This window comes from Lepisma saccharinum, chromosome 5 (assembly GCF_977018435.1).
Source record: "Lepisma saccharinum chromosome 5, izLepSacc3.1, whole genome shotgun sequence".
Classification (NCBI taxonomy): Eukaryota; Metazoa; Arthropoda; class Insecta; order Zygentoma; family Lepismatidae; genus Lepisma; species Lepisma saccharinum.
Window position 1 is genome coordinate 25,369,052 of NC_139233.1, and position 144,179 is coordinate 25,513,230.

Below are 144,179 nucleotides of genomic sequence, written 5' to 3' on the forward strand. Positions count from 1 at the left end.
TTAACCTGTGCCCATCGCAGCATCAGATTCATCATCATCATCTCAACTGATGAAAACTGTTTGGAACTGGAAATATTAGGGCTGTATCACCTATACCAGAAAGTATCAATTTGAATTTAAACATTGATACTTTTCCAGAGTCCAGGAATTTCACCGGATCCTCAAAAATGCTGCTTGACACTTGGTCTAAATATCCTGAAAATTATGCAAAATGCATAATTGCCATATTGTGGCAACAGCATTGAGGGGAGAAGTGGATTTTGCAATTAAATCATTATCTCGCGTGAAATTATGAATACGTGGTATAGTTCCAATTAAAAACTTAAAAAATTATAAATCTTCTGAACTGCAGGGTGGCGAAAAGGTTTGGAGGCTTTCTTTAAATATTTCAACAGCATAAAACTACTCTATAAATATATAAATCTAAATCACTAACTTTTCAAAAAACTTAGTAACTAGTAATAACAACAAGTAAACATAAAATTACAATAAGTGCTCTAAAGTTGCTTCCTTTTGGCTCAATACATTTGTGAAGTCGTCTCTGAAAATCATTAACAATGGTTGCACACTGTTCGACAGAAATTTCGTCCCATGCATGCTGTAAAGCTATTTTGAGTGAATACACCAATTTGTATGGAATGTGAGGAATCTCCTCCAAAACTGACCACAGGGCATTCAAGTCCATATAATTTGAAGGTCCTTGCCCCCAAAACCATGAAACAGCTCTTTACACATTGAAATTGTTGATTGAGCTGAATGTACTGGAGCCCAGTCTTGCAGAAGTGCTCTGTTGCTCAAGGTTCCAAAACGTCACGGAGAACAATTTATTGATTAGCAGCATTAATTTTCATATTCTTATTGATGGACACCAAGAGGATTTTCCCCGTCACACAAATGCTGCATTTTTAAAGCTAGGCTGTTTGGGAAAAAGCACTTAAGTCAAACATGTAATTTTACAGCAAACTGTTTTGTTACATGTTACGTGCATGTTATGACACAAAGGCATCAATGAATGCTTAGTTTTAGGTAACTAATATTGATGTGCATTCACAACAACGTGGGTCATATTGAACCACAAAACTGCTTTGTATGCTATGTATCGTCACTTTTGAATCACCCTGTATATTCTTTTAATAGCAAACATTACAGACATGATATACATGTTGGATCATCACTGTTTAGAATCTATACACGGGCCCAATATAAAATTATACTGATAATTAGGGGACATTTATATGCACTAAAAAAGGCCAAAATATGCAAATATGCACTTAAAAAAAACTATTTTAAGGTTCTGTATGCCTTACATGGGAAGTAGATGTATCACAGGGTGGCTACTCACCGGGAATTCCTTGAATTCTGCATGAATTATTGGCTCCGGGAATTATGCTTGAATTTTTCTCTGTAGACGTGAAAAATTGCAACTTTTATTATTCCAATCCTTATTGAATTTATACATATTTGTAAATGCTTTGAGGCAAGATTTCCACAGTAATAGGTTCTATTTTTATTGAAGAAGGAAAAGAATCAATCCATTTACTTTTTAGTGTCCTTTGCAGAACAATCTATCTGACAGACAGAAGATTATTGCAAGATAAGGTCTCCTGAAGTTGAATAGGCAAATTTGAGTTTGAAATTAACAATTTTTCGTATATTAGTATATCCCATAACATCTGTGATGTATTTCGAGTCTGAATATGTGAAATTGCAAATGTAAACTCCGTACCTTATACATAATAATTGAATTGATTTAGGATTTTTGGATACATTGGAATCACACAAACCCTTTATATTGTTAATATATTTGTGTGTGTGTGTGTGCGTTTGTGGGTGGTGAAAGTCGTAATACCCTTGAACTTTGGAAAGTTCACCTTGAAAACCGGGAATTATACTTGAATTTTATCATGGTCCTCGAGTGGCCACCCTGTATCAGTAACTCACTGAACGCATTTATAGAAATGAAATTGTGGTAAATTGTGCTATTTAGGATCACCAAAATATACTAATGTTTTTAGTTTCACGTAACAAAATGATTATATTACACGCAATCCTTTGTCTAGAGGCTCTGTCTAAAAATTGCAATATTGCAATTATAATAATATACATATCTAGAGGCTCTGTCTAAAAATTGCAATATTGCAATTATAATAATATACATATCTTGTTGAAAACACTGTGCTCTTTTCATTGCATTAATCAATATCCTATTCTTTTACATTAGCATTTCAATACACTAGATGTTATTTATCGATGTTTTCAGAGGAAACACTTGCAATTGTCAGAAAGTAAGTCCTGTATTTTGAAAATATTCTTTCCATTTCACAAGATGCCACTTGACAGTATTTGCTCGTTTCATTTCTTGTGTTGATATCCTTATGTACAATGGAGTTTTCTGTGTTAAGAATTTTCAAATAAATAAAAAAAATCAGTTGTGGAATACCCAGGCAAATCCTGGAAGTGTTCTTCCTTGCAACACCAAGTTCACCTGTCGCAGGAACTCCATACCTGGGTTTCTGGGAGCCATTGCTAACTGCTTCTTCAATTCAGCTTTCTCAACTTATCCTGGTACTATATTCTTTTGAACAATATCGAAAAGAGATTGGATGGACAAAGAAAGATAAAAAATAATCTTTGTCCATTCAAAGCTATCAACGAAATTTTACCATATTTTTAATCATTTATGATTCAGATTAACAGCATTTTCATTCAAATGAACAACACAATCATAAATTGCACATGGTACAACATGGTACCATAATGGGTAGGATGGTCTAGTGTGGGGATTCAACCTGCAAACATTCCCAATGTGAATCCATCAGCTTCAACGTCAATTCAAAGGAAGCAATGCTGGATTGCTACTTTTAACGTGCAGTTCTGGTGGCAAAAGAGTTTGCACAGAGATAAATGTATTATAGACAGATATTGAACTCTGGCAGTAAACCATCTGCACTATGAATCTGTGTTTGGCACCTACCGTAACACGAGTTGAACAAACGCTATTTGTCGAGTGAGATTTAATGGAAAATAATGCACGACAGACCAAAGAATAAGAAAGGCATAACTTTTTAAACATATATTGTGCTGTAGGTTATATATGAGATACAATTGTGACAATTTTCCTAATCAAAAATAGGGACCGTGTTATACGCCCACAAAAAACCGATTTAAATATATCAATAAGCACACAAATTCCAAGGAGGCTATCTCAGTTTCTATAGGACTGCCATCTTTCTCCTTCCAATTACATTAATAGCAAAATTAGCACTTTATCCAACTTTATTATACATCAAGTCAAAGGCCGACCGAAACAAACAGTTTTAATTGTTCATTCGTCCGCTGCCTGACTGAGCAACATCCTAATTGCTGATTGGCTACAGAGAACTAATTCCGTGACCATCCCAATTCCCTAACTTAATGTTCTTAGGCTTTGCAGAAGAATGTTTTCGCAATGTGTAAGAAACATTACGGAACTTGAATGCCCAAAAGCGAGGAACACACAGCAAGACACTAAATATTGCACATGCCCCAAATGAAGCACATATTAAATTGTTTTTCACAATTTTAAAAGTTTGTGTCAAATAAAGATTTTCCATGACTTAGTGGAAAATCCTGGTAAAGGCAATGAAATTAATTATTTTATTTTCTTTCGTTACTTGCCAGAATTAGAAACTGAGAACACATTTTACTTTTTCCTTCCAACTGGTTTCTTTTTGTTTCTACGTATAAAATTATATCTAACTTTGTCAGTTATTTACAACAGTGTTGAATAAACTTCGCCAATTTATTTAACATACAAAGTTGCAGATGTTACATGTAGATGTAGTATGCTCAATCATTGTAGAATAGTCTAAAAAGTTATTTAAATATAGCTGAAATACCTGAAAAACTCACAGAATGCAATTCCCCCCAAATGAGCGTTAACGCTGGAGAAGTTCCTTGTACCTTTACTATTCACCATTGAAATATGCTCAATCACATTTATGCTTAGTATTTTCGTATATAATTACCAGGGAGCGGATTTTTAGGTAGAAACTTTCTTTTTTTTTTGCTACGTAAGTCGAGTAGGAGTGTGGACCATGTGACTGCAATTTCAACTGCAGTCTTATTTCACACAAAATGTATATTGCTAGGGAAAGAATATAAAATGTATATATTTTAGACATTCCAGACAAAATAAAGTTTCCAAATTCTTTGTGTACATTCATATTTTTGAACTAAATATGCCGTAAATGAGTAAATCCTATTTGGGACTCCACAACACACTAGTCACTACAGTTAAAAGTGCAATTCAAATCATTGACGTATAAAGGTCATTCTTACAATACAAATCATTGTTCAGAGATAATTGGTGTGCATTTTCAATGGACAATTTGGAAATAAGCTTTGTTGTTCATGGTAATCAACAAAATGCAATAAGCAACTAATGCTCTGCTGTTTGGTTTGATTTGGTGTTTTTAAGTCCACTTTATGCACAGTAAGGCTAAACTGTAGGTCCAGTCCCGATTAAAGTGGGATCCGAACCACTATGTGCCTCCACCGGGTATCGAACCCGGGACCCCTTGATTACAAGGCGATGACGCTACCACTGCTCTGCTCTCACTGGCAAGTATGTATCTGTTTGACAGAATTTTGAATGAAATTTATTTTATTTTTAGCCACATATTTATGATGATTTTATAACAATTTTTCAGTCTTTTAGCACCTAAAAACTTATTCCCTAATAATTACACATGATCCATGAGTAGAGAAAAATATATAAGTTCAACACATTATTTTTTGTTACAGGCATGTGTTAAGTTTGAATTTCATTCACTGTTTCAGCAATGTAGGCTGGAGAAGCTTTCATTTGGGCCAGCATTTCAGTTAGACCTGTTTGCCAATTGCGGACCCATTTTTCTCAGTCGAAAGTGCATTCCTCCTGCAAAAGATCTGGAACTGTTAATACTGTGGTGCGGGGGGACAGTGGCTAGATACCCAAGGGCTGCCAAAATAGTAGTTGGAGATTCTTTTCGCACCGGGAATCATTTTTGTATCAACGAGAAGTGGATCTTAGATTCAGTGATGTTTAACGAATTGAAGCCAATGCACTTGTACACTTTGCAAAAGGAGTAGGTATTGTTTACATAATTTTTTGTATATACTAAGACAAGTTTTGTAAGTAGTAATTTCTATGTATTTATTTTTTGATTATAATTTGGGGATAATGAATTGTAGACTTGTAGTTAAAGTTCACACTAGAATAAATTTTCAAGTTTGATTACATTATTCAAAATACTTGTTTGTAAAAATATATGATGTAGTCCCGACTGCACTCTGCTTATAGAGATGCATTTATATGTGTGTGTATATATATATATTTATGTACTTTTTGTATAAATACAAGGAAACTAATTAAGTTATAAAAAGTTTATATGATTTTTGCATGAATATAGTGAATGTTTGATATTGCTGGCATATTTTCGTATTTTTTTTTTTTAAAAAAAAGGATGTTAGAAAATTTAAAATTTGGGGTATAATGTATTTATTTGGCTCCTATTAAAGTTATTTTTTGCAAATATATAAGGGTAACTAATTTTGTATGTCCAGATATTGCATCTTTTCACATAGGATTCATCAAGAATGAACAAATTGTGGCATAAGAACCAAGGGGACCAATTTATCAAATTTACAGGATAGAGAAGAAATAATGTATCCTTAGGACTCTTATAACGAGTCAGTAAATTGGAGATGCATCACCACCTTACTGCTAAGGATTAGAAGTGGAGGTGTCGATCAGACTCAAAATATGGCTATTCAGAGGAGTTTATTTATGCAAAATTGAAAACTATTTTTGGTTCTATTGATGAAATGTCAATTTCATATCAGTATTGGTTGAAAGTGGTTATGGGTCATCATTAGAGAAGAAAATAGTAGATATGCTCGTACAGTCATGGACAGCTCTGGGTTGTAATGATCATGTTGAAAGTTAATGGGACTGTTACAACTCAGAAGTGTCAGTGACTGTACAGGAAGGATAACAAAGAAAATATTAAAATTTTAAATAAAATAGGTGAATGAAGTAATAAAGTTCTCTTAGAATTGGCTCTCACAAATCTTACATAGTGACTAAATAATTAAGATTTGTATTAATGCTACCTCTAGAAAAAAAAAATCAGTTTGCCTTGATGAATGCTGCACAATCATCTACACCCTTACCAGAGGTGTGGAAGAAATATTAATAATCTTCACACAATTCAACTTTCAATACAAGGTAGGCATTATATTTTGAAATCAAGATGTTGGCAAAACTCCTGAAAATTACAAAATGTTTATAATTAATAAAACTACTCAAATTGTAATGTTATTCTCTTGTGCAAGCTTTATTTGTCGGTAATATGGCCATATCGTCCAACAATATCCATATGCACTACATAACATCTTTATCATTGTTACAAAATGTACTGAGATTCAAACAGATCATGAATTCTTACAATAAGTGTGTGACTATAACTTATGTGAATATATTTTCATGAGAGTTCAGATCCTTCCATATAGCATTTATTCATAAAAATCAAATTATTCTTGAAACAAATTGTATCCACTGTTGTACAATATATCCAATAAATAGTAGATGAAAACTACGATGCCATGTGGCCACATAAATTGCATCAATCTATACTTGAAAATTCTTCAATGTTTAAAACATAACAGTTGCTGGATACTTGTTAAAAACTACACAAAAGAAACAAACAGCAAATACAAAACTCTTTCCAAGCTTTTGACTCCCATATCTGAGAACACTAAGTTCCAATACAATCAAGTCATTTCTTTTTTTAAAAAACCTGGAAATTTTTTGCTACAACTTAATACACACTTGTAAAAATAGAAAATTCAGTGGGGGGGAAAAAAATGTGCACTTTGCAACTACTTCCTTTCAAACTGTGAGAACAGAACTTCTTGCAAATTGCATGGATTATTACTAGAGCCCGGAAGTTTGGCAAAATGCCTCTTTTTATCTACTGCATATATTGATAAAATTTTTCCGGATATACGTTTTTTATGTTGTTTCGAATGTTTTAGAAGCCTTTTCATTTTGCCTATTTTGGACGCCACTGCCTATTTTTAATTATAATGCCTTTTTTTTTTGCCTTTTTCAATGAAATTTGAACATTTTTTTAAAAAAATGTGTAAATAAATTATTTTTCTCCCAAAAAACGTTGGCATTTATTTTTCTTCCGTTTATTATGTGAATAATTTTTGCCTTATTTAAGTAATATTGAACTCACGTATGTTTCAACATTGCTGAAGGAGAAAAGTGTGTTTAAAAAAAAAATATTTCATGCTGAGTTAAGATATTGCCTTTCCATTAACATGTCCTTGTGAATGATTGACTGCTGAAAACCTGTTGCGGAACACCTGCACAATTACGTCATCACGTCCAGCATCCGTGTCAGGAGGTTATTGACAAGAAACAGCACTAATGCCCAAGGGCCTTTGCATGGATTCCAAAATCAAGTTCTCTATCTTTAGTTTAGTTCTGCACTTTGGAAGGAAAGGATCGTGTAGTTGTCCTCATGCCGAAATTTAGTGTGCTATTAAGTGGTAAGTTACATGGTTACGTGCATGAATTTGGTGAAAGCACATCTTCTCTGCAAGATATGTGAAAAAACATTCAACCATGAGAAAAAATACTTTATATCTCAGCATGTGTCAACAGCAAAACATAAATCTGCAGTTGCCAAAAAGGTTGGACAGAAGAAGATATCCCTAATTTCAACAGTGGGGACTTCATCCAACAGGCAATCTCAGTTTTTTCTTGAACAGTGCAAAGCTTTCATGGAAGCAGGGATACCTTTCTGGAAAGTGGAAAACAAGTCACTGAAGAAATTCCTGGAGAAATACACTAAAGAAACGGTGCCGTCGGAATCTACGCTGTGGAAAACATATTTAAGCATCTGCTACGAAGAAGCTCTGCAAAGAATTCGTGCTGAAGTTGGTGGAAAGAAGGTTTGGATTTAAACAGATGAAAGTACTGATGCTATGGGATGCTGAATAGCCGTCATTATATGAACTATGGAACCAACATGCGGAGAATCCTCGTCATTTCTTCTCACGTCAGAACAACTAGAGAGAGCCAATGGTTCGTCAATAGCTCAGTTATTCTCAAATACCCTACTTCTGCTCTGGCCAGATGGTGTACATCATGATGACATGTTACTTTTTATCAGTGATGCAGCTCCCTATATAAAGAAGGCTGCCATAGCATTGAAAATTCTCTTCCCGAACATGCTTCATGTCACATGTGCAGCCCACGCAATGCACAGAATCGCCGAAAAAGTTAGTGTTGCACCCAGAAGTGGACAGGTTGATTTTGAACACACAGAAGATATTTCTGAAATTTCCCTCTCGAACCCGAACATTTCAGGAAGTTGCGGCTGAACTTAGTTTACCTCCGCAACCAGTCTTGACGAGATGGGGAACCTGGATATCAGCAGCTATATATTATGCTAACCACCTTGAAAAAATCAGTGAGGTGATCGATGCTCTTCCAGAAAATGAAGCGGCTTCAATTCGTGAAGTGAAAAAACTCCTGTGCTATTCAGAACTGAAGAATGAACTGTCGTTTATTTTTGCACATTATGGTGCATTGCCAGAGACAATTACAAAGCTAGAAAAAAGAGGTGAGACTCTTGTAGCATCCATGAAAATCTTCGAGGAATCTATGCAGCAGATGATGGAAGTGTCAGGAGAAAAGGAGTCAGCTGTTGTGGAAAAGTGCAAATGGGTAGTGAGTGCAAATGATGACTTGAAACAATTGAAAACAATTTGTGATATTCTAAAAGGTGAAAATGCTGTTATCGAAATGAGTCCAGCTACATTTGCTTGTTTTATGTATGCTTTATTAACATTTTGCAAAAATTATAGATAAAAGTAAGTGACTTTCAAATGTGTCTTTTTCAGTTTATTTTGCCTTTTTTCCCCATTTTAGTGCCTATTTTCCACATTATAGATGCCTTTTTGCCTGCCTATTTTAACGAAAATAAATGCCTGAACTTCCGGGCTCTAATTATTACACAACCAGTTTGCTACCCATGGTTGTAATATAAAAATCAACATTATTCTAAATATGGTTAATTTAAGAAAATAAAAATAATTTTTAGAATAAAGTACACAAGTAATTTGTATATATGAATCACTTTTGGTGAAAGTACATTAATCTCAAAATCATTCCATGGGTGTATATTAGGCTCTAAGATTAACAACATTTTCAGAGGAAAGGCCTGGGAACAAAATATACAGTATCTACTGGTGGGGTAAGATGTAAACTGTAAACAATTTTGGGCAGTTTAAAATGCATTGATTTTCATATGCAAAAATTACAAATATTTTGCAAAATATGTAACGTCCCCGGCTGTCAGCCTGGTTTGTAAGTTTATTAATTATTAAGGTTGTATTTTCATTAGTTGATTTAGTAATGGCACTTCTGATCTGTATGCTAATTAATACCCTAAGTTGGTAACTTTGGCTGTATTCAATATACCTTAAGCACAGAGTTCATATGTATGCCACTGGAGGCACCTCGGTATTAGTTATTACTGTGCGCAGCTGTTCAGCGCAACCATAGTAAATCTAAGTAGTTCCTAGAATCGCCACATGCTTACGCTGCGATCGGGGCTCCCAATGCTATAAAAGAAGCCTGCGTATGGCCCTAGTATCAGTTGGTTTGTGGACACTGACTGGAGCACATCGAGGGCTGGCTCCTCAGCTTAGGCTGAGAGGTCCACCTCCAGCCCCTACAGCCTGGTCTGAACCCGGTTAAGACTGAGGAGAGGTATCCGAACCTTGGTTCGACCCCAGCTTCGTGCTGAGGAACAAGGTACCCGAGCCTTAGTTGGCTCGTCCCCAAGTCTTTAACTGAGCGGTAGGTAATCGAACCAGATTCGATCCTGGCTTCGTGCTGTGAGGAGTCTCTTGTCATACCGACTGGTTCGACCCCCGGTGTTGCACCGCGTACCGTGGGAAGGCACCCGAACGTAAGTTCGTACCAGTATGTATATACTGAATGTAAAAGTGCCGGAACGTTTCTCGTTTGGTTTATATATATATATCCCCACCCCCTACTCCTTGCTCTGAGAGAGATATATTCTTTAACGAAGGCCATGACTATAATCCAGATAAGTAAATGTTAGTATGAATGTTATTTGCACCCGATTAAAAGTTAATAGCGCCAAGGTAAAGGAACTTTAGAATTAACAAGGGGCAAAGGTAAAGTAAAGTAAAAAAGGTAAAGTGTTCCCCTGTGCATAGCACCACGCCATGAAGGCGTATAGGGGGTGTGGGGGTAACGCCCCACACTTTCTTGATCCGGTCGTGAGTGGGGGTGATGTGATCAGCATCACGCCCCTGACCGCCTTTACCCCCCAGGGTTTCCCCCAGGTACCCATGTTATTCGACGCTGGGTAGGCGCCGGGGCCGCTTCCACCGTTAGAAAAGTTCCCGGATTTGAACCGGCCGGGGATCGAACCCGGGACCTTGAGCATGGTAGTCAGACGCGTTACCGACTGAGCCACCGCGGCCCAAATTTAAATTTAAATCAAGAAAATCTCAAAAATGTTTTTTTAAAATAAAAATCAACATTTTTATCTACCTGGATTCTAAATGAATAGTTCAGTCACATTAACAAGGGGCACATTTTAATATTAAATTGTTTAAGAATTGTATTAATTTTGGTATATGCAAGTTTTTCTCATTCTGCCATTGTAATCGAGTGTAGTTTTATGCAAAGGAATTTTTATTGTAATTTGGACTTTGTAAATTATGAAAATTGTAAGCAAGTCTTGGCAAAAGCCTGTTTCAAAGAGCCTTTATTTAAATAAATAGTTATGCAATATTTAATAATCGAGTTTCCCATGTTTTCACCCCGCAAGCCCTGAGTGTATAAGAGTTCTCATACTCCCGACAGAAGTGAGTAGCAATAATGGGTAATGCAACAGCGGCGGCCATTGGCGCACCGTTCGCCTGCACCTTGGTTGCCGTTGGTTCGTGTCTTTACGAACGTTGCAAATACTAATCATATTAAACTACAATTAGTCTCATTATCATTAAGCTCTACATACACATGGCGGATGACAATAGTTTGCAAACTATCAGTTGAAAAAATTGCCAAAAAGACTGAAAAAATATTTAATTTTTACGGGAAGTTACTGAAACTATTATATTAGGGATGGGCCGATATGGAATTCTGGCCGATACCGATATAAAATTAGATATGGTACTTGAAGAACATAAAATGTTCCTTAATCTCCTTAACAAATGTGTTTTGAGGTGACTGCAGTGCAAAAGAAGTTGAATATTTAGACAATTACTTTTTTTAGAAAGTAGGGCATCGAGATTGTCCATAAAAATTACAACAAAATGGCTGAATGTTGCACTAAATTATAAGATATTTATCGATATATCGGATCGGTAAAATAATCTGTAATTTTACCGATATGCCTATATCGGCCGATACCGATTGAGTACCGATTAATCGGTCCCATCCCTATATTATATAGTTTCATTTACACAGTATCAGAAACAGAAGAGTGTATATGTACATACTATTCTTTATTTGCTTTAATCAAACTTCACAAATTTTACAGAACATTCATACATACATTTGTGAACTAAGAAAGTACAATATTTATTATACTACTGGTTTTGGATTTAATGCATCCAAAAGATGAAAATATACAAGCAATTTTATGTGTGGTTTTTAAAAATTCTGTGATTTAAATCAAGAAAATCTCAAAAATGGTTTTTTAAAATAAAAATCAACATTTTTATCTACCTGGATTCTAAATGAATAGTTCAGTCACCTGATCTTGCTTTGATTTCTCCCACAAAACCTAAAATGCAGAAGGGATAACATTAAGACACTTGTAAAAAAAATTGTCAAATGTGTACACATGTTTTACATATATATAACTTATTATTTTTTAGTAAGGTAGGTGTGCCAAAGGTAGCCTGTGGTCCACATTGCAAAAATCATATTAGTATTTAACAGAGCTAACATATGGCACTGCATTAATATACCCAGTTCCCTCAGGTGCACCATGCAGAAAACAAAGTCTCTGGCTGCCTGCAGCTTTATTTATTTAAGTTCTTATGGAACCCCTGGTGTTGTAGCGACTGTGCAGACCAGTCCTCCACGGAGGTTGGTTATTTGTTGTCATGTCAACAATCAAAAGGTTGACACGAACAACTATCTCTAATAAGATGTAGAAACGTGAATAAATAAAGTTCTCTTGGGCACAAGCATCAATTTCTAAGCCAACTATAAGTTGTGGTACACCTTTGGGACCCTTGGGAACAGATGTAATGGTTTTGTAATTATTATTTTTTTTTAAAAAAAAAAGTTACAAGCAAGTTTACAAAATATCCATTTGGTACATATTGTTAATTAGTTATAGGAGTTATTTCTTTCAATTTCAGAAATTTATCTCTCATTAGAGATTTGTAAATTGCCCCAGAAGCTTAACTAGGGCCACATTTGGTTCACCTACCTTATACAGTGGACCCCCGATTTTACGTTCCCGCATTATACATTCAATCCTGATGGTCCCAACATAGCAAAATGTTATAAAATTTTCCTCCATTTTACATTTTTCTGTATTTTAAGTTATTTGAGATTGGTACCTTGAAAAAAGTAAAATACAAGTTCCACTGTATTTGCTATTTTGGATTTCCTCAACAGGAAAATACACAAGCAAATTCGAAGTTTCAGACTACATCTTAAGCATCAATCTCGAGTAACAGAACATGAATACATGCACCATATTTGTTTGACATTTCAATCCAGTTTGTGGCCTTCATTGTTTTGAGCTTATGGCATGAAACTCTATGATGTCCTCAGTTGCCTTACAACCTGACAAAAAAAACTTTCAAGAGGAACTGCAAGGGAGCAGTCATCATTTTTAGGACTCCAATAATGGCTATAAATTTAATAATATATATGCAGGACATGCGATTGCTGTACTTTTATCTTTTCTGAGCAACAATGGCAGACTATCAGCTAATGCAAGACAGGAAAAGGCATGCTGATATTGTTGCTATATACGAGAAGTATAGCAATGTTCAGATTGCACGGTCTTTGAAAGTCACCAGGTTATTTGTGCACAAAGTTGGGAGGGAGTTGGAAGTGTGGTGGAATGTTGTGCTCCATTATAACATATTTATAGATATATTGGATTGGTAAAATTATCGATAAATTTGCGGATAAACCAATATACTGATATGCATATATCGGCTAATACCGATAGAGTATCGAATCATTGGTCCTATCCCTACTTTCTATTAAAAGTTGAAAATTTGTATAATTACCTTTTTACAACATTGATTATGTTTTATGTTACACGTTTTCACTAAGTACTGTATAAATGATGTAATATTTGGAATTCAACATTGCTATGGTACCAAAAATCAACAGCTATGCAATTGTAGCAGCATATGTGATGGAAGTCAAAAGTGAATCGCATCTTGCATTGTTGTATTTCTAACAAGTAAACCAAAGAGAAGTCACTTCCCACTTCCGTGTTTTCCTTAAAGGTATTATGAGTTGAGGTTTTTAAGTCCACTTTATGCACAGTAAGGCTAATCTGGACTGGACCTACAGTTTAAAGTGGGGTCCGAACCACTATGTGCCTCCACCAGGTATTGAACCCAGGACCCCTTGATTACAGGTTGGCAACGTTTAAAGGTATTTATGAACTAACTGAAATTGAATATGATTAAGAAATGACTGTTTCAGTAAAATTGGTGGCCTGCATGGGTCACAACCTTCATGTTGGTTTTGTGTGTGTGTGCTAGGGATGGACCGATATGAAATTTTGGCCTATACCAATAAAGTACCGATATTCTACTGGCCTGATATAAAATTCCAACTTGCCCTTGAAGAACCTGAATGGATCATTGACCTCCTTAATAAATGTGTATTTCGAGGTGACTGCAGTGCAAATGAAGTTGCATATTTACTTATTAAAAAGTAGGGCATGGAGTTTATTTATAAAAATTATAACAAAATGGCAGAATTTTGTAATAAATTATAAGATATGTATAGATATATCAGATTGGTAAAATAATCGATAATTTTACCAATATATCTATATTGGTCGACACTGATCAAGTAGCGATTAATCTGTTCCATCCCTAACACGTGTGTTGTTTACCTTCCTGGTTTCATATAAGCAAGACAAAAGTATTTGCGACTATAATACGCACAAACTAGGACTGACCCAATACCACTTTCAACTGATACTCATCCTGATTCCAATACTGATGCTTGAAAATTGCAACAATTAATTTTCAGGGGAAGGGAGGGTGTACCACATGTAAACTTCTTAGAGCACTAGGTTTTCCAGCATGTGCTTTTTAAATGTGCAGTGCAGAACAAAAATATTCATAGAATGAAAACTATTTACTGAAGACAGTTACAGTTTTTTCTTTCTCAAAAGCATTGTGCTCATGGCAAGAGGAATTAAGGTATTCCATTCACAAAAGTGAATTAGATAAATAAGAAGCATGTTTAATTTAAACTGCACCTAAGACAAAATAATCATATCCCTTTTAAATAGCACATGTAGGTCGTTAGCAGAATATTAAGTTTATTACTGTATAAAGGGGTCCATTTATGCTTCTCAAATGAATTAATGAATTTTTCATAAACGGTATAACTCGCAGGGTAATTCAAACTTCAGAAAGTGCCACGTAAAACTCTACACTTCATGTTTAAGATTCTATTTCGCAGTTATTTTTGCATCGTTTTGTGACAAAACAAGGTTATTTCGCATTTACTGTTTTTGTCAACAATGAAATATGCACGCCACTATGTATCGGCATATGCATAATTTCCAGGATAACAAAATCCAACCGATACTAATACCACCAGTACATCAGTATCGGTTCAGCCCTAGTTATTACACTTTTAAGCCAAACACCCTATATATAATAAATAATTACAGACTACAAATTCAAAACACACACAACTACAAAATTCGTCAAATAAAATTAAAGTCTATATCTCAGAGCCTTCAATATAATATTCCATTACTAGGGCTTGGAAATTGATGAAAAATCATATATTTTTTTCTGGACCTTGAAGACAATACCAAAACTGTCTGTTCTCTTCAATTAGAACCAGAAAAATTGTTTTTATTTTTCATTCTTTTGAGGTCACTTCTCAGTACTTTTTGTTGCATTTTTTAACACTTTCAAGCTTTGTTTTTACTCCTCCCTTGTTGTTTCATGAATTTTAAATGCATTTTGTAGCATAACATATTTAAATTTCTTAACTTTGTCTCTTTAGGAAGTAAGCCATTAATTGAAAATATGGTCAATGCACAATCCATATTATTATTTTAAACTGAAATCTTTGGCAATGGATTAAATAAATTAATACATTTATTTTTCCTCCAGCAAACTTAAAATACTTTTGGTGAACCCTACTATGAAGTTCTCTTGCTGGCCACTATTACTGCTTAAATATGTGGTTCTAAAGTAAAATTAGCCACAACATAGAAATTTATAATCTGATGCACGTGAAACACAACTGCCCACTCAAAGAAACTGGATGACATGCAGAAAAACATTGCAGTGTATTTTATGCAACGAATTAAAAATAAAGAAAACCACATTAGCACTTCATTGCCCCCTTTCCCCATTTCCTTTCGTAGTTTAAACCACCACACAACTGGTTTTATCAAATTATTTAATTCTCTCTTGTAATTTTTTATGGGTTTTCATTTTAAGAGCAAAAATTTTTTTTTTTTTTTAAAAAACTGGGTCATATTTTTAAGGTGATTCTATAGGTAGAGCCACATATTTATGGTGAATAAAAGATGAAGATTTTGGTAAAAAAAAACAGCATATTTCGGGATCAAAAGTGATGAATAAAATGGCATTTTATTGTTAAAATTGTGAATAAATACCTAAATTTGATTCAAAACTATACTTATTACACAAATTAACATTTCACTTCCAATAACACATTTATTTAGTTATCAGAGTATTATTCCTGTGTATAGGAGTCCATTTTTGCTTCTCAAATATTTACAGCAGAATTAATCAATTTTCCATGAATTGCATAACTTGCAGGATAGTTCAGACCTTGGAAGGTGTTGTGTTAGTAAATGAATCCTTCATATCCTGTTTAAGAGATGATTTCGCATTTTACAATTCATTTCGGGACAAAAAAAAAAAAAAGTTTCTTTTAAAATATATTTTAGGTTATCAACTTCCGAGCCCTATCCATAACTATAGAGTTGCCCTAGTAAAAATGCACTCACTGCTTCAAATGCTCCCTGAGGTTGCCAGCCACCAACTCCATCCCCTGAAGCTGTTTCTGCAGATCAGCCACGGAGCTGGAGTTCCTATGGGCCTGGTCGTTGATAGTTTCCTGGAATTTGGACGCATGCTGAACCCTAATGTTCTCCACCTACTCCACCTACAAAAGAATGAGACCTGAAATCAGTCTTGGCACACAATGCTAAAAAAAATCACTGAATACACGCATGAGCCACACTAAAAAAAGGGGGTAGAAACTTTGCCGGCAGTCTTACGCATTTTTTTTCAGTGCAAGTTAATTTAGTTACTAGTTACAAGATTGATCAGCTTTATTTCTTCCAGAAATAAAATATTTTTCCTCTCTTCAGAATTTTACAGAGAATATGTAGATTTTTCCCCTGTGCATTCGAAATTTATGGATATGGACTATTTTAACATCCTTTCGTTTTGAGACGATTACGCCAGTGAGGGGTCTGCCTAACAATCCACAGATGTTCTGAACACATTTTTCATCCATTCGAAATCACAAAATAACACAAATTTGGCAAAATGCAAATTCTGGCTGTTGTTTTGCAAATTTCAAAAAGTTTTGTGCTTAAAAATTATGCCTTATTTACACACACACACATATATATATACACAGTGCACATTTTCAAAAAATTTACCCAAGAGAAAACTATGGTGCGTACATTAGTGCTGCAGGAAGCGGATATCCCTAGTGTCAAAAAAAGTCAGCATGGACAATGCTAGATAGCATACAGAATTGAGAGCTTCTTCACTTGAACTGGAAAACAAGTGCTATACACGTATAATCACAATTTGTGATAGTGGGTGCTCAAATATGGACTGTGGAGTCAAAGATGCAGTGAAATTGAAACTTAAGTGAACATGGTCATCATCTCTATATTAAAATCTAGTTTAGTCTATCTTATCAATACACACGAGTTCTATAAAAAAGAAATAGATTATTGTGGGTTGAAACTACCAAGGCAATATTTTACTAATTATGGTCCACGATTATTGTCACATTAGCTCGATGGTGGGAGACTCGAACTAGTACGAGGAAGCAAAAGTGGTGTCTACTGCATATAGATATAAATATCTTAGTCAACATTTTTTTCCTATACTAAAAATGGGTTGAACAGGGGTGGATGAGTTTGAAAAATTACATTTTGAAGGTAATTTCATATTTTTAAATATAATTTTGTAGATTTTCAAAAAAATAAAGTTTCTCACTCATGTTATATAGCCATTGCTTGAGCAAATAGCCTACTTACGAATATATACAGAAGGTTGTTCGCTTTATATCCGACCATTTTTGACGGGTACTCACCTTAAGAGATACCGTGCCGCCACCACCGATCATGTTCTATTGGACCCCCAGCATTGTGGACTATCACCCGGCATCACAGTTTCCATTGCAGCAAGCTCCGGTGTAGGACAGGCATGGGAATTCTGTCCCACGCCTCCCTGCAAGCTTTCCATAGAGCATCCAGGGTGCACGGGTGGCGATGTTGAAGACGTCATTTCAACAGTCCAAATGTGCAAAAATCCATTGGACTGGCATCTGGGCTTTTCACAGGAATGTCTTCAAACGGAATGACACGAATTCCTAATTCCTCTGCCATTTCCTGATAAAAACGTAGTGATGTTCTGGCGGCATGACTCGAAGCCTTGTCCATATGGATCATCACCCGGTTCGCATCCATTCCATACAATTGTGGGATCTCTCTCCGATAGATAGGAGTCTTGGAAGTATCTGGCATTCACCTTCACGTTTTTGTCCACCTTGCGTATCATCAACTTACCCTCATATCCGAATCCCGTCACAACCATAAAGCCACGAGGGAAACTTTCCCTGCACACTGACGAACAAAGTTGCTGCGCCCCTTGCCGTCAATGTCATGGTATGTGACACTTTGCATGCAGCCCCTCTCCTGGTGGTTTTCGTGAGTGAATGTTTCGCAAGGAGAGCCTGTTGTGTGTACGGGCCACAATAGCTTTCGCAGTAGTCACCCCGAGTGTTTCACAATGCGTACGTATGAAAACTTAGCATGGGAAAGGGCCATTACGTAACACTCCCAATACCGGTTGATTTTCGGCGCCATTTGATAACATTCACTACCAACACTCACGCACCTACAAGGTCAAACACAACACTGCTCCCGCCAGCTGACCAATAGTTCCAGCATGATATGCCAGGTGGCAGCACTGAATCGAAAATGGTCAGATATAAAGCGAACAACCTCTGTAGTCCAATTGATACAGTGCAACCTCGATTTTTACGTATTTCTGGGGACAAAGCTGGAAAAACTTAAAATGCTGGGAAAATATAAAATCGAGGAAGGTAAGAATTTACAATACTGGACCCTTCCGTAACTTCTATCCTAGTTCTTATACTTACGAAATACGTAGTCCCGATGATGTATCTGAGGTTAACATGTGGGGGTGACATGTTGAAATTGTTAATTCATGTGTAGAAGTTGTAGAATAAGCTTTTCCATTGCCGCGATCGTTCTTCATATACAAGCATGGAAACCATGTTTGTTCAACGTAGCATTCACTTGTTCAGTAATCTGCGTTGTGTGAGGAAGAAGGCGACTTTGAAGGTAGGAAATGAAGTTCTTCCTTTGGTAAGTTTTTTTTAATAACTTTTAGTTGGGTACATATTAATAATACAGGGCATTTGTTCATATTTCGCATAGGCAATAATTTAGGACACTTGATCACGATTGTGTAGTTAAAATTTGTCGCTCAAGTGCTACAGAAGTGACATTTTTTTATGGTGCCCCACAAACCATTCACGGGAAGGTTAAGGTTAGGCAAACAGTTAAAATTTAGTTCTAAAATGTAAACTATTGAAATAACCATTGTTTTCGTGGATAAATCCAGGGTTTCTGATCTGATTGCGAACCACTCAATTTTGCTTATTTTGCAATTTCTACACGTGACCTCGAAATTTTAACTTCAAGTTCGTGATTAGGAGGCGTCAATTAGAGAGTATGAGAAATATTACAAAAATCAAGAGGGGTCCGGTATTGTAAATTTGCTCCTAGAGGAAAATTCTATAACATTTTGCTATGTACAGTAGGTACCTTTAGGATGAATGTATATGAAGAAAATGGAAATTCTCGGAACGTACATGTATTTAGGCCTGCTGTAGACTGAGTAATTATATTGATGGTTGGTTCAGCACAAGCCATACACATATAAGAATAATCCATACCTGCTATATTTTCTCTAATGCCATCTGACTCAGGTGCAGGCCAAACACTATCACAGCAATCCAGCGAATAATATCTGTAAATGAAAGCAGGTATGTAGAGACCTACATAGAGCATATTGTTCCAATCAGAGTATGTAGTAATAGTTATAAAATTCTCAGTATGTTCACACTTTTCATGATATCATTCAAATAATGTGAGTAAATATATTAAATAGTACATCATCGAAAAACGAATCTAGCTTTACACACAATGTGGGAATAATCCATCCCCAATTAAAAAAAAAATCATTTTCTTCTTCAGATCTGTTACATTGTGGCCACTCTGGAAACATGATAGAATTCAACTACAATTCCCAACTTTCAAAGATAACTTTCCAAAAATTAAAGGGTACAAAAAGGATCTGTGCGATTCCAATCCTATCAAAAAAAAAAAAAAATTCTAATTCAATTAAATGGTGTGTGTGTGTGTGTGTGTATATATATATATATATATATATATATATATATATATATAAAGTGAAAGAGGAGAGAGGAAACACTCACCGGACAAAGAAAAAATTCAAATTTTCGTGATGGTGTATCACATCTTCAGGAGTAGAGAGAGACGTTGTATACCTAAGTGACTAGAGGGAAGAGTAAGCATGACCTGCAGTGTTGCCAGGTCCCGAAGGAAAAAAAAAGGGGTTGACAGTACTTCCCTCTAGTCACTTAGTTATACAACGTCTCTCTCTACTCCTGAAGATGTGATACACCATCACGAAAATTTGAATTTTTTCTTTGTCCGGTGAGTGTTTCCTCTCTCCTCTTTCACTTTTTATTTAGCCCTTGTGGCCCTCCATCCTTTTATCCTATATATATATATATATATATATATATATATATATATATATATATAAAATCAAAGAAGGTAAAAGGAAACACTCACCGGACAGTAGAAGAATTCAAAATTTTCGCTAATTTCATAGCATCATCGGTGTGAGGAGAAATAGACGGAACCGGAAGTTGGGGCACTGCAGAGTTGCCAGGTCCCCGTCGAAGAAGAAGTGGTGCGTAGAACGGAAAAAAACACTGTTTCGTCACCAGGCTCGTCGTAAACTGTGAGTGTGTAGGATGGGTGGAGTGGGCGGGATGGTTGGGATAGCTAGGGAGGGAAGGTGGGTGAGGGGCGGGTATTACTGGGTGGCCTTGTTCAGGCCAGGTGGAGTGGTTGCGCTCATGGCCGATATATAGGCCCTCTCCCATCTTTTGCGAACAGAGGTGTTGGCTGGTTGGGGTAGGAGGTGGATGATTGCTACCCGGAAGCAGTCGTTGAAACTGATGTTGTGGTGGTTGGTGTGTATGGCGACAGTGAAGTCCAGGTTGTGGGTGGAGGAGCGGTGGTTATTGATGCGGAGGTTGAGGGCCGTTGATGTTTCCCCCAGGTAAAAATCACCATGGAGGGTAAATTTGCCAGTGGCCGTGTGCACCTGGAGGGTGTGAGAAGTGATGAGGATGGGACAGGTCTTGCACTTGGGGCGGTTGCATTTATGGGCAGGGGGGTGTTGGATGTGTGGTGAAGGAGTGTTGTGGACCAGGATGTTTTGGAGGTTGGGGGGGCATTTGAAGACCACTCTGGGTTTGTCGGGAAATATGTTTTTGGTTTCGGGATCACTGTGGAGAATTGGGAGAAGAGAGTGCAGCTGCCTCACATACCACTACCACCAAGAAACCTGCTGCCACCAACCCACCTGCACTCATCACCCAATATCATCCCCACCTCAACAAAATCAGGCACACACTGCACTCTCTTCTCCCAATTCTCCACAGTGATCCCGAAACCAAAAACATATTTCCCGACAAACCCAGAGTGGTCTTCAAACGGCCCCCCAACCTCCAAAACATCCTGGTCCACAACACTCCTTCACCACACATCCAACACCACCCTGCCCATAAATGCAACCGCCCCAGGTGCAAGACCTGCCCCATCCTCATCACTTCTCACACCCTCCAGGTGCACACGGCCACTGGCAAATTTACCCTCCATCCCAAAGGGACCTGCCATGCCTCAAACCTTATCTACATCCTCACCTGCAACATCTGTGGTGATTTTTACCTGGGGGAAACATCAACGGCCCTCAACCTCCGCATCAATAACCACCGCTCCTCCACCCACAACCTGGACTTCACTGTCGCCATACACACCAACCACCACAACATCAGTTTCAACGACTGCTTCCGGGTAGCGATCATCCACCTCCTACCCCAACCAGCCAACACCTCTGTTCGCAAAAGATGGGAGAGGGCCTATATATCGGCCATGAGCGCAACCACTCCACCTGGCCTGAACAAGGCCACCCAGTAATACCCGCCCCTCACCCACCTTCCCTCCCTAAGCCCCGCGACAGGTTAACCTTGCAGCAACTTTTCGCATATATAGACCCAAACGTGCGCGCAGAAAATAGTTCCGCTGCAATACTGCGGATTTTCTCACTGTCTGTGATATGAACAGCTCAGCGGTTAAGGTGAGACTGGAACAGGGATGCTGAGTGCCGCTCTAGAGTGGATTGATACATAAAACCTGCTGCAAAGTTAACCTGTCGCGGGGCTTAGCTATCCCAGCCATCCCGCCCACCCCACCCATCCTACACACTCACAGTTTACGACGAGCCTGGTGACGAAACAGTGTTTTTTCCGTTCTACGCACCACTTCTTCTTCGACGGGGACCTGGCAACTTTGCAGTGCCCCAACTTCCGGTCCCGTCTATTTCTCCTCACACCGATGATGCTATGAAATTAGCGAAAATTTTGAATTTTTCTACTGTCCGGTGAGTGTTTCCTTTTACCTTCTTTGATTTTTACTTAGCCCTTTTGGCCCTCCTTGCTTTTATCCATTATATATATATATATATATATAAAGTGAAAGAGGAGAGAGGAAACACTCACCGGACAAAGAAAAAATTTGAATTTTCGTGATGGTATATCACATCTTCAGGAGTAGAGAGACGTTGTATAATTAAGTGACTAGAGAGAAGAGTAAGCATGACCTGCAGTGTTGCCAGGTCCCGAAGGGAAAAAAAAAGGGTTGTCAGTACCACAAAAAAAATGGTTCTTTCGCCTGGCTTGTCGAAAACTGTGAGTGGTGGGGGGGTGGGGGTTGGTTGGGACAAGGTGGTGGTGAGGGTGAGGATAGGGGATGAGGGGCGTTACTGGGTGGCCTTGTTCAGGCCTGGAGGTGTGGTTGCATTCATGGTCGATATGTAGGCCCTCTCCCATCTTCTACGTATTGAGGTGTTGGTGGATTGGGGCAAGGAGTGGACGATCGCTACCTGGAAGCAGTCATTAAAAGGAATATTGTGGTGATTGGTGTGAATGGCAACAGCAAAGTCCAGATTTTGGGTAGAGGAGCGGTGGTTGTTGATGCGGAGGTTCAGGGCTGTGGATGTTTCCCCCAGGTAGAAGCTCCCACAGATGGTGCACGTGAGGATATAAATTAGGTTAGAGCTGTTGCAGGTTCCTTTGGGGTAGAGGGTGAATTTGCCGGTGGCAGTGTGGATCTGGAGGGTGCGGGAAGTGACAAATATGGGGCAGGTTTTGCACCTTGGGCGGTTGCATTTGTGGGCAGGTGCGAGTTGATTGTGAGTAGGTGGATTGTGGTGGACCAGGATGTTTTGGAGTAGAGTGTGTCTGATTTTGTTGAGGTGGGGGTGATATTGGGTGACAAGTGCAGGGGGATTGGTGGCAGGTTTCTTGGTGGGTGTATGAAGCAGCTCGGGATATTTGTTTGGTAACCAGGGTGGAAGGATATCCACGGTTGGTCAAGGCTTGGTGTAAGCGGAGGTTATAGTTCTGTCGGGAAGTGGCTGAGGTGTTGAGGCATTGACCTCTGAGAGCTAGGGAGAATGGGATGGCTTTCTTGGTGTGGAACGGATGGGAGCTGGAGAAGTGTAGGTATTGCATATGGTTGGTAGGTTTGATGTGGATGGAGGTTTCCAAATGTCCTTCCTTCATGTGCACATCCACATCCAGGAAGGTGATTTGGTTGGTGGAGTGAGTCCAGGTGAAATTGATGGAGCTGAAGTGGTTAAGTTTGTCTAGGAAGGTGGTCAGGGAAGGTTCTCCATGCATCCAAAGCATGAAGATGTCATCGATGAAACGTAGCCAGAGGAGAGGTTTGAGAGATTGGGTCTCCCGGAACTCTTTTTCAGCTTTGCCCATGAACAGGTTGGCATAGGATGGGGCCATTCTGGTACCCATGGCTGTGCCCCGGATTTGGAGATAGTGCTTGTCCTCGAAGGTGAAGTTGTTGCACGTGAGGACAAGGTGAGCTAGATGGGTCAGGAAATTAGTGCTGGGGTTGTGGGGTTTTGGTCTGTTGTTGAGGAAGGATTCTATGGAGCTGAGGCCGTGGGAGTGAGGTATGTTGGTATAGAGAGAAGTAACATCGATGGTGGCAAGGATAGTGTTGGCAGGTAATGGTGGGAGAGTGTTAATTTTCTGAAGGAAGTGGCTGGTGTCCCGGAGGTAGGAGGGCAGAGCTTTAACAAGAGGCTGGAGGTGGGAGTCGACAAAGGCTGAGATTCTTTCAGAAGGTGAATTGTAACTGGATATGATGGGTCTGCCAGGGTTGCCAGGTTTATGGATCTTGGGCAGCAGGTAAAAAGTGAGGGTGCGGGGGTTGTCTGGGATGAGCATGGATATGGTGGAGGCTGTCAGGCCCTCCGGGGGGACCTCGGGTGTGGATAAAGTCCTGGATTCTGTTGAGGTGTGTGGCTGAAAGGTTGACAGTCGTGGTTTTGTAGGTGGAGGAGTCTGCCAGCTGGCGAGTGGCTTCCGCCAGGTAATCTTGAGAGTTCAAGACCACCGTGGTGGATCCCTTGTCAGCTGGGAGGATTTTGATGTGGTGGTTCTGGCGGAGATCTTGAAGGGCTTTATCTTGAGAGGGATTCAAGTTGGGTTTGTTGTGGAGGTTGTCAAGAAATGAGCTGTCAGTGATAGTGGAGATTATGGCAGTGATGTATCTTTCCAGGGGGTGATTGGTGGGCAGGGGTCTTGGGAGGATGGTGGGCAAAATTGGAGGAGGCTTGAGTGGGTTTCATTGGTTGTGGTCTGGGGGGAAGGGTTTTTTGCCCAGAAGTGTTGCCATCTGAGGTGTCTGGCAAAGGTGTGGATATCGAAGAGGAGACGGAATTGGTTGTGGGGAGTTGTGGGGCAGAAGGTGAGGCCTTTGGATAGAATATCAATTTCGGTAGGGGTGAGATTGTGGTTGGACAAATTTAGTACACTTTGGTTGTGTTGGGGTAGGTTAGGGTCGTTGGTGACCATGGGTCTGGTGGGAGTGGGTTTGTCCGTGGACTGGTTGTTTACCAAGGTGCGAGAATTGTGGGTGCAGCTTTGGTGTTTGGTGGGGAGCTATGAGTGCATAGCATAACCCGATCTCTGGTATCTCCTACGACCGAGGGTTCGACGTGCTGACCCTACGTCACCTCCTTACCGGTTGCAGATCTCCACACCTCTAGGCAGGATTGTGGAGGGAGACTGGCAGCTGAGAGATAGGCCAAGGCCCTTCAAGGACTGTCGCGTCACAGATTATTATTACTTTTATATATATTATTTAAGGTGTGGAGTTTACTTTTGCCATTTCACACATTCAGACTCTAATTACATCTACAAACACAAGTCTCACATGTTTCAAAATTCTATACTGAGAGATATTTTGACAATGCAAGACTAGTTCATGATACAGGACTTTAGATACAGTACAATATTAATATACACATGAAAAGTGCTTATCTATCCACATACTGCTTGATTATCGAATAATTAATTTCCATAATTTCACTTATAATTATGTTGAGGCAGGTGCGACACTCACGTAATATAAATTATCAGTACAATATAAAAAGATTTTATAAAATACTTAAAAGTATTTACGTTGGTGAGTACGTGATTTACATGAAACTATGTTTCGGGATATAACTAATCCCTTCATCAGGTAGACATACTATGCCAATTTAATTATGACATTGGCTGAGTCAGACAAGGCGTGGATCAAGAGAAAAGTTAAAAAATGACTTAAGGCTGCTGAATGCGTAATAGTGCCTTATTCCTACCATTATGTTAAAATCCTGATGGGTGTATCCATGAAAACACTAAAACAATTATACTCGGAACATGTTAAAAACCACTTTTTCAGGAGTGGCTCGATGCACTAGACTGAGGAGGCCTCTTATGGAATGTCGGAAGTTGTGCGGTGCGGTGCATTTCTCCTCTTACTTCCTTTCCCTCCCCTTTACTTCCTTGGGTTACGTCATATCTAACTCGAAATCTATTATTTTGCAAAACGCATTAATCACGGCCGAGGTGACCTGGAAGCCGATTTATTCCCTTGCTGTGTCCCACCTTTTGAACATTTTTATCCACTTTTCGTCAATGTTCCCATCCTCTATATTTAATTTATTATTCCTCCTTTGCAGATATAAGCTGCCTCGTATACATTTCTATGTAATGGTTTATGATCAACCATCCTAATATCCCGCTTCTGAATTTCATGCTCTTCTTCAATCGTGTGTTCTGACAGTCCGGTTCTTGGTGTTCCTTCTTTTATATCTTTGTCATGTTCCCCCAATCTAATTTTCATGCTCCAGCCAGTTTGACCTAAATATTCTTTATTACAGGAACATGTAATACTGTAAACCCATTTTTCATCTTCAGTTTTGTTTTTCCTTTCTTTTCCATCCTTTTTATATTGTGTGAAATAATTTTCAACAGTTCGTAGTTTCAACAAAGAAGTACACATCCAAAAAGAGAGATTAGCCATGGGCAACCCTATTTTGGGGATCGCATCGGGGGTATTCATGCACTTCATAGAAAAAAACTGCCCTAGATCAAATGGTAGGAGATATAAATATTTCAGGAAACTATTTGACGAACTGGGGAAACAAGATGCCCGAATTAAATTCACTATTACGCGTTCAGCAGCCTTAAGTCATTTTTTAACCTTTTTAATTATTTTTACCGTACCTCTTGATCCACGTCTTGTCTGATGCAGCCAATGTCATAATTAAATTGGCATAGTATGTCTACCTGATGAAGGGATTAGTTATATCCCGAAACGTAGTTGCATATAAATCATGTACTCACAAACGTAAGTACTTTTAAGTATTTTATAAAATCTTTTTATACTGTAGTGATAATTTTCACTTATAGTTCTCATGCAGATGGTGACAGCAGTCATTGAAATTTATCACATGCAATAAACAGGCATATGGATAGGTAAGCATGTTTTGTGTGTATTAATAAGTTGTAAAGGAAAATACTTTTGTCCCTACCCAAGTTTGCTTGGTTTATCTGACACTGTATCCTCTGGCATTAGGGGATGTTTTTTGAGGCCTGCTGTAGGCAGTATCTAAAAATTGCTGGTAGACTGACACTTCAGTCTCAAAATATAATAATAATTCGTACCTCCTACATTTTCTCTATCATCATCTGACTCAGGTACAGTCTGTATGCTGTACATATCCAGTGAATTATTTGCAATAGAAAGAATGCATGTAGATAGCACCACAGAGAACTATATTCCAATCAAGGTACATAGCAATACTTACTAGTAATTCTCAGAAAGATCAGATTTTTCACTTTTTCAATCAAATAATGTGAGTAAGGGAAATATTTATTCATCATCAAAAGAACTAGTAAGTATTAACAACAAAAAAAGAAAATTTACGATTAAAAATTCATTGAAAAACAGTCTATACATAGAAACTCCAAAGATAATTACATTCATTTCTGTGGCTATCTATTGCATGTTAACTAAAATTACAGTTGACATATGTAATCACTGCATCAACTTTCTAGCTTCAGAAGAAAGAAGGTTCAATATGGGAGTCGTCAATTGCCAATAAACCAAACATCCCATTTTTTTAATTTTTTTTTTTAGATATTTCAGAAAAGTCCGCTAGTGAAGACACCATGGTGTTCCTCGGTAATCCCTGCAGTCTCCTCTGAATCAAGGCTGACAATGTGTTTCCCATCACTGCCATTTTTATGACTTCCTTCCCCTGATTCGTTGTCAAAAATTTGACAAACATTGAACATTATGTCTTGAAGCTTTCCTGGCGACGTATGATGAAAACGATTCTCTTGGGCTATTGATCACATGACTTGTGAAAAGACTTCCAAGCTTTCAAGAGCTAATAAGAGTGATATTAGCTCTCGAAGACTTGGAATCCCTTCTACAAGTCATATGGTTGACAGGCAAGAGACTCTTGCATTGAACATTATGTCCCTACTTTCACAGATACGGTTCTCTTCATCACGATACACCACTTGGCACTGAATAAAAGCAACAATATATTGCACAATGAAACATATTTTCACAATTCAGGAGCAGGATTGCTTCGCAAATACACTACTGCATCTCCAAAGGTTCCTTAGTGTGTACGGTTAAAAATTCTACAACAAAATATGACAGGAACCATAACTTCTTGGTTGAGCCAAACACACAGAAACATAAAATCAATTTATTACAACAAAAATGAAAATTAAGACCGTAAAATTAACATGGAGCATGGTGTCAAAATTCATTTGCAAGAACAAGACTGTAACAGTAGAATGTCATCTATGTATCTCCCATAACATTTGATAACATCCCCTACTTGCTCTAGGGTTGCCTTTTCTATATAATGCATAAAAATGCTGGCTATGATTCCTGATACCAGGTTACCCATTGTTAACTCCTCCTTCTGCCTATATAGCTTATATCGTTAACATAGAAGTAGTTATATCAACCCCTTTTTCTAACAACCATCTCTGTAGGCAATCTGCGGCTTTTTCCCTGGGCAAACTAGGGTACAAATTAACCACGTCGAAACTGCTGATTTAATCCTTCTTTGCGTTCTAACTTTTCTATGACTTTTTTAACTTAAAAGGAGTTTTTAACTTCCAAGGATCTTACTGAACTGTGTAACTTTATTCATTTTCCTAATCCATTTTACTAATGCCTTGGCTAAACCGTATCCTGGATGTTCATACATTTTTAATGTTCCTTAATCCTACCTCTAACCTAATCCTTTTTAACACTTCGTTACGTGGCATAATGATTAGTGCCTAGAGAAAATAAGAACCTGAAGTTGTACCCCGAAACGTTATTTTCAAAACTTCATACTCACTCACGTAAGTAAGTCCAATTTTATACTAATTTGGTATTGATTATATAACGATACATTTCCAATGTAATGATATTCATTTGTGCAGCTATCTACTTCAGCCCTTAGTTAAATACAATTGACAGTAATACAGTAAACCCTCCTTAACACAAACTCGCTTAAGACTAACACTCAGTTAACATGAACAAAATGGTGGTCCTGGCAGGGATGTATTAAATATTTTCGGTTGACGCGAATTTTGGTTACAACGAATTACGAACTATTTTTTAGTCCGTTGCGTCTCATTAGATATCATTTAACACGAACTTTCAAAGTTTTTCATAATTTTTTCTGTCGTTCCTCTGCTAGAAGAAATTGCTCAACAATCTCTATCATCTTGTCAACAATTAACTTATACAGTATTGTGACCAACAAATTTAGATCAACAATGTGTTCGAATATGTTTTTCTATTCTTTAAAACATAGCCAGTACAAGTAACATCAAGTTGACGGGAGTCATGGGCCAAGAGGAAGCATACAGGCAGAGATCTGCAAACAAAACTGAAAATCCCCGGTTAGCACGGATTCTTTTAACATAAACTTGATTTTTCGGTCCCTTGGGATTAGTGTTAACGAGGGTTTACTGTAATCACACCATTACCTTTCTAGCTTTAGAAACAAGAAGGCTCAATATGGGAGCCAAACATTTCCAATTAACCAAACTTCACATTTTTAATTTTCAGATGTTTTAGCCTAGTCTGTTAGTGATAACACTGTAGTATATACCTAATCCCTGTACTTCTCTCGGATTAACTGCAGAAAAAAATGCTCCAATTCCAAGGCGCAATATAACCTTCCACCCCAGATTCAGTGTCAACAATTTATATAACATTCAACAATGCATGTCTACTTTTGTTGTGTACAGTTCTCCCCTTGATCATGATGTACACCCTGGCAAAGGATAATGGACAACAAATTGCAGAAGACAACATGCAGGAACGGAACGTGACAAGTACCTCGGTGTATTTCCCAAGCTTCTTTGCCTGTTTACCATTGAAAATTCAACAACAACTCTCAAGGAATTTTCTGTTCTTGGTTGAGCACTACACACAGAAACATGCACCAGTGCTATTCTTAATACAAAAGTGAAAAAGAACAAAGGTAACACACAGAATAGCACAAGGTTATACAAATGAGTTTCAAAATTATATTTTTAACGTGAATGATAATTGTAAAGGAAAAGACTTTTGCCCTCACCTGGCTCATTTAACCCCATATCTTCTCCTGAGGCATTTGGTCGACTGTTGTAGGTTGTATTTGAACTGCTGGTAAGAGTCACCCGAAGCCCAACACACAATTCTGGCTGGAACACTTCAGTCCCAAAATACACGAATAATCCATCTCTATTACATTTTCTGTACACATCTGACTCAGGTACAGGTCATATAGTCACGGTAATCCAGCGAATGATATCTGTAAAATAAAGGATGGGTATAGATAGCTACACAGAGTTCAGAAATTATTTATTCATCATCGAAAAACCAATAAGAATCAATAAGACAAAATATAAATTTAATAAAACACTAAAATGCTGACCAAGGCACAATTTATTGTAAAATAAGACACTATAAACGTAATGGAGTATTTTGGTTTTATGTAATAGCATTCTATTATTATAGTGAAATAAATAACAAAATATTTAGTGTATAGTATATAACATACATATAGTCACTATTGATATATAACAAGAGAAGAATAAGGAGTAAGTAAATTGTAGAGTAACACAAAATAATGCAGACCGTCACTGTGAATAAAGGTAACAAATATACAAACATTGAACACCACCACACATTTTGGCAACACAAGAGGTGACAAAAAAATTATATTTCACAGATAACGGACAGCACAATTCAGGTTTAAGAAAAGCCTTTCTTAGTTGTGGGTCATAAAGCTGTTGCTACGTCAACCAAGGTGGAATATCAACCTGTGCATTGAGTCACTAATCCATGCAAGCCCCTTGTCCCATATCTCTGCTATGTTTAAGGTGGAATATCAACCTGTGCATTGAGTCATTAATCCATGCAAGCCCCTTGTCCCATCTCTCTGCTATGTTTAGCTTCCCAAGCCTTTCACATTTGTAGCCACCTTCTTTATTCTGTAGAAGAAGAAAAAAGCGAGACGAATATGGGAAAGAGGGCAGGTCATACTATTGCTTGAAAATTCAACGTTAGTGATACAAGTTCCATCCAAGAAGCGGTATCTCCATGGAAAGCATTTGAAATGTCCATAAGTGGAGCAGCACCTATATAATTACATTATGAATTTCCAATACTCAGTGTAATTTTTGATTATTTCCCGAGCGACAAATATTGTTAATATGGCTCCCATATGTACAGAAACATGAAACCAATGTTGGCCTCCCTGATGGAACGGTGATTGTGTAGTCGCCTTGTAATCAAAGGGTTCCAGGTTTGATACCCGGTAGAGGCACATAGCGGTTCGGATCCCACTTTAAACTGTAGGTGCAGTCCCGATTAGCCTTACTGTGCATAAAATGGACTTAAACCACCAACCCAATCAATCAAATATGAAATCAATGTTATTGTTATTACAAAAGTTAAAATTAAAGAACATATTGTAATACATTTCACGAGAGATATTTTTCACATACAACATAAATCATGGAAGAAAAGAAGTTTGCTCTCACAAAAGCTGGCATGGCTCATCTGATACTTTATCTTTTCCCTTGGCATTGATTCAGACAAATGCTTATTGAGGCCTGTTGTAGGCTGTATCAAGAGTGGTTGCAAAATACTTCCACCAAACACACACCAAGCGCACTATATAAAACAATCCATTCCTAATATATTTTTTCTAACTCCACCTGACGCAGGTACAGGCTGTATTCTGTCTTAGTAACACAGAGCATGTTGTTCCAATCAAGGTATATAGTTAATACTTATTCGTAATTCTCAGAATATTTCGATTTTTCATTATTTTATTCAGTTTGGGTAAAGGAAGTATTTATCCATCATCGAAAAACCAATAAGTACTAACAATTCAAGAATAAGGTTTGCTTCTAGATATCACAACAGACCACCTAATATTGGAATGGTTAAATTTAATTTTTGTGAGAACAATCACTAAAATCCAGTGAAATACTATAAACTTCAAAATTCATGATATTCATTTCTGCAGTTATCTACTTCTGATTATTAGGTACTATTACAATTGACGTGAATTCACACTATCAACTTTCCAGGTTTAGAAACAAAAACATTCAATATGGGCACCATTTATTTCCAATTACCCAAAGTTCGTATTTCATTTTTCAGATATTTGTGCATAGTCCATTTGTAATGACTAGTTAAGATTATAATAAAGGCTAAATAAATGTAAAAATATCAAAAAAATGCTGAAACTTTGTTCTGTTTTAGAGTGAACACATTGTTAACTGTACAGCAATATGAAAACGTATTATCTTTCCCCCCCTCTCTCTCACACACACAGAAGGGGGAAAGGAAATGAGAAAAGGGAAAGGGCATGAGAAAAAAAAGGGAAGCAAAGTTGGCATTACAAAAGAAATAGCTTAACAATGACAAGTTTTAAATTTTTCCGAAATTTCATTGTTGTTGTGATCGAACAGATTCCCGTTTAAGATAACAGAACAGAGCTAGTCCAAGTTATTCCTGCTGCAACATGCCTACAGTGAAAGCCGCAAAAAGTAATTTACTTCGACAATGCATTGTTAAGGATTCCCATTTTTCAACAGATGGTAAGGTGTAAGATGAAGTGTGTCTCTTGCACTCATAAAATTCAACTTCGCTGACTTTCCTGCTAGCATTGAACACCTGGAAGGTGCATCACTTCCAATAAATGAAGCAATGAACATCACTGAAACACTTTCAAAGAATGAAGTACCAGGGGCATTCGGCGGTGTACTCTCTTCAAAGGTCTCTAAAGTCCTGGAATGAAATCCTGGATATGTGAAGATGAAGGACATATCTGCAGCTCTCCAAGGAGAAAACGTAAGTGGAGAATTACCACGGGGATCTAAAGAACTTGCATCTATGTAGTATGCACCAATAATTTCATGTTGTGTGGAACAAACCTTTTCTCAATACAAAAATGTGTTGAATGACAATAGGGAATCTTTCACAACAGATAATGTGGGATTGTACATGGTTGTTCATTGTGCAAGACTTCATCTTAAAAAAGTGACGATTTTGTTTTGTGTGCTAACCTTTAACTTGGTATTTTAAAAACTGGAACTTTGAGTTTTTATTAATTTTCTGTATTTTCTAAAAATTGTGTTTTTTGTATGCTTTAAGTTTAGTAAACATGTAATATGAGAAGGAAAATGTGTTTGCAGTATTGATGCTCATGTAAATGAAAAGATTTGTGATTGATTTCATTAAAAATAAAGGGTAGCAAAAAATCCTAAAAAGGGCTAAATCATCTCTTTATAAAGCCTAAAATTATGTTATAAAATCCTGCGAGTCCAGGCCCTAGTAATGACCCACTAACATCCTTTGTAATACTTTCCATCCTCTGATTAACAGGTGACAAAAAAGTTCACTGCCACCATATTTATAAATTTCCTCCCACGATTCCATGGCAAAAAAAAAATCAGCATTATATATAGTGCAGTTCTCTAATTTATCACGACACAACACCTAGTACTGAAAATAATATATTTTAGAAGGATTCACACTTTGGTAATGCAGTAGTAGAAAATTATGGCATCACTGCATGCCCCAAGGTCCCTTTACTTTGTACGGTTGAAAATTCAACTGCAACATTAAGAAAAAAAATTCTAATCTTGATTGAGAAGCACAAACAAAACACGAAATCAACATTATTATTATTAGAAAATGAAAATTAAAGAACATAATGTCAAGAGACATTTTCTTCCTCTGGATATTTTTAATACACAAAATAAACTATAACTGAAAATACTTTTGTTATCAACCCCCACCCGGTCTTGCTCTTCTGACAATAAATCTGGGAAACAGACTAATGCCTGACAGACTGTATCTATAAAATGCTGGTAAGGTCTCCCTAAGTCTGATTTGTGCTAAACAGTAGTTGCTCCATGCAAAACCAGTCTGCCTGGAAATGATATCAAGGTATGTACGTAGTAACACTTATTGGAAATTCTCAGAATGTTAAGATTTTTCATTACAATCAAATAATGTGGATAAAGGAATGTATTTATTCATCATCAAAAAACCAATAAGTATAAACAACGCACACACAAAAATTTGATTTTCGGATATTACAACAGGACACATTGACATGGTTAAATTTCCTCTTGTTTCTCAGATATTTTAACATAGTCTGTTAGCAAAGACACACTAGAATTCTTGGGTAAGCTTGAAAATTCAACTGCAACGTTAAGAGAAATTTTCTAATGTTGATTGAAAAAGCACCCACAAAACATGAAATCAATATTATTGTTATAACAAAAATTAAAATTATAGAACATAATGTCAAGACATATTTTTCTCCTTTGGATATTTTTACTACACAAGATAAATTGTAACTGAAAATACTTTTGACCCAACCCACACTACGTCTTACTCTTTTGACAATAAATCTGGGACACACACTAATGCCAGACAAAGAATGGATCTATAAAATGCTGGAAAGTTGACCCTAAGTCTGATTTGTACTAAACAGTAGTTGCTAAATGCAAAACACGTCTGCCTGGAAATGATATCAAGGTATGTACGTAGTAACACTTATTGGAAATTCTCAGAATGTTAAGATTTTTCATTACAATCAAATAATGTGGATAAAGGAATGTATTTATTCATCATCAAAAAACCAATAAGTATTAACAACGCACACGAAAATTTGATTTTCAGATATCACAACAGGACACATTGACATGGTTAAATTTCCTCTTGCTTCTCAGATATTTTAACATAGTCTGTTAGTAAAGACACACTAGAATTCATGGGTAAACTTGAAAATTCAACTGCAACGTTAAGAAAAATTTTCTAATGTTGATTGAAAAGCACACCCAAAACATGAAATCAATATTATTGTTATAACAAAAATGAAAATTATAGAACATAATGTCAAGACACACATTTTTCTCCTTTGGATATTTTTACTACACAAGATAAATTGTAACTGAAAATACTTTTGCCCCAACCCACACCACATCTTGATCTTTTGACAATAAATCTGGGACACACACTAATGCCTGACAAAGACTGGATCTATAAAATGCTGGAAAGTTGACCCTAAGTCTGATATGTACTACACATTAGTTGCCCCATACAACACACATCTGTCCTTAAATGATATCAAGGTATATACGTAGTAACACTTACTGGAAATTCTCAGAATGTTAAGATTTTTCATTACAATCAAATAATGTGGATAAAGGAATGTATTTATTCATCATCGAAAAACCAATAAGCATTAATAACTAACGAACTCCCTAGCCTTCTTAAACCCGAAGGTTCATGGCTGCAGCAACACAGGCCTTCCATCTTTCCCTATCTTGAGCAAGTTCTATATACTCTTTTCCATCCCTACCGATTTCCCTTAGGTCCATCTCAATGTTGTCCCTCCATCTTCGTCTTGGTCTTCCTACAGGTCTCTTACCATCATTAATGCACACAAATATTTGCTATCGGATATCACAACAGGACACATTGACATGCTTAAATTTCCTCTTGTTTCTCAGATATTTTAACATAGTCTGTTAGTAAAGACACACTAGAATTTTTGGGTAAGCTTGAAAATTCAACTGCAACGTTAAGAGAAATTTTCTACTGTTGATTGAAAAAGCACACACAAAACATGAAATCAATATTATTGTTATAACAAAAATGAAAATTATAGAACATAATGTCAAGACACATATTTTTCTCCTTTGGATATTTTTACTACACAAGATAAATTGTAACTGAAAATACTTTTGCCCCAACCCATACCACGTCTTGCTCTTTTGACAATAAATCTGGGACACACACTAATGCCTGACAAAGACTGGATCTAAAAAATGCTGGCAAGGTCACCCTAAGTCTGATTTGCGCTAAACAGTAGTTGCAACATGCAACACATGTCTGTCTGGGACAAATATCAAGGTATGTACGTAGTAATATTTATTGGAAAATCTCAGATTGTTAAGATTTTTCATTACAATCAAATAATGTGGATAAAGGAATGTATTTATTCATCATCAAAAAACCAATAAGCATTAATGCAAACATAAATATTTGCTATCGGATATCACAACAGGACACATTGACACGGTTAAATTTCCTCTTGTTTCTCAGATATTTTAACATAGTCTGTTAGTAAAGACACACTAGAATTCTTGGGTAAGCTTGAAAATTCAACTCCAATGTTAAGAGAAATTTTCTAATGTTGATTGAAAAAGCACACACAAAACATGAAATCAATATTATTGTTATAACAAAAATTAAAATTATAGAACACAATGTCAAGACACATATTTTTCTCCTTTGGATATTTTTACTACACAAGATAAATTGTAACTGAAAATACTTTTGCCCCAACCCATACCACGTCTTGCTTCTTTGACAATAAATCTGGGACATACACTAATGCCTGACAAAGACTGGATCTATAAAATGCTGGAAAGTCTGATATGTACTAAACAGTAGTTGCCCCATACAATACACGTCTGTCTGGAAATGATATCAAGGTATATACGTAGTAACACTTACTGGAAATTCTCAGAATGTTAAGATTTTTCATTACAATCAAATAATGTGGATAAAGGAATGTATTTATTCATCATCAAAAAAACCAATAAGTGTTAACAACGCACACACAAAAATTTGCTTTCGGATATCACAACAGGACACATTGACATGGTTAAATTTCCTCTTGTTTTTCAGATATTTTAACATAGTCTGTTAGTAAAGAGACACTAGAATTCTTGGGTAAGGTTGCAAATTCAACTGCAACATTAAGATAAATTTTCTAATGTTGATTGAGAAGCACACACAAAACATGAAATCAATATTATTGTTATTAGAAAAATGAAAATTAAAAGAACATAATGTCAAGACACAACATTTTCCTTCTCTGGATATTTTTAATACACAAGATACTTTGTAAATGAAAATACTTTTGCCCCTAACCCCATAAATTTTCTAATCTTGATTGAGAATGAAAACACAAAACATGAAATCAATATTATTGTTATTAGAAAAATGAAAATTAAAAGAACATAATGTCAAGACACACATTTTCCTCCTTTGGATATTTTTAATACACAAGATAAATTGTATTATAAATGAAAATACTTTTGCCCCCACCCCACCTGGTCTTGCTCTTTTGAAAATAAATCTGGGACACACACTAATACATTTATGCCTAACGAACACTCTATCTAAAAAAATGCTGGTAATATCATCCTACGTTTGATTTGCGCTAAACAGTAGTTGCAACATACAACACATGTCTGTCTGGAAATGATATCAAGGTATGTACGTAGAAATACTTATTGGAAATTCTCAGAATGTTAAGATTTTTCATTACAATCAAATAATGTGGATAAAGGAATGTATTTATTCATCATCAAAAAACCAATAAGTATTAACAATGCACACACAAAAATTTGCTTTCGGATATCGCAACGGGACACATTGACATGGTTAAATTTCCTCTTGATTCTCAGATATTTTAACATAGTCTGTTAGTAAAGACACACTAGAATTCTTGAAAAACTAAATATGCTGACCAAGGCAGTAATTTATTTTATTAAAAACATAAACTAAACATAACGTTTCAACCTTCTAGCAAGGTCTTCTTCAGACTCTGTATCAAGTACAAAAGTAACAAGATATAAAAACAGGGCATTATATATACACACAAATATTACTCCCTCCAGACTATTTAGAAAGTTGTTTGGAACTTTCTAGCAGGTGGCTTTCACTTGCCAACTGTACTTTCACCTAAAAGGCTAAACACAATTACAGTAGAGCGTCGATTATCCGAACGTCGGTCAACCGAACGACCGCTTAACCGAACTGTGTACTTGCTCGCACCTGTTACTCTCCCACCCTACCGTCCATCATCCCCCTCACTCCCAAACCAAGTTTCCCACAGTAGTCGCCGCACTGAGCCACCGCTGGCGGAACATTGCTTCTAATAAGGCGCTGCTGACCGACCAAGCCGCCAGTAGCTGTGTTTCAACAATCAGCACACTTCTGTTGGTTTGGCACTGGCTGTAGAAGTAGCGGCAGTATCAAAGCTGTTCACAGCAACAGCTGCGCCAGCTTAGAGTTGAGGCATGCCGCTCCGCGCAGTTTGAAGGATTGTGCGCCCCCAAGAAGAGCTTCTCACGGTGCAAACAGTAACCTTCTGTTCTCTGTTACGACCACTTGTGTGCTGCTGCGTGAAGAAGTGAACTTGACGATACAAAATGCTTAAACGTAAACGTGTTGTCCTTTCTATGAGGGACAAGTACGAGATTGCCTTTGTACGTTACTTTGTAATACTTAAAGAGATGCCTGTTTTTATGAATAAATTTACTGTACAGTACTTCTTTTTGGTAAATAAACATGTACAGTTCATTATCCGAACAAACCAGTTTTCCGAACACCCATGTCCCCCAATTACTTCGGATAATCGACGCTCTACTGTACTTCCATATAGAATGTGGTTGGACTTTTTATCTCACGCTCTTTTTCCTTCATTCTTCTTCCTTCTCCTCTCCTCTTTCTCTCTTGTCCTTTAAAATCTTTTCTAACACCTTCTTCCATTCTTTGTTTACTTCAGTCCCCCATTCCAGTTCATTGCGTCTTCTTCACCTTTCTTCTCTATTTCCTTGGCTTCCTACCATTTCCTCACTAGCATTCTCATCTCCCTTCCTATCTGCTTAGCCTCATCCCACTCTATGTCATGTCCTGTTTCTCTCGTGTGTTTAAATATTCCATTTCTCTCTCTCTCTCTTCAGTTGTACATCATCCCTATGTTGTTTCAACCTGTCTTTCAGCCATTTTTTCGTTTCTCCTATGTACACACTCTGACATTCTTTACATTTCACTTCGTAGATAATCCCTTCCTCTTCGGTGTTTTCCTTTTTCTTGTTTGCATTCTTCGCTATTCATAAGATGCTCCCTCCCTTCCTGTAAGTGTTAATTCCCGCTTTCCTAAGCACTTTGCATATCTTTTCTGTGGTCTTCACCATACTCCTTATTCCAAACCTTCTCTCTTTTTCTTTCTCTTCCTCTTCTAATTCTCCCCTGCTTGTTTTCTTCCTTCTGTTTATGTCCAGTCTATCCTGCTTCTCATAGCTATTCTTTTCCAGCTGTTTCCATAGGCAATTTATTTTGCATTCTTTTCAGATTCTTTCATGCATATTTTCTTGATTCTGTGCTCCATATTCTTTATAAAATTTATTTTTGTCAGATCACTTACATCACTTCTTTTGTGGCAGAATACCCATGCTGCACACTTCTTCTGATGCCAAGCAGTTTCAATTTCTTGTCCTCTCTTCCTTTTCATCAATATATCTAGATAGCTTAACTTGTCTTCTTCTATTTCAAGTTCTAATAATATCCCTCTTTCTTCATTTGGCAAAAATGTCGAGCTGCCTCTTCATTCCCTTCCATAAGCCAAAACAATCATCCACATATGTGCAAAACAGAATTATTTTGTCACCTCCTTTTTCTATCACTTTCTTTTTCCATTCATTCATAAACAATTCAGCCAATGCTGGGCTTAGACTAGAACCTATATTTAGTCCTTCACTCATTAACATTATTTTATCTCCCATTATACTGTAACCGTTATTCCAAATGGTTTGCAGCGCCTTCACTACCCTTTCACTATCCCATTCTCCTATAATTTCTTGTCCCATTCTCTTTTTAATAATGTCCAAAACGTTTCCATAATCATGGAAACAAGGCTTAATGGTGTTATAGAATTCTTGGGTAAGCTTGAAAATTCAACTGCAACGTTAAGAGAAATTTTCTACTGTTGATTGAAAAAGCACACACAAAACATGAAATCAATATTATTATTATAACAAAAATTAAAATTATAGAACATAATGTCAAGACACATATTTTTCTCCTTTGGATATTTTTACTACACAAGATAAATTGTAACTGAAAATACTTTTGCCCCAACCCATACCACGTCTTGCTCTTTTGACAATAAATCTGGGACACACACTAATGCCTGACAAAGACTGGATCTAAAAAATGCTGGCAAGGTCACCCTAAGTCTGATTTGCGCTAAACAGTAGTTGCAACATGCAACACATGTCTGTCTGGGACAAATATCAAGGTATGTACGTAGTAATATTTATTGGAAAATCTCAGATTGTTAAGATTTTTCATTACAATCAAATAATGTGGATAAAGGAATGTATTTATTCATCATCAAAAAACCAATAAGCATTAATGCAAACATAAATATTTGCTATCGGATATCACAACAGGACACATTGACACGGTTAAATTTCCTCTTGTTTCTCAGATATTTTAACATAGTCTGTTAGTAAAGACACACTAGAATTCTTGGGTAAGCTTGAAAATTCAACTCCAATGTTAAGAGAAATTTTCTAATGTTGATTGAAAAAGCACACACAAAACATGAAATCAATATTATTGTTATAACAAAAATTAAAATTATAGAACACAATGTCAAGACACATATTTTTCTCCTTTGGATATTTTTACTACACAAGATAAATTGTAACTGAAAATACTTTTGCCCCAACCCATACCACGTCTTGCTTCTTTGACAATAAATCTGGGACATACACTAATGCCTGACAAAGACTGGATCTATAAAATGCTGGAAAGTCTGATATGTACTAAACAGTAGTTGCCCCATACAATACACGTCTGTCTGGAAATGATATCAAGGTATATACGTAGTAACACTTACTGGAAATTCTCAGAATGTTAAGATTTTTCATTACAATCAAATAATGTGGATAAAGGAATGTATTTATTCATCATCAAAAAAACCAATAAGTGTTAACAACGCACACACAAAAATTTGCTTTCGGATATCACAACAGGACACATTGACATGGTTAAATTTCCTCTTGTTTTTCAGATATTTTAACATAGTCTGTTAGTAAAGAGACACTAGAATTCTTGGGTAAGGTTGCAAATTCAACTGCAACATTAAGATAAATTTTCTAATGTTGATTGAGAAGCACACACAAAACATGAAATCAATATTATTGTTATTAGAAAAATGAAAATTAAAAGAACATAATGTCAAGACACAACATTTTCCTTCTCTGGATATTTTTAATACACAAGATACTTTGTAAATGAAAATACTTTTGCCCCTAACCCCATAAATTTTCTAATCTTGATTGAGAATGAAAACACAAAACATGAAATCAATATTATTGTTATTAGAAAAATGAAAATTAAAAGAACATAATGTCAAGACACACATTTTCCTCCTTTGGATATTTTTAATACACAAGATAAATTGTATTATAAATGAAAATACTTTTGCCCCCACCCCACCTGGTCTTGCTCTTTTGAAAATAAATCTGGGACACACACTAATACATTTATGCCTAACGAACACTCTATCTAAAAAAATGCTGGTAATATCATCCTACGTTTGATTTGCGCTAAACAGTAGTTGCAACATACAACACATGTCTGTCTGGAAATGATATCAAGGTATGTACGTAGAAATACTTATTGGAAATTCTCAGAATGTTAAGATTTTTCATTACAATCAAATAATGTGGATAAAGGAATGTATTTATTCATCATCAAAAAACCAATAAGTATTAACAATGCACACACAAAAATTTGCTTTCGGATATCGCAACGGGACACATTGACATGGTTAAATTTCCTCTTGATTCTCAGATATTTTAACATAGTCTGTTAGTAAAGACACACTAGAATTCTTGAAAAACTAAATATGCTGACCAAGGCAGTAATTTATTTTATTAAAAACATAAACTAAACATAACGTTTCAACCTTCTAGCAAGGTCTTCTTCACTCTGTATCAAGTACAAAAGTAACAAGATATAAAAACAGGGCATTATATATATACACAAATATTACTCCCTCCAGACTATTTAGAAAGTTGTTTGGAACTTTCTAGCAGGTGGCTTTCACTTGCCAACTGTACTTTCACCTAAAAGGCTAAACACAATTACAGTAGAGCGTCGATTATCCGAACGTCGGTCAACCGAACGACCGCTTAACCGAACTGTGTACTTGCTCGCACCTGTTACTCTCCCACCCTACCGTCCATCATCCCCCTCACTCCCAAACCAAGTTTCCCACAGTAGTCGCCGCACTGAGCCACCGCTGGCGGAACATTGCTTCTAATAAGGCGCTGCTGACCGACCAAGCCGCCAGTAGCTGTGTTTCAACAATCAGCACACTTCTGTTGGTTTGGCACTGGCTGTAGAAGTAGCGGCAGTATCAAAGCTGTTCACAGCAACAGCTGCGCCAGCTTAGAGTTGAGGCATGCCGCTCCGCGCAGTTTGAAGGATTGCGCGCCCCCAAGAAGAGCTTCTCACGGTGCAAACAGTAACCTTCTGTTCTCTGTTACGACCACTTGTGTGCTGCTGCGTGAAGAAGTGAACTTGACGATACAAAATGCTTAAACGTAAACGTGTTGTCCTTTCTATGAGGGACAAGTACGAGATTGCCTTTGTACGTTACTTTGTAATACTTAAAGAGATGCCTGTTTTTATGAATAAATTTACTGTACAGTACTTCTTTTTGGTAAATAAACATGTACAGTTCATTATCCGAACAAACCAGTTTTCCGAACACCCATGTCCCCCAATTACTTCGGATAATCGACGCTCTACTGTACTTCCATATAGAATGTGGTTGGACTTTTTATCTCACGCTCTTTTTCCTTCATTCTTCTTCCTTCTCCTCTCCTCTTTCTCTCTTGTCCTTTAAAATCTTTTCTAACACCTTCTTCCATTCTTTGTTTACTTCAGTCCCCCATTCCAGTTCATTGCGTCTTCTTCACCTTTCTTCTCTATTTCCTTGGCTTCCTACCATTTCCTCACTAGCATTCTCATCTCCCTTCCTATCTGCTTAGCCTCATCCCACTCTATGTCATGTCCTGTTTCTCTCGTGTGTTTAAATATTCCATTTCTCTCTCTCTCTCTTCAGTTGTACATCATCCCTATGTTGTTTCAACCTGTCTTTCAGCCATTTTTTCGTTTCTCCTATGTACACACTCTGACATTCTTTACATTTCACTTCGTAGATAATCCCTTCCTCTTCGGTGTTTTCCTTTTTCTTGTTTGCATTCTTCGCTATTCATAAGATGCTCCCTCCCTTCCTGTAAGTGTTAATTCCCGCTTTCCTAAGCACTTTGCATATCTTTTCTGTGGTCTTCACCATACTCCTTATTCCAAACCTTCTCTCTTTTTCTTTCTCTTCCTCTTCTAATTCTCCCCTGCTTGTTTTCTTCCTTCTGTTTATGTCCAGTCTATCCTGCTTCTCATAGCTATTCTTTTCCAGCTGTTTCCATAGGCAATTTATTTTGCATTCTTTTCAGATTCTTTCATGCATATTTTCTTGATTCTGTGCTCCATATTCTTTATAAAATTTATTTTTGTCGGATCACTTACATCACTTCTTTTGTGGCAGAATACCCATGCTGCACACTTCTTCTGATGCCAAGCAGTTTCAATTTCTTGTCCTCTCTTCCTTTTCATCAATATATCTAGATAGCTTAACTTGTCTTCTTCTATTTCAAGTTCTAATAATATCCCTCTTTCTTCATTTGGCAAAAATGTCGAGCTGCCTCTTCATTCCCTTCCATAAGCCAAAACAATCATCCACATATGTGCAAAACAGAATTATTTTGTCACCTCCTTTTTCTATCACTTTCTTTTTCCATTCATTCATAAACAATTCAGCCAATGCTGGGCTTAGACTAGAACCTATATTTAGTCCTTCACTCATTAACATTATTTTATCTCCCATTATACTGTAACCGTTATTCCAAATGGTTTGCAGCGCCTTCACTACCCTTTCACTATCCCATTCTCCTATAATTTCTTGTCCCATTCTCTTTTTAATAATGTCCAAAACGTTTCCATAATCATGGAAACAAGGCTTAATGGTGTTATAGAATTCTTGGGTAAGCTTGAAAATTCAACTGCAACGTTAAGAGAAATTTTCTACTGTTGATTGAAAAAGCACACACAAAACATGAAATCAATATTATTATTATAACAAAAATTAAAATTATAGAACATAATGTCAAGACACATATTTTTCTCCTTTGGATATTTTTACTACACAAGATAAATTGTAACTGAAAATACTTTTGCCCCAACCCATACCACGTCTTGCTCTTTTGACAATAAATCTGGGACACACACTAATGCCTGACAAAGACTGGATCTAAAAAATGCTGGCAAGGTCACCCTAAGTCTGATTTGCGCTAAACAGTAGTTGCAACATGCAACACATGTCTGTCTGGGACAAATATCAAGGTATGTACGTAGTAATATTTATTGGAAAATCTCAGATTGTTAAGATTTTTCATTACAATCAAATAATGTGGATAAAGGAATGTATTTATTCATCATCAAAAAACCAATAAGCATTAATGCAAACATAAATATTTGCTATCGGATATCACAACAGGACACATTGACACGGTTAAATTTCCTCTTGTTTCTCAGATATTTTAACATAGTCTGTTAGTAAAGACACACTAGAATTCTTGGGTAAGCTTGAAAATTCAACTCCAATGTTAAGAGAAATTTTCTAATGTTGATTGAAAAAGCACACACAAAACATGAAATCAATATTATTGTTATAACAAAAATTAAAATTATAGAACACAATGTCAAGACACATATTTTTCTCCTTTGGATATTTTTACTACACAAGATAAATTGTAACTGAAAATACTTTTGCCCCAACCCATACCACGTCTTGCTTCTTTGACAATAAATCTGGGACATACACTAATGCCTGACAAAGACTGGATCTATAAAATGCTGGAAAGTCTGATATGTACTAAACAGTAGTTGCCCCATACAATACACGTCTGTCTGGAAATGATATCAAGGTATATACGTAGTAACACTTACTGGAAATTCTCAGAATGTTAAGATTTTTCATTACAATCAAATAATGTGGATAAAGGAATGTATTTATTCATCATCAAAAAAACCAATAAGTGTTAACAACGCACACACAAAAATTTGCTTTCGGATATCACAACAGGACACATTGACATGGTTAAATTTCCTCTTGTTTTTCAGATATTTTAACATAGTCTGTTAGTAAAGAGACACTAGAATTCTTGGGTAAGGTTGCAAATTCAACTGCAACATTAAGATAAATTTTCTAATGTTGATTGAGAAGCACACACAAAACATGAAATCAATATTATTGTTATTAGAAAAATGAAAATTAAAAGAACATAATGTCAAGACACAACATTTTCCTTCTCTGGATATTTTTAATACACAAGATACTTTGTAAATGAAAATACTTTTGCCCCTAACCCCATAAATTTTCTAATCTTGATTGAGAATGAAAACACAAAACATGAAATCAATATTATTGTTATTAGAAAAATGAAAATTAAAAGAACATAATGTCAAGACACACATTTTCCTCCTTTGGATATTTTTAATACACAAGATAAATTGTATTATAAATGAAAATACTTTTGCCCCCACCCCACCTGGTCTTGCTCTTTTGAAAATAAATCTGGGACACACACTAATACATTTATGCCTAACGAACACTCTATCTAAAAAAATGCTGGTAATATCATCCTACGTTTGATTTGCGCTAAACAGTAGTTGCAACATACAACACATGTCTGTCTGGAAATGATATCAAGGTATGTACGTAGAAATACTTATTGGAAATTCTCAGAATGTTAAGATTTTTCATTACAATCAAATAATGTGGATAAAGGAATGTATTTATTCATCATCAAAAAACCAATAAGTATTAACAATGCACACACAAAAATTTGCTTTCGGATATCGCAACGGGACACATTGACATGGTTAAATTTCCTCTTGATTCTCAGATATTTTAACATAGTCTGTTAGTAAAGACACACTAGAATTCTTGAAAAACTAAATATGCTGACCAAGGCAGTAATTTATTTTATTAAAAACATAAACTAAACATAACGTTTCAACCTTCTAGCAAGGTCTTCTTCACTCTGTATCAAGTACAAAAGTAACAAGATATAAAAACAGGGCATTATATATATACACAAATATTACTCCCTCCAGACTATTTAGAAAGTTGTTTGGAACTTTCTAGCAGGTGGCTTTCACTTGCCAACTGTACTTTCACCTAAAAGGCTAAACACAATTACAGTAGAGCGTCGATTATCCGAACGTCGGTCAACCGAACGACCGCTTAACCGAACTGTGTACTTGCTCGCACCTGTTACTCTCCCACCCTACCGTCCATCATCCCCCTCACTCCCAAACCAAGTTTCCCACAGTAGTCGCCGCACTGAGCCACCGCTGGCGGAACATTGCTTCTAATAAGGCGCTGCTGACCGACCAAGCCGCCAGTAGCTGTGTTTCAACAATCAGCACACTTCTGTTGGTTTGGCACTGGCTGTAGAAGTAGCGGCAGTATCAAAGCTGTTCACAGCAACAGCTGCGCCAGCTTAGAGTTGAGGCATGCCGCTCCGCGCAGTTTGAAGGATTGCGCGCCCCCAAGAAGAGCTTCTCACGGTGCAAACAGTAACCTTCTGTTCTCTGTTACGACCACTTGTGCGCTGCTGCGTGAAGAAGTGAACTTGACGATACAAAATGCTTAAACGTAAACGTGTTGTCCTTTCTATGAGGGACAAGTACGAGATTGCCTTTGTACGTTACTTTGTAATACTTAAAGAGATGCCTGTTTTTATGAATAAATTTACTGTACAGTACTTCTTTTTGGTAAATAAACATGTACAGTTCATTATCCGAACAAACCAGTTTTCCGAACACCCATGTCCCCCAATTACTTCGGATAATCGACGCTCTACTGTACTTCCATATAGAATGTGGTTGGACTTTTTATCTCACGCTCTTTTTCCTTCATTCTTCTTCCTTCTCCTCTCCTCTTTCTCTCTTGTCCTTTAAAATCTTTTCTAACACCTTCTTCCATTCTTTGTTTACTTCAGTCCCCCATTCCAGTTCATTGCGTCTTCTTCACCTTTCTTCTCTATTTCCTTGGCTTCCTACCATTTCCTCACTAGCATTCTCATCTCCCTTCCTATCTGCTTAGCCTCATCCCACTCTATGTCATGTCCTGTTTCTCTCGTGTGTTTAAATATTCCATTTCTCTCTCTCTCTCTTCAGTTGTACATCATCCCTATGTTGTTTCAACCTGTCTTTCAGCCATTTTTTCGTTTCTCCTATGTACACACTCTGACATTCTTTACATTTCACTTCGTAGATAATCCCTTCCTCTTCGGTGTTTTCCTTTTTCTTGTTTGCATTCTTCGCTATTCATAAGATGCTCCCTCCCTTCCTGTAAGTGTTAATTCCCGCTTTCCTAAGCACTTTGCATATCTTTTCTGTGGTCTTCACCATACTCCTTATTCCAAACCTTCTCTCTTTTTCTTTCTCTTCCTCTTCTAATTCTCCCCTGCTTGTTTTCTTCCTTCTGTTTATGTCCAGTCTATCCTGCTTCTCATAGCTATTCTTTTCCAGCTGTTTCCATAGGCAATTTATTTTGCATTCTTTTCAGATTCTTTCATGCATATTTTCTTGATTCTGTGCTCCATATTCTTTATAAAATTTATTTTTGTCAGATCACTTACATCACTTCTTTTGTGGCAGAATACCCATGCTGCACACTTCTTCTGATGCCAAGCAGTTTCAATTTCTTGTCCTCTCTTCCTTTTCATCAATATATCTAGATAGCTTAACTTGTCTTCTTCTATTTCAAGTTCTAATAATATCCCTCTTTCTTCATTTGGCAAAAATGTCGAGCTGCCTCTTCATTCCCTTCCATAAGCCAAAACAATCATCCACATATGTGCAAAACAGAATTATTTTGTCACCTCCTTTTTCTATCACTTTCTTTTTCCATTCATTCATAAACAATTCAGCCAATGCTGGGCTTAGACTAGAACCTATATTTAGTCCTTCACTCATTAACATTATTTTATCTCCCATTATACTGTAACCGTTATTCCAAATGGTTTGCAGCGCCTTCACTACCCTTTCACTATCCCATTCTCCTATAATTTCTTGTCCCATTCTCTTTTTAATAATGTCCAAAACGTTTCCATAATCATGGAAACAAGGCTTAATGGTGTTATAGAATTCTTGGGTAAGCTTGAAAATTCAACTGCAACGTTAAGAGAAATTTTCTACTGTTGATTGAAAAAGCACACACAAAACATGAAATCAATATTATTATTATAACAAAAATTAAAATTATAGAACATAATGTCAAGACACATATTTTTCTCCTTTGGATATTTTTACTACACAAGATAAATTGTAACTGAAAATACTTTTGCCCCAACCCATACCACGTCTTGCTCTTTTGACAATAAATCTGGGACACACACTAATGCCTGACAAAGACTGGATCTAAAAAATGCTGGCAAGGTCACCCTAAGTCTGATTTGCGCTAAACAGTAGTTGCAACATGCAACACATGTCTGTCTGGGACAAATATCAAGGTATGTACGTAGTAATATTTATTGGAAAATCTCAGATTGTTAAGATTTTTCATTACAATCAAATAATGTGGATAAAGGAATGTATTTATTCATCATCAAAAAACCAATAAGCATTAATGCAAACATAAATATTTGCTATCGGATATCACAACAGGACACATTGACACGGTTAAATTTCCTCTTGTTTCTCAGATATTTTAACATAGTCTGTTAGTAAAGACACACTAGAATTCTTGGGTAAGCTTGAAAATTCAACTCCAATGTTAAGAGAAATTTTCTAATGTTGATTGAAAAAGCACACACAAAACATGAAATCAATATTATTGTTATAACAAAAATTAAAATTATAGAACACAATGTCAAGACACATATTTTTCTCCTTTGGATATTTTTACTACACAAGATAAATTGTAACTGAAAATACTTTTGCCCCAACCCATACCACGTCTTGCTTCTTTGACAATAAATCTGGGACATACACTAATGCCTGACAAAGACTGGATCTATAAAATGCTGGAAAGTCTGATATGTACTAAACAGTAGTTGCCCCATACAATACACGTCTGTCTGGAAATGATATCAAGGTATATACGTAGTAACACTTACTGGAAATTCTCAGAATGTTAAGATTTTTCATTACAATCAAATAATGTGGATAAAGGAATGTATTTATTCATCATCAAAAAAACCAATAAGTGTTAACAACGCACACACAAAAATTTGCTTTCGGATATCACAACAGGACACATTGACATGGTTAAATTTCCTCTTGTTTTTCAGATATTTTAACATAGTCTGTTAGTAAAGAGACACTAGAATTCTTGGGTAAGGTTGCAAATTCAACTGCAACATTAAGATAAATTTTCTAATGTTGATTGAGAAGCACACACAAAACATGAAATCAATATTATTGTTATTAGAAAAATGAAAATTAAAAGAACATAATGTCAAGACACAACATTTTCCTTCTCTGGATATTTTTAATACACAAGATACTTTGTAAATGAAAATACTTTTGCCCCTAACCCCATAAATTTTCTAATCTTGATTGAGAATGAAAACACAAAACATGAAATCAATATTATTGTTATTAGAAAAATGAAAATTAAAAGAACATAATGTCAAGACACACATTTTCCTCCTTTGGATATTTTTAATACACAAGATAAATTGTATTATAAATGAAAATACTTTTGCCCCCACCCCACCTGGTCTTGCTCTTTTGAAAATAAATCTGGGACACACACTAATACATTTATGCCTAACGAACACTCTATCTAAAAAAATGCTGGTAATATCATCCTACGTTTGATTTGCGCTAAACAGTAGTTGCAACATACAACACATGTCTGTCTGGAAATGATATCAAGGTATGTACGTAGAAATACTTATTGGAAATTCTCAGAATGTTAAGATTTTTCATTACAATCAAATAATGTGGATAAAGGAATGTATTTATTCATCATCAAAAAACCAATAAGTATTAACAATGCACACACAAAAATTTGCTTTCGGATATCGCAACGGGACACATTGACATGGTTAAATTTCCTCTTGATTCTCAGATATTTTAACATAGTCTGTTAGTAAAGACACACTAGAATTCTTGAAAAACTAAATATGCTGACCAAGGCAGTAATTTATTTTATTAAAAACATAAACTAAACATAACGTTTCAACCTTCTAGCAAGGTCTTCTTCAGACTCTGTATCAAGTACAAAAGTAACAAGATATAAAAACAGGGCATTATATATACACACAAATATTACTCCCTCCAGACTATTTAGAAAGTTGTTTGGAACTTTCTAGCAGGTGGCTTTCACTTGCCAACTGTACTTTCACCTAAAAGGCTAAACACAATTACAGTAGAGCGTCGATTATCCGAACGTCGGTCAACCGAACGACCGCTTAACCGAACTGTGTACTTGCTCGCACCTGTTACTCTCCCACCCTACCGTCCATCATCCCCCTCACTCCCAAACCAAGTTTCCCACAGTAGTCGCCGCACTGAGCCACCGCTGGCGGAACATTGCTTCTAATAAGGCGCTGCTGACCGACCAAGCCGCCAGTAGCTGTGTTTCAACAATCAGCACACTTCTGTTGGTTTGGCACTGGCTGTAGAAGTAGCGGCAGTATCAAAGCTGTTCACAGCAACAGCTGCGCCAGCTTAGAGTTGAGGCATGCCGCTCCGCGCAGTTTGAAGGATTGTGCGCCCCCAAGAAGAGCTTCTCACGGTGCAAACAGTAACCTTCTGTTCTCTGTTACGACCACTTGTGTGCTGCTGCGTGAAGAAGTGAACTTGACGATACAAAATGCTTAAACGTAAACGTGTTGTCCTTTCTATGAGGGACAAGTACGAGATTGCCTTTGTACGTTACTTTGTAATACTTAAAGAGATGCCTGTTTTTATGAATAAATTTACTGTACAGTACTTCTTTTTGGTAAATAAACATGTACAGTTCATTATCCGAACAAACCAGTTTTCCGAACACCCATGTCCCCCAATTACTTCGGATAATCGACGCTCTACTGTACTTCCATATAGAATGTGGTTGGACTTTTTATCTCACGCTCTTTTTCCTTCATTCTTCTTCCTTCTCCTCTCCTCTTTCTCTCTTGTCCTTTAAAATCTTTTCTAACACCTTCTTCCATTCTTTGTTTACTTCAGTCCCCCATTCCAGTTCATTGCGTCTTCTTCACCTTTCTTCTCTATTTCCTTGGCTTCCTACCATTTCCTCACTAGCATTCTCATCTCCCTTCCTATCTGCTTAGCCTCATCCCACTCTATGTCATGTCCTGTTTCTCTCGTGTGTTTAAATATTCCATTTCTCTCTCTCTCTCTTCAGTTGTACATCATCCCTATGTTGTTTCAACCTGTCTTTCAGCCATTTTTTCGTTTCTCCTATGTACACACTCTGACATTCTTTACATTTCACTTCGTAGATAATCCCTTCCTCTTCGGTGTTTTCCTTTTTCTTGTTTGCATTCTTCGCTATTCATAAGATGCTCCCTCCCTTCCTGTAAGTGTTAATTCCCGCTTTCCTAAGCACTTTGCATATCTTTTCTGTGGTCTTCACCATACTCCTTATTCCAAACCTTCTCTCTTTTTCTTTCTCTTCCTCTTCTAATTCTCCCCTGCTTGTTTTCTTCCTTCTGTTTATGTCCAGTCTATCCTGCTTCTCATAGCTATTCTTTTCCAGCTGTTTCCATAGGCAATTTATTTTGCATTCTTTTCAGATTCTTTCATGCATATTTTCTTGATTCTGTGCTCCATATTCTTTATAAAATTTATTTTTGTCAGATCACTTACATCACTTCTTTTGTGGCAGAATACCCATGCTGCACACTTCTTCTGATGCCAAGCAGTTTCAATTTCTTGTCCTCTCTTCCTTTTCATCAATATATCTAGATAGCTTAACTTGTCTTCTTCTATTTCAAGTTCTAATAATATCCCTCTTTCTTCATTTGGCAAAAATGTCGAGCTGCCTCTTCATTCCCTTCCATAAGCCAAAACAATCATCCACATATGTGCAAAACAGAATTATTTTGTCACCTCCTTTTTCTATCACTTTCTTTTTCCATTCATTCATAAACAATTCAGCCAATGCTGGGCTTAGACTAGAACCTATATTTAGTCCTTCACTCATTAACATTATTTTATCTCCCATTATACTGTAACCGTTATTCCAAATGGTTTGCAGCGCCTTCACTACCCTTTCACTATCCCATTCTCCTATAATTTCTTGTCCCATTCTCTTTTTAATAATGTCCAAAACGTTTCCATAATCATGGAAACAAGGCTTAATGGTGTTATAGAATTCTTGGGTAAGCTTGAAAATTCAACTGCAACGTTAAGAGAAATTTTCTACTGTTGATTGAAAAAGCACACACAAAACATGAAATCAATATTATTATTATAACAAAAATTAAAATTATAGAACATAATGTCAAGACACATATTTTTCTCCTTTGGATATTTTTACTACACAAGATAAATTGTAACTGAAAATACTTTTGTCCCAACCCATACCACGTCTTGCTCTTTTGACAATAAATCTGGGACACACACTAATGCCTGACGAAGACTGTATCTATAATGCTGGAAAGTTGACCCTAAGTCTGATTTGTACTAAACAGTAGTTGCTCCATGCAAAACATGTCTGCCTGGAAATGATATCAAGGTATGTACATAGTAACACTTATTGGAAATTTTCAGAATGTTAAGATTTTTCATTACGATCAAATAATGTGGATAAAGGAATGTATTTATTCATCATCAAAAAACCAATAAGTATTAACAACGCACACACAAAAATTTGCTTTCGGATATCACAACAGGACACATTGACATGGTTAAATTTCCTCTTGTTTCTCAGATATTTTAACATAGTCTGTTAGTAAAGACAACACTAGAATTGTTGGGTAAGCTTGAAAATTCAACTGCAACATTAAGATAAATTTTCTAATCTTGATTGAGAAAAAAAAACATGAAATCAATATTATTGTTATTAGAAAAATGAAAATTAAAAAACATAATGTCAAGACACATTTTCCTCCTTTGGATATTTTTAATACACAAGATAAATTGTATTATACATGAAAATTCTTTTGCCCCCACCCCCACCTGGTCTTGCTCTTTTGACAATAAATCTGGGACACACCCTAATACACTTATGCCTAACGAAGACTGTATCTAAAAAATTCTGGTAATATCATCCTAAGTTTGATTTGCGCTAAACAGTAGTTGCAACACACGTCTGTCTGGAAATGATATCAAGGTATGTACGTAGAAATACTTATTGGAAATTCTCAGAATGTTAAGATTTTTCATTACATTCAAATAATGTGGATAAAGGAATGTATTTATTCATCATGAAAAAACCAATAAGTATTAACCCGCGATCGCTTGCGCCTTCATGTGTCACGCGATAACTCACATGTTAGATTTTTTCTAACAACTTGTTGTTTTTTTTCAGTTATCATTGAAATCATTTTACATTGTTACAGCATTCTTCTTTATGAATATTTAAAACATTAATGCAAATAAGCACATTAAAAGACAATTTATTATTGATATAAATTCAAATTCAAAATGTTTTATAATTGAGGATCTTTCTAATCAGATTCAGTCAACTTCTTTTGCAGCACATTCACGGCAAACAAACAGTTGTTTCTGTATGTTCTTTACATATTGGGGAGGAACACTTACTACATGAATGATATGTGAATCGATTCTTTCTTTTGGGACAATAGGCACATCGGGACTTTTCCTCTGATTCAAGAGTTCACTCAGTTTTAGGCAGACTTTCAATGCTTGCAATACTTTTTATTTTCTCCTTCAGACCAAGTGATACATTTGGAACTGACATCCGTCTCATCATATGTGGTTTTATAAGCATCATACTAAGTTGCGTAACAAATTTTCTATGAGCCAACAAGTCGCTTGTATTTGTTTTGTAAATTATCTGAGCATTTATTACTCCAATGTTGAGAAGGCTGAAAAATATTGTGAGAGGCCAGCGATTGCTTATTTTGGAAACAGAATATTCAGATTTCAGACGATCTACAACATCCACTCATCCTTTTGTGAGATTGTAGAAAGTAATCACTTCTGGCTTTCTTGCCTCTCCAGAGTCAGGATCAATGCCGTCGTCATTATGCATGGTGGAAATCATCATAACATTTTTTTTTCTGTTTCTTGTTTGGCACATAAGAGCAGAGGAAACAATTATTAGATGGTTTCTCTCCAAACGCAAACATGCTGCTGTTTCCAAGCCTTTCCTTGACAGATAAAAATTCCGGTGGAATTTATCTTTTATTCAATCGAAGAGTTCCTACTAGTGTCAACCTGTGGTTAATGTACAGTTCATTAGCTAGAGGTATGGAGGTAAAATAATTGTACATGGTCACATTCCTTACGCTGTTGTCAATTGGACGTATTAATCGCAAGACCACGTTTTGTGCATCATTGGGAACTTGGTAAGGCCCAGATGGTTGCTTTCCTGCATAAATTTCCATATTTAGAGTGTAGAATGTTCTAGCATCACGGAGTGCATATATTTTTATGCCATATTTTGCAGGTTTATTTGCAATGTATTGTCTGAACTTGCATCGTCCTTTGAATGCTTCTAACATCTCATCAATGGTAGTGTAAGCACTTGGCCTGTAACTATTCATGCAGACACTAACAAAGTCATCAAATATTTCTCTAATTGGAGATAGGTTGTCTTCTTGCGTCCCTTGTGCTCGTGTAGTGATATCATCAATCCTAACAGCTTGGAGAAGAGTGTGAAATCTTCGTTTGCTCATTGACGCGATAAAAAGTCTGGTGCAGTTCCATCTGTGGCCCACAACTCATCTGTATTTAGGTGCTGTGACTTCTTTACTCCAGCAAGATATAGTACTCCTAGGAATGCTGAAATTTCTTCAAAATCAGTTAGAGAGCAGTCCCGTGTATTACGTGAGTAGGAAGGTGCCATTTCCTTGAGCTTTACGTTTGTGTATTGGACAATATGTGTGATTAGAGAATCTGGAAAGAACAGTTTCCAACAGTCTACAATGGACTTCAAATTCTTGGCCCTACCTATCACACCTGGTAACTGTGTGACAATATTCTGTCTGGCGATTTTACTTGGTGGGGCTTTTTGCTTGAACCATATTGTTGAACCAACTTTGCCTCGATACGTATCACGATTCACATGTCTTGAAACTGTCACAGAATCATCAGAATCACTAACTGACTGTTCTGTCTCGGTATGCACTTCCTCATGTTCTGAAGGACCGTCTGTATCGGTTTCCCAACCTGTGTCTTGAGGTCCAATGTCCACTTCATCTGTGTCTTCTTCTTCCAGCCACATTATGTACTGTTTAGTTTGTTTGTCAGACATTTTACTGCTATTCTCTTCATATAACACAATGGCAAAAACAACAATCATCAGATTGGAAGAACCAATGCACCTTTCCACTACACTGTACACAGACGGAATAATAAATGAAAGCGGTAATTATTCGCTGGAAATGTGACGTGATAACTCGCATGTTAGAAAAAATCTAACAATGCACTCGGCTAGGATCAAAGCCGCTAGTATAAGGTTTCGCTTTCAATTTCAATAACATTTGCTACAGTGTTGACAAGTAGAGACATGGAAGGAGGCATTTTAGCCTTAACGCATTGCTACCTCCAGTAACAATCTAGAAATAACAAAAGTTTTGCAATTGTTAGATTTTATCTAATAGCGCGAGCGATCGTGGGTTAACAATGCACACACAAAAATTTACTTTTGGATATCACAACAGGACATATGACATGGTTAAATTTCCTCTTGTTTCTCAGATATTTTAACATAGTCTGTTAGTAAAGACACACTAGAATTTTTCGATAATCCCCACCATATTGTATTGAAAATAAATAGCATTCAGCAATTTACAACCACCAATTTTGAAATAGTAATTTGTTGCATGAGCATTTTAGAAAAATATCATTTTTAGTACATACATTTGTACATGCTTTTCCATATCAAAACCAATGTTAAAAAAAATTATTGTCTTTGGTCCTCCTGGGGCAGCCATTTTTCCAACATGGGGCATTGCTTTTTTAGCTCATGTAGCAGTTTATGGAAACCTTAATATCTCAAAAACCATTAAAACTAGACACATGAAACAAAATTAATTTTGTAGCTAGCTAATAAAGCATACTTTCTGTGATATTCAAGTATGTCTTGCTTAAAATTGCATCCTAAGTATGAAAATTATGGTGGAAATTTGGGTAACAATAGTTAAAAATTTGGATTTTTGAGCACAATATTTTTAATGAAGGTGTTTAGTTTAAGACTTGAATTCTTTTTATGTGTAGACCTACCTGCAGGGTGTCTGTAAATAAAATAACGGTACTTCCAAATGCACCCATTTTTTACAGCATGTGCTCAAACATGGCCGTTCATGGAATTTTGAGTTTTCAGGGTTAAATATCTCGGATGGGTCCTCTTGAAAAATTCTGAAATTTGTCACCAAGGAAGCCCTGCATGATCCTAACTCACAGTAAAAATCTTTTAGATTCAACTCATTGTGGTCAATATGAGGTAACATATGTGACCTAATTTGTGATGTTGCAAAGTAAGGTTAAGCTACATGTATACCTAGAAAAATGGAATCTTTTCTTTCTATTTTTTAAAGTTGAGTTATAAATGCCTCAGTAAATATAGTAACATAACCAGAAATTAATATTACAAGGTATGACAATTGAAGATCTGCAAAATCTCATTGCAGAGGGTTTGAATTATTTGGTACCCACATCCAGTTGGTTGTCAGCTCCAGTTTCCTACTGTTTTCATGCAGAAATCCCTGTTCTTTCACGAAGTTTCTACTCTCACTAAACGATCAAAAACCTCCAGTTCATCACGTAAATTTTTCTTGACCAAATGGTTATCTTTTGCTAATATACATTTTTCTTTCTAAAATTTCAATTAAATGATTGTACTGTCCGCACAAAGGATTGTCAAAAGTGCCTTCTTTTAATTGAGTTCTAATATTTGCTGCAACACAACTTACCAGTTTCCTTTGCACTACATCTATGATGTGAATAGTGTTATGAGCAAGAGCACTTTAGAATTTTTCTGCAGTCAGCCTTCTCTGTTTTGAAATAGGAGACACTTCGATAACAGAACAGACTTCATCTATTTCCTTCTGTGTTCCTTGGGGCGGCACAAAGACATCACTTCCATTCTGGCATTTATGTGAGCCACTTTCCCAAAGATGAAAATTTCACTGTAACATGGACATATTGATTTACCTGGTATATTGTAAGACTTACTTGACACTCTTTTTAGTTTTGCTATGCAATGCAATTTGTTTGATTAATTTAAAATTCATTTCAAATGGGGAAATATCCATTTAACATTTTTGCTAGCATAAATGCTACGTAAATGCTTCCAAAAATCTTGCAGCAGGTAGTACTTTACACAGAAACATGCCATGTAACTTTACGGTTAGTTTTTGCGATTACAATGTATAACATATACTGCATGAAATGCACATCGAGTCAATGCAACAGGAAAAGATAAAAGTATCAGATGAGCCATGCCAGGTTGTTGTTTTTGGGGGGAGGGCAAAGGTCTTTTCCTTTATGATTTATATTCCATAATAAAAATTTCTCATGAAACTTATTAAAAACATTTTGTTAATTTTGACTTTTGTAATAACAGTAACATTGATTTCATGTTTCTGTGTGTATGGTAGATATATCATCAATATTTGTCACTCGAGAAATAATGGAAAATAACTTCCCGATCACTTCAAATTCATAACTTTATTATTCAGGATATTTCAGTATTAACCCAGAGCATGTTGTTCCAATCAAGGTATATAGTTAATACTTATTAGTAATTCTCAGAATGTTTAGATTTTTTCATTATTTCATTCAATTTGGGTAAAGGAAGTTTTTATCCATCATCGAAAAACCAATAAGTATTAACACCACAAAAAGAAAGTTAACTTTTGGATATTACAACAGATCACCTGACATGGTTAAATTTTATTTTTATGCGAATGATGACTCAAAATCCAGTCCAATACTATAAACTTCAAGCTTAATGATATTCAATTCTGCAGTTATCTACTTCTGATTATTAGTTACTATTACAGTAAGGTTGTTCGCTTTATATCCAACCATTTTCGATTCGGTGCTGCCACCTGGCATATCATGCTGGAACTATGGGTCTGCTGGCGTGCGCAGTGTTGTGTCTGACCTTGTAGGTGCATGAGTGTTGGTAGTGAATGTTATCAAATGGTGGCGAAAATCAACCGGTATTGGGAGGGTTACGTAATGGCCCTTTTCCATGCCAAGTTTTCATACGTACGCATTGTGAAACAGTGTCAGGAGAATGGGTTAACACTCGGGGTGACAACTGCGAAAGCTATTGTGGCACATTACACACAACAGGCTCTCCTTGCAAAACATTCACTCACGAAAACCAACAGGAGAAGGGCTGCAAGCAAAGTGTCACCCGTAGTGCTAAGGTGCACAGCAACTTTGTCTGTCAGTGCAGGGAAAGTTTCCCTCGTGGCCTTATGGTTGTGATGGGATTCGGATATGAGGGTAAGTTGATGATACACAAAGTGGACAAAAACATGAAGGTGAATGTCAGATACTTCCAAGACTCCATTCTGACACCTATCTATCGGAGAGACATCCCACAATTGTATGGAATGGACGTGAACCAGGTGATGATCCATATGGACAAGGCTTCAAGTCATACCGCCAGAACATCACTATGTTTTCATCAAGAAATGGCAGAGGAATTAGGAATCGGGTCATTCCGTTTGAAGACATTCCTGTGAAAAGCCCAGATGCCAGTCCAATGGATTTTTGCACATTTGGACTGTTGAAACGACGTCTTCAACATCGCCGCCCGCGCACCCTGGATGGTCTATGGAAAGCTTGCAGGGAGGAGTGGGACAGAATTCCCATGCCTGTTCTGTGCCGAAGCTCGCTGCAATGGAAACTGTGATGCCGGGAGATAGTCAACAATGCTGGGGGTCCAATAGAACATGATCGGTGGTGGCGACATAGTATCTCTTAAGGTGAGTACCCGTCAAAAATGGTCGGATATAAAGCGAACAACCTCTGTACAATTGACATGTGAATTCACGCTATCAACTTTCCAGGTTTAGAACGTTCAATATCAAAGCCATTAATTTCCAATTACCCAAAGTTCTTATTTTATTTTTCAGATATTTGTGCATAGTCCATTAGTAATGACATGCTAGTATCCTTCGGAAAACCATTCCATCCCCTTTGATTCACCACTGAAAAAAAAAAGTTCCCTGCTGACAATTTAACCTGGCTGGTAACCTGGTTACCATGACATTGACATGGTTACATTTCCTCTTGTTTCTCAGATATTTTAACATAGTCCGTTAGTAACAACACACTAGAACTTTTCGATAATCCCTACCATATTGGATTCAAAATAGGATTCAGGATTCATTACACCCACCAACTTATATACTCAATGTGATAATAATATTACTACCAGGTGTGCCGGTTAATAATTCTTAATTTCTTCGCTGGAAGCAAGGGTTGGTGCACAGTCTCAACTGTTATGTCAGTGTGTTGTCAGGACAGTACCTGTCAAAACGCCGTGGCTGCGCAACCGAGTGAGTGCGAGTGATCGTGATATTGGGTTTGTGTGGTAAACATGTCGATCTTCAAACCAAATAAGGAGCATGTGTGACACATCCTGCTTTTCTTGTTCAATCAAAAGAAAAACGTGAGTGAAAGCATCTTATCCTTGTGGAAACGTACGGTGCCAATGTCCTAACGCAAGATGCGTGTGTGCATTGGTTTCGACGACTCAAAAGTGGTGATTTCGACTTGAAAGACAAAGATTGCCTGGGCCAGCCAAAAAAATTCCAAGATACCAAATTGCAAGCACTGTTGGACGAAGATGATACGCAAACGCAACAACAACACAAGTTAAACGTTGGTCGCCAAACCATATCGGATCGTCTCCATGCCATGGGAAAGATTCAGATTGGGTGACAAGACACGGAAAAGCACGACAACACCTCATCACACACAGCGAAAGGCATCAAGACACACCATTTCTGCACTTGGCTGGGAATTCTTGCCCCATACGCACCAGACTTAGCTCCTTCGGACTAGCACTTGTTTTCATCGATGTCTCACTCACTTTCCCAGCAACACTTCAACAATTACAAAGATGTCAAACAATCGCTTGCTGACTGGATCACCTCAAAATGTGAATGATTTTTCTGGTAGGGCATCCACAATTTGATGGACAGATGGGCAAAATGTATAGCTAGCGATGGTGCATACTATGAATAAAGCAGTTGTTACCTATCTCACCAGATACACTTGTTTTCTTTCGGATCAATTAAGAATTATTAACTGGCACACCTGGTATTCCAATCAAACCCAAAAAAGAAAACATTAGCAATTACCAAACTAAAATGGATCATTACTACTTGACTCCAGTTGTACTCACGACAGACAAACATGACCACTTTCCATGGAGGCCTAAATTATTCTTAGTGGCATTGATGTGCCCCAGGCAGAAGTGTGTTCCAATCACTCTTGATATAGCCTACAACAGGCCTTAATAGACATTAAGTCGGCTTTACACAAGCATTTCCTTTAACATTTTTGGTAGCATAAATGCCATGTTAATACTTCCAAAAATCTTGCAGCAGGTAGTACTTTACACAGAAACATGCCATGTTAACTTTTCGGTTTCTTTTGCGATTACAATGTATAACATATACAGCATGAAATGCACATCGAGTTACATCTTCTATGCTGAGTGCACAGTGTTTACAATTGAAACAACTAAAATATTCTTCCATACATGTACAGTAAGCATTGTGAAGTATGTATTTAAGCAGCAACATTGTTTTGTACTTAATACAGTTTTATGTGAATATATTATTCCTCTATGTTGAATAGTTTTCGGCTTTTAAAAATGTGAAGTGATGCATCTCACGTGGCTGCCATTATATCTGCACTAGAGGTCGCTCTCTGATTGGTTATGGTACAGAAATAGTGTAGATCCTATCCTTGAGAAATGCCATGAAATATGCTTTGGCATCTGAAATGCGTTAAAATTTTTCACTTTACATGATAGTATTTTGGACATAAATGTTAAGGAAAATGCTTTTGTCTAAAGTGGACCTTAGTCTGAGTCAATGCCACAGGAAAAGATAAAAAAGTCAGGTGAGGTCAAATCCGGTGACCTTGGGGGCACACTCCTTTAGAAATGACTGTTAGGGAAAAATGATTCCACCTGAGATATGCTCACTCCCGAGGTGTGTCATTTCACCGTATTGTTGGTACCATCCGAGTGTCAGTTCCTGATCGTCTAAATGGTTCACAAGCTCTCGGAAAAGGTCAATGTAAACTTCACTTGTCACAGTAGATTAAAAAAAAAAAATAGGCCCAATTATGACAAAGTCACATCAAGCCACTTAATCCGCTTATGCTTCACTGAAACACTGCGACTCGTTGAACCTGCCTGTTGACCCACTGCTTCAGTCTTTACAACATACAGTGTTGCTACGTCAACTTTCTCATGTACTGAACTGCAATCTGTCCAAATTTCATACCATTTGGTGAAATACTTACCCAATAACGTGACAATTTACGGGTACCCTTTCGAGTGGGACACTCTGTATAATAAAACTACCTCATGAAACTTAAGCCATTTCATCAATATTTGTCGCTTGAGAAATAATGGAAAATAACTTCCCAATCACTTCAAATTCATAACTTTATTATTCAGGATATTTCAGTATTAACCCAGAGCATGTTGTTCCAATCAAGGTATATAGTTAATACTTATTAGTAATTCTCAGAATGTTTAGATTTTTCATTTCATCATTCAATTTGGGTAAAGGAAGTTTTTATCCATCATCGAAAAACCAATAAGTATTAACAACACAAAAAGAAAGTTAGCTCTTGGATATCACAACAGATCACCTGGCATTGTTATATTTTATTTTTATGCGAGAATAATGACTCAAAATCCAGTCCAATACTATAAACTTCAAGCTTCAGGATATTTATTTCTGCAGTTATCTACTTCTGATTATTAGTTACTATTACAATTGACATGTGAAATCACACTATCAACTTTCCAGGTTTCGAAACAAAAACATTCAATCTATTTCCAATGTGGCCCGTGTGAAAGCTCTGTTAGACAAAGACAGGCGTTTAAGTCTCCAGATGATTGCAGAGGAGTTGGGACTGGCGAAAACGCAAGTTTTTTAAATTGTTACCCAAAACTTGAACATGCGCAAAATCTGTTCAAAAATGGTTCCGAAGATTTTGACGGATAATCAAATGCGGTGTCGTGTGTGAATTGCCTGCAAAATTGTGGAACGTGTTGACGGTGACGAAACGTTTCTCGACCCAGTGATAACTGGGTATGAAACCTGGCTATTCAAGTATGACCCCGAAAGCAAGAGACAAAGTTCAGAATGGTACACCCCCGCGTCCCCTCGTCAAAAGAAGGCCTGGATGAAAATTAAAGGTGAAGACAATGCTCCTTGTCTTTTTCGATGTGAAGGGGGTCATGCATAAAGAGTTTGTACCTGCTGGGACCACCGTGAATGCAGCTTACTGCAACACAGTGCTACAGCGTCTCCGACAGAGGGTCCAGCGCTTCCGGTCTGACATCGCCGACAGATGGGTGCTTCACCACGACAACGTGCCGTCTCACACAGCGCTGTTGGTAGGTGAGCTTTTGGCCAATGTACGCATGGCAATGCAGCCTCATCCCCCTCACAGCTTGGACTTGGCACCAGCCAACTTTTTTTTGTTTCCCAAGGTCCAAAGGGTGCTCAAGGGGAAGCATTTTGCGTCAATTGAAGAGGTTCAAGCTGTCACGACCGCAGTATTAAAGAGGGTGTCGGTCAAGGACTTCCAGGACTGCTGTGAACAGTGTATATACTGTATATACTATACTCGCTGTATTGAGGCTGAAGGTGCCTACATTGAAGAATATTGACAGCAGTTGTAATTGTCATCAATAAATTGTTTGCAAATAAATAAGTTCGGATACTTTCAGAACAGACCCACGGAAAGTAATTTTTAGAGTTCTACGTGCTACGAAAGTTACATTTTTTTTAACCACTTAAGTGGGTGTTTCGATTTTATAAATTGAGTTACAAGCAGGTTACCAGAGCTGTGTTCGGGCAGGAAAGCTTTTTCCAATGTCAGATCGGGTAATGTGAATTGTTCTCGGGTATTGTTGTGTACACTATGCGGAATCTGATGCACAGTGGTTTTTGTAGATGGCAGCACGGTATTATTAACTGAGCGGGAATAGCTTGCATTTCTTTCATGTGAGAGAATGGCTGAGCAAATGCAAAGCACGAACAAAATTCGACTTCTTGAGGATTCCAGTTGTGATGAAAGTTCGGAACTTGAAATTAGTTATTCCAAAGGAGCATGAACATGAAACAGTTCAGACATTTGATGGACACTGTTGTGAATGAACACACAAACATTCAAGCAAACTGTGCAAAACGAAATGTATCTATGTATGTACTACTGTATATCCATTTAAAGTAAATAATTCCTCGCTGCGGGAACATTGACTGGATCTGAAATGCACAAAAAGCAGCCAAATTCAAATGCCCGAGCACAACTTGGGCTCTCCGCTTAAGGCCCTTACCAATGTATCTATAGAGACAGGTGGGTAACCGGAGCGGAGTGAAGGAGTTGCCGCGATAGCGGTTGCAGGCGGCAGGTTAATTACCCCAGGGGCAGAGCCCGGAATCGGCAGGAAATTTGGCAGCAATTTTCATGACATTTCTTGGTGTACAGCCCTGAAAAACAGACTTTGACATACATCGATTGGTACGGGTGCTTTGAAGTTCGCATACTCACTAATTGAGGCCTCCGAATCACGAATTTGAAGTTAAAATTTGGCGGTCAGGTGTAGAAATTGCAAAATAAGCGAAATTGAATGGTGTGTGATTTTGCAATTTTTAGACATGACCACCAAATTTTAACTTCCAATTCGTGATTAGGAGGCCTCAATTAGGGAGTATGCGAAATATTACGAAAATCGGCGAGGGGTCCGGTATTGTAAATTCGCTCCGGGACAATATCCATGTAAATAGTAATACTTATTGGTAATTCTCAGAACATTAAGATTTTTCATTACAATCAAATAATGTGGATAAAGGAAATATATTTATTCATCATCGAAAAACCAGTAAGTATTATCAACGTGTACACAAAAATTTGATTTCGGATATCACAACAGAACACATTGACATGGTTACATTTCTCTTTGTTTCGCAGATACATAGTCTGTCAGTGAAGACACCATAACATTCTTCAACAATCCCCGGCATATTGAATTCAAAATAGCATTCAGCACGTTACATCCACAATCTTACATACACAATGTGATTTCACTGCTATTCCTGCCACACCAAAAGAAGAAAAAAAACAATAGCAACTCCCGAACTAAAGTGGAGAATCACTATTTGACTCTTGTACTCACGACTAACAAAAATGATCACTTTCCCTGGAACCCAAGGGCTCACATATTTATAACTTGTCTATCCCAGATGTGGCTACGGCACAAAAAATAAAAATGTCACACCTGCTTTTACTGTGTATGGTTTTATATTCACGATTATACACACCCTCGGCACTGCATAAAGGTGACAATATGTTGAATAATTCTGGCAATTCAAGGTCAGGGTTTCATGGCAAGCACCATTTCCTCAAGGTTGTATTTACTCACGTATAATGCTTACTTTTCCCAAATTTTTACCTGCAAAACTGTGGTGCATATTATGCATGGAAGAAGTCGGCTAGCCATTTTGAAACCATGTATATTTCCACTGTCAGTGCATGTAGCACGTAGATAACAACATAGTGCCATTGTCAGGTTCGATTTATTTAGTAATAATATTTAAAAAAGAAAAGAAAAACTATGAAAGTGAAATGTTTTCCCATGATTCTTTCACTTTATAATGGAAGATTTTATGACCGAGAAAAGCGGCACTGTTCTGGCAGAGCATGCACCTCCCATCACATGGGATGTTTATCAGCAGTATTTGTCTGGCTCACTACCTCATAGTGCAGACATCCATGCTTTTTATTTACTCACAAAACAAGTCCAGGAAATTACATCCATTGGTAACGATTAGATATAGCGGAAACACATTTCTTGAAATTTACAGGATAAAAGACGAGAAAGTACTTACGGAGAATAGTTCTTGTGGACTTTCTGAAGCTGGGAAAAGTGTTTTTTTCGAATTGTGCAAGTTATTCGGCCTGTAAATAAGGTATTTTTCAACATTCATGCCACCATTACTGTTGACTACGTGAATCAAATGTTCTGTGCGTTCGATTACGTAACCCCCTGTCAGTGTAGCAACCACGTGGTAGTTTTACAAGATGACGTGTGAGCAGTATTTTATTTTCAAATTTAATTGGTAACAGTAGTATAAGCCGGAGACACATTAAACTCGCTTGTTTTCAAATAAAAATAATTGCTACTTACCTCATATGCATAGCGGAAGATTTTTCAAGCTGGCGATAACTTTTTTTCCATGAAAAACACGTTACTTTTAACATTATAATCATTTATTGGTCGTTGCTAATTCGGCAGGCAAATCTTGATTCACGTTGTCTATCGTCAGCTGATATGCACTATCGTCAGCTGATGTGCAGTGTTTCCAAACTTATGAACCGATAAATGCCGCACAACCTATTCACAAAAGGTTTCTAAGCCAAAATTGAGGCTAAACTGTACTTTACGTCCTTATCTGCATGGTGATTGCTTCTTTGCGTTCGCGGTGCGCCGATAAATGCCGCACAAACTATTAACAAAAGGTTTTTAAGCGGAAATCGAGGCTAAACTGTACTTTACGTCCTTATCTGCATGGTGATTGCTTCTTTGCGCTCGCGATGGTGGTGCGGCACCCGGCATCTCTTCGGGAAAGTACCTTTTTCTTTTTACACTTTCTTTTCACGATAGCCCCACTATCCATTCACGGGGTCGAGGTATGCCTACGAGGTTAGGTTAGGCCTGTTAGGTTAGGTTCCATTAGCACTCATTTCACCCCTAAATATGTGCTTCATTATCTAAAAAATTCCTTAGTATGTTCAATTACGCATATCCGGACAACATCGGTTTTTCTCGATTTACTCTTTCAGAAAATTTTTCCTACCTTTGGGATTTACGTTGTTCAATTCCTTATAAAATAAGCTTTCCAACAATATATGACACGTATTCCTTAGGAAAAGGACGTAAACTAGAGTGTTACCTTAAATTGGAACAAAAAACTCGCTCACACGTCATCTTGTAAAACTACCGCGTGGTTGCTACACTGTGAGGGGGTTACATAACCGACGGTAATGGCGGCACGAGCTATCGCACAACGGAGATGCATGATTGACGAAAAATACCTTATTTACAGGCAAAATACGTAGCACGATTCTAAAAAACAATATCTCGGGCTTCAGAAAGTCCTCAAGAAAACAAATCTCTAAGTACTTTCTCGTCTTTTCTCCTGTAAATTTTAAGAAATCCGTCTCCGACTTATACTACTGTTACCATTTAATTTTCTGTTTGCCAAACCTAACCTTCCGTGAATGGTTTGTGGATTCAAAACAATCATTTTTCGGTTAATAAGTGTTAGTGTAACAACCACGCGGTAGTTTTACAAGATGACGTGTGAGCGTTTTTTTTTTTCTCCAATTCAATTTTCTATGTTTGCCTAACCTAGCCTTCCGTAAATGGTTTGTGGATCGGTAAAAATTTACTATCCTTCGGACACCTCTACTTTTTTGGTTTCGTCAATTTTTGACATTGATACTTACGTATCTGCTTCGCGGAACATTCCTGAAGGTGTATTAACGTTGTTTTGATGAAATTAATTGCAATTTTTCACATTACCAGAACGTCATTCTGGTAGGTGTTTTTCCTTGCCTGAGACACAATATCGCGAGTACACCTTCCTACATAATTGCGCTTCCGGCTTCTCTTTTGCCAAATTTTTGACATTCGAACTTACGTATCTGCTTCGCGGAACATTCCTGAACGTGTATTGACGTTGTTTTGATGAAAGTAAGAGCAATTTTTCACCTTGCGACTACTTCTTCCTCCTACCTTTCCGTTTGCCTCACACACAACATGGCGCGGACACCTTCGTAAATAATAACGCGTAGGAATGACGCATCGGCCTTGTTTTTTCTCGATTTTCAATTGTTATACAGTGTTTCAACCTTCGGAACCCAAGAAATGCCCGTCGACAAACTTAATCAGATCTATTTCTTTTTAACTTTATTTTTCGCGTTCAGACACCAAATTTTAACTATGTATTCCAACCTAACTGAACTAACCTATCCACGCACCAATGGTTCTTGGGGCTAGCGCCAATGGTTCGTGGGGCTATCTTTTTCACTATTGAAACCTTTGCATGGCCCTACTAACCTATCCACGCGCCAATGGTTCGTGGGGCTATCTTTTTAACTATTGAAACTTCTGCGTGGCCCTACTAACCTATCCACGTGCCAATGGTTCGTGGGGCTATCTTTTTCACTATTGAAACCTTTGCGTGGCCCTACTAACCTATCCACGCGCCAATGGTTCGTGGGGCTATCTTTTTCACTATTGAAACCTTTGCGTGGCCCTACTAACCTATCCACGCGCCAATGGTTCGTGGGGCTAGCGCCAATGGTTCGTGGGGCTATCTTTTTAACTATTGAAACCTTTGCGTGGCCCTACTAACCTATCCACGCGCCAATGGTTCGTCCACACCCGGCACAAACTTTACAACACACCCACCACACGTCATTCTCCAAACCCTCGATCCACAGTTCTAACTCTCGTCGCAAACGCAGGCAGTTCGAAACACTGGATACCAACAAAACACAATCACGACACGTCATGATAGTCACGACGGTGTATGAAGGTGTACGAACTTCATGGTATACGCAGATGTACGCGCCAAACGCTATCTCCGTCGGAGAATTAATTTTCAACGAACAACATGAATTTCAGCTCTGAAACATTCCCAAATCACACAAAACACCTTCCTGATGTTCGACAATGCTACAGGAACTAGTTACGGTAAGTAGTTTCTTCTGTAAAAATAAATAAATGTGCCCGAAGGATAGTAAATTAGTACCAAAAAAAGTAATCCCAAGTTGAAAAATGTTCCGCTATACATATGTGGTAAGTAGAAATGAATTTTATTTCAAAATAAACTAGTTACATGTGTTTCCGCTTTATCTAACTGGTACCCATCCATCTACAATAGAAAATTAGGTGTTGAACTGAACTATCTCATTTCCATACCAGCACACTTCCGTATATATATCATCAATCTTAAGACATCGTTTTGCGATATGGGTGGAGTAACTCTAAAGAACCACGTGTAGCACCACAAGGCAAGGATTCAAATACAAGTGTATTTTTGTATTTAAACTCTGTTCTACACACAAGACTTATATAAACTCTCAAATTTTCCTTTTAACTCAAATATGAAGAACTTTGCAGACAAAAAATAACAAGAACAGAAATTAGACTACTTACAAGAAATACACACCATACAGATTGCAGACACGTTGTTCACAGATTAGAAACGTCCTAAGACTCCTAAGTTTTTTTCCTCCATGACTGCAGTGTTGCCAAACCAAAGGCTTCTTCTTCTTCTTCTATTGGCTCACACCAAGGGCCCGTTCCGAAAGTTGCACGAGTTTAACGCGTTAAACGAGTTATGGTAACTGGCTGTACCATAAGTGCTTCCGTGCGTTTCGTGAGTTTCATTATGCTGTCACAAAAGTCGCATTCCGTGCGTTTCGTGCAAGAACGAGATTCACCAAACGCACGGGCCAGGAGGCTGGTTTGTTCCCTGAGAAACGTCTGCTCCTTGCAGACAAGCGCGTGCTGATGGATTCAAACTGCACTAGTTCGGAAAATATATCATAATCTTAACAGATAGCGATATGAAGCAACATGCACAAGATAAGCATGCCTTAACCGTTCTTAGAATGTGATGAAAATGAGTAAGATTGTCCACAGTAGAGTTTTTTTTTTTTGTTTTTTTTGCCGTAAGGACATTTCTTCCGCTGGACGCCATGTGGAAACTTTCTCTAAAGAAAACACTGCGCCTGCGCTTTCGCCTAGAGTGTCCCATAAGTCTGTAAAATAACTGGTTGCACCAGATTCACGAGCCCAGTTATTTTCGTTGAATGCGTTCGTTTCGTTAAGACTTTCGGAACGCACCCAAAGTTGACGAATGACGAGTAGTGGATCTATTGTCTTTGTTCTTTGATCTTGTTCTAAATACAGTAACTAGGGTATGACTTAAGATGACCGGACCCCTCTCCGATTTTCTTCATATTTGGCATACTTACTAATTGAGGCCTGCTAATGACGAATGTGAAGTTAAAATTTGTCGGAAACGTCTAGAAATTGCAAAATAATTGCGAACCATTGACGCTAGCCCCACGAACCATTGACGCGGTTAAGCTCCTATCACACGGAACTGGATTTCTAGTAGGAATGCCCTAGTTGGCGCTGAACTAACTTTCTAGGTAGCAATCATGGCCGCCTGGCTGACTGCTTTGGAGGAATAGGACAAGTTCAAATTGCTACTTGCTTTCATCGACTGGATTCTGTGGAACAGACAATGGACATTTCCACTCAATTTCTTTTACAACAATTTTAAAAACTACACACTGGAAAAATGACCCCTACACGTTTTCACGTTTCTCTGCGTCCAGTTTAAGGCAAAAAAGAGACTTCCAAAGTTGCGAGGCAAGCGTTGCGCTGAAAACACACCCCGCCATGTTAATACGTGACGACTTAGGCCGCGTCAGAATCGGCAGCAGATGTCACCTAGACCACCGTTCCATCCGGGGACTCAGCCAACGTCCGTTGTCCGAATTCGCGGCAGACGTGGAGTCGGAGGGGAGAGCAGAGAGGCGCGACAGATGCACGCTTGAACTCACTGTGACCCTGCGCTTGGCAGCCATATTCCAACTTTCACTTTGTCCAGACAACATTTTCTGATTAGACGATGTAAAACTCAGTGATACTTTAACATTTTATCGATAATACTGAATGTAGAAAAATTGTAAATGATGAAATAGCATGTTACATTTTTAATATGAGTAGTAAATAGGTGGAAATCATTGTGATTTTTGTTTGGCGTCTCCCTTCTGCTTCCGTGTGGTGCGCCTGCGCCCCAGAGCGCGGTGGGTGAAGTTCGGGCTGACACCTGGCGGGAAAAGTGACAACCGTACTACAAGGGGACGTAGATTCGGACGACTTGGACGTGACTTCGACGGCACGCTAGAGCAACGGGAGACAACGGGACGGAGCGCTTGCCAATCCGGACACGGCCTTATGGCCGTGTGCACGAACGAAGATCAAATTTTAAACTCGGATCGGGAAAGGATCACTGGAAAATTCCATTGCACGAAGACGGTTCAACACTTGATCGCGATCTAGGAACATCAAAACGAGTTTATCTTCTGAACGGCCATTCGAGACCGTTTTGTTGGCCGATCCTGGTTCACGATACTGACGCTTCGACTGCAGGCAGTTGTTTTTGAATATAAACAAAGCGGAAAGTGATATCGAGGGCGTGCAAACGCTAGAGATGTTGGATGTACAATGCTGATAATTCGAGAGTTGTGTAAACTAAAAACTGCCAAAATAATAATAATAATTTGTGGTTCTGTGGTGCAAAGTCGAAATTTTTCTAAATACTGTACTTTCTATCCCAGAACACAAAACATGTGCAAGTGCAAGGTAAATTAGAACAGAGCAATGTTACGATATTGCTACATGGTGTTGCTACACGACATGACAATATAAATATATAAGAATTAAGAAATGAAAAATTCAAATACTTACCACAATACAGTAATAATAATAATAAAATATCTTTATTGAGCGGGCGAGTTTCAGCGTACGCTGTTCTCTCGCGAATGCATTTCGTAAGGCATTGAAGTCCCGTAGAAGAAGGTTCCATGCTTTCTCCTTATTCTTTTGTCTTATGCCGTCAGTTCTTTTTTAAGATTATTATTTCTTTACACCCTACTACATCCTTGTACTCGTCGACAAGGTTGATCAGTACATTTCTCAAATTCAGATAAGTTTGCAGCCCGAATTACTTTCTTCTCCTACACGTTGATACTTTAACACATCACACTATTCGGTGGGGTTCTTGATTGTCATTTGTTTTAGCCAACCAATCAGGTATAGCCTTACAAATTAATCTCGGATCATTTGAACGGAATCTCTTGAACGTCGTTTTTCGTTGGTGCAATGCAAATTTTTAAACCAAGTTCATTTAGAGTGGATCAAAATTGATCCCGCTCATCTGAACTTCGAAATAATCGGCGTTGGTGCACTCGGCCATTAGAGAGAGCTCGTTTGTCGTCTGCTTCGAGCGTCCAGTTTACTGCGGGTAGCCCACGGTGAGCGAACATGTGTAGCAGTTTTACAAATCTGTACAGATTTAAATAATAGAAGAAGGAGCGATAGTGGAAAGGAAAGCTATGCTTTGTAATGATCATTCTTCCATGAAATATCCCTGCTGCTCACGTGCAAGATAAATGAAAGGGTTCTGCTGCGTGCGTGTTCTCAGGTCATGTGAAAAATATTGCTTGTAAAAATGGTTGCTGACCAAACTTTCAAAAATATATATGTTTTAAACTTATATTTATCGAAATTTACCGTAACCTATATACTATATATATATATATATATATATATATATATATATATATATATATATATATACCTATATATTATTTATAAAGCCTATTTTACTTTATTTTCCATAACGCAATTTCAGTTTGTGTTTCGTTTCTGTTACTCAAGTTATGATCAAATATTTTTGGGCAATTAAGAGAAAATACCAGGGTTTCGGAGCGGAGCGGATCAACGCTCCGGCTGTTGCCCATGCTCCGGAGCGAGGAGCGAGATTCTAAGAAATGGTTCGCTCCGCTCCGGAGCGGAGCGATGTTTTAGCCCACTCCGCTCCGGAGCGGAGCGATGTTTTAGCCCTCTCCGCTCAGGAGCGGAGCAGCGGGAATCGGAAAATTTCTAGCTCCTCTCCGGAGCGAGGAGTGAAATTTTAGAAAATGGTTCACTCTGCTCCGGATCGGAGCAGAAGGAGTTGGAAAATTTCTCGCTCCGCTCCGGAGCGAGGAGGGAAATTTTAGGGAACGTTTCACTCCGCTCCGGAGCGGAGCGATACCTTGTGACGCTCGGCTCCGGAGCGAGGAGCGATATATTAAGAACTTGCCCACTCCGCTCCGGAGCGCTCCGAAGTTGGATAATACGAGAGTATACAGAAAACTAACGATCAAAGGTTCCGAGTACATTAGTAATTTTGTTTGTGGAATTTATGCGGCATTTGAAAATCGCCCGTTATTGTTGTTATAAAACTGATTATTACTAAAGCTAACGCCACGGAGTGTCAACTGTGAAGCGTAGAAGAAGTGTGGCAAAACTGGAGGGCCAGGGGCGTGGAGGAGGCAAGGGGAAGCTTCGATCTTCACTGGACTGTTTTCGTGAAGAGAGCGATATTATTATTATTATTAGATTTTCATTATCACTTTTACTACTCTACTACTACTTCTAGGGACAATATTTCCATAGCAGGTGTGCCACCTGTGGTTTTATAAGTTGAGAGAATGGAACCACTCTCTCATTTCCTGTCACCAGGTATCGCGACTGAAACTCATTTCGGTTCAACTTCTGGTTCGGGCTAAGCACTTCGGCGCGACGTTACAGTCCACGCCGCGGGAGAAGTGAGTTATTCCGGAATATTGGGTCGAGTAACACTGGCGAAACTACTGCAGAGACTCAATTCGACCTTCTAAAGGCTCGAGCGCGCAGAGTAAAGGCTAACGCCACGGAAACAGTCCAGACAAGATTACGTCACTGACCTACAGTGTTGCCAATAAGCAAGGAATAATCCTTACACAATACACCAGGGAAGGCACAATCAACCGGAGGAAGATAAAAGGCAGACAGGTGTTCATGTAAAACACTCGCTGGTGCATGATTGCCATATCTAACTTTCTTTTACGCTGGTTATGTATGATACTTTGAATGTAACGAAAGGGAAAAGTTTAAAGTAATTGCAAATTCAGGTTGCTAATTTTAACTTTTCGATTTTTGAATGTATGAAGTTGAAAATCGGAATCAAGCTAATCAAGCTTATTAATGTTACCGTAAACACGGCCAATTAGGAAACGTTTTAATTTGAAATACAGAGTTTTCATATCTAACTTTTTAAAAATCCTGGCACTAGAAAGTTGAAAACCGGCTTAACCAAAAATGTAAGTTGCCACATATGGTTTAATTTTATGAAGGTATAAAGTCGAAAATCGGAATGCTGTTTGTATACAGCCGAACAGGGAAATTTAAATAATATGAAATACAGTGTTGTCATATCGATTCTTTTTCCCAATTTTAAAGGCAGGAAGTTGAAATAGGTATTTAATGGTTACATACGTACAAAATGTCTGGTTGCCATATCTAACATTTCAAGTTTGTAAGCAGTAACCTGGAAATAGGCATGGTGGTTATAAGAAAATTGCAAAAATTTTGGAAAAACGACGAATGGAATGTTGCTATATTTAACTTTCTGAGTCTAGAAAGCCAGAAAACGTATACGTATAAAATTAATATTTTTTTGTATTAAGTACGTTGTACACAGCAAACTGAAAGCAAGTTTTCAGTAATGAACAATGTGTAGTCAGCAGATAAATCGAAACAAGATGTATAAACCTTAATAACCGTGATAAACACAAAATGTAATATTATCTACTTGCATAGGGGCATTTCCTGAATTTTATGGTTTCATTTTCAAAAACAAGGCTGCGAGCAATACGTGCCTTCCTCACTGATGGCATTTGATTTGATTTTTGTTACTTAGCTTTGAATTTTAGCTAATCGCGACGATGATAATGAGAGAATTGATAAATGTGTACTGAAAAAAAGGTAGCGCGCTGTACCCCGATAACATAGTGGTAACAATGTCGCCTTGTAATGAAGGGGCACTGGGATCGATACCCGGTGGAGGGACATAGTGGCTCGAATCCCACTTTAGGTAGGATTTCAACTGTAGGCCTATTCTCATTGGCGTATTATTGAGTATTAAATCCACCAAAAGTCCATAACAAAAGGCATTGTTTCAACGTATGTTGAATGTATAATTGCAATGTATATTGTGATAAATTAATCCTTAAGCAAATATACATTTGTAATTCTGTTTAACAATAAGATACTTCACTTTCCTTTACATCTATTCAGAAGAGCATAAAAATACAACTTGGAAATTAATATCCAAATGAACAACCTCTTATTCATATTTTTTACGTATGTGTGTGTGTGTGTGTGTGTGTGTTTCCTGAAATCTGGCAAAGTCCTATAATGTATTCACTTCATAAGTGTCTATTACATAACAGAAAGCATCATTGGGTATTCAATATCAGACGAATAACGAATTCCATGGGCATATTTCTGCGAGTTCGTGGATGTGATTTCAGCTCTCAACGACAAATGGTGTTGGTTTGATCCGCGTTAATGTCATTGGTGTTTCCTTTGTGTTTGTTTCTCTATCACAGTATATTTCTTTTCCATAGTTTCGGTGTCCTATTTTTTTACCGACTTGTCTAGGATTTGTTTAAAATTACGGATCATGAGAAATATACGATTAAAGGCAAGGCAAAGGTAATAGTCCGGAAAAGACAAATTGAAACTTATACTTAGTTGAAAGGACAATTGGTCATTGTTGATTACAATTATAGAAATAACTTGATCGAAATACTTGGTTTTCTTTTACATACATTTTTGTAATTCTCTTTGTGCACCTTTCCATTCCTACTTGAACAGGTAGACTATAAATAAAAACTCCGCATGGTTTCCTTCAATTCATTATTACGGTATAGATCTTCCATGATTCTCGTGGCTTATGATGCATAGAATTAACAATTACGGATTTTTCTTTGTTGTTCTTGTATATTGATTTAACAAATCTAGTCACTTATAATTCCATTAACCAGGGGCGCCAACTTGTCAGAATTATTGGGGGGGCTCTGATCACTGAGATAAATTAATGAATGACTCCCTCCCTCCCTTTTTAAATTTTGGCCTCGGTGTTCGGAATCTCGTAAAAGTCCATGAATTCCTCAGAAATATCAAAATTTTCATTCACAGTTCTAATGCAGAATGTCAATTGTTCACATTCCCTACTTGTAATATCTGCTCCCACGGAGCGCAAAACAGATCTCCCTAATATATCAATGATCTCGTTCTGAATGTCATGTGAGAGCCATTTGTAGCCCGAATGTCCTATCCACTCTCCTAGTTCATGCACATCGTCTTTTGAAACTCTTTAGTAAAAATGTTAACCAGGGCCGGATTAAGACGAAATTGGGCCTGATTTGAAACTTCGCAGGTGTATAGAGGGGCCCAAAGGAAGAAATACGTGTTCTTTTTGATTCGGCTAAAAAACTGTTTGAGGAGGCAACACCCCCCTCAAATGTCAAGATGAGCACAAATTGAAGTGGAGATCTGACCCCTGTGTCCCCCTCCAACTTCCATGAAACTTGGCAGGTGTATAGAGGGGCCCAAAGGAAGAAATACGTGTTTTTTTGTTTCAGCTCAGAAACGGTTTTAGGGGGCAAAACCCTCCCTCAAATGTCAAGATGAGGAAAAATTTAAGTGGGGATCTGACCCCGAAACCACGTAAATTTGGCATAGGAAGAACACGCACATATAATTGGAACACACACAGCACAGGACTGTAGGATTGTCGGTACCAAACGCAGTGCAATTGTAGAGAGATGCTGAATTCATAGACACCGTTGTTCCCGGATAGGCATGGGCATAACAATAGACGAACCAGAGCAGGGTAACGGAGCGTGGTTAGCTGAAACAAAACGTATTTCTTCCTTTGGACCCCTCTATACACCTGCTAAGTTTCATGGAAATCTGAGGGGGACACAGGGGTCAGATCCCCACTTCAATTTGTCCTCTTCTTGACATTTGAGGGGGGTTTGCCCCCTAAACCCGCTTTTTAGCTGAAGCAAAAAACACGTGTTTCTTCCTTTGGGCCCCTCTATACACCTGCCAACTTTCATGGAAATCGGAGGGGGACACAAGGGTCAGATCCCCACTTCAGTTTGTCCTCATCTTGACATTTGAGGGGAGTTGCCCCCTAAACCTGTTCTTTTAGCCGAAACAAAAAACGCGTATTTCTTCCATTGGGCACATGTATGCACCTGCCACGTTTCATGGAAATCGGAGGGAGACACTTAGATAACCTCCCTCATGTGTTTTGCTGTCTCTAGCGTTGATGGTCTAGAACATTTCAAATGTGTATTTAAAGTTAAATTCATGCTGCACAATTGAGAGTAAACTTTACAAGAGAAGCAAAGTAATACATTAGATCCTCTTAAGCAAATTATTAGGGGGGCTCTGCCCCCACATCGTTAACATTGGGGGGGCTCGAGCCCCCCCAAGCCCCATGGAGTCGGCGCCTATGCCATTAACGGAGACTGGTTGGAATGATTTCTTCATTCGCATGGACGTCCGGAAGGGACGGTGCCACGCCACCCGGAAATGAAAGTCAATCAAAAAGTACACATTTCACGCATATAATTTCATTTCAGTCACAGTAATATATGTTAATTATTGCAAGGGCGTTGCAGGAACATGATAACTTCAAACTGTAGAATATTTTTAAAGGGAGCAATTCGCGATTAAAATTACCACCTGAGCGCTAGTGTCGCTTCCAATATGGCCGCTCTAAGTAGGATAGATCTTTGTTTACATTCAGCAGTAGTACAAAAGAGCAGCGTGTTGTCATGACTGGTATGGTAGAAAACGTTTAAATTACGCATTATTTTTAAATATTGCGAATGCGATGTGAATTCCAGGTACTCTAACAAACGTGAAGCTGTACTGAGAACGAAGCATTTAATTATGATAGGCAAAAATAACACGGAAAATGCAGACGAAACTATGTATACGCACTGGTTGTCCAAAGTAGTGCTGTATCATCTGCACGTCATGTAACTGGGGTTCTCGGAAATTATTTGAAAATAAAGGAATTGAAATTGACCTGTACTTGAAAAGCTGGGACAGGAGAAAATTGCGAACATATCGTTGCAGTTCTTTCTGGAAAGAGAAAGGCTGGTTTAATAATAATATTCACGATTTCATGACCAGGCTATACTCACTGAAAAAGGACATCGTACTGAATGAAACAGTATTAGCATATCCACTTTTTTTCTGGTTACATTTGACATTAATTCATTCTCAAACTATTTTCATCTTCCCTCTTAATCGACTTGCACCTGTTCCAAATTTCACACATACGTAACACCGGTAATACATGGACGCATTGGTTAAGACGCTTCATGATTTTTCGGAAAAAAAGCTTTATTTATAAAGTACAATTTAAAACTTTACTTTCATGGAAATATATATTTATCTCTCGATAAATAAAGTAAGCAGACTCGTGCATTCTTCGTAATTTCCTTGCCGAATTACAGTTTTATATCCCCCATACCAATCTTCTGTCAATTACGTTTTCCCTGATTTATTAACAAATTTCATTTTGTTGATTCCACGGGGTGGAAACACATGAAAACTTTTAATTTGTTCTGACCCATAAAACTATTTAGAGAAAAAAACAACAAAAAAACCTGAACAGTAGACCTTACTTTCTCGCATATTCACCATGCTTTAAACGACTTCAACACAACGTATCCTACTTAGAGTACTTCCTGAAAATCCCGGCAGATGGCATACCGGTTAATTTTAATCGCGAATACTATTTTGAGGAAATTCTGCCTCATTCTGCCCCCCTCCCTTGGAAAAATACCTTGCTTGTCCTTTCCTGGAAAAAATCCTGAAGACGTCCGTGTATCAGCGGCTTTAAAAATTTCATTAAATGTCCATACATCACCGTTCACAAGCACACATAATATGCATGTAATGATACAAGAGAACACAGCTTTTAAAGGCTTCTTTTTATGACAGTGAAGAGAAGAACAACACGCGCAAGTAATACTTTTAAAAGAGAACAATCTAGCCAGAATTGGTGTAGCATAATTCTAATACAACTGGCAACACTGGATCTGTCTGACAAACGTGATGTCTCTACCATGTACGGATAAGTCGAACGCAACGTACAGGGCTGCGAACGAAGTTCTCAACCCCGAAAGCACATACAAACAAGCTATGTACCAGTTTCACCCTCTTCCCCTTTTAAAACGGGCACAAGACCAATGCTCTAGCCGATCGCACTGAGTCGCCTGCAAGGAACACGGAATACGGCACAAAACGAAGCTGTCAGTTGAATGGGGGAGGTGGGTCGGACAAATCCGCAAAGCAGAAAAACTGATTGCTTGAAATTATCCGTAACCCCATTCAAACTGTTATATCTAAGAGTCACAATACAAAATAGTACATCTCAGTACGGAAATACTATTTACGTCAATTCATATTTCAACTTACATCAAATGAACAATTTACGTATAGCTCTCTCTCTCTCACACTCTCTCTCTATTGAGCCAAAACAGCATTCTTGCATTGTTTCACCAATGTTTAATGTGCATGATTGATTGATTGATATAGTTCATTTTACTTCTCTTCTTTGTCGCTTTTGGCTAATCGCGAAGATGGGGATGATCGATGTTATGATTAAATTGATGAACGATACACACAAAGATTGTACACTCGCCTCACTTAGTACTCCGGCAGTTTGTTTCTTTATACAGCATATTTGTAGAAGATACAATTCAACATACAAGTGTATAAAACAAACTTATTACTAACTTCGTTGACCCTGTACTAGCCCATGCCGGGATTTGAACCACCCCACGGATCCCTGACGTCGTAGGGTGCTGTGCGGTAGAGCGACCACAAACAAGAAAGCTTCGGTCAAAGGTCCCCGCGCACCTCCCCCTTCACCCGTTCGACTAGGGCCATAAGGAAGCATGATCCACTCTGTCCCTTCCCTCCATCTTACAGACAAACAACTAGAGTACGTGGAAACAGGACTGCAGGCTCTTTTCCATGAGGTTCTACTATAACCACTCCGTCACGGAAGTCGACTCTCATGTGCACATTCCCATTATTCATAGTTGCATTACAGCATTCGTGTAAAAAAAACTCCTAACCGGATCGGAGCGTGCTGTCAAAAGCACCACACTCCGGAGCGGATTGCTGTTGTGTCACGCTCCGCTCCGGATCGGAGCGTGCGTCCAAAAAATCTGAACCACTCCGCTCCGGAGCGGAGTACTGCTGTATCACGCTCCGCTCCGGATCGGAGCGTACGTCTCAAAAAGCTGAACCATTCCGCTCCGAAACCCTGGAAAATACACTGAGAAGATTACATCATTTGCACAGTACATATTAATACTTAGTTTATGTATAATTATTACAAGGAAATAATGTGTATAACCAAGGGCGTATTTAAGGGGGGGGGTTCAACGGGTCCACCCATCTTTGGTTCAGTAAAATTACCAGAGTTACCTGTTCATCCTCTTGTTCATAAAAATTTCTTCGGACTTATTTTATTCTCTAAAATTGGAGACGTAGGACGGGATACGGATGGGAAGGAGATTACGTAGTTCCACACACCAGATGGGACTGCAGACGAAATGTCTGCAATTTCTTGAAAGTTTCGGAATTTCTGCGATAAGAAACTGCATTGAGACTGTCAAATCAGTTATTTTTTCCCCCTCGAGTCATCTTAAAGATATTTAGTTTTTAAGAACGCAGTGACACAAGATGAACAGAAAAATATCAATACTAGCGTGACTTCGTGACTACATGCACACAACTTTGTCGGGTCCAGCACCCCCTGCTCCCCAACAAGCTTCCCGGCCAACAGTGTCCTGGATTTCACTTACGAAATAAAGCAACCCTAATCATACCAAAAGTTGATCCATCCCCCGCCCCCCCACGTGAACTATATATACGCCCATGTGTATAACAATATCCCATACTGAAATGGTACCATATATTTTGAATTTTGTACTGCGAAGAAAGCCTCCTTATCTCGTTACCCCGAACCGAACGCATTAATTGGTTGGTTCACAACTTCACCACTAAGGATCCTATTGAGACGAGACATGGCAGCCTTGGTCTCGTTTTCGTTGAGAGTTGTAAATGTCTGTCTCATGCTTATTTGTAAATGTCTCATTGACAGTCTCGTCTCGATTTATAAACATCCGTCTCGGTTTGGGAGGGCAATTCTCGTTCTCGTCTCAAGTATCGAAAAATATAGAATTAACAACGTATGCAAAGGCTTATCATTATAAATATAAAAAAAACCTTATTTAATTATTTTTTTGACTCGACGGTACGAGCCCTCGAAAACTGAATAAAATCCTGCTTACATATGCAAACCAAACCTTAGATTCAGAATTACCAGGAATGAACTGGCGTTGTAATTATTATTATACACAAAATTCATGATTTATCTGAGGAAGTCGTATGTTCCAGGTTTGACTCTCGACCTGGGCATGACTGTTTCCTTGTGAGTGCCATTTCATTGAACTGGAAATTGTTACATGGAAGGATGTTTGCTCCAGACTTTGGGGACAGCTAGGGTGATGCTTCTATTGTTAATGTTAGTGTTGATCACGAGACGAGACATTTTGCGTCTCGTCTCATAAAAGGAGATGGGACAAGTGAATGTTTTCAAAATGAGATGGGACAGAAGAAAAAGTTCGTCTCGTATCGTGGTAGGGTGGGTGATATTTAGATTGTGCTTGTTGGTGGTGGTGTTAGTGTGTGTGTGTGGGGGGGGGGGGGGTGTCCTCCTGCATCCCGACTTCGAATACTTATTGTAGCCAGCCATTCATCTTCATTGTAGCGATTAGCCAAAAGTGGGAAGAAATGTGATGTTAGAGAAGATACATACTAAATTAACCATGCGTTCTCATCGTTGCGGTTAAACGAAGTAACGGAAAAGCGACCTAAAAGTAGGCTAAACACAAAAATTTGCAATATATATATATTAACTGAAGAAAACTGTCATTTACTGCAGGAAATTTAAAAACTCCCCGTACCTTTTTATACCGTATCACCTCTTATATTACAGAAATTGGCGTGCAAACCAGAGTGTTCTAAACGTATTATCTTAAAATTTGCGAGAAAATATTGACGAAAATAATTGTAATTCCAGAAAAGGCATTCCTATAACATTAAGTTCTTGCCAGTCAGAACTAACCTATGTATTCGCAATGAACAACGCTGTTCACGTGTTCAGCCATTGACTGTTACAAGTTTTGCTTTGTCACCCTAATGGGAAAACCCTCTACCGAGTGGCTGAATTATAGTAAATACTGCTATACTGCTAGGGCATAATTCATCTCCAAGAAATTGAGCACAGATTTTTGCACTGGAAATTACAAGATACTTGTTTCACACAGTAACAAGTGACTTTGCTGTCGCTTCCGCGGCTCATGCTAAGTTGAATTTCGCTAAAATTTCGCGAAAATCGACGGTTTCCATCCGAAAACTAACGCCTTATTTTAGCTTATTTTGCAGTTTCTAGACGTTTCCGACAACTTTTAACTTCAAATTCGTGATTAGGAGGCCCCTTATTAGTGGGTATGCCAAATATAAAGAAAATCGGAGAGGGGTCCGGTCATCTTAAGTCGTTCCGTAACTAGTCTCAGTCTGAGTCCTCCCCGATGGCGCAGTGGTGGCGTCGTCGCTTTGTAATCAAGGGGTCCCGGGTTCGATTCCAGGCACATATTGTTTCGGATCCCACTTCAAACTGTAGGTCCAGTCCCGATTAGCCCTACTGCTCATAAAGGGGACTTAAAACAAGAAATCAATCGATCAACTAGTCTCAGTCTCTATGCTATTCACTTTGCTGAAGAAATTATATTCTCCATTGTCACTTTTTCAGAATTATAAACTTTTTTGTTCCTAGTGAGATTTTGTGGTTTGTTTGATTTGAGTTGGTTGGTGTTTTAAGTCCACTTTATGCACAGTAAGGTTAATCGGGACTGGACCTACAGTTCAATGTGGGATCCGAACCACTATGTGCCTTCACAGGGTATCGAACCCGGACCCCTTGATTACAAGACCTTTTTTGTGGTTTGTTTTGGTATCGTTTATTCTGGGGGTTATAAACATGTTTATAGTGTGATGTTATGTTTTATATTATGTTATGACAGGGTTGGCGTGTTTAAAACCAAAATGTTTTAAACAACTTGTTTTAAACGTTTAAAACACCTTTCATTGTTTTTTCACAAATGTTTAAAACATTTAAAACAAAGTGTTTTAAACGTTTTTTTAGACTTGTTTAAAACAAATTTTGATACTTGATGTTTGATAGTTTGTGGTTATTTGCGTATTTTGTAATTATGCCGTTTCTAGTTTGTTGTGGTTATTTTCGTGTTTTGTAACTATGCCTTTTCATACAATGTGTGTCATTCTGCAGAATGTGTATAGAAATCTGTTCAGTGGCTGAAAATATATATTGAGTTAACAAAGGAACATATTGTAATGAATACCCATGGGTCACGTTTAAAACACCTGGCTATGTTTTTTCTACATGTGTTTAAAATATTTTAAAAATTGATTACTACTTGGATGAAACTGTTTTGTTCCTCACTTATAACACTGCAACATGTGCAGTGCACATTGTGCACATTGTTGTTAATGTCAATACATATTTAGTTGCATTGACGATGAAATGTCGTATTAAAAAAAAGCAAGAAAAAATGCAGCTATACCACGTGGACTCAGTTGGGGCCTGGCAACTGTGGATTAGTTGAAGATTCTCGAACACATGCGAGATTTAAGATTAACATAATGTGTATTTTAAGAAGTTAGTCAAGCGTTTATTTTACAATAGGAACACAGTCAATCCATGGATGATTAATAGATTAATTATTAATCATTAGTCTTCTTGGCATTATGTTTTAACGTTTTATTTGTTTAAAACATGTTTTTCGCTTCTTGTTTAAAACAATAAAAAACTGTTTATTTTCTTTCTCTTTAAAAAAAAAACACAAATTTTGCCAACAATGTGTTATGAATATTGTGTGCATGCATTAAGTGCGAAGTCAAAATTTATACTTCAATGCTATTTACTATGCTATTTCAGTGTTTTTCCTATAACATTGAGATTTGAATCGTGCAGGTTATAGCCTACTATGCAGAAACGTTGAGATGACTGATCTGATAATTCGGTAAGAGAAAATGCCTAGCCTGGTCACATCATATCTATGTGCTTAATCAAGAGGCAAACTTACATACATACGTACCTCTCCGATGACGCAGTGATAGCATCGTCCCCTGTAATCAAGGAGTCCCGGATTCGATACTCGGTGTAAGCTCATAGTGGCTCGGATCCCACTTTAAACTGTAGGTCTTTCCCGATTAGCTTTACTGTGCATAAAGTGGACTTAAAACAGCAACTGAATCAATCAATCAAAAGTTTATATAGACGTGCGTACATTTTATTTTTGTACACTTTGAATGCTACAATTTGTATCCTGAGTGTCACATTCAACGAGGGTTGGCAATTTGAAAGACAAAAAGAAGCAGTTTCCTGTCTTTCCTCATTATGTCTCTCCATCAATTTCATCATATCATCACTCATCTCCATCTTCGCAAATTAGCGAAAAGTGGCACAAAAGCGAAGTAAAATAAACTAAATCAATCAATCAACTTAACAAGCCTAACCTAACAATGATCGAATTCCGCCCTTGCATCAGAAGGTGAAGGACAGGGAGGTTGGTTGAGGCCTGTGCGATAAGTGAGACCCACGATGCTCCCGTCTCTCTCTCACACAACTGTAATGAATATCGGAGTCAATTAAATCAACTCCCACATTTCTACAAGCTCCTATTAAAAAAAAAAAAAAAAAAAAAAGGCTTTATAACTTGAACCGCGCCTTGTATTTGAAACGCAAGCATAGGTGTAACATGCATCAGAGAAACCAGGTCTTTCATTGGTATTATAATTGCTCTAGTTTTCCAAAAAAAGATAAAACTAACAAAGCTTCACATTTGATCCATTTTCCATTAAGGCATTTTTCCACACTTCAACAAACATTCTTGCATGGTGACGTCGTCAATCACAATAACACTGTTACCAGAGCAAACATTCGATTCCACCATGTAATTGTTTCAGCGATTCGAGCGTAATTTTTCTCTTTTTGTACCTTTGTTGATATCGCAAATGTAATCACTCATTAATCGAGAACAGAAAAGTTCTGTAATTCCATTTTAATGGCTTTTGCTACTCTGATAACTGACGATGTTTCTGTTCTGTTATCAACTTCAGCCACAAAAAGGGGTCTATATTTGACACCCACCCTCTAACAAAATCGATATCCCGTCTATAAAAAAAAAAGTCTTCGATATGCGACGCTCAGTTTACATGTGTGCGTGCTATACAGTTGGTTGACTTTACAAAGGGTAAAGAGCAAATGACAACTGGAGCATATAAAATTCCTGCTCGTAGATGGCGTTGCTCATCAACTGCAAACTGTGATCACGGTGAACAAAACACAGTCTGCTTGACTGGAGGGTGTGTTCATAACTTCGTATTAAGAGTTTGCGACTGAATGAACGACAAAGTTTCGTCATGAAGCTTTGCGTGTGTTCATAACACCCACTCGTGTCACTGTTAGCCGTGAGGAAGAGTTATTTCGGCGAATATGTAACGGAGTAGTTATAGTCTGAACCAGGGTCGAATCTATACCTTGCATCACCTTTTGTACGAAGCAAATTCGTTCTTCCTCTCTTGTCACTGGTTTTCAAATAAGCTTTGATTTTTTTTGCCTACAAATGATGTGCGTGTCATAATAAGGCGATGACGGTGTTTTCGTCCTCAATGGAAAATCTCTTTCCTCTTCTATTTCTTTATTTTTTCTATTTCTTGCACCTAATCAGTGCTCGATATGAACAAACTGTATATGGGAGAAGAATTTAAGGAATTGGAGAAATGTTTTAGAAGTCAATTCATATTACGTCATTTAAGTAACTATAGGCGTGTGCAGACCCTCTGATTAGGGGGGCAAAAGCCTGATGAAAGTTCAGTCGGGAAAGAAAAATCCATTTTTGTCCCACTGCATTGATGGGTATATGCAATGACGGCGATATATATATATATATATATATATATATATATATATATATATATATATATATATATATATATAATACAGCAACATAGAGGCACCATAACGAATAATTAATAAATAAATTTTCTCTGAAAAGTGCCACGCTCCTTTTCCTCCAAACAATTGTGTTCATGCATTTAAGACCAATCTGTTTAGCAGCGAGAGTCTTAAGAACTTACTAGTTATAACTTCGCTCTGGTAATTTACAATGCACTACATAAAACAAGGAAACAGCGAGCGAAGCGAGCAAGAAAATTTTTAGATCCAAATTTTTGCAAACTGAAAATTTAATATGGCACATAAAATCTCATGAGGCGCCATGGCATTCTCTTTTACATTTTTTTCATTTAGATCGTTCGGCGTCCAAGGCCAATCCCCGCCGGACCCTAGCTACAGCTCTGAACTTGACAAGACCGTAAGAAAAGCAGGAATTGCGAGCGAAGGGAGCAAGAACATTTTACACATTAAAGTTTTATTTGTTTAAAATTTGATATCGAGGGGACAATTTCCCTTTGTGCCCCCCTGCAGGTGCTCTTGGCCATCTGGAAGAAATAATGCAAGAAAGACGTGAAAGCTAATTCTATCTTCAGTATCCCTTTGTCCTGCTACTCTTAGATCTGCTAGTCTTGCTTTCTTTTACCTCAATGTTTGCCCCTCTTGCCCCCCTAGAATTGATTTTCGTTCAAGGTTGGGTAGGGGCAATGCCCATTGCCCCCCCCCCTGTGGTTGCGCCACTGCAACCCCTTGCCCCGTAGTTGCTTTGAACTTCAATCGGCTTGAAAATAGTTTATTTTCTTTAAGAGTATAGTATCGTATAATACTGTAATAAGATTCCTATACACTAAATTTCTAGGTAAAAGTATAATAATGTAGGGACATGGACGTCTGGAAGGGGGAGCTCAAGTCAAGTTGGGCCAATGCTACATTCCCCGATGGGCGCGAATCGAATGTCAACCTAAAAGTATATATCACACGTATAATTTGATTTCTGTCATAGTAATTTACATTAGTGCGATAATTTCAAATTCAAGTGGTGTTTTTTGAGGGGGCAACACGTTTATTGGGATAATACGAGTATAATCCATGGAAAAATACCTTGTACCTCCGTGAAAAAATCTGCGGACGTTCATGTAACGAAGGTCCTATTTATTAAAATCTCTAGATCATTTTTACTGTTTCAACCATCGCAGACAAAAACTATGCCTATGTCTACAGTCAAATTTTTGTATCCCCAGAAGTGGTTACTTGGTACAGCCACCAAAGTCTAATCACGTGCAATATTTAATGTGTAAGAAATCTTTTAAGTCACTTCAAGAAGGCCAACAAATGGCGTAAAAGTTAAGTGCGCAGTGTAATTAACAGGTATCGTGATATTTCTCAATGAATTCCTCACCAACTGGCAATCTGTGGTGCTAACGACTACATTCAGTTGTCTTCTCTACAATTTTATAACTACCTGTTACACAGAAATGCGTAAATACCTGCTGTCCGGTACTGGGGCAATCTACCCTAAGCGTGTCACGTCGCTGCACAAAACCTTTCACAGCGTATAGAGGCAAGGCCCGATAATTGCCATAAAGCATCTCCAGCACTAGGAACTTAATCTGCTGTCTTTCACGGCACCCCTCGTCTATGTTTCCACGCTACTATTTCGAAAACTGAATTATTTGAGTCTTTCCAGATATCTCAGGGGAGAGGGGCAAGTTCCCCCAGACCAACCTCTACGGGCGCCCCAAGAATGCTGCATAGGTTTACATTTACAAGTAAGGCGTTACCTTGAATTATGTGAAGAAAATGTATAAGCAGGGCTGGGATTATATGTAGTAACAAGTGGCTTTATACATAAGAAATGGCAAAATATGGACTAACACATGCGTAAGATGAACTTAACGATGCAAAGAAGACTTCTTCATAGTGATTTTCTATTTTGTGTGATTTCAAATAAAATAATTTATTATTTTCCATTGCATTAATGCTTAAAAATAGTAAGCCACCGAAAATGAAAATCTAATCGAATAGGTGAGATTGTAAAAACCAGCTTGTTGCAAACTTGAGATATGTACTTAACAACAGAATAATTTGAATAAAAAGTATTTTTAAATGGTTTTCATTAACTGATAGTTTGAAGAATAATTTAGCAGAACATTCTTAAATCTTCTTGATAAAGTCATTATTTTTATTCATTTTTTAAACTTTTAACACAAACATTTCTAAAATCATCATTTCAGTATGTATTGAAACCGTGCAACTTTTTCTTTTGCTACGAACTTGTCACCCGTCAAAGCATGGCAATTTTAACAAACAAAACAATATGCATCGCATTAAGCAGCAAAAATGACAGCTTCCTACAAGAACACGTGCCGGAGCCGAGAGTTGAAGTGTTCGTGGAGCGACATAATTTATTTCTTTTGAACAATTCCAAAATTATGAAATATGGACAACATGTGAAATAAACCTTTTGAAATATATAAAATTAAGTACGTTTTCCTTAAATATGTTAAGGTATGTATTAAAAGTAGAAATATGGGAAAATATTGACAATAAAATGAGTCTGTAAATGTCTGTTATATCGGAGACACATACATCTTCATTTTTACAAAAGAAACTACTTACGGAAATGAGTTTCTGTAGTATTTTGAAAGTTCGTGGAGGCATTTTCTCACTGTAGAATGCTGCACAACAAGAAATAAGCACTTTTGATATAATAAACTTGCATTTTGTGCAAAGCGACAACATTATGCCGTTGTTTCCATTATGTACATGCAGATGGCGCGAGCGTCGAAAGTCACGCCACAGGTCACGCGCTCACATGAAGAAGAAGAAGAAGAAGAAGCGGTCTCGCCAGTGTTTCCAAACGTGCCTTTTTTTACCAGATTTTTTAATTTTTTTTTTAACTATGCTTACCTAACCTAACCCAACCTAAGCTTGCCGGAAATGATTCGTGGGGGTATCGTGAATGGTTTTTGGGGCTATCGTGAATGGTTTTTGGGACTATCCGTCAATGGTTTGTGATGACATAATGAACACGAAAGTAGGTATTTTTCGGTTAAGAAGATTGAAACACTGCATACCCACTCCAAATCGGCAAAACACAAGCACGACCCGCGATGATCCACAGCTGTGCGCGCCATATTGTATGTTCCGCAACGGAAGAAAGAACCCAAAAGAATTACTCTTAATGTGAAAAATCGAAGTTATTTTCGTGTAAAAAGCATAATGGCACCTTCAACTATGTTCCGCAATACACAATTGGTAAGTACGAACCATTTAAAACTGAAAATATCCGATAGAAATGTGTCTCCGATATAACAGACATTTACCAATGAGTCTTAAATCACTAGAAACATTACTATTCGTAAAGATATTACAAAATTTTAGTGGTAATTCGTCAAACGAAAAGTATGTATTTACATATAAATCCTAGCCCCGTGTATAACATATCTATAAATAGAAGTATGCACTCAGTATGTCTGAATAAGCCATAAAGTAATTATTGCACATTACTGTTTATCAAAATCACGAACGATATCTAGAATCGATTTTCAGATGTGTATCTCTTTCTCGGTCTTGCCTCAGCAAGTTTTGAGGTGTTTCGTCTGTATCACCTCTACATTTCTACATTTGTAATTATAAATGGTCGGTATTGCTGCTACAACCATTTTCGTCTTCTTCTTCTTCTTCATCTAAGAGAACCAAACCCAACTAGCCTAACCTAACACCACAGATTATTTACTACCCCAAAAAAGATACCAGCCAATGGCAAGGCTTAAAACAGTTGTAGCAGCAATAACTAACCATTATTAAATATCCAGCTCACAGACTACAGTGTCGCCATCTACTAGCTAAACATTTGAACGTATGTACAGGGTGTTTGAAAAGTTCCCGCACTCACTTTTGAAGAATTTGTTGTGGAGAATGTGATACACATGGCAACGTAATGAATACGTACATAACTGCACTAGTTCTTGTACGACAAAGATAATAATGTGTAAACCAAAGGTGCATACTATTGTAATAGCAATGTTCACGAAGACATGAATAAGATGCACGTTAATTTAAGCGCACAAAGAATAAAAAACTGTCCAAACACAACGCAACACAATCATATGGAAACACTATGGGGGGGGGGGGAGGTCTTGCTGCACACTCTATGGACGGTTGCCAGTCTACAGTAACTGCTGAAAATGGCCACCATGTTCCTGTAAATACATGTCTACACGCTTACACATGTTCCGCGCCACCTTTCTCAATGTTGCCGCTGGAATTGCTGCAACACTGTCAGAAACTGCTTGTCGGAGTTCATCCAATGTGCGAGGGTTATTTTTATATACCCCCACAGAATGAAATCTGGAGATGTGAGATCGGGGGGGTCACAAGTTTTTGGAGATGATGCGGTCCCCGAAAAACTCGCGCAACATATCCATGGTCTCGTTTGCAGTATGACACGTTGCTCCATCTTGTTGAAACCAACATTGACGCTCATCCTCTTCCAACAAAGCTACAAATTGTAGCACCAATTGACCATATCCTTGTACACGTCACCATTGACTGTGTTCTCAAAGAACAGGGGTCCAGCAATCCTTCGTCGCGAAATGGCACACCAGACGCCGATTTTTTCCGAATGTAGCGGTACTTCATGCAGGGCATGTGGATTAACAGTTGCCCACATTCGGGTGTTCTGAGAGATTATGTATCCGCTAAGGTGGAACCATGCTTCGTCGGTGAAAAAAGTTTTATCCAGAATGACCACATTGTTGCGTGTGAAAGCACGGAACCAGTGGAAGTATTTGCGACGTTTCTCTGTATCTGGCGGTTTCAGCTCCTGGAGAACTTTCACACGATACGCGTGAAATTTGGCTACTTTGAGAGCCTTCTGTGTTGATCCAACTCATGCTCCAACTTGTTGTGACAAACGTCGTATCGATTTTCGTGGGGATCGCAATATTCGCTGCTGCACGTCTTGCACAAATTGAGGACTAAAAGTGGTAAACCTTGTAAGTGCCAAAAACGAAAATGTTGGGAATCGCATCGTTACGCACATTAGCCCGTAAGAACGTTCACACTAGTGACCTCTTTACACGCCCTTTGAACCACTTAGAGGGCTACCAGCCACTTTTCACGTTTACCACATTATAAAGCATGGCACATTTCACAGTTTAACGTGGAAAACGGTTGTGGAATTATTGTGGCACTTACAGCGTTTACCAATTTTAGTCTTCAATTCTTGTGTGACGACCTTGGGTCTTCCACTTCGTGATCGATCATGTACGGAGCCTGTTTCACGAAATCGTCGCACAAGATCATGCACTGCGCTTTTTCCTGGCGTCGGATCATGAGGGAATAGATGTCTCCATTTCTCCACACACCCTGAATATGACTTACACCCAAAATATGCTTCTAACAAAGAGATTCGCTGTGCTCGCGTAAAACGCATTGTCGACCGACTGCATTTGTCCGACTCTCACCGCACAGCTCTCCCATGACGTCATCTCGTTCTTTAAGGTTATACCGGTTATACCCTTCCCTCCTACCAACGTTGCCAACTCATGTTGCCTACTGCCCTCGTAGCATATTTTCAAACTCTGAGTGCGGGGACTTTTCGAACGCACTGTAGAATAAGAGTACCACTTACACTTATTTTCCTTTCAAATTTTGTCATTTGAAACTTTGAAGAGGACAAAGAGTCAACAAAGATTAAGATTACAAAGGAGACTACTACAAAAGCTACAGAAACCAAGATTAAATGATTAAATCAAGTGAATATTCTGTGAATCGAAGCCACGATGAATGTCCTCGGCTTCCAAACAAACTCCTTCAGTCGTACAAAAGACCAAAAGTTTTGGGTAGTAATTACCGACCTCGCCTTCCCTTCCTTCTTGTTTTTGACTGAATGCTTCCGCGCTCTCAGGGAGACGAGATTCTGGCGGTTTCAGTTAATGGGAAGACGAAGGAACTTTGCTGATTCGTAGTGTCCAGAAGAATCAAAGTAGGACGCGACTGAAAGTTATCCATATTGTGCAGTGTTGCCAACTGCAGTGAAATTGCGCCACATTTCGATGAAAATGTATTTTCCAGTTACTAGTATCAAAACGCATCGCTAGTGTATTGATTAGATACTTGAACGAACTAACTAATGAGCAAAATTTATAAACTATTTTATATTATACAAGCAAGTAATATTGCATGAGGTTTGTCAGTTTATGCAAGATGCCCAAAGGGTGGTTGGTGGGGTCATAAGCCCCCCCCCTCCCGTTTCAGGTCAGTGTTTCTAAATAACCTCAAAGGTAGGAAAAGATAGTTGACTACTAAAAAAGTGTATGTAACTACAACCTTTCGAAAATCTTGGCACGCCGTTGGAAGGTTAAGTAGTTTTATCTTATGTTCGACTCCCACGGTCAGATGAGATATGAGTAAGACCAATTATATACCTTTCAGATAGTACTAGGTAGGTCTCTCATTCCATGATATTTTATATTAGTATCTTTAGTGGTTTTCGAGTATTTCTGTTATTAACTATAACAATTAAACGGGCAAAGAGCGAGGGCCTCAAATTCAAAACTTTTTACTGTAGCATAATCCGACTACGCAGCAGTGTTTTATCAAATATGCATCACGAATTTAGCACACGCAATGTTCACTATTTACTATCTGTTGTTGAGGGAAGTTTCATCTATCCACGTCTTTGCACACCTTGGAGTTGTTAACACAGCTCCACGGTTCCTTGTTTGATGAAGAAAGTGAGTGATCTTCAATTTAGTTCTCTCCCTTGCATTTCACGGGAACTTGGGACCTTATTTTGTTTTGGGGAATCAATTTTACATCTTTGATTTTACAGCATCATCCAGCTTTACATGGAAATCCTGATGAATAGACAAAAACACCAACCATTTGTGAGGGATTACTGTTAACGCAAAAGATACAATTATAGACTTCTTATTATAGGTAAAATTTCTCTGAAGTGGGTGATGCTAAATATTGGTTCTTCCTTCTACCCTAGGTAGGTAGGTCAGACCACAATCAACTCATGAGAAAAAACCCCTAAAAACGATCTTAACGGTGAGGTGACAGCAAGTCAATTGAGTACCTGGCCATCTGCCTAACTTCTTACATCTTCCCAGTAGCACATGTATTCATTCCTCTAGTAGCATTCTACGTGTACTACATCGTGTAAACTTTGAGTGCAGATATTCATTCGGAATTTGATGAATAAAACTGCAGGCAGTGCTCATAATAGATAAAAACAAAATAAAATAACCTACTAAAGGGTATGGGAATTAATTTGCACCCATTATCAGGCCATCCTCCCCATAAAAACACACTGATATTTCGACCATGCAAGACAACAATTTATAGGAATCAAACAACCTCACACAGTGTCGGTGATTAGGGGGGTGTTACCGGCCCCCTCAACTTTTTACCACTTCTTGCACCCGTCCGCACTATGACCTCTTAATTCTAAGCATTGTCCACCAAGAGGAGAAATTAGGTGTCCTTGCTTCCCCCCACCCTGTTTTGGCACCCAATCGCCGCTACTGACATCGCAATATTATTGCAACCAAAGTTTTTATTTGTTGGGAATCTGATAAGGAGGAACAAACGTGAGAATATTGCTGTCAGATAGGAGGGTAAGACTTAGATGGGCAGGCCATATGGCACGAATGGGAAGGGAAAGAAGAGTTTACAGGGTTCTTGTTGGGAAATCTGTTGATGGTAAGAGACCTGTAGGAAGGCCAAGACGAAGATGGAGGGATAAGTTGAGATGGACCTAAAGGAAATCGGTAAGGATGGAATAGATTGGATTGATCTTGCGCTCGATAGGGGCAGATGGAAGGCTTGTATTGCTGCAGCCCTCAATCTTCGGGTTTAAGACTGCGAGAGAGATAGGATAGCTTTTCTAATCAGTACTACTGCCCCAAAGAGGAATTTTCATGATCATTATACACAAAGGCCCTGCACACAAATACAAAACAACACTTCTTAGGAATCTAGCTTTATGTCTCAAATTAGTTCCTGGAGTTAAAAATTGACTTGTGAGCCAAATAATGTATCAAAACTATTGTTGTATTTTTGGAATTATACTACTATTAAACTACGAAAGTTGTAAACCGTTTATCTTATTGAATACGAATTAGTAGCGGCGATTAGGGGCCAAAACGAGGGGGGTAAGGACATTTTATTTTTCTTGGTAGACAAGACATTAAGAGGTCAAAGTGCGAGTGCAAAAAGTGACAAAAAGTGTGTGTGGGGGGACAACTGCCTTCCAAGCCCCCCTAATCACCGCCTTTGATACGTTACAAAGGGTCGCTTCTCCATTTTTTAGTAACCAGTCATATATTTTCCCTGGATTCAATCTTCTTTACACGAAAATATGGCCCAACAGGAGTTATGACCGCCGTCCTCTTGAAACCTGAGTACAGCATTGCATATAGATACAGAATGGGAAAAGAATATGCAAATATGTATGACAAAAGCATTTTAATTATTTGCATGAGTTAGGTTACCACTCAAATATTTTTATTGCATACTGAGGTAACAATATACATGTTGTAAAATATTAATTTAAAGGAAAGCATTTTTAAAGTACTCTATTATCACACGAAGTAAAAAGGCAAAAATATACCTTATCCGCTAAGAAGACAAACAGTAAATGAAGAATTGCAAGTATTAACAGTGAATATATATGTATATATATTTATATAGTATAGGTTGGAGACTGTGAGCAATGCAGCTGTAATGAAAGAGAGAAGAAAAATAAACCAAACTGTATAGTGTACAAATTGAAAGATATAACATTATATACAAGAGAATAAATTCAAAACTCTTGAGAGGAAAATTCACTACATAAAACAATAAATATGGACAGTTAGAAATAACCTAATACAGTAAAGAAACGTATAACTTTATCACATATTTTGTTTTCAAAACACTTTATCTAACATGTTAATTTTACGTTTTTAAATAGTCACAAAAATGTTTTCAATTATAAAATTTACCTTTCTATTATTGTTTATGCAACAATAACTTATTAAACAACGCAGCAGGCTAACATATGCAGTTTTAACCTAATCATTACCTCATATTTGCCTTGTAAATGCACTTATATGCATTATTTTCTTAAGTAAGAAAATATATAACACAGAAAACAAACAAAGATATAAATAAATAAATAAATAGTCTTTTGCTCTTCCAGTTAACAAATGGCACGCATATCACATTTTGCAATAATGTCATTCAAAGAACAATGGCTTGTGAGAGGGAGGGATTGAAACTGTGACAAATTGCAGTCACAAATGGTATAAGCCCAAATTTAAATGCATTATGTACACTTATAGAATATTATTGTGTCTTATATCTATAGACACACAAGTTATTGACAATTGACACATTGATCTGGAGGGCTTAGGTGTGGATATAAGATACTACGGGATGTACCGTAAGTAAGCCAATTGACAGAATGTACATTGATCTTGAACAATTTTTTTTGCAAATTAGAAAAGGAGGTCATGTCATACAAGAGCATTATTTGTTTTTCGGCTGTAACGAGTTGAGTATACTGTTAAAGTTCATCAAGTTGTGAAAATATAGGTTGAAACATGACTATTATATGTGTGAGCTAACTGGTTAGTTTACTGTTCTGCAGAATGTATACTTTTTTAAACGATATCAACTAAAAAGAATCATGAGGAGAACAATACTACACTGAGGGCCAGTTTTAAGCTATTTTTTAGATTTCTACTGTTAGATGTAAGTTTTAAAGGTCACTGACATGTGTATGGTAGAATACAAGGGTAAACAGTAAGGGTGGGGGGTGACATTGCGAAGAACGTTGATTGGCTGTTAACACCCATCGCATTCATATAACGTGATGGTATGTTGGTATTTGAATTCAGCCGATCAGGCTATTCCTCTAACTAACATAGAAAGACTTTTGGCAGCATTCTGTAAATAGAACTGAAATATCTTATAACATACCAGAACCATTATATGTTTTTACATGCACACCATATTACATGCAAATACATCAGATCTAGAAAACTGATTGCATCACCCATATGCTAAACTATTTAGCATATGAGTTGTGATACGGTTATACCCCTCTCTTCTCAAAACCTGCTGACACATAACAATGAATGTTTGTACAACAATGAGCAGATTTGGTTGGATCATCATCCGAGCACACGCTCACTAGATTCTTGATTATGGATTGGACACAGAGGCACTGTTAGTTGTTTTCCTGTTAATTTATGCGCTACAGTTCATGCTAACTATAGGAACGTAAATCTTAATTGTTTCTCTTACAGTTGTTTACTTGTCCCGTGACATCACTCTCGTAACGAATCACTAGCACACATGTGACGGAAGATTCCATTTTCTTCAGGTGCGTGTGTGTGAGAGAGAGAAGGCTTGTTCTTAATTCTTGAAGGTTTGTACCATGGAGGGCTCCATTGTTGTCTCTTGTACCACCTCCTTCTCACAGAAATTTATAAAGAAATTGATTGTTGCGCAGAAAAGGCGATTGTTGTGCTGTGCAAACCAATATTGGTAGATGGAGTCATCATTTTCTTCATGTCTTCACGTATGAGCAGATATAGCGGATTAATCCATGGTTTCCCTTTCAGATATTTAATCAGTTATTGTACATCTAATTTAAACACTATGCCACAATTAGTTTTTAACAATATAGGAAGCATGAAGTACTACAAGTATAATTTTAACTATATGAGAAAATCTTCGAAACATGTCAAGTTCATGTCAGTTCTTCCATCTACCAAGAATGGTTTGCTCAGATGTTCTAACGATATACTAACTTCTACACATGTATAATCAATTAACGTTTAAGAATTATTAAGAATTTAAAGTATTACTAGCTGAAGAGAACATTACAGATTCTAAATCCTAGTGCAAAATGTGATCATAGACTTGTGTTAAGTGCTAAGAAGAATGTGTTAATTATTAACCCCTACAAATTTATAATCGTCCATGCGTTTTCACTACTGACACTACCAATAACACGAAAAAGAAAGAGAGATGATGTTTTCCTTTCCTCGATCGTTAATATAATGCGTATTTTTTAAAATAATTTGTTGTTACTTGTCTTTTTTCCTAAAACAGAGACATGCACAGAAAAAAAATGAGTATATCACACATGTGATTCATTAACTCTAACAACTGCCGTATTGGTACCTGACACAATTTTTAGGTACAACAAGTGTGATGATGCCACAAAACGATAACTTGGCTTACAAATCGTACAAAATAAACTAGCAACTGCAACCTCACACGAAACACAACACGGACAAAAGTCACTAATACATAGGCCGACGTGTTTCTCTTCTGTTTATACTAGAAGTACGTAAAAATTGATGAATTTTGGTGGTTCATGCACTCAACAACACACAGTGTGCGCTTTCATCTTGAATTTCATGTCAAATACTGCTGGATTCTTTGGTAATATTTCTTACTAGTTAGTTTTGAGAATGTCGATAGTTTATCTTCAATGTGAACTTACACAGGATCGAATGCTTTTGTAATATCACTAAAATCAGCAAGTCGACACAACGTAAACGTGAAAGTTTTAGAAAACAAACTCCCAGGAAGCAAATGAAACATGTACTTAACGTTTACATGTTTATCAACAACAACAGAAGATAAGGATCGTCTTGAGAACCTTAAACAAAACAAAAACTTCACGAACAAATGAAGGAATAAACATGAAATAGGTAATATGGTAACTTTCTCACCCAAGAACTTCAAAATAACACTTTTTCCACTGCACCAGCATGAAAGCCCATAATCAAACAAACATAAGCACTGTCGTGCATTTTTTTTTTTTTTTTTTTTTGCTTTTGCTTTATGTTCAATAAGTTCAGTTTCTTATGTTAGCCCACTATTTGGATTTCCTCACAAAAACACATAACCACGGGTCTGGAACTTCTTTTGATCAACAACTTCTTCAGCACACACACAGGCAAACATATATTGAGGGCTTCATTGTACTTTACTTGGGGCTCACGTGTCATGAGGGGGAGGCCATATCCGCGGGTCAGTTGTCTCCCAATGATAATGCCTGGACAATCCTGGGATCTGCTTTGCTGCCCTCCCTGAATTCCTCCAAGGTGAGTTTGTCGTCATGGTTCTTGTCCATCTGGTTAAAGATCTTGTCGACTCTCTTCTGTGGAGTGTTTTCATCCTCTAGCGTGGGCTGCTGACCCTGAAAAAATACCACACATTAATAAATTTGTTTGGAGAGTTCTGGCACAGATAAACGTATTATAGGCAGATATCGAAGTCAGCTAGCAAACCATCTTTGCAATGATTTACTCTCCGCAAGAAGTTCTTGCGGAATGTCCCATACATCCGGGACACTGGGTCTTCTGATGTCATGCTTCGCCAGAAGATTGAAACACAGATATCTGAAGTTTAAATTTAGCAGCGCCATCTCTTGATCTGCTGTAAAACATATGCTCTAGAGGCGAAAGCAAAAAGGTGCCAGTGGCGCCTCTCAGCGGTGACTAGCAGAACTTCTTGCAGAGAGTCAATCATCGCGAAGATGGTTTGCTACCCGAGTTTAATATCTGCCTGTAATACATACATATATCTGTGGTTCTGGTGTTAGTAAATGATCATCCCATGTGACTACAGTTTGGTATATTTTCTTCAGTGAGAAAATAATGCTTTTGCAGGTGTTTCACATATCCGAGAGTTCTAAATCGAGCGGCTAGGGACTGTCTTAGCAACTTGAAAATATATGCTAACAGCACCAAAACTGACCTGCCTAACCTATCCACGTATGCATATAATAGCAGAAATAAGCATGTAAATAGGTTAGGCCGATTAAATTTTGTTTATTTAAGCTATTATATGCATACGTGGATAGGTTTGTCAGGTCAGGTTTGGTGCTGTTAGCATGTATTTCCAAGTTGCTAAGGCTGTCCCTGGCCGACACCAGCATAGAGATTATATGGCAGTACATTAAGACGCATAAGTACTTTTATTTCCAAGCAAATTGTCCATCACCAATTTTTTTCTCCTAGTTTTAGTCAATGAGAGTTTCAAGAATTGGAACAAACCGAGAAACAAGCAGCTGACTATCCCTGCACCAGAGGACGTACGAGTACATTGCTTAGAAATACATAGGATGAAAGGGAGATGTTAACGAAAATAGTCGTGTACAAATTACCGAGTAATACTTGTACATCCCACTGTACGACATCAGCAAATACAAATATGACACGAGACTTACTTTGCAAATTAGTCGCATACAAACTGTAATCAGGATAATCATTTACGTACACCATGCACATTACATACATACATCTACATATGCATATATACAACGAAACCACAATATGAAATACAGTAGTCTGCTAGAAACAAAAATGGCAGTAGACAAAAAAAAATACATTCTACAGTGATGTCTGATCAGAAAAGTCAATAAAACCGAGTTGGGGACAAATGAATTTTCCCCTTGAGTGAGTGTGAGACTAATATTCGAGGTATCCACCATCCGCTAACAATTCGGTGTCTTATTCTACTTTTATTTCTATATTTCAACATTGTTTTGGTTCTGATCAGACATTGCTGCATTAACTACGTTCTTCAGTATTAAATATTTGGAAGCTTTATTTGTGGAACACACTGCGTATATATATTACCTAGTTATTGCTCTTCCTTAGGAATTAACAATAAATATGCTATGATAAAGGCTTGATAAAGTGTAGTATTATAACAATTTTTATACAAAATTATTATTACAATTATTGTTACTATTGTCGCTTATTTTATGTTAATTGTGGTCATTACTCGATTCCCACTCTCAATTAAAGACCTACAATTACACTGCAACAAACATTACAGTTTTATTTTTCACGTTTCACCACTTCCCACGACCTTTCCTCAGGTCAAAAGATAATATTCTATGTTCAACAATGTGTTTTGTACAAGTAGGATAAACAACACTCTTGAGTAACAAGAATTACACAAGTAAATGCTGGTCCAAATATGATACTTAAACCGATAAGAGTTGTGGAATTTCTGATATTAAAACTTATGAAAAAAAGGACCACAAAAATCTAGTGCTTGTAAATATGTGTTTTCATTGATTGAAACTGACCATGAGAGCGAAAAACATTCAATTATTCATGATGTTCCAAGTTTTCGAAAGGGTACCTATGCTCATTGTAACAACGCCATATAACCTAAAAAATGAAAATTAAATAACCAAGCACGATAAAATAAAAATACATACATACGTACACTCAGTGTTCCAAAACTGGGGGGCGGGCAAAGTGACGAAAGTAGAGGGGCAAAGTAGAGGACTTTCCCTTGGCAAATAAGATTTAGCATAGTGCGGGAGCAAAAGTTGTAAAAAGTGGGAGATGGCAAACCGCCCCTCTCGACCCCCCCTAATCGCCGCCAATGCGTACACTGCCTCTTATCTCTCAAGTGATAAATAGCGGTTGTAAATACTTATTAGAGGGGAATTGATTTCCTCTTGGCCTATTTCCTGAAGTAGGAATGTCAATGAAGTTTTTCGTTATCATGCAATCGTATATATATATCACAAAATAAACATATAATTTCCTGTCTATGTATACGATGTATACAATCATGTTGATGGTCATTTCCGGGAGATCTTGAAATGTCCTGACACCTAACCTATTCCCGACTAAAGTTATCTGTAGGGCTCGAAAGTTGAAGACCTATAAATTGTCAAAAAGAAGACCTATAAAAAGACCTAAAATATCAAAAAAGGACCTAAAAACGGAAAAAAAGGACGTATAAATGTGATCCAAATTAATTAATAACTTCAGTTTTAATTACATATTTAATGAATTAAAAAAATACAAAATTCTGGTGGTATGGAACACACAATACGAAAAAACTGAAAGGTTCAAAACAAGATAAAGTTGCCACTTACAGCGCGACTTTCCACACAAGTTACGGTTAAAGGACCTTGTACCGTACCTGCTTCAGTCATCCAAAAATGTTTTTTCTCTCGTTTCAGGAATGGTTCAAATATATTTCTTTACTACAGAAAGGATGTTTAAGAGGTGATGAACTGATGGTGATTCGAATTAAGAATGGGCAGTAAAAACGTAGTCGAAAGAAGGTGAAGTTGCAAAACAAAAAAGCCGTTAAGACCTAAAAAAGGCTAAAAAAGGACCAATAAGTCAAAAAACGCCGAAAAAGGCAAAAAAGGACAAATCAAACCCACCCTTTTCTGGCCTACAATGACCCAAAATGAACATATATTATGTTGGGCCTCGTCTTCGGACACTAGGGAAAAAAAGGATTTTTCCTCAACTTCCGAGACCTAGTTATCTGCATTTAATTCACAACTCTCACTACGCGCGGCGCCAGGATTGAAGATTATTTTATTCGAAAGAAAAAAAACCACTGTCATTTATATAGCCTATTTATATAATCTGATACATAGTGATTCAGATTATGATGATAATTATTATAAATATTTGTAAGGAGCAAGGTCACACCTATTCTTACTTCTTTGATTTTGCGTCTTTTATGACTATTTGGAACTTCTCTACATACATTTTAATGTAAAAAAAAAAAAAATATAATCAATTTCGTGACTAAGCTATTTAGGCAACTAGAACAGGAAAAATACTCGTGACTATCGTAAAATTATCTTTGATTGGTAGTAAAAACGACATTTATATAGCACAGTTACAGCTATGTTGTACTTAGGTACGTCAACACCACCAAAACGGGAGAAGTAGATGACTTTATTGCAAATATTACTACAATCTAATACAATTATTATTATTAATAAATGAAAATTGGGTTGGCTGACATGAACACAAGGGATGGGCAAGCACCCTCACGCACCCCTCCCCAGCGCTACCTAGGAGTGTGGTGGGTGCACTTCACACTTGGGAGTTTGTTGAAGAGCAATTTCGTTACAAGACACGAAGGTCTGTGTTACAACCTTTATTTAGCTTTAACAGCAGATGCATTGTTAAGTCACACTCTAAATCATACTCTTCGACTTATACCTGAATCAAACGAGGCTAGATTTCCTGCTGGATTTTCCAGTTGGACTTGGACTAGTGGTGTGGTACTTTCTCATCTGATAGTTTTCGTCTCACGCTGTGCTATACTCGTTACCGCACTTGATTGTAGAGTTTTTTCCCAACAGGCATTGCGCAGAGAAGCGACTTGAGCTAGTACTTTGAAGGAGAATAGCTACTTATTTTCCTTACAATTGCCAAAATTATAAGTAAAGCATGTGCTCGAATGAAAATATGGTAGTCAAGGTGTACCCAACATGCTTTTAATGAAATCAGGTATGTGTTTATACATGACATTCGCAGGATTCGTATATAAAAATATTTGGTTCAACAAAATATGTCAAACATTTAATACAGTTGTAAAAATAAAGATTATCGGCTAATCACATGCTGTGTACAAATATCATTGCTATGGATAAATTCCTAAATGTTATTTCTTTACAAAAATAAGCAACATCCGGAAAGCACAGACAAAAACAATTTTCCTCACCAAACTCACAGAGAATTTTACATGACCTAACTTTCGCTCTGATTGGCTGTTACCACCACATCTAACAGAGAAGTCAGTTGCAGTTAGAACATAGTCTAGTCGCCAAAACCAGTCTAGCAGCCAGCCAGGCAGCTAGGGCATTCTTACTGGAATGTAGTTCCGTGTGATCCGACTTTTATTTACACCATACTTTTTATAGGAACGTAAAGTGCAAATAGCGAATGAAAACATGGATAGGACAATCATCTTGTGTGTGGTTAATTCTTTTTTCTTTGTTTTGGCTGAATGCCTTTTATAATCTGTGTTTAGCTCTGTATTGGTGGCGTAACAGACCATTGTGAACGATGGCTTGCCAAGAGGCTTTCAATCGTGTGACGTGAGGATAGCGCTGTCCCACCATGTATCAGTTCAGCAATACTCAATCCAACCATTCCGCTACGTATTGTTTTTATATTTCGTATGAACAGGCTCGTGCTCGTGGGCAGATATTTACAGTGTAATATTCTCAGAACTGATCCATATACTGAATAGTTTAAACCTTAGAGCTATGAAAGGCAATAACTAGATTCATGAAAATTCATCGAAAGTTGATTTCTAGGCAAAATAAGTCAAATGCAATTTCGTTAAAGTGGAAGAAGCTGGACCGATAAAGTTTCAAGCCCTTGCACACGAAGATATTTCATTAAAAACTTAGAACGGCGTAAGAAATGAGAGTTTGTATGTTCAGTTTATTACAGGATATAAACGTCATTGTAACGACACCTCGGGAGCGATCTCTCGCGCGAAGAAGCCTCTTATTATGATAGCAGGTATTAGCATCGTGCGAAATTGTTCCTGCATTATAATTTATGTTTAATTTACTGGGTGCTTGCTACCCGCCTAGCGAATAACACAAGAGGATACGCCCTTACCATCAAGGAAAATGGTAGGCATTGAAAGGTCGCGTTGAACATTAAACGTCGAACTTAGGTTTTTATGACGTCATCAAGAGCGGTTACAGCGCAGTGTTTTGCTGGTAGTATTCCTCTTTCTTTTCGGATTCGTTTCTCAATTGAGAAGGATCAAGAAGCAGGCGCGAACACTATTTTATGGGGAAAAAACAGCAAAAATCGGAGTGCTTGTTTTGTGACGAATCTACAACCAAGCCAGTAATAATCACTGGAGACATAGTCTCAACTTGACAAACAAGAGGCGTATCCTGCAAAGAAACGGTGGAGAGTGCTATTGTACAGATCAAGCATTTCAGCTCAAAACATCAAAACTGAACAGAATATTGTGACATATTCATTAGAAAAGTGGTTATTATACGTAGTTTTAGATTTTCTCTAGTGATTTAATATGAACAGCCTGCCAGAGTTTATTTCTTGACACGTCAGTATTCACAACTACATGCATTGAATCACAAAGAAAGTAGGCTACTGTTGTAAAGATGGAAGTTGAAAGGAACAAGTCTGCGGCATATAGCTACTTGTACTTCAATATGGTTGCCTCAAAAGATAAAGTTGTTACTGTGGAGTGGTGATGAAGATGTACAATATTAAGTTAGTATTTTATTATATGAAAAACTTATGGATTGAATATGATGTAACAAATTAAAATAACAATGTTCAACTCTTGATAATTACTTTAAATTTTCATCACCAGGAGCTCCTAAATCAATTGCTGGTCGATCATTACTCTTTTCAAAGTATCATAAATTATAACTCCGATTCATAGTTGTAAGGAGAAATGTGTGTGTCATGAATTGATCCTTGACACACTCCTGAAACGAAATATCTCGAGCGAACTTTTCAACTTTTGCCAATATGTCTTATTTTCATTAACAACTCTGATAACATAGTACTTAGATTTGTAGCAAAGTTAGCATTAATGTGAATCTGTTCATGAAAAAATGAATATTACGACATTTGTAGTACAAATGAGTAAACATATAATATGCCTTTTATAATTTTCTGCTAATTCCAAAACTGACAACATGCACTCAACCTATTGATATGTAGATACATTACTACATTCAATACAAGTGATGTGAAGAAAATCAGTGGAATATAGAATACTTGGGAAGTGATTAGTGGAGTGATAAGTGATTCTGTGACATGGTTGGATGGTTTAACAATATATCAAATACACTTATCTATGCAGGAAATAATTCTTACCAAATAGCATTGTATATTTACTACCTTCCCAAAAGGTGGGAATCCTTGCAATTTGTCTGTATACTGTTTGTATTTTGTGCTTACACATAAATTCAGCAATGCTTTGGCACCATTCTGCAAAAATAGAAGTTAAACTAGTGATCTGTTTTTAATATAAAAACTTTATTCCGTTGGACAGAGGTTAAAATTCTGGGAATGAAGTAAAACAAAAACAATATTTTTTTAAAACACTGGTATTTGAAGGGTCTCGTCTTCTGTTTATTACTCTTTTGTTATTAGGAGAGTTCTTTCTTCAAATTTATTTGTTATTCGATTTAAAAAAGTCGATTTTCCATCTCTCTAGGTTAACCACAACAATGAAAATATACGATATGGACATATGAAAGAGCAAACACATTCATCAACATCCATGATTTTGAAGTGAAGTGAAAAAAAGTTAATACTTGGTACTTAAAAACTAAACTGCATGATGCAACAGCCCTTTGAGGCACCAAGTCTTTACGGGTAGATGTTCATTGTGTGACAAATGGTTAACGCATCGAATCCCATCGCCACTATTATCTGGCCTTGCAGACTTCAAATAGCTTCGTTTTAAGTGGTTTACCAATTTCCCTCATGATGCTGATGTCAACATCGGATTTTTTGGGGCATCTACAAAGGATCTACCCAGAGACTGCCCATATCAAAGACTACTTCGTAGTCCACCAGAAAGAACGCAGTACGTAAAATATATGCATATTAAAATATCTTACAGAGCAAATTGTGCATTGCTAAAGACATTCATAGTTCCCTTACATTCTATATATGTTTCAGGAATTAACATTTCATAGTACACACTACCATGCCTTGTACACGCTATACTTGACTTCTTACGTTGTTAGGGTGGCAATAGTGGACAATAAAAGTTTTTGAACTGATTTAGAAACATGTAAATCACTGTGAGATATATCAATCAAAAAACTACCACAATCGGGATAAAATTGTGACCGTGGACAATTTTCAATTGTTGAATCCTGGACTGGGCATGGTGGTCATCAATTCATATACTGTATTATTAATCCATCCTAACAGTTGTGATTAGCCACAAGGCGTATAAAAGCGACGTTTTTCAAGCAACCTTAAGAACAGGGCCCGAAACTCTCCATACGCCTCTTTTTCTTCCAAAATCTCTTTAACCCACTCCTCTTACCATTCTCCAATAATAATTTTAATAAGGGGTTTTTCAACAGCAATATATCATAGGGCATTTCGATGCATTCTGCATATCAAACTCTACCAGTACATTGGAAATTTTCCTGACACCATAACTTCCGTCCGCGGAACACGGTAATGTGACCATAACCTTAGTGTTACCATCATCATTTTATACATCATATCAATGGATCCCGACTGACCAAAACTACTAATATCAGACAATCTTGCAGGATACCCAAACAAGCAACTATACACGCTATCTAAATGTTAGTGATAATGGTGTTAAATTAGGATGCAATTTTAGCCGGACATTACGTACAGTCTTTCTTTTAATTTACTTTGTAAAGCGATTTCTTTTCACAATACGTAAAGTTGCAAAGGCAACAAAGAAGACCAACGATAAGATCCAACTAAGGTTGCAACTTAACTAGCTACTTGCGTTATAAGCCAGTTGAAGGGTGTAGCAGGACTACTCAAGCAGAAGTATTTATACTTACTACCATCTGATATATGGCGTCTACGATGTTGTACATTTCATCGCGGGTTATGTATCCATCGTTGTCGACATCATATAGACGGAAGGCCCCTGGAAGATAGAAAAAAGGTTATATTTTGTTGTTTAAATCACTTTCTGCTGTTGCAAATCGTAATTTGACCATGCCCACTACTAGTACAGCCAACGGCTATGATGAATAGGAGGCAAATTGTATATCACGATGTCAATTCGTTCTGTTTACCTTAATGTACAGTCACGGGCACTTCTGGGTTGTAACAATGCTACTGACTCCCAATGGGTTTGTTACAATCCAGAAGTGTCTGCGACTGTACAGTTCAAGAATTGAAAAAAGAAGAGAAGAAGAAGCAGTGCAGAGCCTCGTCTCAAATCTAAGTACAATTCCATTTAATTAAAACACAAAGAACGAAAAAAAAAGTACGACAATAGCAATGAACAATTTGTCTATTGTTATCGGCGCCATTGATTGCGGTTTCGGTGTGTGTGTGTGTGGAATAGTATATTTACAGGTTCCTAAACACTCTTACCTATCTCGTCCTGTTTACATATTTCATTATTGTACACTGCTGTTCAGATAAAGTGGCACATATTCAAACTGTCCAACCGTATAAAATGTGCCACCTTGTGTGAACAGGAGTGTACATTGGCAAAGGAGTGACGATGTAGCTACGTGTTTTTATTTACACTCCAATTAAAGTTCTATTTCTCTTGTAGTTTACTGTTCTTACAAGCACATAAACACAATTTTTGATGTAACGTTATAACTGTAACATCATTTAAATTAAGAATAAATGTCTGATGAAGGGAGTGTGTGTTATCCCGAAACGTTACATCCAAAAATGTATTTACGTGCTTGTAACAACCGTAAACTACAAGATGAATAATTCTACAATACAAGCAATACGTACATACAAGAAGAAGTAACGTCTTGATTGAAGATATTTCGTTAGACAGTATTCAGAACTTTCCAGTTTTGCTCGTATAAGTTGGAAACACAAGATCTGATCTGTTTTTTTCATTTGCATGTTGTTCAACCGTTGGTAACTCAGCAGGCAGATGAAACTATCACAAACCAACCAATTCTGCAAAGTTAAGGTTGTGTTTATAAGCTGTTTGTAAGGTGAAATTTCAGTCAGCCGCGAATATTATTGAAACAAATTTTTAAAATAAAAATATATATGTTGCCGCAAATAATTTTCACAGTACTGTGGTATTGTTACATATTAAGTAGCATAATTTATGATTTTTCTGATTGCACAGTACAATGATGAGAAGGTAAATGCAACGAATGTTTGAGCGTATGGCACCAGAGATATTTTAGGCTCTAATCTGACGTTCTTTCATTTTAAAGCTGGACCTGTTGGAGATTATAACCCCCGATCAACATCCCTTGAGCACGTCACTGTTTAAATAAATGCGGTGTAGGTGCCTTCATTTATCCAAGCTAAACTAACTTGCAAGAGTGTCTGTTCATTGCTTGCTCACTTCTTAATCCTGTTGTTTCTTTTGGTCGTCTTTTATCTTCACCACGAGTCTTAACATTGTAGAATCGTTCCCTTCGAAATGGTAAACTTTGTTTCCTCCCCTTGCACCCAATCCTTCAGTGGTCGCAGGGGATTTTTGTGTTCTCGATCGGAGCAAACGAATGGCCGCCCTTAAAAACAAGTTACTTCGACAGCAATTTTATGGCCAGCATAAATTTCTCAGCGGCATTTCCCGCAAATGATCCTCCCTCCAGCGTTGTCGGCCGCAATTCAAAGTGGTAAATTACTTGAGAACTCTTCGAAGCAATTGGGTGCAGGCGTTCCAATACACAGCGCCTGGGAGCTTTAGAGAGGAACGAAGAAATCGCGTCAAGTCTGCTAAGTTTCGCTACAGCTGGAACATGATTTGTGGTCGAGAGCTGCTGGTCATTATACTGTGCTGGTGGGAATACAACAGTCAGTCTTCCCCTTGAGGTTTGGTCACAGACTAAATATCAGATCCTTCACTTCTTTACAAAATTGGCAGCTATTGACCAATCTTGTCTACGTCTGATTCTGTATCGTCTCTATTATGATGATTCAAGTGTATTTAAAGTTCTGTTTTTGTTAATTCTTCATTTCCTATTCTAATGTTTTTTTCTTTTTTGTTGCTATCAAAGCTTTGCTTCGATTTCATTTCATTGATTTTCAACTTCTCCCTCCCATACATCAGGCTGGTTTTGGACCATTCCTTCTCTTTTTTGCACATAAGAAACATTTGAATCGACTAACCACAAACAGCACTGCATTTGAATATTCCTATCCAATTATTTCCTCTACTACGATGCTTATTCTGACCATTTATGTCAAATCACTCCGTTCACCCAAATGCAAGCTTACCAAACTTACGGGGACTGAAATCGGAATTTATTCTGGGCCCTCTTAAAATATGGGATGAAACTAATCTGATAGCTATTTTAACCGCCTCGGTGGCCAAGCATGTTGAGTGACCCGCAAACGATCTGGCCAAAAGGTCCTGTGTTCAACTTCCGGCTTTGTGTAGAGTGTTCCTTGGATGCGCATCATCAATCACCTAACCATCATTGACCTTCATCGCAACCATAGCTCTTTTCCAGTCTTGCGGCGGGCGCCCTACATGCTGGCAAGGGAAATGGGAAGCAGAAAAGCGACCAATTCAACGCTATAAGAAACGCAGCTGGCTGTAGAATGAGGTGTGGGCAGAACTTCCTCATCTCGACGTCGTAACTCTCGGGAGTAGAAAATACCTTTAGTACACTAAATAAACCCAAAAGCGAGGGAAAGTAAGAAAAATACATTTCTATTCATCGTTGAAGCTGCTGCTGTAAACAATCTAGAAATGCAAAACTACGAATCTTTGTAACAAGACTATAATATCCCTCTGAAATTAAATTGATTGATTGTTTGATTTATTGATTTGTTGTTTTAAGTCCACTTTATGCACAGAAAGGATATTCCGGACTGGACCTACAGTTTAGTGGTATCCGAATCACTATGTGCCTCCACCGGGTATCAAACCCGGGACCCCTTGGTTACAAGGCGAGGACGCTACCTCTGAAATCAAACATTCATATGAAACGAAGAGTATCCATTTTAATAGAATGCTTAGTCTATTTCTGAGTTACGAAACAAGCATAAATAGAAAGTTCAAATTATTGTAACTAACTACAAATTTAGTTCTTTTCCCCTCACAGTTTGAACTAATGAAAATTTTAATTGTTTTAATGATGCATATCAGTCGTGGTTTTTATAACAAATATAACATGTCTGAATGCTATTTAAAAGAAATCGGAAAATTTTAACGATAAGTATTAATATGGACGGACTGTCCAAACTTAATCGGGACGTCGGTAGCCTTAGGAAATGAGAGACCCTTATGTTTTGAAAATTGAAAATGTATAATTTCCTATTGATTTCTATATATAACAAATATCTACTGATAAAATTTTACAACAAAGCAAACAATTTTCTGTAGAGGCCTTGTTTTGTAGCAACGAGCTCTCTAAAAATATATTTTATCCTTTGTGTATGGAAACGTGCACAGTTCATCATTTGTCACTGATAATTATTTTATCTGCCTACGGGTTTCCTTTGACTAGTACGCACATATCCCGATTACAAATGGAGATATTTCGCTACTTTAGTTTCTATTATTTTCTATCCTCTATTCGAATGTGATAGCGTTTGCACAAAAAATAATTGAATCCACGATTCAGTAATATTTTCGGCCTATATGGATCCTGGGTAATTGATTTGCTTTACTTTACTTCGATTTTTCTGCTACTTTTGGCTAATTTCCGAAGATAGGGATGAGTGATGATATGATGAAATTGATGAATGGACAATCACAAACATACATGCCCAGGCCGGGATTCGAACCCGGGACCCCTGGCGTCTTAATGCGATGTGCTATGGGGGCCGATTGTCGTTATTTGGTCTGATACCTCTAAGGACGGCTGGTGGCTTTACCCAAAGTCCTTTATACAAGTCCTTATTTGCATAATATTCAAAGTTTCCATGCAAGCTTTACTTTTCACAAATATGTCAAACGCTTTTTTCCACAAGGATGATACAATTGCTAGGTCGTTCCCATATTCGTTCTGCTTCCCTATTGGGAAACAAGGCTAGACGTCTCAAGTTGCAAATGCTTGCCTGTTTCGTCTCGATGTCTTCGGTGGCGAGATCAAAAGTCACAGGGTGTTTGTTTACATAAAACAGTCAACTTTACCATTGCCATGTCTGAATAGGTTACACAGTAAAGAAATTTGGATTTGGGCGAAATTTTCATTTCTAATTTACTAAAATCTCGAAAGAGTCTCGTTCTCGGTTTCGTCTCGTTAAGTCGAAGAGTCTGATCTCGTCGTCCTCCTAATTTGATCTTGATATTACTTTATCGTGCCCATTGATATCATCGTGTTATATTAGACGGCGCCTTCTTAAGAATTTACGTATCGCTTTATCTAATCTATTCAACGACAGTGGAATTAAATCTGTACCTTTCTTCTATCGACATCTAGGACGGAAGATGACACGTCGTTTCTACAGGTAAGCTATCTCTATACGCTTTGATTTTATATTTAATAGCAGTGAGGAGTGAGGATGTTTTATGGCTCATTTGGAATCAATCGGTCAGAGCAGTGTTCTTGCACTGTTTAATCTAGTGAGACTGCGCGAATCTTCATGCTGCAGGGGGCAGCACAGCATTTAGCCGAGTCAGTCGGTTAGCGCAAGCAATAACGTTACAAGCTGCACGTGCGCCTCTTCGAACGATTTGATTTGAGCTATCTTACTTAGCGTTGATTTCCAGCAACTTTTAGCTAATCGCGACGATGAGGATGAGTGAATGATATCGTGAAATTAATGAAGAGGCACTCACAAAGAACACCCATGCCCAGTCCGGGATTCGAACACGGGACGCCTGGCCTCTGTGAACGAAAATTATTTTAGTATTATATATTCATCTAATGTACCCATTCAGTTTTACTCCGTAAATATAGGCATTTAGAAAGATACCAGCGTTTAATTGTATACGTCGAACTCGGAGGTAAACAGATAAGGCCAGTGTTATATTTGTAAAATTTCGAGTACAGGAGATTTCAACTACTCTTGAGACATCCAGATATGAATATAAAATATAAATAAATAACATAATATAAATTATAAATAACATAAATATATATAAATTACATGTATATACAGGGTTTCATTTTAATGGCACCCACGGACCACAGAAACTTATAGAGGAGATCAAAACAAGCAACTTTTCTCGGTAACATTTTTATCGTTGGTGCCTAGTTTCGGCACTAAAATCACCCAAAAATGCACGTTTTGCCGCCTGTATGCTGGCAACCAAACAGCGAATCAATAACGTCATTTCATGCGGTGAAACAGCGCACGTAGAAAATGTAGAAATGTACGTAGATAATATACTTCTTCGTATTTTTTTCGTAATGTGATCAGTGGCCGAATTGGAAAGAAATTACTGCCGGTATGCTCGTATGCACAGACCTGTCTTTTTATACAATCCTTTTTTTTTTTGCGATTTCTTAAAAATTACATCGATTCTCATTCTCTCTCTCTTATCACCACAGATTGCGCTCTTTCATTTATTTGTGCCACGCATGAATTGTAATTACTTATAATGTATTAGACATTAAACCACTCACTACTGCAGAAGCTCCTAAGTCAAGCCACGTAATAAAAGTAACGGACGTGTCATGTTTTAATAAATAGGTAGGCCTATATAATAAACAAATAAATACAGTAAATAGTAAGTTTACTAAAAACCGGACTCGGCTATTTTAGCAGTGTTTCCAAAATTATTATCTACGAGGATCTTGTTTATCGTATCCGTTACATTTGTTGACACGAACTGTACCCTATATATTTGTGTTTTGTAATAAGCCAAGGATATTCATTTTGTTTTTTTAGAACATATTTCAAATATCCAACATGCCTGTTCACCGGAACTGGAGTCAGAATTTTTGTTTTCAGTACTTACGTTTTAGCACTTTGAAGTTCAACTTCACTTGTATCGCGTTTGTTGGAAGGTGTCTACTTTATTCACAAATCTATTCATTTTTTGCTTGTTACACTCACACGCAAAATGAATGTGTGACAAGTCAGCCTGTGTGACACCAACTGGACGAAAACCAAACATTTATACAGAACATACCAACTTAAAGCGTTTGTTTTTACACTTCAATCCACGACCAAAAGAATCGAGATGAAAACTAAAAATGCGCGTGGGCAGTTATAATAAGTAACCGGATAAACCAGGTGACTGCAATTTTTTGCGCATAACAATTTAAATAATTTTGATCAATCTAAACAAAATAATTGTTTAAAGGACAAACAGTTAATGATATAAATTTAATTCTCCTATCCAAAAATCGAAGTTTACATTATCAGCACTTATTTAAATAATCAATTGCTGCGTTGCTCATGACGTATGATCGACAAGGAGCGCTCAGCTGTGGGGTACATAGTGTTGTACGGTACAACTGAAACGTACGTACGTACGTACGTACGTGTGTGTGTGTGTGTGTGTGTGTGTGTGTGTGTGTGTGTGTGTGTGTGTGTGTGTGTGTGTGTGTGTGTGTGTGTGTGTGTGAGAGAGAGAGAGAGTGAGAGAGAGAGAGAGAGAGAGAAATAGAGAGAGAGAGAGAGAGAGAGAGAGAGAGAGAGAGAGAGAAAAAATAAGCGAGTACATTGTTGGCCATTGCGTAGCTACTTGTGCTACGAAAAATACTATCTCCATACCGATATTCCGGACACTTAAACCATCAGGTATGTTTTCATACCACGCATTCAACCATAACCATCGTAGTGTCGAAAATACAGGGGGTTACGCCCACTTTGTGACCTCCCTGTACATAGAAAAATATGCATTTCTTCTGTTATAAGCAAGGCAAATATTAATAACCCGACTGAATTCTCTCCTTTTCAGATTATTAATTGGAATTTTTCTGGCGTGTCTTGTGGAGGGTTTCGAAAACTGTACGAACATCGAGGTACATGATCCTGACGAGAAGTTTACCTGCATGAAAAATGATAATTTGTACGACAAAAGTAATCACGAAATATGCAAAACTGTCACCTATCATTCAAGAGTGTTCCACGCCTTTAGTCGTCGTGAAAAAGGAGTACCAGTGACACTACTGTACACGAATGGAACAGCCAATGACGTCGGAATCCCTTATCCCAGCTGGGAGGCGCAAATTCCTTTCGCTGGATGGTCGTTCAGGAGTGTCGAAGGCATCGACATCGATATCTTCAACAGGTTGTGGGTTTTGGATAATTCTGTTATGGATGCAAGCTACAACAGCAGATCGTATAAAGATATATACTTAGGTTGTTTCAATATTTCAAATGCTGATATATCGAATGCAACGCAAGGGTCGATTATAACAATTTTCGATTTGAGAAACAATGAGACACTCTGTAGCAAAGCGATACAAATTGAAGGTGACTGGATAGAGTTAAAGTTACTTGAGTCTCTAGAAATTAAGGCAATCTTGACCAGTGTTGACGGTCATATTGAGTGCAACAATTGGTGTGTGTGTACATCAAATGATAACACCGAAGGCAGTACATATACAACTACCGACAGAGATACCGAATACGATAATAGCGAGTACACCACTTTAACTGACGTCACACAAGGCTCTCTCTCTGGTTGGGAAATCGCTTTAATAATAGTTTTAGTGATAATAGGTGTAATAATTGCAGCACGGCTACTTTTCCTTTTGTGGAGGAAATGTAGGGTGTATGAAGGAACAAATTTTGATGTTGATTATAGCAGCGTACAGGTAGTGGACATTGAAACTGAAACTCCTGGTAGAGAGTCATAATTTGTATTTAATAAGGTGTTGGGGCACCTTTGGGGGCCAGTACAGCAGCAACATGACGTGGGAAGGATCCATAGAGGTTCTGCACCGTGTGCAGAGGGATTTGGAGCCATTCCACCTGAAGCACAGTGACAAGTTCAGCACGTATACGTGATGGAGGGAGACGTTTCCGCACTCGATCCTCTAACAAACCCGATACAGGCTCAATAATGTTGAGATCCGGCGATTGATTAACAAATGTTAATGTTAATTATCGCAGCGTACGTCCGGTATAGGATTTGAATTATGATTAACTTAATGTTTACTTTCAAATGTTGAAATAGTCGTGTTTCACCTGGCTCTTAATTTATTGAGAGATGTACCTCTCAGTACAAAACTGCACATTATTTTGTTTAATGAGCAATTCTGCATGAGATGGAGGTCGCATGAGTGTCTTAAGCTCATTTGTTGCATTACTGGGCACTATTCTATTAATAATTTTATCATGTTAGCAGGTTCATTTAGCTATGTGTAATAGTGTTTTTGTGTGATAATCTGTTCTTCAAGTGATACGTATTTTAATAACGCCACATTGGACAAAACTTTTAGGGTACTTGGTTGAACAATAATACAAAAGAATCGAATAAGGTAACAAGATAAATGTATAACCTGGGATTCGAACCCAGAATATATAAATGGACTCCTCTTTATTGCTTATTTATTTATTTTTAAGGAAGCTAAAACCAACTTATGAGTCATTATTTGCACTCTTTCAAGTGACTCTTGGAATAAAATGTGATATTTTTTGCAGACCATAACGCATAACTTGGATCTACTTGGAATTATACCGAGACAATGTGAATCTCGTTTCGTTCTTTGAATGTCTCGGTCTCGGTATCATCTCGACCCTCAAAATAACAATGGAGGCACATAGTGGTTTGGATCCCACTTTAAACTGTAGGTCCAGTCCCGATTAGCCTTAATGTGCATACAGTCGACTTTAAACACCAACTCAATCAATCAATCAAAATAATAAGTATAACAATTTTAAATAAAAAGTATTAAAACGATAAAAGTACACAAGTTCTGCACATAACAAACCAGTTTGGTATGTCTGAATAAGTTACCTTCCAATTTTCCAAATTCTTGCTCTCGTCCCAACTTTATGGACGTCTTAAGGTCTAGTTTTATTATATTCTTGATTATTTTTATAATGTGGTCTCTAGACGAGTCCTTGTCCGGCACCATCCATCTACCAGTTTAAAATATATATCAGCCTTGATCCACTTTTCTTATCACTTAATTTCATGAACAATTTATTGACCATGTATATCTGTTTATCTAATCTACTGATGACTGGTGAAATAAACGTTGTATCCAAACGTTATTATCATTCATATATTGCAGAGAAAGGAAGGAAGACGAATCATGGCTCATCTTTTCTACAGGTAAGATACCTATAATTCTTCTATGTTTAGTATACTACGTGTCATAGAACTTATGGTCTAATTTTACGAAAATATGTTTGGGGTTCTGTTGATCCAGAGACTATGGAGTGCTTAAGAAAATATTGATTGATTGATTGAATTGTTTTATTTTACTTCGCTTTTTGTGCCACTTTTGACTAATTTGCGAAGATGGGGATGAGTGATGATGTTGATGAATGGACACTCACAAACATCCATGCCCAGGCCGGAATTCGAGCCCAGGACCCCTGGCGTCGTAGGCTTAAGAAAAGGTTACGATTATTCTACGCACAGTTTTTCAAACTGTATATATAGTTTAATTTTCGTTTATACTGTAACCGACACCTAAACGCACGGACATGAAAATAGGCGGCTGAGCAGAATTGCGCTGTTGCCACATATGTGAAAAGCAAAGCGAGAGCGGGACGAAAGTCGTTGGTTCCTGCTCACTCTGTGGCAACGTCAACCGGGCTGGGTTACGTAGTTCGAGCGTCAGACCGACCTCTCTCCGGTGCACTTTTGTGTCATCTCTGACCTTTCGAGCAAATACTATCACATGGATTACAAAGACCAACTCTACAACGAGATATTTCATTCTCTTAAACCTCCGAACACACGGGGTTGTGCTCCGACGTGGCAACAGCGCGAATTCTACCACCCGCCTAATTTCATGGCCGTGCATTTAGTAACGGACTGACAATAATGTGTTCATAGTTATAGCTATAGAAGCTACATAGAAGGTCCAAAAGAAGGTCCAAAGAGGGCGTTTTCTACATATTTAAAATAAATAGAAAAAATGTTATAACCACGGATTAACAGGTCGACAGTTTCAGAAAATTTTGTAGCTATGCAACGCAGATGAATCCCCGTTTTCTTATCATCACCTACCAGTAATGATTAGACAGATTTCGTAACATCAGCTACTACATTAGCCAGTCTGGCCAAAAATGTTTGCTGCTTAAAGTTAAATTTAAAGAGCAGTCATATGTAGAGGACTATACATTATGTTAAAATAATTTAACGTTGTCGAGAGGGAAACCATTCATACCTTTTTGTATAAAAAGAGAACTAAATCTTATCTGTTAAAGCAATAATGCTTGCTTCCTGTTGTTAACTTATGCACACACTACAACACGTTTTGGTTTCAGTATGTCACCAGTGTATGTACAGTCATGGAAGAAAATACTTCTCCCATAGAAGCTTAATACCAGTAGAGTTATGTGGGAAGTATTTTTTCGACGACTGTACGGCAGACCTTCCAGGAGCTTATATGTGACATCATTATCTGGTACCAGCTTGCTGAAATTGCTGATTATTTTTACTATCTTTAAGCCATTCACACCAACAGTTGCGTCAAGAGTAAACAATTTGAAACCGAATCATCATCTATCAATATTCCAAAAAATTAAAATGCAACCTGTGTGTCTTGTATGAGAAAAAGTAGGATGCAACGTAAACACTGGAGAATTCTGAAACGTACGTGAAAGTCTTCATATCTCATCATTTCTGTTTTTGGGAATACCAATTATGGCATTCTAGCTTTGGTTTCAGTTGATGTTTTAAGTCCACTTTGTGCACAGTAAGGCTAATTGGGAATGGACCTACAGTTTTTAAGGTGGAATCCGAACCACTATGTGCATCTACCGGGTATCGAACCCAGGACCCCTCGATTACAAGGCGACGACGCTACCACTTCGCAATCAGGGAGGCCCTTATGGCACTCTAGTGAACATGTAGATGAGGCTTGGAAAATATTTCCATGAAATGTATTAACTAATTGCCTTCATCACAAATTTTTCCATTTTTGCATCTATTTAACCAGGAAGCGACCCAGAATTAAATTAATTTTGGCGTCGCACATGGTTCACCAACTGGATGCTTGAACACTGGTGAATTCTGATTTATGCGAAAGAGAAATTGTTCACAATTGATGACAATTAACGGTTTCTATTATGTACTTCAATAGGCCTACATGTATAATATGCTACTATTTTACATATGAAACACTGGCCTCCTCCATGGCGTAGTGGTAGCGCCATTGCCTTGTAATCAAGGGGTCCCGGGTTCGATACCCGGTGGAGGCACAAGTGGTTCGGATCCCACTTTAACTGTAGGTCCAGTCCGATTAGCCTTAATGTGCATAAAGTGGACTTAAAACACCAACTCAAACAAACAAACATATGAAACAACTCCAGAAGCTAGTTTCATTGCTTACCATAATTCACGACAATTCGTACTATTTGTACTAGTTGAATATACCTGGCGGATGCAACTGTACAAATTCATCCTTGATGTGGTGGAGTGGGAAGCATAAGTATTACTAAGCAAATTATCTATCACCATGTTTATTCTCTATGTTTTACGAAAGGAGAGCTTCAGGTGACAGATTCTGCACCAGCGTATGTAAATGTGCATTGCTTAAAACCACTTAGCAAGACAGAGAAAAATGAATGAATATAATCATGAACAATTTGCCGAAAAATACATGATCATCCCACTGTACACAGATTATAAACCTTCACGTATGTATCTTCAACGTGTAAATTTAACCAGCAATGAGGTACACAGTCTGTTCTTGGATACTAGAAAACAATTTGTGATTCAGACTATAGTAATATCATCAAAGCATTCCACGTTTTTGTTCTATTGTATTTAGGATTTTGAACTGTGTAACTATTGCTAACCTAATAATGACATCATTTTCAGAATATTAATTGGAATTTTACTGGCGTCTGTTGCGGAGAGCTTCGAAAACCCAACACAAAACTGCGAAAACATCGAAGTTGATGACGTTGATATGAAGTTTAGCTGCATGAATCATGAAGGTTTATACAACGAAAGCAATCATGCAACGTGCAAAAGTTTCATCGCCACAAAAACAGTGTTCTACGCCTTCAGTCGTCGTAGGGAAGGAGTACCAGTGACACTACTATACACGGATGGAACAACCAATGGTGTTGGATTCCCTTATCCCAACTGGGAGGCGCAAATTCCTTCCACCGAAGGGTCGTTCAGGAGTGTCGAAGGCATCGAGGTCGATTTCAGGAACAGGTTGTGGGTTTTGGATAATTCTGTTATGGATACAAGCTATTACAACAGCTCATATGTAGGAAGATACTTTGACTGTCTTAATCTTACACGTAACGACATGATGAACACAACCCAAGACTCTAACATAACAATTTTCGACTTGGAAACCAACGATAGAATCTGCAGCAAGGCGATTGACATTGAAGGTGACTGGATAGAGTTCAAACTATTTGGATCGTCAGAAACTAAAGCAAAGGTGTCAAGTGCTGAAGTTCAAATCGAGTGCAACGAAAAGTGTGAGTGTACATTAAGTAATAACAGTGAAACCAGTACGTATACAACAACTGCTGGTAATCGTGTAGACTGTAAAAATCGTGATTGTACTGTCGCAAGTGCTTCCACGCAAATCAAACTCTCAGGTGCCGGTATCGCTTCAGTAATTTGTGGCGTAATAACGTTTACTATTATCGTAGGACTTCTAGTTTTTGTTTTGATGAAGAGACCTAATACCGGTGATGAACCAGAATCACATGAACTTCAAACACTAAACGATCAACCTGAGGTGCCAACCGAAAACCCAAGAACTAGCAACTGGGTCAAAATTAGAAAATTGTTAGATAGGTTACATCGTGCAGCCAGGTATTAAAAAGACGTAAACTGAATCGCAGAAATGGATTATTTCGAAAGAATTCATTAGTTAACTTTCTAGTTCGTAAAGTATCAAACAAATGTTTACAAAAATCTCCATTTAAATGTTTCAGCTGCTATTATAATGATTAACCTGAAAGTATTAACTATTAAGTCAATAAAGCTCCTTATCAATGTTTCAACGAAAATCATATGGTGCATTAATACTTCTTAAATCCTAGATTGTATGTGTAACAGTTAGTTTGAAGAGGACATGTAACAAAGTTATATTTATCTCTTCCCAGTTAAATAACTTTTAAAAATTTACTAAGTTATTAATTCATGGTACAGGGGTAAGTGTCAATGAAGTATAATTGTATGATTAGATGCAATCAAATTATTTGGTAAATAATTTGCTATTACCGTATTTCCCCCCTTTTTTGTAGAAATTTTTGAAGAAAAATCTTTAGCACTGAATTTATAATTAATTTACAATATTTGAAATATAAAGTAACATGTAGGTCTACTTTCAACAAATAACTTACCTAATCTAACTAGGTAAGAATACATTTTAATATTCTTCGTCACACACCGCAAGGAAGCAAGAAGGAAATAGTCTAACTCAGAACAGATAAAATTTTCTGAAATGAAGGCAATCAAAAATTGAGTATCGGCGTATAAGAGACACCATGTTTTCCAGACCCATTTCTAAAGGAAAAATGCCGGCACCCTTGTCGGAGTGGTTAGCACGTCGCGCTACGATGCCAGTGGTCCCGTGTTTGAATCCTGGCCTGGGCATGGATGCTTGCGAGTGTCCATTCATCACTTTCATCATATCATCACTCATCCCCATCATTGCAAATTAGCCAAAAGTGGTACAAAAAGCAAAGTGAAATAAACCAAGTCAATCAAATAAAGGAAAAAGTGTGTTTCTCATACGCCGGCAAATACAGTATATCCTTAAAACTGGTAAGGAACACAAATCCAGAACTCGCCTTTCCCTCTTTAAAGAAATCTACGTCTCAAACCAAGACAGAACTGGCTAATTGACTCGCCTGTATGTATTCACCTTGGAATAAATTAATTCAGAAAATATTATCAGATACGAAGGAGGAAAAATGCATCAAAGACCAAGGCAAGAACGTTAAAAAAAAAGGCAACAGAAAGGTGGGAATGTGGTGTGAAAATAGAAATAAAAAGAAAGAAAACGTAACTCTGCGAGATACGGAGGGCGATTGTTAACAAAGACAACAGAAAACGATACGATAGGAGCAAAGTAGAGTTTATGTTCGGTGCGTCCAAGAAAAGGTGCAAATGAATAAAAAATGGAGGTAGGGAAGAAGGCAGGAAAACATTCACTCTGTGAGAAGTGAGAGTTTATGCATGCTCCTGTCTCGATTCTCACAGGAGCAGCCATTTGCAATGGGGGAAATGGACTTTATATAAAATTTCGCGCTGAAGAGGAAAAATTCAATAAGAAAAAAGGGGGAAAGGTGCTAGCCGAGCGACTTAAATAACTTTCCCATCTCACCCCTTCTTCCTTAGGGAATTCGTAGGAATAAATTTTAGTCTCGCCCCCATACGGGAGTTTTCATTATGTGTAAAGAATGCATTTGACTCTACGCTTAGCTTCATTTCCCCCTCTTTTTAATTCTACCTCATCCACCTTCGGATTGGATATTTCGGGTGGCGTGCCTAAAAGAGGGTTGGTGGAGGCCATCCCCTCCTTTCCTAAAAATGCTGGAAAATATGAAAAATTATAGAACTGAGTGCCAAAAAAAGGCATACCCTTTCTTATGAAATAGCCTACATGGACATGCCAGTGCCCTTCTTTTACGAAAATAATTGGGTACTGTCAGGTACATAGCCAGGGGGAGGGCATGGGACTGAACCCCTACCGAAATACCCAATTTAAATATTGTGAAGTGGTAATTAATATTACGTCCTTAGTAGGATCAAACATCTTGTATAATAAGTTGTAATATACTCAGAAATTCATCTTCAGGGCTTCTCCCCCAACTTTTTGGCCTTATGGTGGCTGCTGATAAGGGATTAGCCGTCCCCCGAAATAAAATTCTGGCTACTGTATGTAAAAGCCACTTTCTAACTCCATAAATTAACTGTTGCGTCTAGGATGAGAGATGAATTAATGAGTTTTGGTTTGAGTTGCTGTTTTAAGTCCACTTTATGCACAGTAAGGCTAATCGGGACTGGACCTATGGTTTAAAGTTGGATCCGAACCTTCCGTGCCATGTACCTCCACCGGGTATCGAACCCGGGACCCCTTGATTACAAGGCGACGACGCTTCCACTGCGCCAAATGGGAGGCCCAGATGATGAATTAATGAGATGGGTAACGAATCATCAAGGCTGTGATATTTAAGACCTCAAAATGACGAACATACGCACCCTAAATTTACCAAAGATATGCCCTAAAACAGAAAAAGATGCTCCAACAATATAAATTTCTTAGTAATAAACTGGATTTTGTCTTGGAGGTTATCTCATGTAGTGAATTATGTAAAGATAAGGAAAAGTTGTGAAAACTTTCAATTGTGGATGATAGCCAATTGCCAGCCAACAAAAGACTTGTATCTAACTCTGTCCCAGCCATCTCTGGGAGCAAGCAAACGGAAAGAAATCACTACGCAAGTGGTGACGCGAGACGGCTCCACCAATGAACACGTGATAGGGAATGGGATTGCGTGAAGCGGAGGGAAACGACTGGAGTTACCAACCTTCGCAGCAGCGTGTCCAGCTTCACTCTGCCCACTCGATACGCCCCCTTTCTCTGCCGCTAAGCACTGTCTTCCTCCAGATATAACTGAGACAGAGTATAAAAAAAACTTTCTTCTTTGAACTGACACAAGAGCAGCACATTTGGGGTATAAGAGGTGATCCTTTACGGAGACACCCAAAGGCCAACCCGTCTTCCACGTACTACATCCTGGACTGAATTTTGCAGACTATCGAGGCTCTGGCGTCTGGATTCAGAGCCAATATAATCCTCTGTGGGCTCGTATCTTGTCATCCATATGTGTTTGTGATTGTCCATTAATCCATATTATCCCCATCGTCAGGATTAGCCAAAAGTAGCAGCAAAAGCGACGAAAAATAAACTAAATAAAAAGAACGCCAAATTTAATCTTCTTCGTAAGCAGGTAAGTGTAGTATTCTGATTATGACCGAAAATGGTTTAAATATTCTCTATTACGAGGGTCACTATTTATATTTTGATCCTAACAATGAAAAGACAGGAATTTGGCATTGAAAACTGCTTTATTGTTTTTCGAAGTATTCTCCTTTATGGTCAATACACTTTTGCATTCGTTCGAAACATTTGTCAAAGCAGTTTTTCCAATCTTCTTGAGACACCTCCATAATATGGTTTTTGAACGCATCAACGGTGTCTTCCGCCGACGAAAATCGTTGTCCACGCAATTTATTCTTGACATTCGGGAACAACAAGAAGTAATTGGGTGCCAAATCAGGACTGTACGGCGGATGACCCATCAATTCGATTTTTTGACTGTTCATAAAGTTGGTTGTTAGACGAGATGTGTGACAGCTGGCATTGTCTTGATGAAGAATGATCCGACGGCGTTTGTTTCTTTTCCGTATTTGACCGAACACCTCTGGCAAACAAATTGTTGTGTACCATTCAGAGTTGACCGTTCTACGTTCCTCTAAAGGCACAGTTGCCACATGACCAGTTTTCCCGAAAAAACAGGCGACCATTTGTTTCGATGTGCTTCGAGCGCGAACAACATTTGTTGGATTGGGTTCATCTTGAAACACCCATACAGTCGACTGCTGTTTACGTTCCAGCTCATATACATATATCCATGATTCGTCACCTGTTACAATCTTATATACGTCTATTGAAGCACCACGATTGTATTTATTGAGCATTTGTTTGCACCAATTGACGCGAGCGTCTTTTTGAGTTTGTCAAATTGTGTGGGATCCAACGAGAACATACCTTTCTCACAGCTAAATGATCATGTAATATTTTATATATGCTGGTGGAACTAATGCCTGTGGTTGCCTCAATCTCACAGTATGTCACATGACGATCTTGCAGTATTAGGTTTTGCACAGCATCAATGTTTTCTTGAACAACAACTGATTTTGGACGACCTTCGCGAATCTCGTCGGTGAACGAACGGCGGCCACGATTAAATTCGTTATACCAGCGTTTCACAGTGGCAAAGGATGGGGCTTCATCGCCAAATGTGGAAGTAAGTTGATCGATGCACTCTTGTCTTGATAATCCACGTCGAAAATCGTAAAAAATCATCGCACGAAAATGTTCACGAGTTAATTCCATTTTATTGTTATCGAGCAATCTCCAAGGCAACATAAACAACACAAATCAAGCTATTGACAAAACATTTGAAGTACGTTATGGTCGATAATGCTAGACGATTCGTGCAAACGTCAAATCGCGCCTAACTTCAATCAGTGTTGCCAAGACTCAAAATATAAATAGTGGCCCTCGTATGTAAAAATGATCAACTGTGCATAACATATGAGGTTTCCAACCCTACAGAGAAATTTAGAATTTAGACGAAGACAGGAACAAATAGAGAAATTCGACAAAGTAAGAACAACATAACAGCTAAAAACAAGTTCCAGAGTAACAGTCTGAAAATTCGAAGGGACTGGAAACAAAGAAGAAAGAAGAGAGAAAAAATAAGCGGTGAGCAGGGAAGCAATGGAGCTTAAACACTTAGAAAGAACGAAGTATCTCCGCTTAACGAGTTTTTCATAACACGAATTTCTATATCTATATTTCAGGATCAAATCACCCTTACGAAAACATATGCAAAGTCATAAAAATCCGAGACCTACTGATCACTACACGATAAACCATTCGCTTGTAAAAATATGATTTATGTTTGCAGTGTCACATTTCCCCCACGGCTATATTGTCAAATGTCGTTTTGTTTCCAGTGAATGATCACACCTCTGGGAAGAAATCTTCACGCATTTCATTGGAAATTTAGTTAGGGGAGCAGTGTAGGATCCGTTCGAAAACTGGCATCAACCTACTACGACAAGCTTATTGAATGCGACCAATGTCGTTATTAAAAGAACATTTACTAGAAAAGAGACTCGCATTTACGCTGGTCACAAGTATTGAGGATGATTACATCATTGACAATGAATCCGGAGGGAATAAATTTGATGTCATGGGGTGACCTTGTAATATTTGATACGTGAACGAAATTGTAAAGTCAATCCATTTGAGAAGTTTTCTCATTCCATTCCATAATTCCATTTTCGAGTGTTCGTAACGTCGAACACTCGATTTTAGAAAGTTGATTGCCTTGATGATCTCTGTATGCTGTGAAAGTTTATGCAGCGACACACTAGGAATGTTATGTATGTATGTTATACATGGTGCCGCGTATTGTATCTACCAACATCAAATGACAACGTAAAGACAGTGAGTGCTTGTAGTAACTATACATGGTTATGAAATGAAAATATGCACATAGGTATTTAATACAGTGTGTATAATATGGACAATACAGACACCAGTGAACCTTGAAAATAATGTCCTCTAAATGTCCTCCTCCTGCTTGGATGCACTGTTCGAGGCGATGCGGGAAGGCTTTCATGACGCGCGTCTCAACACGTTCTGTGCAACAGCGCGTATTTCACGGCGACTGACTGTTTACAACATCACCCGTGTTTCTCCACGGTTAACCCACCTCAGGATGCTGTGTGTGTCTAGAACAGGTGCATGGCAATCTTGATTGTTCCGCCGCAGTGCCCGGTGTCTGTTTGGATGAAGGCTTCCACATGGCATACTAATTGCGTGACTCCCAACTCTCCACGGATGTAGGTATGGCGCACATTCGCATCTGTATTCTGGAAGGGTTGCCAACTCAAATTGGTAGATACAATGTGCACCACCCTGTATATTTCGAGACTCGAGACCCAGTACGGAATTCACAAGTCGAGGCAAGACCGATACACTGTCAAGTCTCGTCTTTGTTAATGAGCAATTGTGGCGTAAATTAGGTGTATGAACTTAGCCACCAATAGCGAAACAACAATGTTGTAAGAAGTAGGTGTTAAACACCTGAATACACTAATTGTGTTCTTATGAAAAAATTGTGCACGGACAGGCTAATCGGGATTGGACCTACAGTTTATAAATTGGGATTTGAACCTACAGTTGCAAGGAGAGGAAACAGCTCTGGCACATATTACATTAGGTCAGGACGTCCACAAAGCAAGAGTCAAGGCGAATAGAAGCCAGTAAACTTGCCTCAAAGATCAAAGACAGAAGAAGGGCACAATGCTGGTAAGAAGCAAATTTTACACAGGGGTGATTGTCTACAATAGTCTCAGGTGAGAAGAAAATTTAACGTTAATTTGACAAGCTTATATCTGTGTACAAAGTTGTGTCATTTGGAGTGTGCATGTAACATTGGAAGCATTTTGATAAGATAATTTTTATCTTTGTATTCATTGTGTGTGTAGGTTGAAAGTAAAACAAAAGTACTGTAAGAAAACATAACCGATTTTCTTGATTTGAGTTTCAAGGATAACAATTATCTGTTAAGAAATGACATTTTTTCAACACAAAGTTAGACACGTTTACAATACACTGTATTATTATAAGACCCATTCAGTGACGTTCTCGGTTTTCGGGGTTAACTAACTAACTCTCCAGCCTTCATAAAACCGAAGGTTTATGGCTGCAGCAACAGAAGCCTTCCATACGTCCCTATCCTGGGCATGATGAATTCAATCTTTTCCAACCTTACTGATTTATTTTAGGTCCATCTCAACGATATCCCTCCATCTTCGTCTTGGCCTTCCTACAGGACTCTTAACTTAACTCTTCTTTCCTCTCCAATTCGTGCCACATGACCTGACCACCTGCAATTCTAAATTATGTAACATTCTCCACTCACCTGTCTCTTCATCAAAATATTTGTCTCAGGATTTTATTCTCAAATATTCTTAATTTATGTTTCTATTTTAATGTAAGGGACCAAGTTTCACATCCATATAATACTACAGGCGAAATTACTGTTTTGTAACTCTTTGTTTCTTAGATATTATACGAGATGATAAAAGTTTATGAATAGAAAAGTAACACGCATTTCCTGAATTAAGTCTGCTCTTTATTTCCCCCTTTAATATAATTTTCGGTTTTGGGGGAGTAGTGCTATTGGGGCGTTTCAAAGTAGTACTTAGTAGGTATGGTCTTTTTTTACCAATTGAATATCACTTTTTGACATATTTTGACAATTTTTTGTCGATGTTTTAGCGTTTAGCGATGTTTTAGTACAAATTTTCACTATACTCATTTTTTCCCCACTCGTACTTGGTAGGTATATCATGATGTTACGTGATACAACTTAACCTATCTTTTTTGTACGATTATTTAATTTTTTTACGATCCTAAGTGATATAACTTAACCTATTATTTTTTTTATTTAGGTACTGTTTGAACGTTATTATTTGAGGATCATATTTTGTAGGTATTTTTTTTTATCAATCGAATATCACTTTTTGACATACTTTGACAATTTTTTGTCGATGTTATAGCGTTTAGCGATGTTTTAGTACAAATTTTCATCGCACTCATTTTTCCCCCCACTCGTACTTGGTAGGTATATCACGATGTTACGTGATATAACTTAACCTATCTTTTTTTTTACGATTTTTTAATTTTCTTACGATCCTAAGTGATATAACTTAACCTATCATTTTTTTTATTTACGCACCGAACTAACCTACAAGGGGGACTCTGTTTGTTTTAATATTTCAGTATTATAAGGTTTTCACAAATTTTATATAACCTAAAATGTGTTGGATGTTGATTTTTAGTATGTGGCAATTTTTTATGAATTTAAAACTGTTCCGTCACCCTCTCGTTCTTCACGTCGTGGACGAAGGACTTCTCCGCAATCAGGATGACGCTGCATAGAGTATCGGCAGGCAGCGCGTCGTGGAACTCGCAGACGACCTTGATGTTGGTTCGATCGTTGACCACAACCTTCTTTCTCTTAGATGTGTTGATGACGGTCATGGGTCTCCGTGCTTTGAACTCGCTGGGCGTGTAGTACATGTCCACGCTTCCCTCGGTCACGCGTTTGTAAGCCGAGAACGCTTCGTAAAGTTTGAGGTAATCGTTTTTGGTCACGTCGAGGTTGTAATTCTCGCGCGGGAACACTTCGTTGCGTCCATTTTTGAGGTAAACGTTCTTGATCTTGCAGTCGTCGAACTTGCTGGAATCTTTTTCCTGATTCTTGTCCCTCCCGGTCTGAAAGAGCACTACGACGAAATCTGGCATGTCGAACTGTATGTTGTTGAACTGCGTCGTCACGTCGAATTCCATGTGACTTCCCGATGCTACCTTCTGCACGCACTGGTAACCGTGAAAGTGAATCGGCACCTGCGGACTTTTCAAGATCTCCGCTTTGTACTTGAGGGCGTAGTTTGTTTCGTATTCCACCACCGGCATTCTCAATTCCATGCTCCGAATGACGCACTTGGCTGCTTCGGGTAGAGTGTTGGCTATCGGCGTGGTGCCGTCCGGACCCAAAGTAGCGTATCGCATCAGTGCATCGTTGTCGTTGGCTGCTCTTCGAAACGTGACTCTCAGTCCTCCCTTCCACATGATCTCCTTGTAGTCCGAGAAGAAACCAGGCAGCAGACGCATGGGAAAGAGCACCGTGTGACTTTTCGTCGATATTTTGGTCCCCGCTTCGAATCCTCCCGCCTGGTAGTACGCTGCGTCCGTTTTGGATAATTTTAACGTTCCCACTGCCGTCGACGTGATGCCTGGATAATCTATTCTGTCGATGACGGTGTTATGTTTCCTCACCTCCACCTGCGAGAACAGGTGAGGCACGAAGTTGTCCACGAGTATCAAGTTTGCTGCTGCGGGAAACGCGTCTCCGCTTTCCTTCTTCACCACGTCGAATTGAAGGTAGAGGTCCGCTCTGTGAGGATGAATGAACCCATCGCCTACGTCCACATCGTATTCGATCTCCCTGTTCGCCTCGTTGAGATTGGCGAACGTGCGACGGTTGGGAGGGAAAGATTGCAATTCGTAACTTTCGATTTGCTCCATTTTACATGTATGGTTATTTATTATACGTTGATCTCCACGATGGCCGTCGTAGTGGCACCTGCAAAATCCACCACGTCTCCTTTCTCGTTCGTCACCACCAACTCTATGTCGTCTATGCGGTTGTGACATACTGGAAAATAGATCGGCGAAGAGGGCGTGTAGATGATCGGTTCCATGAACTCAGAACTTGGTTTGAAAGTGGCTATGATTCCCGTCTGCTTGTGACTTCCCAGTAATCCGTCCGAGGATTTCGTGATCATACCTTCGGCTACGTTGCAGTGAACGTTCAGAGTCTCTATGGCCAAGAATTTAGGAATGTTGGTTGCTACGTGCTTGATGCCGGCTTCGAGTTTGGTGTCGTTCTCGAAACCTAAAAGTTCTCCTATGGTGCCCAGGTCCACGGTCTCCGTCGCGGATAGGATTTCCACTCTGTGCGTGACCGAATTTTGAGAAAGGTATGTGCCTTTGGGTAACTGAGCTTGCAAAGTGGAAAGATTGTATTGTCCTGGCGTGACAACGATGTGTTCGCTTCCGACGCTAATTTTGTTGTTGTGCTGGGTGACGTTAGGTATGAGGTACATGCTGTAGAATGCACGCAGAGCCACGGATTTAGGATAGACGATGTCGTCGTGCAGCGTGAGTTTCAAGATTGAAGATTCGCTCGTGAGATGGAACACGCCCATCCTAGTGATGCTGTTTGAGGTTCCACAATGCTTTCTGGAAATCTTCGACCGTAGGGTTATTTATTTTAGAGAGAAACGCGAGCACGGAGAGGCAGAGATGACCGCAGTTCACGTCTCCGAAATTTTGAATGCGTTCGTCGTTGTAGTATATGGAGGTTTTGTTCGTTTTCAGATAATGAACTAAATTTGTAGGTGGAACGCCTCCGAAAGAATCGAAAACGAATGCTTTATCATTGTCGTTTTTGTGGTAACATATCCAATGCGTGCCTGGATTTTCTTGACCGTCCAAGTTGACTACTCCGCATTCTTTTTTTTTGACGCTTGAAGGTAACGAGTCGGACATGAAAACTCCTCTGAAGTGTTTGATTTGTAACGGTCCGATCAGAGATTCAATGTCTCGGTTGGTGAGTGCTTCTGTTTCTTTTTTTTAAACTTTTTCATCACGCCCTTCCCCTTTTTCTTCTCCATGGCCAGGTTGTGACGTTTCTGTTCTTCCAACTCGGCCTTGTTCTTCTTCGAGTCGATGACGGTTTTCGCGATGGCGGCACTTCCGCCGGCCAAACTTCCAACGGCCCCCAATGCTGCCAGGATGGCCGGGATGCTGAATATGAAACCTCCGATCTTTTGCTGTTTCCGCGAACGCTGCAATCTTTTCAATTGAGGTGTGCTGAGCAGCAATTTCATTCCATGTCCTTTCGACAAGCAAGAACGTTTCTTCTCGCGTTGTTTCTTGGTGAGTAACCCATCGAGGGCACCTAGATTTTTAAGATTGGAGTATGGTATCTGGTACACGACACCCTTGGGCTTCATGTTGATGCTCTATGTGTTATTTTCACGGTATGTTATTTATATATATATTCTGAGATTTTTTCTTGTGTAGTTTTTTTTACGGTATGTTATTTATATATTTTCAAGGCCTCGCAGTCGTTACACAAATTCTATTACGTGCTTTGTTTTCTTGCCAAGAAGTTCCTTTGTCCCCTTGTACACGATTCGAGTTTTGTTCTCGATTAAAATAGATAGCTTCTCGTCGGATAACATGTTAGCGTATCGATCTGGTAAAAATAGACTGTATTGTGCGTTGAGCAACAGGCGTACCTTGGGACCATACTGGGTAGAAACGATTGAACCGGAAGTTATCGTGTAAGGTTTGTCGACTTCCAATTCCTGAATTTTTACATACTCGACTGACAAATTTAGCATTTGTTTTAATGCTTGGAGATCACTTATTTTTTCGGTCGTCATATCAAGAAAAATTTCAAAGTGTTAGAGAGAAATTTAATTGTTTTTCACGATGTGTGTTATTTATATATACCAAAAATTATTTTTTTACGATGTGTGTTATTTATATATCAAGTTTTTTTTACGGTATGTTATTTATATACCCCACCCCAATTTTTGTTTCGTGTTCATGGCGATGGTGGTACCCAGTGCGGCGACCCGTTCACCCAGCGATGCGTCTCTGCTCACGAACCTTTCGAAAGCTGCGTGCTCTAACTTTCTGTCTGCTTCGTGACGTGCGTCCAGATCCGTCTGCGTGGTGTTGTAGGCGATGTCGTGATCTTTGCATGCCGCGTCCAACGGATTCACACCCTTGTCTCCTCTCTCCAATCTTTTCTCGAGTTTGGTACCCGGCCCGCAGTACTGGTAGCCAGGTAAATGCATCTCGAAAGGTAACTTGTTGATGATGTCGTTCACGAGTCCCTTTCCTTCGGCCACGTTCCAAAATTTCGGAGGCAGCGTGTTGATGATTTTGATCAGGTAACCTATGCCCTTGTCGTCGTTCACGATGAAGTTGGAAAGTTTCGTGCTGATCATGTCCACGATGCCAACCTTCTCGTTGTAGAAATTACGGTTGCCTGCATTCTCTTCGCCGGCTATCACCAACAATCGGTCCACGAGTTTCCTAACGTCGTCCACCCAAACGAATTCTTTGGGTAACGTGTTGTAGCGTTTGACGCCGCTGCCTGTTTTGACCTGGTTCCAAATCGGTTTGATGAGATTCCTGTACTTCTCGCCGCTGCTCGATTTCACCCTATTCTGCGAGGCGTCGTTGTTCTGGTACAAGGCATCCGTCATGATCAGAATTTCCTTGTAACTTTGGTAATCTTCGTCGGTGTAATCTTTCGGCTGCTTTTTGGCGACGAGTTCCCACAGTCCCACCGTACCCGGATACCTGGTCCAACTATCCTTGTCGCCTAAATTGACTTTAATGTCGTTGCCTTCGAAGGTCACCTTCGATTTCCCAATCTTCCACACCACACCGCCGCCTTCGCTGGTTTCCATGCTGGGATACAATCCGAACACTTCATCCTTGTCGAATTTCCCCGTACTCAGGTAGTCTCGTGCCAAAGGCCCTAACTCGATTTTATCCGAAGACGACGACGTGCTACCTATGGCTCGACGTCGTGCCGGTGCATCCTTCAGTTCGAACGGCGTCGAAGGAATGCTCGAAATAGGCGTGGGTACGGCGTAACTTTTAGCTGCGAGCGGTACGAGTTCGTTAATCAAATTTTTATTTTGTTCCGTGACACTTTTAATTTCTTTACCTAGACCGCTGATGGCATCGATCACAGGTTGATCCTGACGTTTCTTCTCTTCGTAGAATCCGCGATTCTCGGATTTCCAACCTTTGAAGCGTTTCGCGAGGTAATCGCGAAGCTTGAGATTTTCGTCTTCGATTTTTCGTTTCGTCATGACGTTATTTATATACGTCGTTTCTCACAACGTTGCAACGTTTAGAAAGTCGTTGATTTTGTTTCTGTATTTTCCGTCGTTGGGTTTCCTCGTCATGTCGATCGTCGCGAATCCGAAATCGTCACCGTTCCAGCAAGTAGAGCAGCAGCCTTCCGAAAATTGATTGTAGTTCATGTCTCCGCCTACGTAGTCATCGTACGCATGCTTGAGGTTGGTGTGATCTTGACGAAACAAACATATGAAATTGGCGTTGTCGCGCACTAACTGTTTTGGAATTTTGGAAAACGTTTGAGCTAGGTAAAAACAATCCATTCCTTTGTGACGACCTTGCGTGAAAAAGTTGCGAATTTCATTTTGATTTTCCAGGATGGCGTCGTCGAACACAACGACTGAATTTTCACGACAATCGTCGAGTGGTTTTATTTCCGAGGCGAACGTTGCAATGTCCAGACCATCGTACAGTTTCATCAGTTGCTGGTATTTGGATTGCTCCAAACTTTTCGAGAACACGTACAGGTGCCTGTTCTTCCAATCTAACCAATTCGGTGCGAGGAGAAAATTGTCCACGAGCAGTGTTGTTTTCCCACACCCCGAAGGACCTACGATCAGACAGCGGATGCTGTCGGGAAGCAACTCGCCGTTCTTTTTCTTCGTTTGACTTTCCGGATCCGGTAGACGCTTCACCACGTTCCACGTACTCACAAGATCACTTCGTCCGCATCGATCCAACTCTTTTCCGGAAGTCCCAGCCATTTGACCAAAAGTTTGTCACCTTTCCTACGCAATACTTTCTCGATGAGGTACGTGTCGGGGTGTTTTGTTTTAGAGAGTTCCTCTTCGTAAAATCTTCCTTTCAAAATCTCGCCGCTACTATCTTTTATTATATACGTGTGTCGGTTTCCAGGTAGAACTCGAACCACCGTAAAGAGTTCCGTGCTCCAATTTTTTGTGAATCCCTTCTCGAAGGTGCGTTTGAATTTGCTGATCCTCACCTGGTCTCCAATTTTGTATTTAGCTTTTTTTGTCGTGGGTGTGTACTTTGGACAGTAAACTGTAGAAATTAAACGCTGCTCGTCGGACTTGGTAACGTCGGCTGGCTTCATGCCTATTGTTCTGTGTGCCGTGTGATTATAGGTGTCGACGAGTTCCGGCAGGATGTCGACCCATTTGTAATTTCCCCGAAGCGTGAATCGTTTCCACATGTGTGTTTTCAAGGTTCGATTGAATCTTTCCACGATGCTGGCTTTGATGTGACTGAAGCTCGAATAATGTCGAATCTTGTGTTTTTGAATAAATTTTTGGAATACGGCGTTGTAAAATTCTTTACCGTTGTCCGTTTGCAGAAACCGTGGTCGTCTGCCGCCGCTTTCGCGAAAAATTGTCTTGAATGCTTCCGTGACGCACGTTCCCGTTTTCGCCTTCAAAGGTAGAGCCCATGCGAATTTCGAAAACGTGTCTATGACGGTGAGGAGGTACTTGTTGCCCTTGTTCAATTTATGTACGTTTTTCAAATTGCCGCTACTCATCTCCACGAGGTCGCTTTGCCAGAGGTCGTCGATGCCCTTGGTTACCACAGCCAAACGTTCGTAGTTGCGGCGTGCAGGTTTATGCAATTCTTCGACGATGGCCTGCCTAGACATTTTTTGTTTAGAGATTACGTTTCAAGAGAAGCACAAGCGTGATGGGATTCAAAGAGGGTGGCACTTCGCTCGTGTTTTGAATGATCAGCTTATCGCCGGCACTCACGTCGAAAACGGTGAGATCTTCGTCTTCGTGTATTTCATATATGTTGCGCGTTTCGTTCCAACGTGCCAGAGGAATGTTTCCTGCTTTCTGGACACCACGATTCGATATCAAGGTCATGGTGGGAACGCTAGCTTTTCTACCGTGAGACCAGTACGAAAATTCGTTTATCTGAATCGTGCCATCGAGGAGAAACTTGTAGTACGGATGATAAGGATGCAACATGTACAGTTTGTTACCTTCGACGAACGTGGAGATTCTCTGTTGATTGGGTACGCTGTTGATTTCGATGGCTTGCAGAGAATGCAGTTTAGCGAATTTAGTGTCGACGCTAACGAGGTTACTGTGAACTTGTCCGAGTTTATTTTCGATGGGCAGCAAATGCTCGACTATGGTATCCGTTACGGCAGAAAACGACGGTTTGATTTTCACTTCCACGTTCAACTGCTTGTAGTTTTCGTTGAGTTCTTGCAACTTGGCACCGAAAGAGGCCAGCGTCGATTCCTGCGTGGATTCCAGCACTCCAACTTGATCTCTGATGTTGACGACGATGTTCTGAAGGTTCTCGACTTGATTCAATTTCGAGCTCTTCTCGGTAAGATCGTTCACGATGCTTCGCATCTCTGTAAACTGCGCGTGAAGGTCGGCGACGCTCTGCGAAGTGGGCAGCGTCGACACCAGCGAACTAATTTCGTCTCGAATCTGTTCCACGTTCGCCGTTTCCGTTTCCAGTCGTTTCAGCATTCGAGATATGTTCCTTTTCAAAGCGTGCAATTCTTTGGAGGTGGGGAGATTGGCCACTTTACTCTCGAGATCGCTCAAAGAACTTTTGATGTCGCTCGAATCGGATAGTGCCGTCACTGCCGTTTTCAATTTTTCCAAATCTTCGCTCGAAGGCACGCTCGTCCGTAACGATTCCAAGTCACCCTGTATGTTGTCCAGTACGTGATGAAAATGAGCGAGATTCGTTTCGACGTTCAAATTTTCTAAATATTCGATTTTATGCTGAACCGTGCTCAACGTGTCTTGAATGCTCGTCAACGCTCTCGCTTCAGCGTGAATATTTTTAATTTCTTCGTTGATCAATTCCAAGGACGCCTGAAGCGTAGCGATGGTGGTTTGAATGTGTTCGAAATCTTGATAGGCCTCCAATTGAATTTTTATGTTCGCGACGCTTTTACCGATGACCTGCAGTTCGTCCGACGATGGTAGGTTCGTCATTGTATCTTCCAAAGTCTGCAACTTGGATTTAATTTCTTCCAACGTGCTGGTGAATTCTTCTTGTAATTTGGAAACGACGACATGCAAGCGTTCTGCGTCTATATCGTTCACGACGGTTTGAAGTTCAGAGAAATTCTTTTCTATTGCGGAAGTTCGTTCTTCGATTTCGAGTTTCAATTTTTCCAAATCTTCATTTTTCGATTGAAATTGCTGTAATTTGGCCAAATCATTTTGAAGCGAATCCACGCTCAACTGTATATTTTGAACGTTGTCGTAAGAAGGTACGTCGACATAATTTTTTATGAGCGTTTTCAGTTCGGAATCGATTTTCAGAATGGGGTCAAGACATTGCGTTTGGAGCGTAGCGATTTCCGACTCTAAACTTTTGTTTAAGGTCTCCTGCAAAGCGATCAAATCGGTCCTCAACTTCTTAACTCGAATGTCCAACATGAGAATCTCTTCTGCGTGGTCTACACGCTTGGTGTTGCCGAAAATGTCGTTAGGCGTTTTGTTAACGGTTATTTATAATAGGATAGACGATTCGTAATTCTACGAAGAGAGGAATAAGTTTGTCGTAATCTCCGAGGAGTTCCATGTAAAGATAATCTCCTGCGGACACATCGTACGTAATGTTAGAAAGCATCTTGTCGTGCTTGATTCGAAAAATGTTCTTGCCGGTAGAAATTTTGATTTCGCCTGCGTTTTCCGGATTCACGGTGATTTGAAGTTTCCCGTCGATCGGAATTTCGTAGAAATGTAAATTGTTATTAAAAACATAAAACATCTTGCCCACATCGTCATTCAGTTTCGTCCAAATGCTGTTGAGGTGAATGATCAACAGACCGTTGAGTTTAGGTAACACGGAAGGTAGAAATTCATGATCTGTCGTCGTGCGGTGTACAGTCTCCATTGTTTGCTTTCGGAAACCAAAAAGATTCATTGTCCTTTGCTAGTTATTTATCGTGTATGTGAGACAGCTAAAGTTTATTTTTTTTTTTCAATTGCATTGCCTACAATTTTTACTAATTTCTAAACGACAGTGCCCCCAAGGTAACGTGTGGATTCCGCAAGACAAAATACATCTTTTATCGTCATGCGGATCCAGCGCAATTTTCTTAACTTTGTTTGTGGTAAGCACGTGGTCTACGCTTTGTATCCTTGTCTCCAAACGTAGAATCCTCGACTGTGAATAGAGGCAATTGATGTAATCCTCGAACACAAGCTTGTTTTTCACAGTATTTTTACCAACACCTTTGGCTTTTTTGGTGATGCTGGTTTCTGTTTTCACCACATACATTTTGGAACGTAAGCCGGCGAACTCCAGAATGATTTCTCCGTTGCATTCATCCTTCATTTTACCAAGCACTTTTTTATTGCGAGAAGGGAGATCAAATCTGTTTGGTTGAGGGAAGGAAGATGTGTCGAAATGATCAATCATTTTCGGTTGTTTCAAATTGTTGTAGAGGTCAGATGTCTGTACGGAATAAATAAAACTGTCCGTGTCCGTGTACAAAAGTGTTATATTTTCGTTATAGAAGGGTTTCATGACATTATAATGAAATTCAAACATATGCAGTTTAGATAAATCCAAAACCGTCGCCCCCACGTAGATTGGTTTGTTGAACTTGATTATTTTTTTATCCATCACAAACAGGGCCAGGTTTTCATCATATATATTTCGTGATTTGAATGTCGGCGATGCTATCAATTTTCTACATTTATTTGAATCGGGAACTAATCTCACGTCCACGTGCTTCCTGACATTCTCCATTGTTTTTCCGTAAACAGCATTATTCATGAGTTTAAAAAAATCTTTATCTAAATCTGACGTGGCGCGTGTTCTATGATACGTATTTTTTTCAATGTAAGGTTTTAACCACTCGGAATGTTTGAATTTCATTATTCTTCTCACATTTATTACTTGAACTCCCTTCTCAATTAAGAATTGAAGATTTTTGTAATGGAGAACGTATCTCTCTTTCCTATCCAATGTTAACAGAAGCTTACGTTGATTTGAATCAGGCGAACATTTTAGTTCGGGTGCAGGAGGTAGATCTTTGAAGTAATCGTGTAGATGGTCGGGGAATCCGAGGTCCGCCTCTATAAACAAGCCAAATTCACAGTCGTTGAAATTATTAATGTTAATGGAAGTGGTATCCACCCATTCGAACCCGCCGTAAGGAAGTTTTTGTATCATAGCATGTCCGTATAAATTATTTGCATCCACATAAAATATGTATTTCGATTGTTCGTTAGGATCGTATTCTTCTGTCATGTGAACGTTATTTGCTTTTGCATGTCTCTGTACGCATTGCACCATTCCACCTCGTATCCCCCTCTCGATAAAATATAACATGTCCACGTCCGGTATCAATTCGAGTTTTATTTTTGTCTGTAATAACATGGCAGACCACGCTAAGCCCGAGAGACCGTAAAAATATGCAGGATCTAATTTGTAAATATTCGCCGACGTTTTCCTGAATGCTTGAAAAACATCCGCGAGTATTGTCACGTCCAGTTTCAAGTAGGCATCGTGATAATCGCCGAGTGTCCTACATCCTAATTTGTCCCACATCCGTTGCGCGTGTTCGTATTCATCATCCGTGATTCCTTTCTCTCTGAGTCGACTGTAAAATTCTTTTTGAGGTGGAAGAGTGTCGTCGTTAAATTTAGAATTATCGCTAACATATTCGTAAGGATAAATCCCTTTACGTCTAATCATTTCTATGTCTACGGTGGGAAAATTAGCTCTTGTTATTCTAAATTGTTCAGCCGAAAGTTTGCTTGCAAGAGCGTCCAAGCTCGCAGATAAAAATCTGTAAGAATCTAAAAATCTCATCTCCACAGTTTCGTTTGTTCCCGGAATCAATACTCGCTTGCTGACACTGATGTACCTTTCTTCATTCTCTGCTAGAATATTTATCTTTTGTCTATCATATCCAAGATTCCGAATTAAGATATGGAAGTCGTAACCGCTGCCATTATGAAGATATATGGGGACAAACGTAGGTTTTTGGATTTTTAGATTACACGTGTTACAGATTCCACCGATGTAGTTTCCGGTGAAGTGATTGTGGTGAAATACTTTCCGGTTCTCGTCGGTGAAACGTTGATCGCACACCGGACACGTTTCAATGTTATTGTGAGATTGAAGTTCATCGCTGGATAATGGAAGCATTGGTTTCGATTCGCGTAAGAGGCTGCCAATGGTCTCAACCTCTTCAACCATCTTTTCAAAAAAATGTTTGATTACGTCTGGTCCTCGGTAAACATACGGTTCATCTATCCTATCCTGTCGCACGACAACATATCCGAAACTCGAGGCTTCATGCAACTGATACGGTGTTGTGGATGAAAGTTCGGGGTCTGGTTCGCAGTACGACAACGGTTTGAGAAAAGACTCAAAATCAGCAATGATGATTGCAGGATGTTCGAACAATGCCTTATGCATCCTAAATTCTTCGACCTCTTTTGATTTCGGCATCAACATGCAAGTTGGTCTGTTGTCACCGCAGTAAATTTTATGTTCGGCAAGTTTCTCGATAGCAATTTGACGACTATGAAGATTTTGATGATCACGTCGGTCACGATCGTCGAACATGGTTAGGCATCTCGGGCAAACTTCGATGCAATGTTCATGCTTGGTTGATTGACTTCTGACCAAACGTGATAGTGAACGAATTAGCGTATAGTGATGAACATCCTCGTTTGAAATTAGAAGGAGATTAATCACACGAGCATCGTCATCGTCGATATCGCTTATCCTGACGGGATGTACAAGATATTTATCTGACGTGAAGGAATACACATTAATAGCGATGCGTTTTCCTGCACGATTTTCGAACTTTGTTATATCCGACAATGTCACCGGGTATTTAATGTCAGACATTACACTTTCAAACTCGGTCTCGTATTGTTTGTAATTAGAAACCTGTTCTGGATTATTTGACCAATGAACAGGATGCAGTGCAGCCAATATACACCAAAGGAAACACTTGTTATCGCGATTCTGTATATTTAACACGGCCCTCTTGTGTTGAATGTTCGGTGGAAGAGGAACGTAGCTGGAAGCGCGAAGAGGCGAGAATCGGTTCACGTAAACGCTTAACGTGTGAGGACTTCCACACAGAGACCATCCCGACCCTTTAGCCTCGAAATCGTCGTGTTTCTTAACCAGCTTGTTGGAAAGATCAGAATAAAATTCGTCCAAATTATCGACGTCCGCCAAATGAAGAGCCTGGTTTTTTGTTCGATGATAAAAAATACTTGTTGTACCATCGACTTTTTCGTATTCGGAAAATAGATCAACGTATACTTTTATGGAATTATTTTCCAATTTATTTTTTAGAATATTTATCACGGATGTTTTTGTTTCACGCAAGAAACTAAGAATGTCGCAGCCTGGTTCCGAAGTAAAAAAGAAATCCTGGAGTTGGTCGTTGAATGCAGATTTAATTGGTTTGCGTTCATCAGATAATTTAATTTGCTTGGAAGTGGAAGCTTCCGTTTCTGAATTATCGATTTTCCTTTTCGATGTTGCTTGTCCGGTCGATGGTTTGCAAATTTTGAGATGTTTACTTAAATTTGTAATGCTGATCATCTTTCCGCATCGAGCACAAGGCTTAGAAGGCAAGGAACGATTAATTCTCGAACCTGTTTCGCTACATCTTGCCCTGTGTACCGATAAATTGTTCCTTGAGATTAGCTTCCCACAAGTAACACATTCAGTTTTATCATTTTTACGATTGAAACTGGTGGTGGATGCCATTGCTTTCTCCAAAATCACAGAAATCAAAAAGTCTAGTATATAGCGACACAATTTTCAGGTATGTTATTTTATATAGAATTTCTTGGAGTGATTACAAAACTCAAAAATTCAATCTACTGTAAATAGAATTTCAGGTATGTTATTTATATAGAATTTCTTGTGTGCGAATACAAAAACTCAAGAATTCAATCTACTGTAAATACAATTTTCAGGTATGTTATTTTATATAGAATTTCTTGGGGTAATTACAAAACTCAAAAAAATGAATCTACTGTGAATATAATTTTCAGGTATGTTATTTTATATATAATTTTCTCGGGGCGTTCAATATTGTCAACGGTATCATATTAGAGCGCGGCGCTTGTCGCCTAAACACTACAGCTCACAGGTTGGGAAAATCTGACATGAAAGCAGATAATACGCTTATGCCTTATTTATATAGAATTTTCTCGGGGGCGTACAATATTGTCAACGGTATCATATTAGAGCGCGTCGCTTGTCGCCTAAACACTACAGCTCACAGGTCGGTAAAATCTGACATGAAAGCAGATAATGCGCTTATGCCTTATTTATATATAATTTTCACGGGGCGTTCAATATTGTCAACGGTATCATATTAGAGCGCGGCGCTTGTCGCCTAAACATTACAGCTCACAGGTCGGGAAAATCTGACATGAAAGCAGATAATACGCTTATGCCTTATTTATATATAATTTTCACGGGGGCGTTCAATATTGTCAACGGTATCATATTAGAGCGCGTCGCTTGTCGCCTAAACACTACAGCTCACAGGTCGGGAAAATCTGACATGAAAGCAGATAATACGCTTATGCCTTATTTATATATAATTTTCTCGGGGCGTTCAATATTGTCAACGGTATCATATTAGAGCACGTCGCTTGTCCCCTAAACACTACAGCTCACAGGTCGGGAAAATCTGACATGAAAGCAGATAATACGCTTATGCCTTATTTATATATAATTTTCTCGGGGCGTTCAATATTGTCAACGGTATCATATTAGAGCGCGGCGCTTGTCGCCTAAACACTACAGCTCACAGGTTGGGAAAATCTGACATGAAAGCAGATAATACGCTTATGCCTTATTTATATAGAATTTTCTCGGGGGCGTACAATATTGTCAACGGTATCATATTAGAGCGCGTCGCTTGTCGCCTAAACACTACAGCTCACAGGTCGGTAAAATCTGACATGAAAGCAGATAATGCGCTTATGCCTTATTTATATATAATTTTCACGGGGCGTTCAATATTGTCAACGGTATCATATTAGAGCGCGGCGCTTGTCGCCTAAACATTACAGCTCACAGGTCGGGAAAATCTGACATGAAAGCAGATAATACGCTTATGCCTTATTTATATATAATTTTCACGGGGGCGTTCAATATTGTCAACGGTATCATATTAGAGCGCGTCGCTTGTCGCCTAAACACTACAGCTCACAGGTCGGGAAAATCTGACATGAAAGCAGATAATACGCTTATGCCTTATTTATATATAATTTTCTCGGGGCGTTCAATATTGTCAACGGTATCATATTAGAGCACGTCGCTTGTCCCCTAAACACTACAGCTCACAGGTCGGGAAAATCTGACATGAAAGCAGATAATACGCTTATGCCTTATTTATATATAATTTTCACGGGGCGTTCAATATTGTCAACGGTATCATATTAGAGCGCGGCGCTTGTCGCCTAAACACTACAGCTCACAGGTCGGTAAAATCTGACATGAAAGCAGATAATACGCTTATGCCTTATTTATATAGAATTTTCTCGGGGGCGTACAATATTGTCAACGGTATCATATTAGAGCGCGTCGCTTGTCGCCTAAACACTACAGCTCACAGGTCGGTAAAATCTGACATGAAAGCAGATAATACGTTTATGCCTTATTTATATATAATTTTCACGGGGGCGTTCAATATTGTCAACGGTATCATATTAGAGCGCGGCGCTTGTCGTCTAAACACTACAGCTCACAGGTCGGGAAAATCTGACATGAAAGCAGATAATACGTTTATGCCTTATTTATATATAATTTTCTCGGGGCGTTCAATATTGTCAACGGTATCATATTAGAGCGCGTCGCTTGTCGCCTAAACACTACAGCTCACAGGTCGGTAAAATCTGACATGAAAGCAGATAATACGTTTATGCCTTATTTATATATAATTTTCACGGGGGCGTTCAATATTGTCAACGGTATCATATTAGAGCGCGGCGCTTGTCGTCTAAACACTACAGCTCACAGGTCGGGAAAATCTGACATGAAAGCAGATAATACGTTTATGCCTTATTTATATATAATTTTCTCGGGGGCGTTTAATATTGTTAAGAGCGTTAGTTTTTGTAGAGCTCTCTTTTTCCATCTTTCCTCTATACAGTGAAGACACAATTAGCTAACCTAGCATACAACATACCTTCCTAATTAATATGGATATTGTCACACACTCCTCTTATTTTATACTGTTGTAAATAGAAAAGATTATGTACGGTAAATGTTTTGTACATTATAGGAAAAAAATGCAAAATATCCTCCAATTTTAATTCGAATCGAGTCGAATTTTTACATATTTCCACGCCGCCACATATTGTCCTATTTGCTTCTTTTACTTGCCTTGCTTAATTAACTCTCGCTAATTAGCATTTTTTTGGAAGAAGTCAACTAGAACAACATATGGCGGTATGAGAAATATGTAAATCAAAGAACATTTTAGCAATATATGGGCCCTAGCAATTAGCTTTCTCGACTAAGAGTACTCTTTCAAACGTCTTCTGCTGATCGTATTACTAAACGAGGACGTTTAAAATTTTTGGGTGTTGAAAAAGTTTGACCCTACTTTTTTATTTCTATTGTTTGTTAATAGATGGCGCTAATAGTACCCCCTCCCCTCCCCTCTCCCCTCTTCTCCTCTGCTGTATGACAAATAGCACAAACATAAAAATCAAGATTTTGGAGAGCAAAACATAAAATTTGCATGCATCTGATGTCGAACCAGGAACTTTTATCTTTCGGGGAGTCAACATTATTTTTTACTCAGTCGTCATATAACATGAACACACGCAAAAATTCACATGTGCTTTTATTATTTTGTGTTCGGTAAGTACAAGTATATTATTACATAAATTATTGTTTAATTTAATAAATTGTAAACTCGGAGCCTGCTATACTAGCCTGTCTATTGAAAGCGAATGTTGCGTGCACGCGGAAATAGCACAGAAAAAAAAACCGGATGGAAGTAATTTAAAATCACTGGGGGCAAGGTCAGTATTACGAGAACGTAAAAAACACGTGCTTCATTCAACTTCGAAAAATAAGAATGAATGTGTGCATACAGAACACATATGCTTTCTTTTCATAGTTGTAAGAACATATAAATTGTGCATGAGGTAAGTTACGAGAAGGCTCTCTCAATTAGGTACAAGTATTGTACAATTAGGTACAAATTGTTGTACAATTATTTCCCCCAGTTGCCCAGTTGGAGTTGGGGGCATAACACTGGTATTATTTGTAATCACAGTGCTTACTCATGTATTTTGTTTAATATTTTATTTCAAATTCACTGTCAGAAACTAGTGTTGTTAGTTTCTGCATGTAGGTTTATTTACTCTGTTGGTTGTCACTGTCAAGTTTTTAGTATTCGTACAGCATAAAAAGCTATAACCCCCCTCTCAAAATATATACATTGTATACGCCAAGATGCGCAATAGCCTGGCAACACATCATGAAAAAACATGCCAAGAAGACCCAGTGGGTTTATAAGTCAGTGCTGCCAATTCCTATTTGTAGGTTAGCTTAGCCAGTGAAAGATCATATAGTAGAATTTTTGTAGAGTGGGTGTTTGCGAGTTCCACGACGCGCTGCCTGCCGATACTCTATGCAGCGTCATCCTGATTGCGGAGAAGTCCTTCGTCCACGACGTGAAGAACGAGAGGGTGACGGAACAGTTTTAAATTCATAAAAAATTGCCACATACTAAAAATCAACATCCAACACATTTTAGGTTATATAAAATTTGTGAAAACCTTATAATACTGAAATATTAAAACAAACAGAGTCCCCCTTGTAGGTTAGTTCGGTGCGTAAATAAAAAAAATGATAGGTTAAGTTATATCACTTAGGATCGTAAGAAAATTAAAAAATCGTAAAAAAAAAGATAGGTTAAGTTATATCACGTAACATCGTGATATACCTACCAAGTACGAGTGGGGGGAAAAATGAGTGCGATGAAAATTTGTACTAAAACATCGCTAAACGCTATAACATCGACAAAAAATTGTCAAAGTATGTCAAAAAGTGATATTCGATTGATAAAAAAAAATACCTACAAAATATGATCCTCAAATAATAACGTTCAAACAGTACCTAAATAAAAAAAATAATAGGTTAAGTTATATCACTTAGGATCGTAAAAAAATTAAATAATCGTAAAAAAAAGATAGGTTAAGTTGTATCACGTAACATCATGATATACCTACCAAGTACGAGTGGGGAAAAAATGAGTATAGTGAAAATTTGTACTAAAACATCGCTAAACGCTAAAACATCGACAAAAAATTGTCAAAATATGTCAAAAAGTGATATTCAATTGGTAAAAAAAGACCATACCTACTAAGTACTACTTTGAAACGCCCCAATAGCACTACTTGGGGGTTATAAACTAATTTTCCAAGTTTTCATAAAAAAATGTGACGTACATAAAAATATGGTAAATATAGTTTCTAATATATCAAGATTGTTGAACACGTCAAGAGCTCATATCAGTTGATGCACCAGACTGTCTGGTGTCAGTGGGCCACTGGATGACTTTCAAAGATCTGAGTGGAATACATTTTCAAATGTTATTCACATTGTTGATATGTGATCCAAACAAAAAAGGTTCACGTCAGATTCTTCATAACTTTACACTTTCACTTTATTTTATGGCGAAATTTGCCTATTACATTTTGACAGGGTGTGCCACAACTCAAACGTACCCTTTGGAGCCACCCCTGCCTCCGTTATATTTCAATGTAGTGAGAATTATTGATATTATGGATTTATATACGACAATTAGTAAATCGCAAATGTTTAATTATGATATGAAGGCATTAACTGGAAGCTAAATAAGAAATTATAATTTCATCTTCGTGGGATTATTTTCTATTTAACAACAAGGGGAGAGAGGTGTATGATGCTAATTTTCCCATAATATATCAGCCTTGTTCCTCCAATGTACTGATGGGTTCAAGCCGTTCATTTGTGTGTCTACTCATGAGCGATCGCTCACTGAGAAGAGTCGTTCAAAAGAGTCGTCAAGTTTCTTTTTCTCGAAACACATGCCCCAACGATTGGGCGGGGGGGGGGGGGGGGCTAGGAGGTGTTGAAGCAGATGATTGAATTTAAATAAGCGAACACAACGGAATGTATCAGCCTCTCCTTCAAGAATAATAAACTCTATTGCATTTCTGTGTCTGTCTGTGTGTTTGTGTGTGTGTGTGTGTGTATATGTATGTATGTATGTGTGTAGCCGATTAGATGTCCAATATTCTGAAATAATCGACATTTGATCTTGCCACCGAAGTTCCTGGGTTCTAGTCCCGGTTTGGGCAAAGATATTCTTTACGAGTGGCCCTT

General features: G+C 38.1%; 3 protein-coding genes and 1 long non-coding RNA gene across 7 annotated transcripts in view; 2 read left to right on the plus strand and 2 right to left on the minus strand.

Annotated features, from left to right (window-relative positions):
* Window positions 1-5,466, plus strand: part of MCPH1 (Microcephalin) — a 47,123-nt gene extending 41,657 nt beyond the window's left edge. Inside the window, exon 10 of the mRNA XM_083122321.1 lies at window positions 4,822-5,466. Coding sequence (XP_082978447.1) covers window positions 4,822-5,112 — 291 coding nt within the window. The 3' untranslated portion in view covers window positions 5,113-5,466. The remainder of the gene's footprint in view (window positions 1-4,821) is intronic.
* Window positions 5,467-10,694: 5,228 nt separating this feature from the next.
* Window positions 10,695-68,453, minus strand: LOC145988260 (uncharacterized). 3 transcript variants are annotated; one of them, XR_014441720.1, is made up of 5 exons: window positions 68,380-68,453; window positions 29,905-30,120; window positions 19,526-19,599; window positions 16,302-16,450; window positions 10,695-11,867 (listed from the first exon to the last, which is right to left on the minus strand). It is a non-coding gene; the product is annotated as an uncharacterized LOC145988260 (long non-coding RNA). The 3 variants fall into 3 exon arrangements; XR_014441721.1 differs by having other exon boundaries at window positions 16,302-16,459; XR_014441719.1 differs by lacking the exon at window positions 19,526-19,599.
* A 25,021-nt stretch (window positions 68,454-93,474) lies between these two features.
* The window catches only part of LOC145987726 (frequenin-2), a 534,394-nt gene continuing 483,689 nt past the window's right edge, over window positions 93,475-144,179 (minus strand). Inside the window, exons 6-7 of one of the 2 annotated variants that reach the window (XM_083122324.1) lie at window positions 105,357-105,442; window positions 93,475-97,196 (exon numbers count right to left, since the gene is read on the minus strand). In XM_083122324.1, the coding sequence (XP_082978450.1) occupies window positions 97,029-97,196; window positions 105,357-105,442 (254 nt within the window). In that variant the 3' untranslated portion in view covers window positions 93,475-97,028. Of the gene's footprint in view, window positions 97,197-105,353; window positions 105,443-144,179 lie in introns of both variants that reach the window. The other variant, XM_083122323.1, reaches the window with a different exon arrangement.
* Window positions 114,610-118,522, plus strand: LOC145988261 (uncharacterized). Its single transcript, XM_083123128.1, has 2 exons — window positions 114,610-114,649; window positions 117,374-118,522. Exons 1-2 carry the CDS (start codon window positions 114,630-114,632, stop codon window positions 118,341-118,343), a joined length of 990 nt encoding a protein of 329 aa, XP_082979254.1. The 5' UTR covers window positions 114,610-114,629; the 3' UTR covers window positions 118,344-118,522.

Excerpts from the sequence above, each read along its gene's own strand:
- LOC145988261 (XM_083123128.1), top strand. The coding sequence starts at position 114,630 with ATGGCTCATCTTTTCTACAG. Across the intron at positions 114,650-117,373 it reads ATGGCTCATCTTTTCTACAG|AATATTAATTGGAATTTTAC; the intron begins GTAAGATACCTA and ends CATCATTTTCAG.